The following is a 115,390-nucleotide window of genomic DNA, read 5'->3' on the forward strand; positions in this document are numbered from 1 at the left end:
ATGAATCATATTACTAAAATGCTTGACAACATGGCATTTTCAAATGAAAGTATTGAATGAAACAATGGCACAATAGAACAAATCACTGAATAATCTAAACTAATCTTTTTGGTGAACTAAAGATTAAATACTGGATTAAAAAAAAATCTAGTCACAGGGATGAATCGAAATTTCCACATTTAGCATATATCCTGACAAAAAGACAGTTGAAATATAGGAAAAAAAATGAAAATTGATATAAGTGAAGAAATCACTAGCCTTTGTTCATCTGCATTAAAACAGACCAAACTAATGCTATAATGGTAAAGACTCCTTGGCTTTGCTAATTATTAATGGTTCTGGATTGATTCAGGGATCTTCAGCATGTTTATTGGCTAGTAGAATTTGATGCATATATCACACACAACCTGCTCTTCCATGTGGAATGCAAGCAGATGAACTTGCAACTCAATGCCCTAGCAACCTTTCAGCAATTACAATATATGCTAGCATATGATATGGTATAGAACACTGTGTTACTTATACCAGTCGTTACCAAGCTTTTGTTTCCTGTGATTTTTCAGTCTAAATGTTTTCTAACTGTTCAGATTTTAATAGAAGCCTTAATTATCGTCACATGCATTACAGTACAGTGGAATTCTTTTCTTCACATATACCAACTGAGGAAGTTAGCGGTCAGAGCAGAAAGGGTTAAGGACTTCACTCAGTCGGTTTGGCCATGCTGGGGCTTCAACCCTGACCTTTCGATCAACGACCCAGAGCCTTAACCACTTGAGCTACCACGGCCCTGATGTGTCCAGCGAAAATTTGGGATATTCCTGTAATGTAACAAATCCCCAAACTAAATCTGATGAAATATTACTATGTATTATAATTTACAAATGTCATCAATTTTCATTCTAAATTTAAGTAAACATGAAAAAATACAAGATTAAAATTTGAGTGGAACCTTTTACACCTCCAACAAAAAAACAAACCAGAAAATAGAAAAAGCAACCATCCCAACTTCCAAATCTGGGTTGGTTTAATAGAAACTAATAAGCTAATGCAATTTGATGCTTTCCCACATAACAGGGAATTGTATTTGATGGACATTTTTGTATTGCTGAGAAACTTTCTTAGAAAATATTTTTCAGAATGCGTTTATAATTTTAATATTTGCTGATGGCCTACAACAGCTCATTGGCCATTTTTAGTATGGTCCCGATAATGAAATAAACAAGAGATAACATTTATGGCATTTGTTATTATCCAGAGCAACTTACATACAGCTTGGTGTTCCTGGGATTTTAATTCACAACCTTCCAATCAGTAGTCCAACACCTTAACCACTGAGCTACCACTTTCTTAAAGAGATGCTAAGGAAGCAGCTTAGGAGCACCATTATCTAAAAATACTGAAGCAAACCACAAAACAATATGCAAGAAGTTAAAACACAACTAGGACTTCCAGCTGGATGACAAAGTAAAATGAATGGAGTGGCCATCACAAAGCCAAAGAAAACTGGGTGTGAATGAGTTCAGTCAGGAGGAATGAACTAAAATGACAGCAAAGTATAGGAAGCTTGTGAAAGGCGACACCAAGTGTTTGATTTAAGAAGGCAAATACAGTAATAGATGTATGAAACTCTTCACACTTCTGATTATGGAGATTTTAATGAAATATTTTAATAACCACAGAAATAAGGTAGACTTGGAAACAAGGGAGTTGCCTACTATCTTATTGTTCAATGATTTTTTTCTGTGTGCCATTTACATTTAATCAGATTACATTTATAGATTGTTTTTTTATTTTTAAAAAATCCACATTTCTAATTCTCTAAAATTCACTGCGAATAAATTAGGTTAAAACTGTTACAAAACACTGTTAAAAAGTAAATAGCATTTTATCATTTATTTCTTGTATACAAGTAGTTATTTATATAGAAAAACCTGAAATTAATGTATAAATAAATCCAGCATCACTCTCTAAAATGTATGTACACTAAATAAAAATCTCTATATGCTTAGTAACATGCCTTTTAAAGTAATGGTCTATATTTCTCAGTCCCTCTTATTCCACTCCTTCTTACAATGTTTCATAAAATCACAAAATGTAATGCACAGAAAATCCATCAATCCATTTATTAACCAGAGTTTTGCTTTCATGCAGCCATTGCATCCTTTCATATGTTTCTCTGCTTTTATTGTATTTTAAAACTGACAGTTAACCTGAGTCACATCAAACCTTTCATAAATTTCCTAATCAAACAAATGCTATGCCTTTATTGTTACAGTAGAACATTTTAAACATTACATGCATTAGAAATAGACTAACAGTCAAAGGTTTGGACAATCAATAGTAAATTAGTTTTTTAATTAAAATAGGTTTGTTTTCAGTCTCAAAATGGAAACAGAGAGCTTCTTCTGAAACTTGTCAGTCTATTGTTATGACATTTCTCAAGAAATGTCAGAACCAATCCCCCAAACAGTAAGGATATTTATAGGATAGTAAGAATATTTTTAAAGCTTCTCATTTCAATGTTTACTCAAACAATATTTATCTTAATGTTAGCTGCCAATCTAAATATCCACATTTGCTAGCAGTATAGCTAAAGTTAGACCAGTCAGACAGAAAAAATACATTAGTGTTGGCAGAGAGTATTTTTCGAATTAAAACCCATTTTATTTTCTAATCCTAAATGAAACACTCTAAACACATTCTAACTAGCCAAGCTCATCAACTCGGTTCAGAATTTTAGTGTGTAATTTAAACCAGCAGCCAAGTTCCCCAGCAGGTTAACTAACATTAGGCGAAATATTATATTTACATTATTCTAACCAATAAATGATTTAATGAACAACAAATAGAAAAATTCGCTTGGTAAACAAGATTATTCCAAATATTACACTTTAATTTAAAACTGTAACAAGCTTGATTTAGTGTGAAACCAGTAGCCAGGGATGTTTAAAGTGACCTACTAATGTGGTACATATTTTATTCTGGCAATTCCTTAAGCCAAGTTTAAGGATTTTAGTGCCTAATTTAAACCAGTAGGTTAATTCGCATCAATGTTGCTCGTGAAGTACGTAACAGACTATAACACTGGGTAACTTCAACATGATTTTCTGACAAGTCAGAGTGACGTTAAAGTTACAATTACAATTAATTTGACTCCAAATAAACCAATGATACCAATAGCCCATCTAAGCAGCAAATCAAAATAACAATCTAAAGTGGATGCAGGAGCTGAAATTAGATGCATGCTTTTAACTATGTCTATTTTTTTGTTGGATAAGCTGCTGTGCAACACACAAAGTCCAGTCCTGTCATTAGTTTTGGGCTCTTACCCTAAAAGGATGAGGGTGAGTTAATATGTTCATATAGTTTGTAACAATGTAGCCTGCTCTGACAAATGATAGGTAAAAGATCAAAATAACAAATTTCATAAATGGGATGTGTTTTAGATAGATCCTCTTAATTATTACTGGGATGAAAAGTACCATCATTACAGTACTTGAGCAGGCCATAACTTATTTTTGAAATAAGTGTAATATAAAATGTAATTATATCTAATATGTTTAATTTAATTTACTTTTAAGATAGATAGATATATATAAATATAACAAAAAACACTAAATACTAGAATTTAAGGGTAGAAAATATAACAAAAATATAAAATATAATAAAATAAAATATAACAAAAAATACTAAATACTAGAAATTTTAAGGTATAAGAGATAAGGTAATGTGCAAAAACCAGGTATGTGCAAAAACTGCGTGTTTACAGCGAGTCCTGTGCAAATCAGAGTGTAAATAAGTAGTCATATTTCAAAAAATATTTTTTTTGATTGAGTTACAGAGTAAAAATTAATAATAATAAATATAATTCTGGAAGCCAAATGATATTATCTGGAATTTCTTTCAATTATTCGGTTTCAGAAACAATCAATATAAAGCAGGATCCTGCAGAAAATCTACACTTCAGTTATCTGAGACAGTAGAGGTGAGGATTCCTGCCCCAATATCTCAAATATCTAAAAGCTTCATAGATAATAGTGTGATAATTATCTTAATTTCTACATAAGAAAACTAAGTCATGTAATTCTACACTGATCGACTTCAAATCAAATAATGTGCAAAGTTGTTACAGCCTACTGTAATTTAATACACAGATTACACTGTCGAGTTTAAATGCTTATTTATTTATGTACCTTGCAAAGGTAATATTTTCATGCCATTTTATATTAAGAGCATAAATACAGTAAGCCAACTCAAATCCATTTTAAAACAAATGAGACAAGTCATTTGTACATGCACATGTAAATGTGGCATATAATCAGAGAGCTGGAACAGCTGTGCTTATGATGTGTGCTCTGTGTACATCTGTTAAACAGTTTATATCCAGCACTAATCAGACTGACAAAAACATCCTGTGCTATTACTGTGCATGTCCATGTTTTGTGAGGGTTTGGATTTCTTGATACAATCTGGTCTGTCTCAATTACTCTACCTAGTGTGCTGCATGCCATAATAATGCATTTTACAGAATAAGACACAGTGCACTCCATAATGTTTGGGGAAAACTTTAACCACATGTGAATTGCAAATTTATAGAATATAGAGGCAAATAAAAAAACTATTCTTTTGCTCCAAACATTATGGTGAGCTCTAGGTATTTATTTTCACGTTTTTAGATGCATGATAACGTAATTTGCTCCACTGCTCAGGGCATCGCCTCCTGCATCACATCCAAATGTGGAGAATCCAAAATTTCTCTCCACATTATGTCCTTCAATACTGTGCCACAAACTAATGTTTTATTTCATAGACAAGAGTCAAAAGTGCTTACACTTCTACAAAAGTAGCTGTGTATGTGGCTGATAATTCACAGGTGATCACCATTTACTAACTCCTATGCAAAGAGACTGATGCTCAAGAACTCTGCAGAGTATCCTTCATCAGGATAAGAAATTATCTCCAGTGACGAGCAGGTCGCACATCAGGACTTTGGAAGGACATCAGGAAGTTGATAACCTCCAGGTTGTTTGGGCTTCTATTTAGAGGTAATTTGTAAAATACCCTGGCTATATTTGTCTTTAAGGCACGCGAAATGTGTACAGCCTATACTGTATTTAGAAATATAAAAAGATTTAAAAGGTTGAATTTTTACTTTATCCTGAATAGACCTTCTACATAAGAAATAAGATCTATTTAATTTTAGAATGAAAAGCAGTCAAAATGCAAGTTGCAGTTAAAGTTCCTGCAAAATTTGTTTTTTTTTTCACCATAGGTCATCTTTATCTTCAGCTTCTCAGATGTTTTTGAAACAAGTCTCTTCATTATTATTATTATTATTAGAGGAATGCCTATTAAATTTTATACCAGTAATTAGTTTTGATAATTTGTAGGTCAAAAGCTTAATGTTTTTAATAAGATTATAACCTTACTTGTTAAAGGTATATATGTAATGTAAGTAAATGATGCACACATGCTCACACACAGAGACGTACACCCACATGCCCACAATATACAAAGTTTTGTTTTACTGCTTATTTTATACAACGATGTCCTGAATATTTCTGTCCACAAGTTTCCTGAAATCTCTATGCTAGGCCATTTGAATCCAGGAGCATTAGAACATAACTAATCTTTCCATAGAACATCATCTGCTGTAGAACTGCAGCATAGAACAATCAAACAACTGAAAACAACTTATGTTTTAATACTTCATGTGAAAAAATATTTCATTTTCCATATGCATGTGTGTCATTTGTGTCATATTCAGAAGTTGAGGACATCAGTGACATTTATTCAAGTGCTTCAGGTGAGATATAATGTATGTCCTTCTCTTTTCAGCCATCCATTCAGTGCAGTCTCACATTCTCCTTTAGATGTGAGTGATGCATTAGAAGAACAAGAGGAGAACATTCAAGAAGAAAGAAAACATGGCAATTACATGGCAATAATGAACTTGTTATCAATGCCACATGAATTGATTCGACTTCTTCTAAATTAATGGAAAGCTTTGGATATCTTGATAATACTCATTATAATACTTAATAATCTCAAAATGGTCCGAATAGGGAATTTGTTTCACCATTGTACAGGTTCCTTGAATCCTTGATGCATAAAATAGAGGAGAACTTTTAAAAAAAAAAAGGAAACACCTGAATTATTTTACTTACAGTTGCTAAAATAATCAGAAGTGAAAATATCCCAAAATCACCCCATGATTTTTCATCAAACAGTTCTTGAAATAGTCTGTTACATTGTGACACATGCATGACCCATGTTTATCTGCTATGTTTATCTGTTAACCAGCTGATTTTAATTCAGTCACACCAGTTCCTTAGTCAGAGCCCTAAAAGACTCTTAAGATTACAGAATAGAAGAAAAATGAAGTCACTCTGTACAGTTAAACCCTGAATTAATCGATGCAGTTGATTGAATTAATCGATTCAGTCGGTGGAATGAAAATTTAATTCATTCATAATTATATTAATTTAATAAAAATGTTACAAGCACACCAGTGATTCCACATGAAAATCAGTTTGTTAGGGTTACAGAAAAGCCTAAATGAACAATGCAGTTAAAACCCATCTTAATAGATGCAGTGAATCAGCTGAACAAAAGTTTGGCCTTATCTTCTGAACACAACTTTAATTTCGTCTCAACTCCAGAAATCACTTGCAACATAGACAATCGTCTCCTTAAGAGTTGTTTTATGTTCTTAATTTAAATCTTATGAGGTTAAATAAGGTTGAATGAATCTGATTATCAACCACTTCCTCAAACAACAGGAATTGATGATGAATACGTCCCGGCAATGCCTAATGTTCAAATTGAAAATTATATTTTCTAAAATCCACAATGAGTCACATATTCAATTAGTCAGTGGGGCCACTGATTTGTCTCTTTTGACCAAATTTTTACAGACAAAACCCTTGTTTTGTAATTTAAATAGTCCAACCATCTTGCAGTGGTGCAGCTAGAAGAAAAGTAGGTCAAATATTCAGTTCAGAAAAAAAACCTAGACACTTACACATCCTTCACAACAAAGACATGATTTGTTTTGCATTGTGTGTTAACTTTTGAACCCTGAAAAAATCATTGCACAGTAAAGTCAAACACTTGGTGCTGCCTTCCACAAACTTAACTGTGATTTTTTTTCATTCCTGTAAGATTAATGCTCATGCTTTCATACACACACTTTGGTCAGTTTTAAATCAGGGCTCTATATGTCAAAAAAGGTTATCTTTTACAGTCATCAAGATTCAAGATTCAAGAAGCTTTATTGTCATTTTAACCACATATAGCTGACGCAGTACATAGTGAAATGAAACAACATTTCTCCAAGACCTGGTGCTACATAAACATACAACATAGAGTTCAAACACAACAACAACACAGAGCTAGGACCGAAAGTTCGTCCAAGCCACATAAAGTGTAAAGTGTGCAGCTAGGTGCAAACAAAGCAACGACAAGACAGTGCAGAAACAATAAGTACATAAAAATACAGGACACTTAGTGCCAAAAAAAGAAAAAGGATGTGCAATGAAATGTAAATGAAATGAAATAAAATGAGATGATGTACAACTTTGGGACCTGACAACATGTATTGTGCAAAAATACAATAGCAGCAGTTGAGGTAGTGCAAAATAGAAATAAACATAAATATAAATATAGCAGCAGATGAAATAAACACAGGGGTTGAGGTAGTGCAATAAGTATCGAACAATATAAGTTATGTGTGTGTGTGTCCACACAGGTGAGAGAGAGAGGTAGTGTGGGTGTGTGTATGTGTGTGTGAGAGACAGAGAGTTATGTACAGTTCAGTCCTGAGTGTGTGTGTGTGTGTGTGTGTGAGAGAGAGAGAGAGAGAGAGAGAGAGAGTTTTGTACAGTTCAGTCATCATATAAGAGAAGAAAATCATTTCACAAGCTGTTGTGCTTACTCTCTGCAAATAAGAACAAAATATACAGGAGTTTTCTGTGGTTGGTTCAGTGACTTGACTCTCCATCTTTTTTTCTGCTTATCCGATCTATCCTCGGGTCATGGGGAGCCTGTGCCTCTCTCAGGCATCATCGGGCATCAAGGCAGGATAAACCCTGGACGGAGTGCCAACCCATCACAGGGCACACATACACACACTACGGGCAATTTAGAGACTCCAATCAGCCTAGAAGCATGTCTTCGGACTGTGGGAAAAAACCCACCAAGCAGGGGGAGAACATGCAAACTCCACACACACATACAGTGACCGGGAGCGAAACTCCAACCCAGGACGTTGGAGGTGTGACGCAAACGTGCTAACCACTAAGCCACCGTGCCGCCTTCTCCATCTTTTCTGGACATGGAAGCCCCCGGCCTCTGTGACATCTGTCTCAAAATCTCTGCCTGTGTCAGAATCTCAGCCTGAATCTGCTCCTGCCTCCAGTCTCTGCCACCTGTGAAGAGGGAAGATGTTTCTGATGCATCTTTATCCTCACTACTGATTCCTACAGTCCAATCAGCAGGGGATATTTTCCTCCAGTGCTTGCATAGTGGACATTATGATTGCTGAGGATCCTAAGCTAGAGGAGGTGGAAGAGCACATGGAACAAGTAGCACAAGGAGCAGGTTGAGTTGGTAGAGTAGCTTGAGAATCAGGTTAAGAAGGAAGAGGTGATCAAGGAGTAGGTAAAGGAGCTCAAGAACAGGTTAAGGTTGAAGAGAAAGAGGAGCTCAAGGAGCAGGTTGAGAAGAGGAGGTCAAAGAATAGGTTTATGTATTAAAACCATGCACCACATTTTGATCTACCCCACCATGATCATTTTATGATCCATAATTTCAGCTTCTACATATACAGTCAGGTCCTTTCAGGGACTTTCAGCATTTCAGCAGCTCCAATTGTTTGTGTTTTCCACACTATGTTCCAAATTCCACATATTAAAACAATTCCTTTGAGATTTTGCTCCATGTTGCCAAGATTGCATATCACAATTCCTCCAGATTTTTTAGGTGCAGTATCAAGCTAAGAATCTCAAAGGTGTTCTATTGGATACTGAACTGGTGACTGTGAAGGCCACTGAAGAATGTTGAACTTCACGTAATGTGACATGGTTCATTGTCATGCTGGAAGTAGCCATTAGAAGATGGTAAATAATGGCCAGGAAGGAACACCCATGGTCTGCAACATTATTCAAATAAGCATGTGACAATTAAATAATTATTGAATGTTATTAACAGGCCCAAAGTGTGCCAAGAAAACTCATTCAATACCCACAGAATTTAATGCTAACAGAATTTGGTGCATGGTGCTGGTGCCTGGACTGTTGACACAATGCAAGTGGGTTGACACCAAATTATGTTAGCACTAAATTCTGATCCTACCATCTGGGTGTCTCAGCAGAAATTTAGAGAACTAGCAGGCCAGGCAACAATTTTCTTTCTTCTACTGTCCAGTTTTGGTGAGTCTATGCTCTACTGCAGCTTCTTTTTGGAAGTGGAACCCAACATGGTCTTCTGATATTGCATCCCATATTTTTCAAGGTTTGATGTACTAACCACACTTGTACAGAGTGGTTATCTGAGTTACTGTAGCCTTTCTGTTAGACCTCTCTCATCAACAACCTGCTTAATGGATCTCATTAACAATCATGCCATGGACCAAATCACTTCTGTGACATTTCTGTGACTAAAGCCAAAATGTCTATGACGCCCTCTAGTGGTTGGCTGCAGTACATGTAACCCCACCATTCGATGTATGTGTAGGGAATTGTTCAGGGGGAGTAGTGTTGTTTTTCCAGCTGAAATAACAGTCTAATACATAATACATGATAACACCTGATCATACATGCACCTGAAGCTCTGACTGAAATTATAGCCTAGCAAAAGTTTTTCAATGATTTTCATTGTAGCAAAGCCATGTGTTGTACTGCTGTATACTGTCCTAACAGACCATCACTGGGGAGGTATTTTCTGCAATGTTGCTGATTTATATCATATTTTAATGCATAAACCAGCTTGTTAACTAACTATCTAGTTGCTAGATAACATTAGCAAACAGAAATGCATTGTAGACTAGATGAACACGACTAGACAAACAGATCCCAAACTGACATACAGTCCCAGAAGTATTTAAACAACACGAAACGGCTAATTCTTATGTTTTTGCACAACAATGAAGACATCTGGGACATTTGAGATAAACAGTAGAGATGAACAATAGATCGGAATTTCTATTTCTAGACATTTTATCTGCTTAAATAAGGAAGGAATAACAGACACCTGGTTATGGAACAGCTGAGCAGTCAAATTCCAATTACTTTTGGTCACTTTTACCTTTGGGATTCACAGCATACACAGTGCTGTATGATGGTATATGCTATGATGTACACTATATTGCCAAAAGTATTCGCTCACCTGCCTTGACTCACATATGAACTTAAGTGACATCCCATTCCTAATCCATAGGGTTCAATATGATGTCGGTCCACCCTTTGCAGCTATAACAGCTTCAACTCTTCTGGGAAGGATGTCCACAAGGTTTAGGAGTGTGTTTATGGGAATTTTTGACCATTCTTCCAGAAGCGCATTTGTGAGGTCACACACTGATGTTGGACAAGAAGGCCTGGCTCTCAGTCTCTGCTCTAATTCATCCCAAAGGTGTTCTTTGGGGTTGAGGTCAGGACTCTGTGCAGGCCAGTCAAGTTCATCCACACCAGACTCTGTCATCCATGTCTTTATGGACCTTGCTTTGTGCACTGGTGCACAGTCATGTTGGAAGAGGAAGGGGCCAGCTCCAAACTGTTCCCACAAAGTTGGGAGCATGGAATTGTCCAAAATGTCTTGGTATGCTGAAGCATTCAGAGTTCCTTTCACTGGAACTAAGGGGCCAAGCCCAGCTCCTGAAAAATAACCCCACACCATAATCCCCCCTCCACCAAACTTTACACTTGGCACAGTGCGGTCAGACAAGTACCGTTCTCCTGGCAACCGCCAAACCCAGACTCGTCCATCAGATTGCCAGATGGAGAAGCGCGATTCGTCACTCCAGAGAACGCGTCTCCACTGCTCTAGAGTCCAGTGGCGGCGTGCTTTACACCACTGCATCCGACGCTTTGCATTGCACTTGGTGATGTATGGCTTGGATGCAGCTGCTCGGCCATGGAAACCCATTCCATGAAGCTCTCTGCGCACTGTTCTTGAGCTAATCTGAAGGCCACATGAAGTTTGGAGGTCTGTAGCGATTGACTCTGCAGAAAGTCGGAGACCTCTTTGCGCTATGCGCCTCAGCATCCGCTGACCCCGCTCCGTCAGTTTACGTGGCCTACCACTTCGTGGCTGAGTTGCTGTCGTTCCCAAACATTTCCACGTTCTTATAATACAGCTGACAGTTGACTGTGGAATATTTAGGAGCGAGGAAATTTCACGACTGGATTTGTTGCACAGGTGGCATCCTATCACAGTTCCACGCTGGAATTCACTGAGCTCCTGAGAGCGACCCATTCTTTCACAAATGTTTGTAAAAATAGTCTGCATGCCTAGGTGCTTGATTTTATACACCTGTGGCCATGGAAGTGATTGGAACACCTGATTCTGATTATTTGGATGGGTGAGCGAATACTTTTGGCAATATAGTGTATATACCCTCAAATGAATGCTGAGTCACGATATAACTATAAATAATTGTCAGCTTGTACAAATAATTTTGGACCTGACTGTATATGCAAAGACTGAAATTATGGATGATGTTGGGTGAGTTTACAATTTGATAGCCACATTAAGACCTCACTGGGGCCCGGGGCTATGAGTCACTGCAGGTTCAAAAGTTAAATAAATGCATTTGATTGGTAAACCAAATTCAAATGTGAAGTTTGAATTACTACTACTAATAATAATTTATGGAATTTTTGGCAAAGTTCCACTAAATAACAGCGCTAATAAGTGGAGGGTGCGGTGGGTCATTTGTGATCGGCACTACCCAATCTGCTCCATAGCCAGTAATGGGCCTCCTCCTTGCTTGGGCCCTGGGGCTTCAGCCGCACCTAGCCCTATTGTTAATGCGGCCCTGGCTGTGACGGCATACAGACATTTTCTAGAGAAATATTTGAATAACCCTGGTGTCTGCATGTACCAGTACAACTACCAGGACTATGCCTTACAGTTATGATCAAGTTCATGAACATAATTATGATTGTCTTTGTATTTCAAGGAAAAAGTGAGCTAAAATAAATACTCCAGTGTTTTCAGGGAAATTACAAAAAACCTTACGTTTACATAAGCGACAGATGTCATTATTTTTTTTCTTTTCACACTATGGGACTCAGGAGCAGCAACAGAACATTTAGTTGAGCCTGCGATTCTAGATGGACCTGATGAAGAATATATATTTTTCAGGTGCCTACTTGTAGCTTTAATTCCTCCTTGTAATTACTTCCTGTTTACTGTTAGGAAGAAAAGTGAATTCCACTGTTGCCATGTATGTAACTAGTACAGTTAAGCTGTTTTGCTAAACTGAATGTAAAACTACATGTAAAAAATAACCAATTTTCATGCTAATTTGTGCAGTATTTATTGTGTTTATAATTTGTTAGCTTTAGAAGATGTGTGTAGACACTTCCATTTCCGAAAAATCACACGCAAGCAGCATTATTGCTGGTCTGAATGTTAAGGTGAAGCACTACTTTTCACATTTTCTTAAAACACATTCTCACCTTTTGTCAAAAGCAGGGGTCCCCAAACTATGGCCTGCAGGCCGGATTCAGCCCTCCCCCACATTCGGACCAGCCCTCTGAACAATGCCAGGGAGATATTTTGAAAATTTAATTTTTTATATATGTTTTATTTATATCATTCTGTATTTGATAATAAAGGTTGGCTTTCAAAATAAAATTTCTCTTAGTTATTAACGTCTGTTAAATTCACCTACCAACAGAATATTACATTCAACATAACATACCTTCGCAAACGAACAGGTGACACACAAGCCAGCGAGAAAATTCAAAGAGACAACAAGTGTTTGGGAAAGAGAAAACTTGATTCAGAATGCAGGGTATTTTACCAAAAGTGGACAAGTATCAAAACTAAAAAGTGGACTATCAGCTCAGCAGAATACGTTTGTACGCCAAACCCAGATGAACCAGTCATCCTTTCCATCTAGCTTTCAGGTAGCTAAACTGATTGCAACCAGTGGTAGGCCAGATTTATTACTATTACTGGCACCGTATGACTTGAAGCAAACCATATATGACTGGATATCTTCTTTGCATTTAAGTAAATATTTCTTCTAGCCCACTTTTTTTGATGACTCTAGTTCTAAGAAATAATTACTCTGAATATTTTGATTATTTTGTTTGTTTTAAATAATTAATGTTAATAAACGTCACTGTGTATTTAAAATTTTAATTATGCAAAAATATTGTATTATCAAATATACTTTTCCTTTACTGTGTGATGTACTTGATGTACCTAAACTGTATGATTGTCAACAAAGCTGGAGTATAAAAAGCAGTCCCAAAATGTAACATTGTACTGTACTAAATGCTATGCTAATGTAAAAAATCAAATATTAGTTAAAACAAAAATTATACAAAAACACTACTTGATTTTGGATAAGATGATTGCTTTTTTAAAGGGATTTGCATTGTTTACCATTAAAAATTCTATCATATTTTTGTATCATTTATATTGAGGCTGCTTTTATTTTCTTCAGGCATAATTTTATGGACACTAATGAAATAATTGATTACAAAGGGATCCTCACTATACAATAATGAAAAATGACTGGTGTCAAAGAAAGCCATGGTGTATATGAATTGTAAGTTAATTTCTATCTGGGTTTAAAACAAAAAATAAACAAAACAATGTACCTCTGCTTTTTACCTTTTTTAATATATATTTATAATAAAATACAATCTAAAGCATAAGGAAATTTATTTGTGAATAAAGATGGCAGTGCATAGAATACAGACAGAAACTGAAGTAATTGAGAAATGTAAATGATTAATTGTACTACTGTGTTACTGGATTGTGTCCTGGGGTGCCAATATTTTTGTCTATGGAACTGAATCAAGCGAATGATTACATTCAATGAATAGTACATTTTTAGGCATACGTATAGACTGTACATATAGACTATATGTATATATAACAATGACCTCTTGTGGCCAAATCAGGCTAGAATCCTAGGAAGAACATGACCACTGCAGTGCAAAGCCAGAAGGGGGTAGTAACGTCCTCAGCTGGACAGGGAGGCTGAAGAACCTCAAGCCAGGGAAACCTTTAAAATATTTCCTAAGGGGGTGTGAGGGTGTTTTTCTGGGTGAGCGTTTCTAATTCTGATTTCTGTTCAGCAATCTGTATGAAACAAAGATGATGGCTTCAGCTTAAATGTGAGGGTTTTAGAGAGTAATGTTAAACTTTCAGGGTTTTCTGCTGTGTGATTAGCATTTCATAACTGAGAGCACATGCCTTGAAGTGGACCTGTTTAGGGTCTTACTTGGAAACATGAAACGACTTGAAGCAGCCTGTGGGTGTGATCCATCTCCAGTCCTGGTGCAGAAAAGATGGCATCTGCTTCCTTGCAAAGTTTTTTTTTTTTTTGCCTCTGGCTTTCCCATTTGATGTATATATTAAACCTGTATATAGATTCGTTGATAATCCATTAATCCATAGTTAAAATTGCTGTATAAAATTTAATTAGAATTGGAACTGATTCTTGCAGTAGCTGTAAACATTCATCCTTTCACCAGACTTTTCCCCTCTTTCCACCAAAGTCTTTTTACAGAAAACATTTTGTGTGTGCATTATATTTTAATATATGAATACTATATGTAATATATATTTTAATATTGAATTTTGCACCAACACATCTTTTGATATATCTATTAAAACATTAAAAACAATAAAATATTTTAGGTAAAAAAAAAAAAAATCTAGTTGCTTAAATATGCACACCCACTAATACTTGAATCAGCTTTAGGTTGTATAACACCATGTTTCAGTTGTAATGTGCATGAATAGCACTTTAAGCATCAATAAACAATGAACTTCTTATGCTACAGTTGTACAATCCTTCCTAGACATAGTGCTATGTAGAAAAGCGAGCTGTAAACAAAGTGTGCGGTCATGAAGTTGTATAGTTGGAGATATTGCTTTAAGTTATGAAAAGTTATGGAAGTTAATGCAACATAGAGGACTAGGAGATTCAGAGTCATGGACTGCATAAAGTGCAGTGCATAGTTTCCTGTAAGGCCTCAGTTTTTTAGTTGAACAAGGAAATAGGACAAAAAACAAGGTAGGACATGAAAAAATGCGAACTCTTCCTTATCTTCGGAGAATAAGAGTACAGAAGGAAAACTGCAATAAGAAACCACAAGATAGACTCGGACATCTAATGCTTGGAAATAGAGCTATCAGAAAAAAAATGAATAAATGAATATCCTGGTATATGATTAGTGATAACGGGTTTTAATTTTATGCCAGGTTAAGCAGGGAGGAATTTGAGGCTCACAGAAAATGGACACTTGAAGATTTAAAAAGCCCAGGTGATGTTGTCCAGTCTTCAAATAGCCAGTTTCAGTAAGCTTGTCCCTACTATTTCCTCAGAGTTGTGTTTGTGCTTCAGTACAGTTCTGCATATTGTGCATTCTGAGATGCTTTTCTCATCACCACGGTTGTAAAGAGTAGTTATATTTACAGCATTTGGCGACTTACATTTTTTTATACAACTGAGCATTTGAGGGTTAAGGGCCTTGCTCAAGGGCGCAGCAATAGCAGCTTGGTGAACCAGGATGAGAACTCACAACCTTCCTATCAGTAGTCCAACACCTTAACCACTAAGCTACCACATCATAGTTATGTGGGTTACTAGAGCCTTCCTGACAGCTCAAACCAGTCTGCTCATTCTCCTCTGACCTTCTCTCATTGACAAGTCATTCTTGTCTACAGAAATTCTGCTCATTGGATGTATTTTGTGAAAAATTCGATGGTAAATCTTGAGATTGTTGTGTGTAAAAAATCCTAGATCAGAAGTTCCTGAAATAATCAAACCACCCCTGTTCACACAAGTGTTATTTAATAATCGCACACATTTTTAAGACCCATTTAACTTCAAATTACCCATGGTTTCCAAAAATAACTCAGATAATGAGATGGAGCACAGAGTAATAAAAAAAGTGCAGAATGCAGTGGGGATGTGATAACCGGTGTGAGAATCTATACAGTAAAAAAAAAAGTACAAAAATACTGAGGTACAAGAATAGACAGATGGACTGATGTGTAAAATAGACAAAAAGACAATATGCAAAATAGACAAATGTGCAAGGAAAGTGTTAAAAACATGCAAGAAATGTAATAATAAACTACTAACATAATAAATAAGGCTAATGAAGTACAATAGCCTTAGGAGGAGGGGAAAATATATTTAAAAATACCCTATATATATATATATATATATATATATATATATATATATATATATATATATATATATATATATATGTCATTCAACAATTTAATCACTAATTTCTCTAGTATCAGTAAGTGTAGCTGACTGGACATGGGATTTAACATCATAAATGCCTTCCAGATTATACTACAAGTCCCATCTCCTCACTCCATAGTATTAGAATTGTTGATTATGTCTCAATAGTTCTCTGGATACTTAGTTTTAAAATTTTCTATCATTTACAGGGAATCCTGTTAACTCCATCTTTGTGACTCTGGCATGAGTGCATGATTTTAAATACATGAGCAACAACTCCACTAATCCTATAATAAATGGTGAAATTGTACATAGTAAAATGTAGGCTAAAGTATTATAAGTGTAGAAACTGATGGATCTATAAATGGCTGAATGTTTAGAAACACACATTAGACATATTAATCTATGTCTTTTCCTCTAGACCATGATTAGAGACATGTAGTGATGTTTGTAATGGATAAGGATAAAGGGAGGAAGGAAGTCAGGAAGGTTGTAAGGATGATTGCAACTTTACATCCACCTTGTCACGCTTTCGCCGAATAAAGCATTGTTTTTATTAGCCCTGTCAGATTGCAATTTACAAAATGGCAAACACACACAGCACATTTATTGTGAACTTTTGAGTACGGAGACCGCCGAGTCCGGAAACATTAAGGAGATGCAACCAGGTGCCATAAAGATAGATGGAGACAGCGAATGGGCACATGAGAGGAGAAATGTGGGAAGAACAGGAAGGTGGGCAGGAGTGCTTGCTCAGTAAAATAGTGCTGTATTCTTCAACACTGCCTAATAGAAAATATAGGGCCAAATGATTTTTGTGCATGAACAGTTTGCCATTAACAAAGGACATGATCAGCGCTAAAATGTTTGACATCCTGCACAGCAATCAATAGAAGGCCAGATTAGTGCGTTTAAGCATCGTTCCCACCTGGTTCTAAATATCCGCCAGCAATAAGGTACACTCCAAATATGCATTTTGAAGAATGAACTGACACACACTGTACTGCTGGACAGCTATATCAAAGCCTGTTCATTTGCATTAGTTGCAGTTGCAGACCTCTGCTTTGTTAGAATAACTAAAAGCATAGCCAAGAAAGTTATCCTAGCATTCAGAGTTACTTCATAGGTAAGTTATGTCTTTTCACAACACAGAAGTGAAACCTGTGTATCTGATGTGTAACCTGTATGTATCTGATGTGTAACCTGGTGGAAATTTCATCTTGCACTTAAGCGATTACTGCCTTACTATCAGCTGTTAAGATTGAAAAAAGTGCCAGTATGGAAACAGCAAGAAACAGAAGCACCTATTTTCAGTTGAGTGTTTATTATCCTTTAAACTGCAAATTTTAAAAAGCAGACATCTCACAATTTTCCTCCCAAGTCTTTCTAACACACTCTATCATTCTCCCTCTCTCTTTCTCTCTCTCTCTCTCTCTCTCTCTCTATTCCTCTGACTCCTGCCAACAAAGATCAATAAGCTATCGATCAACTTGCACCATTTACATTTTATCTCTGGGACAAAAGACCCAGAGATGCTTAGAACAAAAGAATATGCTATTTTTCCACTCATCTCACAAATAACTGACTTTCTGAAAGTATGAACACGTACACATAGAATCTTTCCAAAAAACTGAAAATGATAATTTGTAAGCTGTGTCTTATCCTGTATACATGCAAACATTGTCTGTGCTATAGGCAAAATCAATATGCTGACAAAGAAAATGTCCTTTTAAGGATATAAACAGAGAAGATTGATTTTTTTTAAAGAAAGCCCAGTATGTGATAAATCAGAAGAAGCTGAGACATCTTTGCAGCCCTGTAACCCAGCATTTAAATGCTCTAGCGTATTGCTGAATATTTCGAATTTTTGTGGTCATTGCTTATTGTTTAGACACATCCACATCCACAACTCTACAAAAGCAGAATTGTCTTAGTAGTGTGATTTTTTCAAACTAATATCAATTTATTCTCAGTTTAAATTTTCTCACTGGCTGAGGAGCAAATGATATTTTTTGGGATTGTGAGGTTGTGATTTTACTGTAATATAAAATCATATCCCACTGCATATTTTGTCTTGCTTTGTTCAATAAAATACCGTCCAAGCACACAATAGAGATGAGAAACCAACAAGTGGTTGGGGTGTGTGTTTATGGGGAGTTCATTCCTACTTGTTGTTGAAATAAAGTTTGGCACTGGATAAAAGCCACTAAAGGAGAAATCAGACAAGCCATGCTGTGTGGGATGAGAGCTGGGGGGAGAGCGGGAAGATCGATATCTAGTCGATTCATTCAGCACTACATGGTGCAGTGTATGCATGTGTGTGAGTGTGTGGGTTGCTATCAATAGGCATCTTTTTGAGCTAGTGGAGGGTGAATCAGATGAAAGTTGCAAAATGATCAATTTGAAACACTTTGGTCAATGGGTTCTGAATATAAACACAATGGAGTAGGGGAAAATGAGGTGTGGACCCGATGATTTATTTAGAACAGTGAAATATTGGTGAGTTGTGTCTATTTTTTGCCAAGTTACTGACACTTTAAGCTCTCTTCACACACAGTTCATCTTCTCCGTCAGTATCTCTCTTTATCTGTCTTGTTTTTCCTTTCTCTCTCCTTTCTCTGGAATTGATCGACTGGGCCTCCTCAATCCATTTCTCCCTCAGTCTCCTAGCAACCAGCACTTTATTGAACGTGGTGGAGATTTTTTTTCCCCCTTTCTGTCTTAGACTAACCCTGTGTATTGAAGGTTGGATGTGCACACATGTGCATATACACACACACACACACACATACACACACACACATACAGTCACACATGTACAGTCACACAAATTGATATTTGCAATAAATCTACTAAATTGTATAGTATTGGGTGTAAATTAGTCTACTGGGGGGAATTGGGAAAAGTTGAATTTCTACTAGAATTGAAATATGAAAAAAAATACACCTAATAATTAACTGCATGCAAATGAGTTTAGCATCACAGTTTATTGCTTATTTACACACACTGTAGGGACCCGCTGCAATGTCTCATAACATTACACAGATATTATTGTTTTATATGTCAAGAACAGAAAATTCTTTAAAAATTTCAACTACTTGCTGATATGCTTATTTTTTTCCATAGCACACATACAAAAACTGTATATAAAACTGTATGGTGACTCTTTGTGCATGGGTGATACAGAATGGCACAAGGCATGTGGTGGGCCATGTTTCTGCTTATATATAGTACAGATAACCAGCTGGCTGACAGGTTATTTTTATATACTTTGTCTCTTTGGTGACTTTTGGTAGTGTTTCATTGAGGAGACATGTATACAAATGTGTGCATATTTTATTAAGAATGTCGACAATCCAAAATTCACAATAATGCACAGATAGGGTGCAGATAAATGTAATGCAGTGTTCAAATGGTATTAAAGAAAAAAAACTTTGTATGCAACTGCAAACTTTGTAACAATCTCTGCATTTCCTATCGCATATCACATATAAAACCCCATGAACGCAAGAACTATTCCACTTGGGTTTCCATGGAAACTAACACAAACTTGAGGAAAATATGGAAAACTCTGTAGAAACTATAGCAGTTTATGAACCTGCCAAGTTCAGAATTGCACCTGAGGCAGCAATGCTACCCACCGTGACACCATGTCACCCATCCATATTATAATGATTTTTGCGCATGTTCAATTTATTTCCCAGTGCAGCATGCCTCAAACTGACCTGCATTAAAGGTCAAAAACAAGTCTAAACAAGTCTCACTTATAATAGGACTGCAGCTAAAGTAGCAAAAGATTATTGTCCTCTAATCACTACGTGATACATTTTCAACATACGTTCAAAACAACGTTTTATTATATACATTGTGGCTTGACATTGATTTTTTTCCTTATTTTCAAAGTCACACAAAACAGCTATTTAGTTATTGAATGCCTCTGGTGTTGGAAGGATGGAGTGCGACAACTTGCACCTCTCTCCCCTAAAGCAGAGGCATTAGTGTCCACGGAAGTATAATGCATTTATAGATTTTTTTTTTAAAGCCACATAATTATCAAGTATATGAAATGGCTACACTTCCAGCCAATGAACCAGGAACACTTAAATTAAATATGTTTTAAAGGTATTGTGTACAGAGAGTTTAAAGTAATGGGGAAACGGAGGAAAAGTGAGATAAGAGAAAGACTAATGTATAAATGTATAGTGTTTAATTTAACGGGTAACTGAAATGCTCATTTTCGATGAAACGATAGCGTCATTATTTCTTTATGATACCAGTTCATCATGTCTTCCTTCGTGATATGAGAATGAGAGAAGCAGATTTTTCCAACCAAGCTTAAAAAAACTCTACAGTCAGCCTGATCTGTAATAATAATAATAATAATAATAATAATAATAATAATAATAATAATAATAATAAACATATACATATACATATACATATACATATACATAAACAGTATATTTTTATAGATCCCTTAATATATCAGTAAGATTATTCGTTTATTTATTTATTTAGTTTTTAATTTATTGATTGATTCATTTATTTTTTTTTAGTAGAATCATAACACAGTTTCATTCGATTTAACAATCATATGCTTAAATAAATAAGTCAAAATTTGCTGCCCTAATCAATTTAATTTACTTTAATACGCGTTGCACAAGGCGTACTAAATTCTCATGTATTTGTATTAAGCTAATTTAATACGCAGATTTATTACCGATAATTCGATATTATTATTAATTATTCCGATAATAAATTCCCTTCTATATATTGATCTACATATAGCCTTTATAAAAAAGAAACTATATATAGGCTAATAAATCATTTTGCGACTCAGTTTAAAGAATCCAGAATTATATTTAAAAGGTTTTCCGGTGCCATTTCCTAAACCCCGTTTGTTTTAAAGAGCAATGTCAAATACACATTCCTGTAAATCGATGAACTGTGTGAATTATAAAACATTTATTTATTATTTGTTTGTTTGTTTGTTTGTTTCTATTGTTGATGAATGCTTCTGGCTTTAAGACAGGAGACAAAATAAAAGGGAAAAAAAGTTGAGCCACCAGGACAGTGCGCAGATGCTGGGTATCATTACATGATATTGTAATGTCATTACAGTGTTGAAGATATTAGTTGGGATGAGGATGTTAAGTGTTGTTACTTAATAGGAGCTGGCTCTAACTGTTAACCCATGTTCACTATAAGGGAGGTGGGGAGTTTCGGGGGCGTGGTTAGTTGGCAGGTTAGGAGGGCAGCTAGTTGTTTTGCTTGTTCCCTTTATTTTTTTGTACGCCGTGGGTTGCGGCCAGAATAGCAACCCTACAGTTCTTGAATAAAGCCAATGAATGAAGAAAGTTCCGTCTGGTTGATTAGTCGTAAACACTACAATATATATACATTTTACTTTAGTTTAAAAACCAGGGTTATAGCCTTTGTGTGCATCTGTCACATAAACCATGCGACAAGCTATAGGTCAGGTCTGGCACAAAGCAGCACAAGTCGATATCCAAACAATCGATTCACAATCCGGAGATAAATTCTGTATGGATCAGCGCCTGAAACAGAGTGACACCTTTAGACAGTATTTATAAATGTGTGTATGTGTGTGTGTTTTTTGTTTGTTTGTTTAAGTTAGTCTTAAATATATAAACTAGGTAAAAGTTTTTATCATGTTCTACATATCTTTCCTGCTTAGATATACAAGTACAAAATTAAGAAATGAAACTTTGCGCCTTGAGCCTATCACCAGTTTATTTAAATCACCATTGTCGCGAATAATACCTGCTGTAAAAACAATACAGTATATACAGTTATTATTTACTCCTACTACTACGACTACTACCAATAATAATAATAATTATAATAATAATTATTATTATTTTAATAATTATAATTATAATTATAATTATTATAACTAATTGCCCGAGTACCTTCCGTGTATAGGCACAGGGTCAGTGTGGATATTTGCATGGAAATTAGCGGCATCTGCCTATTTTCTGGTAGAACTGCACGGCAGCTCCAGATACAGAGCTACGCAGAGAATAACGAATAGATCAGCTTCCTCGTTAAATTTATGACAGAGATTACTTACCACGTCGGTTACGGAGGGTTTCGGTAAACGCTCGTAAATTAAAAAATACGAAGATTATTTGAGATCAAGAAGTATTCTGTGCTTTGAGCTAAATCGATTAAAGCTACAAATTAGTTGACAAAATCTTTAAATCTACTCTTGTCCTGCCAGAACACATTCGTAAGATCATTGCTTAAGAAGTTTATCTATATATTCAATCTTCAGGGTTTCTAACGATTAATAGTTCATATTCATTAGAACTGTATAAGGGATGTGTCTAAATAGCAATATAATTACAGATTTTAAGTTATTATCTCTTAAAGAATGTAAGAGACTAGTTTGTTTGTTTGTTGTTTAATGAACAAACCGGAATTCTTTATTGTTTACTACCAGCAGAAGATTAGTTTAAACTTGTATTAATGTTTCCGATAATAAACTGATAAAAGGAAGTTTTTGTTCATTTCTTTAATTATCCCTGTGGGCTTTAATAGCTTATTTCATCATATCTACGAGAAATCTAGCAAACATTTTATTGAGAAGATCTGTAGAAAATCCATTAATATTTAACCCTTTAGATAGCTGACGCTGGCGCCAGGTTTATCTGGGTAAAGCCATGACTCAAGGAATCCCCAACAACTCAGTTCTCTCATGGCCTACATGCATCCCTAAAGTGTTATGCTCAGTAATGGAAAAAGTTGGGTCAGGGATAGGATTAGTTCAACGACAATGAGAAAATGAGTCTATATTTCTCTGTAGGCCATCCTAACCTTCAAGGTGGCTCGACACCAATCCAGAAAATAGCGGTGGCGTCAGAGGCGTCGGTTTAGTCTTCATGTTCACACAGACATAGTGACTGCACACTGCTGATTTCCAACAGCACAGACAGCACAGAGATTAAAACACGAACATGTACTACTGGAAATAAAGAAGCGTGTGAAGCAGAACGAACCTTATAAAAATCATGCTGAATTAAATGAAGTAGAATTCTTCGAGGTCGCTCCGGATTTATTAGTTGCAGCGTGAGCGGAGAGACACGAGAGACGGTGAAAGAGGAAAGAGGTGTGTGTGTTGGCAGGAGTCAGGGGAATTGAGAGAGAGAGAGAGAGAGAGAGAGAGAGAGAGAGGTGGGCATCTTTCAGGTCATGGAACTTAGGACGGAAAACATCGGAAACCTTCATACGGTTTCACATTCTCATCAAACGGACAATTTGATGAACTCTCTTCACACGAGACAGTCGGTGTCTCACCGTAACCTGGTGCACGGCCGGTCATCCATCATGGTATCTAGCATGGCCTCGATACTGGACGGGGCTGGGGAATATCGCCACGACCACTGTCTGTCCGCTCCTCTTCCCACAGCTATGAGTATGCCCTGCGATTCTGGCGTAACCATCAATAGCACGTACACCACCCTGTCACCGCTACAGCACCTGCCTTCGATATCTACGGTATCGGAAAAATTCGCGCATCACCACCATTCGCACCCACATCACGCGCATAATCATCCCGCGCACCAGCGCCTGACAGCTGGAAACGTCAGCGGCAGCTTCACGCTTCTGCGCGAAGACCGCGGCTTGGCCTCCATGGGCAACCTGTACACCCATTATCCCAAAGACATTTCTTGCATGGCACAGCCGCTCTCGCCGCTGTCCAACGGTTTAGGTACTTTGCACAACGCGCAGCAGCCTCTTGGCGCCTACGGTCATGGTACTCACCTCTCCAACGACAAGATGATATCGCGAGGAGGCTTCGAGACTCACACGGGGATGCTAGGTCGGAGTGATTTTGGGGGCCACGGTAGCGGAATCACGTCCACTCTGAACAACCTACACCACACAGGTCAATCACATTTGTACTCTAATGGATCAATGCTGTCGGAGCGCGACAGGCATGAAGCCGGTATCACTCAACAAGCAGTCGGATCCAGCCAAGCAGAGGAGATCAACACGAAAGAGGTGGCACAGAGAATAACGGCCGAACTGAAAAGGTACAGCATTCCGCAGGCTATCTTCGCCCAGAGAATATTGTCTCGGTCCCAAGGCACGCTATCTGACCTCCTGCGGAATCCTAAACCCTGGAGTAAACTAAAATCAGGACGGGAGACGTTCAGGAGGATGTGGAAGTGGCTTCAAGAGCCTGAGTTCCAGCGCATGTCAGCCCTTAGACTCGCAGGTGTGTAAAGGTGCTCGTGATGACAGGTTCATCAGTGAGACGATATAAGAAAGAAACTGTAACACTGAAAACTGTATCTTTTACCGACGCAAAAACCGATAGTACAATTATCCGAACATTTTGGATTTCATAACGGTGTTCCTTGAGTTTTTCAAATCCCACAAGCCTTTATTCCGTTGTGTCGACTTAAAATGGATTATACTGATAAAAATGTGAGTGACTGCTTATTGCCCTGTGCTCCTCCGATTGTTGGGGGAGATGGGACTGTAAACAGTCCTTCACTCACTAAAATGTGATCAATTTGAAATTGCCATATTTACTGAGGTGCATATACACGTGAAAAGCATGTGTTTAGTAGATAACACAAAATCGTATTCCTTTTTTCAGCTAAGGGATTTCTCAGGGGATTCTGCTAAATGGATCGGTGAAAATTGAATTAAATGTAAAATGTGCGTTTAGTAGTACTTGTCAATATAACGTGTAAATACAGTGTAAAAGCTCTTAAGCTCTTTAGGATAATTCTTCGGCGAGTTGTTTTTAACGGTCTATTTAAATGGAGAACTTCTGAGGCCACAGCAAAGCTACCATGATAAATATTGAACTTTAGAATCTATATCATTTTGTTTCTCAATCGTGCGCACCATTTTAAACCCGACCTTTTTACAAAAAAATTTTAAGCACAGACCTATAACTACTTTTAGGTTGTATGCCTTAATACAGTTGACTGTCATCCCATCAACATACACGTCTTCAGTCGTAAACCAGGCCCAGTGTACAACATACAAGATAACAGGCAGTGCAAATGTGATCCAGTGTAATTTAATTTAATGTAATTAAAATCGAACTGAATCAACTTAAAAACAATACTAATGTGTGTTGTATTTAAGGGTAATGCAACGCCTCCGCTGCGCAAACAATACGCGCATGTGTGCAGGTGGGGCTTTGGGTCTGGCATCAATCAATGCATTTAAATGAAAGCACTATTCCAGATTCATCACAGTCACAAAAATCAATGCTGCTCTTTCACTTCGTTAATGTAAAAGTGCGGGAGTCCAGCTGACGGCGCTTTAGCCAAAGCTTTTAATATGATTCGTTAACAATGACGTTTTATTTATTGAAAAAAAAAATATTATTTCAACCAGTCAGAGAATCATGTAAGTGGTGAATAAATCGTACCAATTCGAAAATGTTTTGCTGTGACACTAAATTAAATTATGTTAGTTTGCTATTTGACGCTTAAGACAACGAGATATTAATCGAGCATAGATGGCAAGACCAAGACAGACATTTAAAAAAAATCTATGAACAATGAAAAGCAAATCCGTATCAGCAGAATTCTACGTCTAATCTCAGTGTATTTGCACAGATCAATACAGCGATCGATAAAGATAGCCAGTCAGTTATTCCAGTTCAGCACTCTGCCACACATGGAGACTGTCTCCTGATGCAGACTTCTTAAATAAATGAAGGCAAAATGACTGTGCTGTGTGCTTCTGTTCTAATGAATAAAACTTGGAATTAATTTTGTTATAATTTAAATGGAGCAGATTGAAATATGTAAGAAAAAATGGCATGTGGTAAAATCTTCTGGACGTCAGTTAAACTCAAATAACACCGACTTACCGCCTATTTGCTTAAAATAACACCTCCTAACATACCACTTAAGAAATACTGATTTGTGATTTGGAATCGATATTTATTTCGTGAAGAGTGAAGGTTTGGGATGCGTTGACACTGTCTGTCGTAATAAATTAAAGATGTCGTGACAGGTATTAGTGAATTGTAAATGCAGATCCTACGCAGTAACATAATTATACGAAAACATGTCTGTTTCCCTGATGGGGCTGGAAATGAATTGTGCTAGATTTATCTCAGGAGCAGTGCTGGAAATACTTAGTGCACACTCCACGTAAGCGCTGCGTATTTCAACGTCAACACAAACCAGAGTCACGCGAACAGGGCAGTGGTAAACACATCTCCAGGGTCCAACAGTGTTGCACATGCATCGTCTAAAATACTATCAATTCTGGCTTGATGGGATCAATCCTTGCATTCGTAGTTCACTCGCCAATCCGATCGATAGGAGAGAGAGTGACCTTTAAACAAGGATGTAAAGAGGCCAACCGGCTGGAAGCAGCTCATCAAATTGTATTTCTACCAAAGGAAGATGTTATACTTTTTTTTCCTTTTTTTGTAAGGCTCAACTCATAAGTTGTACTTACAAACATCAGTATTTTTTTCTTCATTTTTTCAGTATTACAATCATTCCCCTTGATTAAGGCGAAACAATATCATGTCTCAAAGCAAGAGGGCAATCTGTACACTGATCGATGTGTTGGGCCATGATAAAAATAAAAACAAGTAAGCACTGACTCTGAAAAACAAAAAGTTCATCTCAATTGTCAGAAGAGTGATTGGTGGGAAACGATTAGTAATGCAGTTTTTAGTAAGAATTATTGATAGAATATTACAAAATTAACATCTTCACATTGGTTAAAATCTAAATTTATGTATTACAGAAATACAGAGCGGAGATATGGATCTTTTCTGAACACACATTTTACACAGCCATGGACAAATACATGACTCATCAAGACTGATAAACTAATGAAACCACTGTAATATTAGGCCACTAAAAAGTTAATGTCTACATAAATTTGTCAACTTAAATAAATGCTTCGATCAAAATGAGAATAATAAGGAATTTTATGGTAAGAAAGTATAATTCCAAAGTGTAATTGTTAATAATAAAATATACTTAATACTTTTATGTGATGAGTGGTCATGTCAGCAAGGTGAAGTGCTCTAACTTTGATACTTAAAATATTCCTTCGCTATGTCATTATTCATGAAATAACAATAAGTCTTCCCCAGATTCTGAACAAAGTTTGTTAGATAATAATTAAAGGCTACTAAAGTTAAGTTTACTGTAACATGGTATCATTAAATATTGAATCATTACTTTAAGAGTCAAGATCATTTTGTATTGTGTGGAAGCCTAAGGTTTACAAAACCTACATAGAAGTGCATATTTTAAAAACCTAACATGCATGTTCTGTAAAAACCTGAGATATCATCATGTAACAAGTAAGGTAGAGAACATAAACAGTTTCATGTCAGAACAGAAAAAAATAGTAATGTAATCCAGAGGTTTGAAGCAAACTGTTTTGAAATCACAAAACACTCTTATACTGTTCCTTATAAATCTCCAGTGTTCTGATTTTGTACTGCGAAGATCTTATACCTCATTTTACTAATCACATAATGAAATTTTTTGCACAGCAATTCCTCTTAAGAGTTTCGAGACTTGTTCATGTGTCTGAGGGAAAGAGACTTTGTTTCACTTTGTTTACTGTCTATGTGGAGTGTGTGAATTGGCTAAGATAAGATGCACCTTGGTATATCCCAGATTTAAAAAAATGTTAAACCTACTTCACCCTGAACACATTGGAAAAGACCAGAATGAAACAGGGCTTATGGAAAAAAGTCATTTTTTTCCCACAGTTCTATAAATATTAGGTGGTTTCCTCTCACCATATCAGTGGACTGATTTTTGGATATTTAGAGTTTCACTGAAGATGATGGCTAAAAACAAGCCAGAAGATTAATTCACCCAATTAATCCAGAAAAAAATATGATAAACAGTGTGTACAGTATTAGGACCTACTTATTTGTTCATCTTTCTAATTAAGTTCGCACTTCACCCAGTGCAAGGGAGAAATACACCCTGAAGAATCATGGAAGATTTTAAAGAGTGGTCAGTTAAACCGCCAGAAATGAATATATAATTAAAAACAGCTTTCAATAATATTGTGCTAGATTCAGCCATGGACTCAACCTCCTCAACACTGATGATCTGGACATTTCTCGTCACACATTTCAAAGTCACCTGATTATTGATCACACACCCGGACACACACACTCTTACTTCTTGTAAATAAAGTCACTTGCGCCCATCTCTGCCACATGACAGAAGAGTTTGGATGCAGCTAGACTGACCTCCTGCAAGCTGCTAACCCAACTGGCAGCAGCAGCCCATCATATTTAATCCCTCAACACTTCTCTGGACAAGTATGCAGAGGTTCCAGGGGAAAAAATCGTTTCAGTACTTTCTATATATCAAGAGTGAGGAAAGAACATTTGAACTTATGGTTGCCATAAACCTCCTGAGGAACAAGGCACATAAGAAGTTGATTTCTTCATACAACCATTTCATCACTTTCTTCCATAGAAAGTCAGTCATTATTCAGAGGGCAGGAAAATTAACAGCTCCACTCAGTTTCCCAAAGCAAGCAAATTCTGAATGCTCGTGGCAGGTAGCAGCAGCTGTGTCTGTTGTTTCACCCCTGCCTGCCTGAAATTTGAGAACTACCCTGGGTCCAAAAGCACTGCCCACTTATCATTTTGGCTAGCCTCCCAAGCCCTCACTGACTTTCATAGTTGGGTTAGATGCCTCAGACTACAGATTTAGAGCTATGCCATCAAAAGAAGCAAAGCCAAAACGTCATTCAGTGGACCTATTCATGATTTATAAAGGCCATGAGAACCTGACTCCACCTAAGGCATCCAGAAAAAAACAGGAAAACTTTCATGCACATGTCCTTTAATGCAGTTAACTATAATGCCTTAAATGTTGATAAAAGATTGATAAAAGCTATTTTCATATCCCAGTGCAATTCAAAAAGATGTTTTTGGTCACAATTTTCTAGTCATTAACAAGATTGAACATTAGTTCAGGTCAGAAGAATAACACTGTCTGAATGTAGAGCACAGTGAGTTATTGGATCTGTAGATGTTTTAGGTCATTGACAAACCCTCACTCATGATTCCATCTTCCATTCCCTCCTGTTCTCTCTTCTGTCTGCAGCCTGTAAGCGAAAAGAGCAAGAGCAGCTAAAGGAACGTAGCACCATCCCTAAAAAGCAGCGCCTTGTGTTTACTGACCTGCAGCGTCGTACGCTTATTGCCATCTTCAAGGAGAATAAGAGGCCCAGCAAAGAAATGCAGCTGACCATTGCACAACAGCTGGGTCTGGAGCTCAACACAGTCAGCAACTTCTTCATGAATGCCCGGCGTCGCTGCAGTAACCACTGGCATGATGACCACCAGCAAGGTGACGGAAGCAGCCCAGGGCAGTCCATCACTTCCACTGCCAATTTTTCCAAAGCCTGAGGACAACAGCTTCCTCAAAGTTCTCCTCAAATGTGCTAATGTCCTTCAGACATCATACATAGTGTGCCATGCAATCCCACTTGCCGCCAACAATCAGCAAGAGTTTACATCAGTGCAATCTTTAAGCAAGATAACAGGCAAAAACCACACACACATGTGCCTGGAGTCAGGTGGCATCTTCAAAGAGGCATTTTGGACCCCCAGTGGCCTTGTTACAACAACAGTGTTCTACAAGTAACCCAAGGGTCAAACAACAAAGCAGCAACACACACAACCGTCAGCTCAGTGTCTAAGCAAGACTTTACTCTTCTTTTGCCACAGACTACTGCAATTAATTAATAGCTGTTTAATGCCACTTCTCAGATCATACACCATATTAATGAAAGTGAGGAACTGAAGCAGATGTCCTGATTTCCACCAAAGTTTCACCCTTTACAGCCATGAAATTGCAGACATGGCATTTCAGCTTCTTTTGCACAGAGATGGTAGCATGCTCAGAGGACTTTTAACACCTCCCATTAATAGCCAAGATCAGTTCTAACAGTACAGGAAAGCGCGGTCTCTGTATTTACAATCAGCACTTGACAACCAAATCCTCCTGTGTGTCACAATCATTATCCAGGATCTGTAGGATTATACTGCCACCTGCTGATCATTATAGTGCATTGCTGCCAAAATCAGTGAGTTAATACTGAAATTCTATGAACCAATTGAAGTATGATCTAGTCATCATCCTCGCACGTGGTAACTCTTGTTTCACGGGGAGAGCAGGCTGATGGATAGGAAGTACTAGATGATGAATTTGGGGACACAAAAAAATTGAGTGCAGTATAGCAGGAAGGCTGTAAAACCTTGCATTCTGTCTGTTTCAGACACTGTTGAAATGTTGGGGACGAATCTAACTTCCAGTTGATGATACAACAATATAATAAGCATAAAAATACAACATGAAATGTTACAAAAAAAGAGTGCCAATAATACTTGCCTTAATTTCTTTAATCCTGGGATCGGCAATAAATACCAAATGAAAACAATCAATCACAATTAGATTTTGCTATTTTATGCCTAAAAACATCCAAATGACAAAATATTCCTTTTTAAAATATTTGATACCTAATGAAGGTAGTGATTTGGTTTAGTTTTAGAACTTTCTTTCTATGATCTGTTCCACATTATCCAGCTCTCCTTTTCTTTGTAATACTGATGCGGGTAATTCTCATCACATCACACAACAGTTCTGTTTCTTCATTTCATTGTCATATGGTGTGTATACGTAAGAGAGTTTTTCAGACAATGTGATCCTCTAAGAATGACAACACTTTATACAGGGGTGAAATGAATTGATAATAATAATTGGACAGAAAAAGAAAAAGAGGTAGAAGCTCTTTTTCATACGTTCACCTCTAGGATGGGAACCGAAATCACCACACCGGTAACGGCTTGAGGCAAACAAACAGGTGGCAATAGTGGATCATTTCTGAACTACAGAACTGCAAAGAGACTTGAGACCAAGTTGCGAGCCTTATAGGTGGTACTAATCAGGCACAATTTCATGTGTACATTAAATCACTTTTTGTTTGCATTGAGAACCTTCCTCACTGTGCTGGGTGCCTTATTCCCCAGCCACTGATACCAAAGATTTTCTCCTTGCCAGTCTAGTCCAGTGTTGTCAAGGGAGGATTAAAGAGCACAACCATATACACCATAGAAATTTTTACTTTCACTCAAAAACAGTGGGGTTAGACTGCAAAGTGCTACACTACATACAGGAGAGGTGGCAATTATGCAGAAAGTTGAGTGCCTTTTTCCTTCAACTGCAGCTGGACTTACACTGATCTAAAATTTCTCATTATGAGATTCTGATCAATATAAGATTATTAAGCATAGTTCCAGACATGTTTACTAATTTCTAATGTGAAATTTTCTAATCCTATTGACAGATGATTTGGTTTATTTTATTTCTGAAAAAAAATATAAAAATGAAAATTATCTTTACAACAAAACAATGTCAGGCTAGAAATGAGTTTAATTTTCATATATTTATTAATTATAATCTCAACATCTCATAATGAGAAAATATTAGTTTTACTTTCTTGCATTCTGGACCTCATGTATATGCGATGCCTCAACTAGTCCCACAGTTGTGTCCAGAAGTCTGGAATGAAAGTCTGGGATTTTTTAAAACTGGAAATAAACTGAGAGTTTTTTTTTATTAGAATTTAGAAAATTCTGAAACAGAACTATAAAGACAATATTTAAATTTAAGTAAATTCCTTTTTTTGAACCTGCTGTTCAGACGAAACTCTGATTTTGATTTTAAAGGCTGTTTCATCTCGAGTACACAGTCATTAAGCAAAAAGGGGACGTACTAAATAAATAAAATACGAAGAAATTCTTAATTTCAAGTTTGAGTGCCATAATTCTTTGATTCATGATTCTCTTTCACTTATTGCTGATTTGTTAAGAAAAACATTTTTATTAAATTGAAAAATTAAAAAAAAAAAGGCAAACAGAGGCATTTTAATTCTAGACAGTTTTGTTTGTAGTCTTTTTTTGTATAGTATAGTGTATAGCACTACATATGCAGAGACATACATGCATACATGTGAAATACCATTTTATCTAGATTAAGCACTTTCTTTACAAAAATAATTAATGGAGGTGGACAAATCAGAATAGTTGCTTATTTTATGCAAAAAAATGAACAAATCAATATCACAACATTAATTGCCCCAATCTAACATATATATATATATATATATATATATATATATATATATATATATATATATATATATATATATATATATATATATATATATATATATGTGTGTGTGTGTGTGTGTGTGTGTGTGGGTGTGTAAGATGACGTGAATAACTGGCAGCATAACTTCAAGAGCTGGTTCATGTCCATATGCTTGCAATATAGTAATTTCTTGTTTTTATCAAAGGCAAGCACATTTTTTAACACTATTGTAGATTTTCTACAGCCTATAATTAGGCAATCGTCAATTTTAGTTCTCTGACTGGCATATAATCTCTCAGTCAATGATAATATAAATCTGTAAATATCAGAAAGAACAATGTCAAGCATTTCTATGGAGCACTGCTGGTGACATTCCTATATAAATAACACATGGCCATGGGATCATGAAATAATTAAGTCATGGCCATGAATTATCAGTGGATGGACATTAGAAAGATAAGTGCAGCCACATATTTATAAGGTGTCTACATATATAGGGTTTTAGACACTTGCTTAAAAGCTTCACCTGATCTGTATTAATTAGGATATAGATACATTAGATACATACATAATTAATTACTGTAAATCACGGCCATGACTTAATTATCTCATTCCCAAATAATTGAATATAGATTTGATATAAGTAGGCCTCAGTACGTAATAAATATTTAAAAACTAAAATATCTTGGTCTATTTGTTCTGTTATAATGACCAGTCCCCAATTAGATGATAGAACTATATTTCATCTTTGTGGTGATTTTAAACTGATTTTAAACTGGACTTAATTCAGATCATCTTCGGTTCTGAGCAGCAAAGGGTCAAGGGGCTCATTTTAAAAGTGATGATGGAATGCACATATTTGTCCCTCTTATATTCTGTCCTCTGGGAAACACAAGGACCTGGCAAACATATGTTGACAATTAATTCTGAAATACCTCAGTTAACAATAATTATAATGATTAGTTTAGTAAATGACTTGAAACTTTATACTGGTTTTGTGGGTTTTTTTTCTCTTGTTTGTGTGTGATGTTAACAAGATGAAGACATTTTGAATATTCCCACAGAAGAGATAAAGTTCATTGTTAATGTTCAGGCTTCAATTTGACTGTATACTTTCGGGGTTTATTGTTATTGTGTGAATATAAACCAAAACAAGTTTATTCTATGGATTGTAATATGACAGTTTGACTCATTTCTGCATTAAAGTAGCATACAATTTTGGTATCACAAAGACCTCATTTGCTAAATGGGAACCAGTTTAGATACCAAGTCAGTTTTTGATCATCTGCTTATTTTTCTTTTATCTAGTGCCTTAGTGAGTCTCCATTCTTGTGATTAACAGTATCACTTCCCTTCATGTAACTTTCCTCCCACTATTCATTAAGAAAACTAAATCATTAACTGACTGACCAAATCAGCAACTGGATTGAATGTTTGAATAATTTGTCTAAAGTTATAAATATAGAATATAAAGAACTTCGATCACAGTAAGAATGATGTAAATGTTTTCCCATTTAGCAAACAAGCTGGGTGCCATAATTTGCTCACAGTTTATTCTTTTGTCATTCTGTTGGTAAAATTGTTTGTATATGTTTGATTCTGTCAACACAAACTAAAATTTGCTAGGTAATTTTTTAAAGTTTACAGATGTATGTATGTTTCTGACACAAATACTGACTCAAAAAACTCCATACAAGCTGTACAGAGAGCTGGAAAAATCTTTAGCCATGTAACAGCTCATGAAAAGGACAAAATCTAGAGAGAAATCACAGAAAAGTTGAATCAGGCATGAAGCAAGCACAGTGCTGGAGCACAGTGGATTTAGAGGTTTGTTTGTCTCGGACCTCCGAGGTTTGGGAATTGATTCCTGTGCAGTTTGCATGTGCTCTCTGTGCTTTAGGGGTTTCCTCTGGGTGCTCCAGTTTCCTCTCCCAGTCCTCTCAAAGACATGATGCATATAAGGTTGATTGGCATGTCTAAAATTGTCTGTAGTGTGTGAATGAATGTGCCATTGTGCCCTGCAAATATATACAGCAGGTAAAATAAGTATTGAACATGTCACTATTTTTCTCAGCAAATATATTTCTAAAGGTGCTATTGACATGAAATATTCACCAGATGTTGATAACAACCTAGGCAGTCCTGCAACCTATTATAACATAACTTAATTTATGGACATCTATGGTTTGATCTCTGGATTGCATGGGTTGTTACCAACATCAGGTGAAAATATCATGTCCATATTACCTTTAGAAATATATTTACTGAGAAAAATGATGACGTGTTTAATACTTATTTCACCCACCATACATAACTGATTTTTAAAAAAATATTATTGATGGTGTTCTCAGTTCCTAGTAAACTAGCTGCTAAATGCTGCAAACATTTAAAAGCAAAAGTACAATCCATATATAAAAATGTAGTAATCCATTAAAACATTAGTTTTAAATTATTGTCTTATAAATTTAGGCATAAATCAACACACTCAGTAGCACAAAGCAGGACACAAATGTTTAGCTGAAATTATGGGATTTTCACAGATACCAAATCTCTTGTGAAAATGCCCTCATGAACGATATACAAATAACATCTTATCTTATGTGGGACGTAAATCTTGTAGGAATCTCACAGTGTGAGAGAGTTCCCAATAAATAAGTTCCACTGAGATTACCATAAATGTCAGGAAATTGGACTGAGCATTGTGTAACATGAGCATTGTCATGATCCTCTATGGAGATCAGGACCCTAGTCAGTATGGTCCTCTAACACCTTAGTTATCATCAGTATGTTGGGGTTATTTCTTTTGTTCATTTTAAAAATTTAAGCACATAAATCTGCACCTGCTCCTCAAATTCTTAGACAGAGTTAACCAGAGGAATCACTTTACAAACGTTGTGGTGTGATGCGATTTCTTTCCCCTTGTTGCGTCATCAATTTTTGCAGTGTGAGCAGTAATCAGTTTTTTTTTACTATCAGTGATGATTTAAATTGATTGTGTGCATGTATTGTTGCAATCTTTCCTTTTACATGTCTAACATTACCTTAAAGTATGCTGATAGTGCAACATGATCTCTCAGTTGCAAATTTCATAATTCACATAAAGCAAAGTGTATGAAATGGGTAACAAATGAGTTAAACTGTCATAATTTCTCTTGCTGTTTCATTTTTATTAAAGAAAATCGCTCTGGCTTGTTAGCATTTATAAAAAAAACTGTGCTGGTTTTATCCTGGTGTTTATATATGTATAAACCTTCTAGAAATTGTGATGACGGGTCATTGTTTATCCGTATGTAGTGCTTTTAATTGCATTTGCAAAGCAATCAGTGCAGAAATACTACCAACATGTTGAATTGATCACTACGAGCATAAATTCTGTTACACTGACAAATCCCTGTGTTTTTGGTCTTGTGGTCTCCCTCTACTACAACACAATGATGAATGAAGTGATGGAAGAAGACAACCAATTTCACTAGAGAAAGTGTTTCTGAATGAAGAAGGAACAAAAGGATAAGAGAAAATGTGGCTCAATTCTTCACATCTTGAGCTCTGTTGGTAGACTGTAAAAATTCAGTTGTAGGAAATGTAGAATATTGTATCCAGCTTTGAAACATGTGAAGGACACAGATATCCCTGAGAATAGGATTACACCCTGATACCGGTCTATAAAAAAGCACATTCACATATCAGTTTATTTCAGTCAATGCACATTATGACAGTCAGAGGAAAGCTGAGAACCTGAAACCCACATGAACATGAGGAGAGCATGCAAAACAGAAACCTGTATTGAATTTAGTATTGAAACATTTGTCCTGGAGCTGTGAGATGCACATTATAATCACATCGACCAAATTCTTTTATAAATCCTAGCTAATGGAATAGCATGAATTTGCTATTTACAGTGTTTGCAGCTTGAAATAAGCGATATCACACGATATCTCTGGATAAACATCTAATAAACATATTTTTCTCTAGTAAAATCTCATAACATATATTGGAATAAATTAGTATCTTATTATTACACTCTTTATTGTTTTACTCCCATTGTGATAAGTGTCTTCTTTATTCAAGTAAACTCTCACAATGGGCTTTTGTCTTATTGTAGCAGTTAAAGAACTCAACACAGTTAACCTGAGCAGTCACTGCTTTTACTTGCACTTTACATGCATTTATACTTAATAAATGCTTTATTCTATAAGGTGGAATTCAAAGACAAAAAATTATGCTACATTTCTGATGAGTAAAAAAAAAGTGACCATATTTGAGGTCATTTCAATGCCATAATTTAAAGAATTCATGTAAATTATTTCTATGAAATATAATAAATAAAATATAAATTAAATAAAAAATAATGAATGAACAAATATTTTTCACATGTAAAAACACAACAACAGAGACACAAATACATTTAAATATAAAGAGTGTCTACAACTACAGTGCTGTGTAAAGGTTTTTGCCTGCTTCCTGGTTTGTTTGTTTTTTTCATATTTGTCACACATAAAAGATCATCAAACAAATTTTATTATTACACAAAGATAATGCAAGTAAATACAAAATGCAGTTTTTAAAAGATTATTTCTTAAAGGAAAAAAAGCTGTCCAAACCTACCTGGCTCTACGTGACAAATGAATTGCCCCCTCCTGTTAAATCATGAAAGTTAAGATTAACCACATTATTTTAGAAAGCTGAGTTAAATTTCATTAGACACACCCAGGCCTGATTACTGCCAGACCTGTTGAATCAAGAAATCACTTCAATAGAAACCTGTCTGACAAAGTGAATCATGCTGCTAAAGAAATTCAAGAACAGATAAGAAACAGAATAGTTCACATGTATCAGTCTGGAAAGGGTTATAAAGCCATTTCTAAAGCTTGGAACAGTGGTGAACCTTCCAAGGAGTGGCTGGCAAGTCCACCTCTGAATGGTTCAAGAAAAACAAAATAAAGGTTTTGGAATGGCCAAGTCAAAGTCTGGACTTAAATCTGATTGAGATGCTGTGGTATGACCTTAAACAGTCCATTCATGCTCGAAAACCCTCCAATGTAGCTGAATTAAAACAATTCTGCAAAGAAGAGTGGGCCAAAATTCCTCTACAGTGATGTGAAAGGCTAATTGCCAGTTATCACAGATGCTTGATTGCAGTTGTTGCTGCAAAGGGTGGCACAACCAGTTATTAGATTTAGGGGGCAATTACTTTTTCACATAGGGCCAGGTAGGTTTGGACAGTTTTTTTCCCCTTAATAAATGAAATCATAATTTACAAACCGCATTTTGTATTTACTTGAATTATCTTTGGTATTATCAAAATTTGTTTAATGATCTGAATCTTTTAAGTGTGACAAATATGCAAAACATAAAAAAAACAGGAAGGGGGCAAAAACCTTTTTTTCAAACAATCAAACAAATCATTCAGAATTGTAGTCATAAAAATCTGATTTTTTCAATGGAAAGTTTAACATTACTAGAATTTACATTACTAGAACATTATAGAAATCAGATGGAAGCATGTTGAAATCTAAAGCATTGAAGTGAGTTTTAAAAAAAAAAATTAAGTAAGTTTTAAAAAAATATTTGGTTTAAAATTTTGCAAAACACTGATGATAAACTGTACCTTTACCTTTAGTTTTATAGAAAAGCAGTCCATACATCTATTTAATCTTGCCTATAGATAATATCATGTAAATATTCCTGGAGTGTATGTTTATCTGTTCTGTCTCATCCAGCAAGGGCTCCTTAGGGCCTCAAGGACTTTTTTAGGACAAGTGTTGATGAGGAGAGTCATTCCTGTTCCATGACTGTAGCTCAACTGGCTCCTTTACTGAATGGATCTGTTAAAAAGAATGTAGAATGACATTATACTGTATGATAAAGATTTTGACAGACATAATCCTGAAAAAGATTTCCCTCACCTTGTTTTTGTTTGGGTTCACCATGATCACATTTAAAGCTCGTCTTGTAATCGAGGGCAAGACAGCAGTGCAGCAGGTTAGAAACGATGTCAGCCATACAACAGGATGTGTGAAGGCATTTAATGAAGCTCCTGCCAAAATAATAACAGTCTGTGAGACCATTTGAAAGTATGATAGTGCATTATATAGCACTGGTGAAGAAAGAAAGGAAGAAAGGAAGGAAGGAAGGAAGAAAGAAAGAAAGAAAGAAAGAAAGAAAGAAAGAAAGAAAGAAAGAAAGAAAGAAAGAAAGAAAGAAAGAAAGAAAGATTGTGTGAAAAAAATATGATTTGTTTGAAAAACCCATAACATAATAGAAGAAAACATTAATATAACTAATGCGCTCAAAAAAAGATTAGACCTTCATAGTGCAGATGTGCAATACTTTGAACGAGGAACAATAGTCTCTAGGGTTTACACAGAAAGCATCCAGAGAGCAGACAGGTTTGTTTTTTTCTAATCATTAACTGTTTTGTTTTAGTTTTTATGAAGCAGAATGTGTTGTGCATGCTGAGATTCTTTTCTACACACCACTGAACCAGTCTGAGAAAAGCTTTTAATACACAAGTGTCCACAGAAGAAATATGAATGAACAGCTGTACAGGTGTTCCTGTTATAGTGGATGCAGAGTGCAATATAAAACTGGATCCTGGATTAAAACCTGCTCACAGATAATAATAATTGAATAAAAGTAGGCATGAGTATTTAATGAATTTCTTAAAAGCATTAACACTGCATTCTAAAATAAAATAATTGGTATCCAGTATATGAATCTCTGAATATGCTTAGCCATGTTAGCATCTCAATTTTGTATATTTTGTATATTAAATAGAGTATATTTTTATATAGCATATTTAGATATAATTTTTTATTTCATAAGTACATGGTATCCTCAGTAACATACCCAAGACTCGTTATCAAATACTGATTTGTTGACAAATCATAAGATGATTTTTATACATCAAAGTCAAATTGTTCTACACCACACCTGCATGTATGTGTTAATGTTCACAGATATCAAGAGGAAGAGAATACCAAAGAAACTGTAGTCTTTAGGGGACCCTGTAAACAGACGAGGGCTATGAAGGATAGTGGTGGACAGGAAAAACAGAACCAGACTGACAAACACTGCAGCAAAATTGTACTTGGTCCAGTATTTAGTGTGTAGAATGATCTGAAACACATGTAAGAAACAGATGACTAGAGATGAAGTATATTTTCCAAATTTTACAAATAAAAGTTTTTTGGAAAGATTCGACAATTTAGATATTTTTGAGAATAAGCATACCTCGACAGTAACTGAGAGAACAGCTGACATTTCCACAGTAACAGCCAGTGTGTGATAGTCTGTGTCTGAGCCCTGAAAAACCCCAAAGGGCAGGAAGAAGAGGACGACAGAGGTGTAGATGGAGTAAAGCAATGTCATACATATGGTAAGGGGGTTGAAAAGCTCCTGCCTCTGTCCAACTGTATAGAACTCTGGCCAGTGAAGACAGCTCTCAGCACTCATGTTCTGCACCAGTAACCCAGATTCATGTGAATCATTAAGCAAACGAAAATCACTGCAATGTTCTGATCTGGTCAACTGTTTTACTCACCTGTTCAAATAAACCCAAGCACTGAACAGGTAGGGATGTGTACAAGATGGAGTAAAGGGAAATAAACCAGCTCTCATACATATGCTGGAGGATAAATAACAGAAGGTATTCAAATGTTTAATCCAAATAATATCTCATATTACATAAAAGCCAAAAAATACTTTGAATAGCAAAATACTGTACATATATGCTGTTGAAATGCTATCAGACAAATGAGAAGAGGAAGGGTACAAGAATTAAGTGTTACACTGTTCATATTCTCAACACCAGAGGCACTAACCCAAACTAAGCAGCTGTTTTGAGGGACTTCATGTTCTGAGGTTTTCATTTTTTTACATTAAAAAGAAAAATAAATCAAAAAAGGTGTGAAACTCACAAGTTGTACAGTGTATTTATATACTTTTAACACTTTTTTAAAACTGTTTTAGTTTGTTAAGTTAGCCCTGAGATATCATTTGCACACATCTAAAGACAGAGCCAGGGCAAGATTAACCCACACCTCTCGCTAATCCCAAAGCCACCCCAAAGTTCATGAACCCTGCAAGAAACTTCCATGCCTTAAAGGATAAGGTAGTCAGAACACTACAAGACCTGTGAGAAGGCTCTGGTTCCTGACAGCAGGGAAGATATTGTTGCTCCACCTCCTGACTCTGTCAAGAACATTGTTGCTCTGATTTCTATGCTGGTCAGCCGGTGTGCTGGTTTCCAGTGTGCCCTGATTTCTGTCATAACCAGCTAGCATGCTGGTTTGCTGAGCCATCTCTCTGGTTGTCCTGTGTACCTTCTGACTTCCCAGAGGGGGTTACATATTACAGGTGTACTTCGGGCTTGATGTTCTAAGAAATCCTGATATGTCTTTTGTTATTTATTAAACTTGTCATTTAGAAGCATTAGGGCTAGAATATGTGAAACTTGTCAGAATATCTTCCCTGCTGTGCAAAAAAATGTTCTAGGCAAAAAAGATGCAATTTGAAGGCAGCTTTAATTAATATAGTTACTAATGCTAACTTCATATATGTCTGATGTTAGCTGAGTAAAACACACACTGTTCACACACTGAACAAAATCCTTAATTTAGTTTGACTGGATATAAGGGTTTTAAGCCTTTTGACACTGGCAGATATTTGGGGAAAGCAAAACTACGCTATTGGCTTATTTTTGAGTGATAACTCATAGCAGCATACTCCAGTGTTCAAATGCACAGTTTCTAAACAAAATGGATAAAGGATGGCAGGTCTGGAGTCAAAGCTTACTTGTGTTAAGAGCTGTGTAATGTATGTAAAAAGGCAAAACTGAAAGATAGAGAAATAGTTTTATACTAAAATACTTTTAAGCAGTTTTGTGGAATCTGCAGATTTACCTGGGCACTGAAGCCATTGTAAAAGCTGAACCAGATGTTCACCAGAGCAAAGGAAGTGGTTTTATACAGGAAGTAACTCAGAAAGCTGCAGATGCGGTGGTAAGACCACTGGCCATGGACCAGCAGCAGTCTGCTCAAGAAGCGAAACTGTGCTAGTGCAAAATCTGCATTCTGTACTGCCTGTCCATCTTCAACACCACGTATACCAACCCCTATATGTGCCACTATATTGATAAGTGGGAAAGAGAGAGAGGTAAAGTTATTTTTAAGACTTGGACAATATACAAGTCATTATACAACTTATATCTATTTCATAAATTAAAAAACATTTGTTGATATTCTCAATTTAGTCTTCCTCTGCTGCTTACTTTTAATCATGTTCACATCATTGGCACCATCTCCTATTGCCATTGTGACAGAGGAAGCAAACTTCTTCACCAGCTCTACAATTGCAGCCTTCTGCCCCGGGGTAACACGGCAACACAGCACTGACTCGCACTGGTTGCACAAAGACACAAACCGTGCACCCAACTCAGGTGTCTTGATCAGTTCTTCCTATAAAAACCATAATAAAAAAAGTTTTGGGGTGGATATGATGTAATTCGTGAACCGGACATTTTAATACCAAGGAATAGTTTATTCCATCTATAGACTAAAATACAGTTTTCTCATAAGATTTGTAATTCAACCTTCTGTCATTTTTAAAAACTTTGTTTTGCTGCTTTTACACTGGAAAACAAGCTGCCTTGCATTGCTTATAAAATTCAAGGTGAATACTGTGAGAATTGGGACTGCCAGAGCATTTGCACTATATTTCTTGTTACCTTACAGTACAGTGGTTGTGAAGTGGCTCTGTGTCTTCTTACTTAGCTTAACAAAATGTTCAATAAAAACAGACATGCATATGTTCATAAAATCAGATACTTACAAGTTCAAATCCATCAACAACAATGGCGGCTTTACTCCACTGAGACATTGTATGTGTGCTCCAAACATAGGACACTTTATGCTTACTAAAACATAATTCTGGGCAAGGAGAGTGAAGAATGTCACTGGTAAAGAGAGGGATATTTTTAAATATTCATCACTATTCACTGGATTAGTCAATTAAAAAAGTCTGTTTGTATAAAAAATACACAAATGACACCTCACCTGAGTTCCTTGCCTTGAATCAGTTTTGTTTCTGGATCCACCAACTTGCAGGCATATCCTACACTCACAGCTGTTTCTGTTCATTTAGAGAAAGAGAACATAATTACTCTCTATGAAGCAAATCCCATGTCTTAGAGTGCTTTAACTGAGAATGCACTATTTTCCACTTCTGCGGTGTTTGTTAGTGTGAATGGGGAACTGTATGCTTGAAACGGAGCTGTGAAAGTGAAGCGAAAAGATAGAAAGGATTCGTTGAGAGTCTCTGGCAGCCCAATGTCCAGCATAGCTTTTTAAGAAATTGATCACATCACAGACAATTCAGCCACGTACAAAGCAATTTTGGTGTACAACCTTCAAGTACTCTAGCTCTACAGAAATCTGGACATGCAATTGTAATAACAACTCAGTGGAAACACAATTCCACTTTTTCCTGATTTTGGTCATAAGTTTAATATCTACTACACAGTAGTTCCCCGTTTTACATCGTTTCGACTTACATTGATTCCGACCTTACGTCGCTCACCCTTAAATATTAAATTGAAATATTAAACCCAATTTATGGCGCTTTACACAACCTTACGTCGCATAGTAACAATGAAAAATGTCTAATAAAACCAAACTAAAAAAAATTCTTCTTATAAAATAAGAAAATACATATATTCAATATAAAAATAGTACTGATACCATACCATAATATTAGAAAGAAAGTCATAGTGTCATCATAGGGAACATATACAACACTTTCTTAGAGGCATTTCTGACTTACATCGTGTCTCTTGGAACCAATTAACAATGTAGGGCTGTATTGGATTTTCCATTATTTAAATTTTTTCAACATTTTGGCCGAACATCACAAAGTTTGGATCACATAAACACGAAAAACATAATTGTTTTTAAATATGATTTTAAATTCACAACTATTATTTAGTTTCCTGAGTCCAAATCAGTGAAATTTATAATTTTATTTCATTTGATTCAGTTTCTCACTGTGCATAATTAAACTAACAAAAAGCAAACTAATGATTGCCTGAGATGTTTGCAGGGCTGAATGTGTAAAAGTCCTTCATTCACTGGTCAGAAATACAGCAATGGAAAAAGTAAACAAATCTTTGGCAAATGCATGTAAAAATCATTAAAAAAAAATCACCAAAAAATCAGTAAAAATCATATTACTAATTTAAATCACTGTGTAACTCATCCATGCTTATTTTTTTATTTTTGTCGTTCGCCAGTTCTAATCTCACATCACATTCCTGCAACACTTTAGTTCTATCCTCAGTTTGCATTTTGTGGGTTTTTAACAGGTCACAGCTACAGAAAAATATAGTGTGCAACACATGACATAATTGGTTCACTTTCTCTATTTGGGCCAATTCAGGATAAATATAATTTCTTACTGCAGTCAAATGCACCTGGCTTCTATGCATACAGACCAAGAGAAGAGAAGTCCATCTGCGGGTTATTATAATTCACAAATGAATGAACAACAACAACAACAATAATAATAATAATAATAATAATAATAATAATAATAATAATAATAATAATAATAATAATAATAATAGTAATAATAATAATAATCATCATCATCATCATAATAAAGCTTCTAGTTCCTTTGCATCTTGGGAAGGCTACTGAAAAAAGGAAGTGAGGCAATATCTCTCTATCTCTCTCAATATCTAGTGCTGATGGGATCAAGGGCTTCTGGTTTTAAAAGACAAATGAGCCCTTTGGAAAACTGCACTTATTGGTAAGCTAAAAGAAGCAGAATGTCCATCACTTGTATTACATAATTGTGCTCGTTGATTAAGAATCATTGTAGAAATCATAGTACCGGTCTTATCTCCCGTAAGCACCCACACTTTCACCCCTGCCCGCCGGAGGCTGACAATTGTCTCTGGGACTCCTTCCTGTAGACGGTCCTCAATAGCTGCCACCCCCAGGATCTTAGAAAATAAGATACTTGTTAGCAACACATTCACCATTTTGCATCAGTGGTTCCCATTCAATTGGACTGAATTGGTCTAGCCACAGATTCTTAGTCAGATTGAGGTCCGGGATTTGACAAGGGCCATTCTAACACATTCAGGTTCTTACAAAATCAGTAGTTTTGACAGCATGCTAAGGTTCATTGTCCTGTTGTAAGGTAAGTCTCAGTCTCAAGCCTTTTGTCATGTAATTGTCATGTTATGTAATCCCCTATTGTCCCCCATTCTTGAAACAGTGTGAGACTTGTTTACTGTGATTCTACTCTTTTGCTGGGACTTTAATAACAGGACCCACTTAAAATGGTGGTCACACTTACAATACCATTTCCACGGTATCTCAGACCATTATCTCACCTCATTTAAAATGTGTCTTAGTCATTATAATCTTAGTCATTTTAGGTACCAATTTTGACCTGATCACCATCTGATTCACAGACAAATATAAGGCATCTGAATACTTAATCAACGTTTTGCTACACTATAGATAATGTGGCTCCATTTATAATAAGAAAAATAATTTGAGAAAAAAATAGCAGCCTGATAGAACAATCACACATGCATCATAAAAAAAACATTTAAAAATTACAATGTAAATGGCATCAAACTAAATTTGTAGAACTTCAAGCAATATGGAAGATATGAAAGAAAAGCTTTATGAATTTTCTCAATGGCATGATTGAAAATATCAGGTATAAAATTCAGACTGTATGTTCTAAACCAGAAGATTAGATAAATAACCCTGCAAACAACATTACTATATCAAATCAGCATTTATAATGTTTATTCCCCTTCAAGAGTCAAAATTAATCTTACTAATTTCCTCTTCAAAATCAACTTGTTTACTAGATGCCTTACATACATGTTTCTTCAAACAGGTAATACCAGAAGCAATCAAACCTCTTATAAAAATAATCAATTCTTCCCTTAGCACCTGTTATCTTGTCACGGAGGCTCCTACCTCAGCCTTGCGACCACGCCCTCAATCACCGGAATACTGACACCACACCTGACACTCATTATTACACACACTATCTAACACCCTTTCCATCACACGAGCAGCGGCTAGTATTAACGTTAAGTCAGTTTCGTCTATGCTTCCTTCCATGTGGATTAATAGCTGCTGCTCCTGCCTCGCCTCTCCCCGTGTGGACGTTTCTCCTGATCTCAACGCGCCACACTTATAAGATTCTTTAAGTTACGTCTTTTTCAGTTTGTCACCAGTTTGCACTGTTTGGATTCACGATAAAGACACTGTCACTTGACTCACCCTCGGCTCTCCTGTCTCTGTTCCTGGGTCCGTGTGACATATGCACTAATGTCATAATTTAAAAAAAACTAACCATTACCACTGTTAGTAGTGCAACTATTGGCCAATATCAGACATCCCCTTTATCTCCAAGATCCTAGAAAAGGTTGTAGCACAGCATCTACACCGGAATAACATTCATGAAATGTATCAGACAGGATTTAGGCCTCATCATACCCCATACCTATGTGTTCCACAAGGTTCTGTTTAGTTTTTTTATATACTTCCTCTGGGTAAAATTATTCCACTGTAATGTTGATAACACACAGTTTAGCAAAGCCAGATGAGTGGCACCAGCTTAATAATGTTGAGGGATGTGTAAAGGATATTATACTGTGGCTATGCAATGTTTAGGCATTAAATAGAGATGGAAATCCCCCCAACTCATCAAACAAGTTTACTTCTCTAAGTGAAGCACCTGCTAAGGGCCCTAAAAGACCTCTGCTTCAAGGTGACTCTATGTTGGGGCACAGAAAATTAGCTAGAGCATTTGACTAGTCAGTAGCACTAGTTAGGAGAGTACATAGAGCTGGAGCACAAGGCATATGAGTAATCATAGGCTTTTAAGCAAACTGAGGTTTTCTAAGACAGTTATCCATTAATGATGTATGGCTTCATCAATCAGATGTTAATAAGAGTTACTTTGCAGAGATGTGTAATGCAGTAGCATGATCCATGTATATAACATGGTAATGTAGCTTACAACAGGTTATGGTAGTTGAACTGCTGGATGTCTGTGTGGTGATCTGAGACAATGTGGGCATTTCTAGAAGTACAGTCATAGTCTCAGGACAGTAAGTACAGAGACAGTAGTCTCATAGTAATCAGTGACAATCCAGAGGCCAGGGAGCAGACAAGCAGGCTAATCTGACAATCTGACAAATGTGAAGTTCTTTATACTAATATAATGTACATAGTGTAATGTCTTCAGCAGCAGTTCCACCACCATACTGCCAGAGGGAAACCTCACCCGAATTCTAGCATTTCTGGGTTACCCAATCACTTCCAGGTTAAGCTAACATGCACATGTTCAAAGTATTAGCAGTGTTTTCCTGTGTACCAAACAGTTTTCTTTGTTTTCTTTGCCTCAGTGTTTGCTACAATTGATTTCTTGTATTGTGTTTTGGATTTGTTTGCCACATGGATCGTCTTTCTGGTTTTATGAACTGAACCTGTTTACCGACATTGTATTCTGGTTGTCATTTGGATTGTCTGCCTGATTTATAATTAAACTTCTGCACATGGATTCTGCTTCCGTAAGCTCTTCATTACAGAATACTTCGCCTGAAATGAATCCAGCAGAGGTGTCACAACTCCTGGCCTTGCGGTCTACTAAGACCAGCTAGCTGCGCTCCAAACTACAAACACTCATCTCATGCAAGCAATGTGTAACCCTCCCAAATGTAGGCCCAACCCCACTCGGATGGTGCTTCCTGAGACATTTGATGGTGCTGCTTAGTGGTGCAGTGGCTTCTTGAGACAGTGTGAGATCTTCTTCAACCACCTACCTGAGGTTTGCCAATTTCTATTAGTGATTTATTCATGGATACAGCACGGTAGCAGCTCCCCTCACTGAGCTAGTAAGAGGCAAGCCAAATAAGCTCTCTCTGTAAAAGCCCAAAAAGCATTCAGTCAGCTCAAAGATTCATGATGGCACCCATCCTAAGGCACCTGGACTTAGATCTCCCTTGTGTGGTTGAAGCAGATGCCTCCTGCATAGGGATCAGAGCAGTGCTTTCCCAACGCAACGGTAGCCCAGAAGGAATCTTTCCATGTACCTTCTTCTCAAGGAAGCTCGCCTCAGCAGAGGCAAATTATGACATGGGTAACTGAGAATCCATCAAAGTGAAGGAATGGTGCCACTGGCTTGAAGGAGACCACAGCCCCTTTCAGGTCATAACGGGCCATAAAAATTTGGAGTATATCAAGGACGATAAATGCCTTAACCCCCATCAAGCCAGATGGGCCCTCTTCTTCACCCAGTTAAATTTTTTGGTGGCATATCAACCTAGATCTAAGAATAGTAAGGCGGACGCTGTCTCTCGCCTTCATGACCCAGTTAATAAACCCCAGACCCCTAAGCCCATTCTACCAACCTCCATAAGAAATTCAAAGAGAACAAACATCTGAGACTCCTCCACTAGAATGTCCACCAAGCAAATATGTACCTATGAAACTTCGTCACCACACCATGCAATAAGTACGCACCTCTCGAAGCTCAGGACACTCTATACAGCTTCTACAAAATGCATTCTGGTGGCCCTCACTGACCTCAGATGTTAAGGACTTTGTGGTATCCTGTCCAGTTTGTGCACAGACCAGGACCTTCTGCCAGTTCCCAGCCAGTTTATTAGAACCTCTACCCATATCCAACCGTCCATGGTCACACATATTGGTGGACTTCAAGGCACTTAATTCATGTCCAGGATTTGGCAAGCATTTTGTGAACATTTTGGGATTAATGTCAGTCTCACTTCCAGTTATCACCCCCAGGCAAATGGGCAAGTGGAATGGCTAAATCAGGAGCTGAATCACTATATTAGAACCTCAGTTCTAACCCACAGATGGTGTGGGGCAGATGGTGTGGCTCTCCACCCAAAACCTCAGGTTAACATTACCCAGCAAAAAGCTCAGCCCAAAGTTCACAGGCCCCTTCAAGTTCATATAGCAAGTTAACCCGGTAACTGGTCGACTACAGCTACCCTCCAACTACCATATATTTCCATCATTTCATGCCTCCCTGCTGAAACCTGTCCGAATATATGAGGGCATTAAACTTCTGCACATTGATTCTGCTTCCACACATCATTATACATAGCCACAAAAAATCCCCCCAGTTGATTCCATCACTTATTATTTAAAGGGCCCCCAGAGCCTTATTCTGAAGTTCATGATCAATGTATGGATTTCATCTCAAGTCTGGCTGTTTCTGTAGACAAAATATTAACTGTTGAAAAATTTAATATTCATTTTGATAACTGAAAATAATCAAGACCCACTGAGACCTTCATTTGTGTCCATTCTGTTTTTAGTTGGGATTAATCAAAATATAGGACCCACTCTGGATTTAACACTAATGTTTAGATTAAATCTAGGAAAAATTCTCTCTTCTGTGGCGGCAAGTCCATGCCCAGCTGCCTACAAAAGACCGGCAAGAACTCCTTGTGCAAATACTGCTGCAGCACGGGAAAAAGGCACTACTTCAGCACCAAGGACAGTGCTGGTTTTGTGGCTGTGAGGCGGAATCAGGGCAGTGCCAGTGGCAATCAATCAGAAAAGCCGCTCTCTCCACTCACCCTGAGGGAGAAGAGGAGAGAGCTTAGTTGGGTGGTGGCCCATGGCACTGGAAAAGTTGGCTATTAGTTGGCGTAATGTGGTTGTGTTGTATCTTTCTCTCTTACAGAAAGCCTGTAGACATCTGGACCAACTATGCCACCCTCAGGCCACTCGCTGCCTGGTGCTATTTGTCCCCCAAGTTTTGCCTTGCTACACTCTGCCAGGCTGTCTGGAGTTCCAGCCCACCATAACCAGCACGCTTGGCCTACTCATCCCTACAGCTGCCTGCTCCACTATAAGTTATGTCCTTTTCATTCCTTTATTCTACTTGGTTTTCTTTTTTCACTTGTTTTGTTTCTCATTTATTTGCACTTCATAAATAAAAGCTCACACCAGTTATTCACCCAAGCCATAGTTTGTGTGTGTTTGTGCTTGTCCCTCAATTGCTTTGCGCTACACTCCCTAGATCTTAAATCACTACTCAATTTAATCTCAATTTAAATCTGTCTTACTCGTAATGTATGTACTTTTCCACTATACTGCATCAAAGAACAACAGCTACCATACATAGAAATAATCCTAGATTTTTTATTTAATATTTATATTTAATCTATTTAGCTAGGAAGTAGACAACCGCAGAAACATACACACAATCATGTATTCGTTAATCCTTCATCAATTTTTGTGAAGTTTGTGACTAGTCTAGTGTTTGTGTGATGAACCATGCTGTGATGAACTAAGTTTTTGCTTTTGGGCAAATAAACAAACAAAGCATCAGCAGAATTGTTTGGCATGTGTTGCAGTCATCATGGGAAGAACAAAGTTTTCACTATAATAGGACTGACTGTTTTGCCCTTTTGGCGAAATAGGATACAGGTATCCATTGTGGCAAATAGCAGTGAATGACATTATTTGTTATATTTTTGTAGGTTAGTTTAATGAAGCCAAGTTGGGCCAATTCACCCATTCTAGTGAGAATGTGATATACTTGTGGCAAACAGTGTCTTTTTGGACTACTTTGCTGTCCTGACAATGCTTGTTAATGCATTTTGATGAAGTTTGTTTCAATTTATCTTGGTATTGATAATTATCAAATTATCAATCATTTGGGGTATTTAATTTATTGTTGAAATGTGAATATGTACCCACAGTCCTGGAGCTTAGAGATGGTCAAAAAATATCAAATGGATCCCTTAAAGATGATGCAATTGTTCTAATTTTAGATGTGACTTCACCTTAAAAATTATTTGCAAATGTGTATGCAGATGCCTTTTCAGACTTATCATTAAAAAAGTTTTAATACTGAACTGAAAAAAAATTAAATGCCAAACCATGACTAGAGACCATAGTCGTTACTAACTATTAGCAATGACTAGTAACTGACTGGTATTTAAACATAAAAAAAGTCTGTTATTATACCACCAGGTCTCTTTCCATTTGGTCATGCAGCTCCTCCAGCATACTCTCTTGGCAAGTGGTTGCTATGGCACCCTGCTGGAGAACACGGCTCCACTCCATCCATTGAGCCTCACCTACAGGCCGCACAGCCACACAAAATGTCCTCAGACAGCTCTGAGCAAAAACCTGACACCACAAACACAAAAAAAAATCTTAACACAATCTTAACTTATTTGTTAATTATTTTCATTTAAACTTTAACAAGATCACTGTAAAGCAATATACAGAGTGAGTTTAAAGTATTTGTAGCATATTACATGGTCAAAAAGGATGAAAAGCACCAAATTGGAAGGTTAATGATCCATCAGCACTAACCTCAAGTGAATGTTTTGTGCTCTCTTCATGCAGAGTGCTTTTTTGCGAACGCTCCAGAACCACAGTATCTGCACCTTTACAATAGAGTTTTATTGCTCCCTCTGGTGTTCTCACTACACACACACACACACACACACACAGTTATGTTGTAGCTTAAGCACTTGGCAACTAGCATTGTTTGGTAGATCTTGAGACTTAAAGTCAGTTTTGTGCTAGTCCATACATTACATTCATCATGGACATGTGGCCATGAGATTTCTTTGGAGATAAATCTTTAATTTCTTTATATCTTTAATTTCACTTTGACAGAAAATTCTTCAGTACCTTCAATAACTGTTATATCAGAGCTGTGGAGATCATTTTTTGGAGGTAATTATGTTTCATCTGATCACAGACTTTCCAGTACCTTCTAGCATCTCCAGGCACATAAAATTAATAACTGCTTTTTTGTGCTCTCACCCAGCACTGACATACGCCTCCTCATGCTGGTGAACTCCAGCAGGGCCAACAGGTTGTACTGACGTGTGATTCCCATCTCGCTCACCATAAGGGAATCGCGTGTGCGAGACAGGAACACCCACCCCAGCTCTCGAGCTGCACACACCAGAGCCTGCTCGTCTGGAGACGCTGCCTGGTAATGAGGAAACCCTAGATAAAACATAGGATATTCATGCTACAGTACAGACCCTGGCCACAGTGCCTTTTTCTTTAACCCTATAAATCTTGACACAATCTAAAAAACTGCATGCCCATGACACTGACTTCATGGCTTCATTACATTCTGTGCAATATTAACTGTTGATGCCTTATATTTTAAAAAATCAAAATAATCAGGGTGAAAGGCATTTTGTAAAATGAAACTAAATTTGCAATGAATATTGTGAAGTAGGACTATGCATGCAGCCTTATGGACAAGGTATATGCAATATAGTCTTGAGTATGGACTATTCGAGATTTCTTTCCATGCTTTCCAATAGTTATACAAATCATATATATGAATAACAAACATGAAAATTTTCATGTTTCGCAGTATTGGAAAGAATCGCAGTATTGAAATGGCACTGGTTAAAGTAATAAATTACCTCTAGATCAAACTTCAGTGATCACAATATTCTAGGCAAACTATGATTTTGTAATTAAGGACTTGCCTCTTTGAAGGTTCAGGTCAAAAAGAATAGTATTACACAAAGCTGTGTTCTGGGCCCACTGTGTTTTTTAGCTATATATGCTACCTCCAGGGAAAATTATTTCCAAAGTTATAGGGTATACTTAATTTTTCTCACCTGATTTCGGATGAGATTATTTGTTTGCATTGAAGGAGGGTGTACATTTTCCCATTACTGCATATATAAGCATACACCTGAATGATGCCACATAAAGATGTTTTGTGGTAAAGTCTACCCTTAAAGTCATTATACAAAGAAAAATCTGGCATCCCCAGAAATGTGAACTACACAAGGTATATTGCATATTTTGAATATGCAATTGGACTCTGGATACAGGGTCTAGAACATTTCCCATGCAATAGTGATGTAACTCTAAATATGACCTTTTGTGAACATTGCACGTTGCAATTTTACTATTTGTTCATTCAGGTTTACTGTTTAAGTCTCACTCCGGTTGTTGATTTGGGTTGATTAACAGTAGCCCTTGTTATTTTGACTTCATAATATATTGTCTTAACATGGAAAATCAGAGGAGTAACAGGGAGGCACTGACCGTCTCTCCACTCACACATGACACTGTGACACAGTGCCAAGGCAGTGAAGAATTCTCTGCCCTCAGGACATCTCTGTCTCCACAAACGATCCACAAGCCTCTGGTCAGAGAAGGGCAACCCACCACACGAAAAGTTGTTCCAGCTTAGGTCCAATGGCTGCACAGAAGAGGAGATGGGTATAATACACTGACCAGGCGTTACATTATGACCACCTGCCTAATATTGTGTTGGTCCCCCTTTTGCTGCCAAAACAGCCCTGACTTGTCATGCACTGTGTATTCTGGGACCTTTCTATCAGAACTAGCATTAACTTCTTCAGCAATTTGAGCAACAGTAGCTCGTCTATTGGATCGGATCACACAGGTCTGCCTTTGCTCCCCACATGCATCAATGATTCTTGGCCACAAATGTTCCTTCCTTGGACCACTTTTGATAGTTACTGACCACTGCAGACCAGGAACACCACACAAGAGCTGCAGTTTTGGAGATACTCTGATCCAGTCGTCTAGCCATCATAATTTGGCCCTTCATCAAACTCGCTCAAATTCTTACGCTTGTCCATTTTTCCTGCTTCTAACACATCAACTTTGAGCACAAAATGTTATTCACGGCACTTGTCAGTAGTCATAATGTTATGCCTGATTGGTGTATAATCTCTCATAATATGGTCCAGATTTTTGGCAAAAACAGATAATGGAAATATTTCATAGTGGTGTAAATTAATGTTGTACTAAAAGTATGAGAGAAATCTAAGCTTTAATTAAACATTACAAAATAAAAAAACTGAAAAAAAATATTTTTTTTTTTACAAAATCATGACTTAAAATCATTGGCAATCCTGCATTCGGTTATTTTTTGTATGGATTTGGGAGAAGATTAAAAATCTTCTGGCACTTTTTGTAGTCCATTAAAGGTTTATTGAATAAAGGTTACGTCCCTGTGGTCAGAAAAAAGAAAATGCTTTCCTCTGGCATGCCTACCAAATAGTTTGCCTACCAAATAGTTTCACCTTGCTGTTGAATGACTAAGGGGTTTTGGCCTTTGTGTCATTGTATATTTATACTCCAGTGATTTAGACAGTCATGGACTTTAATGATAAGTTGTTGTTTTTTTTTTCAACTAAGACCTGATTAATTTCAATTAATAACCTGTACCCTATCTATGTGAAGGGTGCCTGTAGTTCAGGAGCTGACTTTAGATAATGTGCAGTATAGAAAATACACATACACGGTTGATTTCTTTACAATTTTGGATCTTACCTTCGAATTTGGTTCCAAATCTCCTGTATCAGAAACAAAATACATTAATATTTATTATTCTATAAATAAATCCTATAATAAATAAATAATAATAAGTGCACTGTTCTGGGCCTACATTTCAGCACACATCACTGGAAAAGGCAAAACCTGTATCAACTATATTTCACTTTAACAAAATACCCCATAATCTGTAAAGATCCGATTAGATTAGATGGTAGTGAGATAACTGGATGAGAAGTGAAGTAAACAGACCATAAATCTGGCCAGCGATGCAGCATTGGCGAAACAAAAGGTGGTTCTGTGTGAGAGTTCCAGTCTTATCAGTGAGCAGATGGCCCACCTGACCCAGTTCCTCAGTCAAAGTCTTTGTTTGGGCCTGCGCAGGGCTGTTGCTCTCTTCAGAGTACATCATAATGTCCCAACCAATTAGGAAGCATTGTACCACATGGATCAGTTCAAACCTCAGAGGGAAAAACATCATAAATCAATTACAAGTTAAAGAATTTTAAAAGTACTTCAAGTCAGAGAATTCAAGTCAGTTGAATCAAACATATAAAGGCTTTACGTGATGTAGAGCGAGATGGGCATTGCGGGACTTAGCAGTACGATATAGCCCCAGAAGGTCAGGAAGCCCCAGTAGGCAGCCTGAAAATTGCCACCAATGGCAGAAAGAACTTCGATATTTGGAGAAACTAAATGCTCAAAGAGTGCACATCCCACAGCCAGGAGGAGAGCAGCAGTCATCATTGAGAGGACAATCTAAAAACAAAACTTTTTTAGAGAGATTTATATGATAAATTTTGCATTGTCTGGTCTATCAAAATGTGATCAACTACAAATCGAGACCTTATAGATGTAAATAAATTTCACACCACTACATATACATTGTAATGTAATACAAGTAAAAATTACAAATTTAAAACTTTGTAAACCTCTTTAACCTCTAAGATCCCAGAATTGCCACATTAAACTATAATTCTAAGGTCTCAACATGTGTTTTACTATCCAAAAACAAACATTTCAGAGCTTGGTTTTTGTTGTTGTAAATTATGCACAAATACTTGTAGGTTTACGTTGTGTCCCAAACAGTTTATGTCCTTTCTTTACCATAAGACATTCTCACTAAATTCTGGTCATCTTTGCATCTTTCGCTTTCTCGGTTTCCTCTTAGGGCCCATTCTATTCTATCTTTATCTGCTCACATTAGAAAACATCATCCATAATCCTTATATGGTATAAAGCTTTATCTTCTATTAAAACCCAGTATAAGCTTTTCTCACCAGTTGCCATGAGGATAGTTTGATGGCTTCCAATTTGGGGTTAAATATTGTATATCACCAAAAGTTTGTGGACGCCGTACTTTCACAATTCTGGAAAGGCTTTCCACTAGATTTTGAAACATGATAGTGGGAATTTGTGCCTATTCAGCCAGAAGAAATGTCCACTCTTACCGTCCCTACTACTTTGTTCAGAAACTTCTCCACTTGTGTCTTCTTGATTTTCAGACTCCCACTGTTCCTGAGAATCTTACTGTCAGATCCTGGGAAATAATTTAAAAGATTTTTTTAATCCTAATATTTTCTTTAATATATGTTAGAATATTCCAGGTCCATACTTGCATGACTGTTAAGAATCCTCTACACATATCTAATTAATAATACATACAAGTATCTGAACTGCATTGTATTATTAATCTATTATGTGAATCAGTACACCTGTGTAAATTGCAAGGCCATATGCAGTGTCAGTGTTGCGCAGTACAGTTTCCCGGAGCAGTATGTAATCACTGTCCAGTGTATAACACTGTCCCTGCCAGTGTAACTCCCCTCTGAAAGAGTACAGGCGACTGTTTGGCTCCTCGCACCAAACAACCCCTGAAAAAGAGAGAAAAATGTCTTACATATCATATAAAAAAGTGGATTCTTTTTTTATTTAATTTCAAACTAAAAGTAGTGTATGGGTTAAAACATGTGACAGAGTAATCAAATTCATGTACACAAACAAGTGTTGTATAATACTTGCCAACAAAAAGGACCAAATTCAGTTTCATCCTATGTAGAATCATAAATTGACCTCCATCTTTGTGAAGCTCCTGTTCTCACGCTACACAAGTCAGAAGTCATTTTCCTGCTTTATGCAGACGAGCTGATCCTGCTGTCCCTCAGTGCTCAGGGTCATATCAGAACAAATGCATATTGAATATCATCAGAGCGCCAGGTCAGCCATGATGCAGCACCCATGGAGCATTGAGTTTTGAGGGCCTTGCTCAAGGGCCCAACAGTGCCAGCTTGGCAGTGCAGGGCTTGAACCCCGATCTGCAGATCAACAACTCAGAGCCTTAAACTCTTGAGTTACCACCAGCCGGCTACAACCAGGACCTGGGTCTGACAGTAAGCCACATAATGACCAGAACTCTTCTATTCCAGTAAAAGAGCCAGATCTCATGTAAACACAGCTCTCCAGATACACAGGAAATCTGTAGATATATAATTACTTAAAACTAAACTAATTCAAATGGATGTTTCAATGAAGCATCAGGGCATCATTCTTCACAATTAAATGAAAAATCCATACTTAAATACTGTAAATCCATCTCTATAAACTTTCTTTAAGTACAGAAAGAGTGTCTACAGAGCTTTTTTTTTTTACATATGTTGCGGTCTCATGCCTGTAAATTCAAAGCTCAAGATGTTCTTACACCCAATGTATAGAACTGTTTGTGTTACAAAATACTGTCACATTAAGGAATATCTTTACAGCAAACACAGTGGCTCCTCACTGGGCTGAACCTCATCTTCAGCACCCAAACTCTGCATTAATATGTACTGACAATGCACTAACAAACCCTAACATTGCAATTCATCAGGACCAGCAGAAACTCAGGACAGACTTAATCCAAATTCCAAAAACAGATCTACATGAGACAATGGATAAGCCAGTGACCAACAACACAGAAACTCACTGCTATACCCAATGCACATAGAGTGTACAGAGAGAGGAGGGGAAAAGAAAAATGTATATGTAGTTATTATAATTCATTAGCTTCATAATGTCTGATGATCTAACCATCAAAAAACTGAAGATGCTCTTCTACTGGACCACTTGTCAATTCATTGTGGGTGATAGTAAGAGCCTGGCGAAATTTCAAGTTGGTTTCTCTGCAAATAAATCAGGAGACAGGAGTCAGATATTGACACCATACCTGGCTGTTGCTTAAAAAGTTTTCTTCTAATCTGCAGGCACAGTGTTTAACACCTAGATACCTAGATACCACTGACATACAACTCCCAGCCACACATGGTGAAGATGTTCACTAGATGCAGGCATATCTGTTGCCAGAGGATACTGCTCTACCTGGGCAATTGCGAGAAGCTAGAAGCCAGATTAATTGAGAATGCTAAGCACTTTGCTGTCCCAACACATGACCTACATTATTGAGCTTGAAACTGTGAATTCAGGCTGGTCAGTATGTACAGTTCAGGCTCCTGCTAAAGATACTTGGATTGTTAACTACAGCTTCTACACTAATCCACTTATTGCTGCTGGAGTTAACACACACTGGTCCTGGTTAGCACTGGAATTTTTTGGGATTGTATCAGCTCCAGGAGCTTTTCCAGTCGACAGTAGGTTGACAGCTTTCTCAGTTTCCAAAACAGTAGGAAGGAGACCTAAGTTCTGAAACTGTTGCAGTCTCACAAAGACTTCAGTTCAGAGTGAAGTTGTTGAGGATGCTTTGATGTCCTATTGGCATAGGCATGAATTTCATCTGTCCTACAGGAGTGGCACATATCTCTTAATTCCTTGAAAGCTTGGAATTCTTGGAAATGCTTTCACACATTGCTTGATGACTTATATGTCCAGTCTTTCTTTACTCCAGATGATGACAAACTCAGTGAGGTCCCAGGGGCCCCAGCAAGGCACCTTTTCTAGCTCCTAGAGAGAAACTGTAACATATCTCAGTGATAGTGTTAACAATCTCAAGCTCCAAATGTGAGTCGGAGAAAGCACTCAAGTATCATTCAGGAAAAAAAAATCTTCTAATATTCCTTGGTGAAAATGATTCTTGCACCATGTACACTGATTAACAAAGGTGACAGACATTTGTTTGCCTTATCTAAAATTATATTAGAGTCAAGTTCCAAGGCCACTGTCAAATGCAGAATGGCCTCTGAGCACTGAATGCATTGAAAAATAAAGACATATTTCTGTTTTTTTTTTTTGTTTTTTGTTTTTTGTTTTTTTTTTTACAATTTTTTCTTTTTTCTGCAACAAAGAAGAAATTGAAAAATTATGTTTTCCATCCATTGTTTTGTTTGTAGTTATTAAAAGATGATGCAGATAACTTGTTAATTTTTTAAGATCTCTTTTGGAGATGAAAATTTTGATGACCAAATGGTACATGGACCAAAATCTATGTGCACCACAGTGAACCTATTTCCAATAGAAAGGCAGAAAGAGGAGAAAAATGTGATTCCCTTTTACAATGCCTGAGTACATTTATCTTTTTTTTAATATAGTGGTCAGGGTGTACATGTTGCTAAGACCTGGCAGTCCTGAACACCAGAAACACAAAGCTAATTTAATTAGCCATGATTAATTTTCCAGTGTCTGAATAGGTCACATGATCATTGTTTCATTATTTAGGTTTTTATGGACATATTCAGACATGTTTATTTTTGCTGAGAACCCCAAAAAGCCTCTGAGATGCTGTCAGGGAAAGTTCACAGGGTATTTCATACCAAATACTATGTCATTTTATCATATGCACAAGAAGATATCCAGGTGTTCAAAGAATCATATACATGTTTTTATGGCTAAAGGAGAAATGGAAAAACAGAATAACTGTTTGCATATATATATATATATATATATATATATATATAGCTGTATTCCTACCCATCTATATCAGCTGTCTCAATATAGCATAAGCTGTGGGGTTCAGTGCTGCATAGGAGGAGCAGATCTGCCTGTGGAGCACAAAAAAGAACAATTACTTCTCCCTCCTATACACACACACACACACACACACACACATACCGGTATCACTTGGTCCCTATAAATTCTCAATATATCTCCAACACATACATCCTTCCACTGTGCTGCTGTGAAGCTACAGGTAAAAAAAAAAGGAAAAATATTGTAGTCACATAAAATATTGTATTAAAATATTTTAGTATAGTGTAAACAAATCTACACTTCTACACAAATCTACACAAATCTAAACAGATTTACTAATACTAACCCCTGTGTTGTAAGGATGTCACAGTGCCTTTTGTTAATCTTGGCATCACTGCGACGCCGGCCCTGGAAGAAAACAAAGAGATAGAGCAATTTTATTCCACTCAAGTGTTAGAAATATACAAAAAGCTTACATTTTCTGAAACTGAGGCAGAAGAGCAAAAATTTCAAGAGCATTCGGAAGATATTGCTGTGGTAAATGTGGTGTTCAAGAGACACTAATTTGAGACTTAAACAAACAACCTCTCATGGATAAAGTCAAGGCTACTATGAAACTGATCAGATAAAATGTTTTTTCCTTTTGTGACTACAGAAAACCACCATCCCCACCAGGTCTGTGAGCAGGTCCTTTGCCCCTCGAATTGTCAGTACTGTAATCAGAGGCAGCATGATGATGTACCAAGAAAGAGTAGCAATAGCAGGAATACACTGTAGGGCAGACAAAAAAACACACTGAACCAGTCATTTGCAAAGTGATGCAAACTGATTAAGCATAGCTCAAATACTGGCAGAATATAAAGTGCTTAGAGTTAGAAAGTTTACAGGTTTTCAAAGAGAAGAATAACAAAACGCTGATCATACCAGAGGTAAACCCCATGACAAAGCCAAACAGTATAGTCTCTTGAGCATTCTTATAATTCAGGGGCAAATTTCATATGATTCCAATGTTATTATTTGGTTTTCAAGGTTTTTGGTTTTTAAGCTTCAATGTTTTTGTTTTGTTTTTTGTTTTTTAATCTGAGCAAAAAATAAATGAAAAAAGCACAGACCTGCATGATTACAACGAGCAGGAAGAAAAAGTTTGCTGCACGCTGGAACTGTTCATACAGGTTACGGGGCAGGAAGGTCAAGGCAGTGTACTTATAGCTGCGTGCTAAATTGTCCTGGTCAAGACAATCCATTAGAGAAACATTTCCAAAACATCAGTTTCCATCATTTGACTATTTAAACAATTTTCATTAGAAATGATTTTTATTTTCTACTTACTGCATAATGTTTCCTGTGATGCCCCAAGAAAATCTTGTGTTTTAGGGGCTCATGAGAATAACGGCGTTTGGCTTGCACCTGCCAAGTCAAACCTGAAACAGGAAGAGAGATGACTTCTGTACCATTAAAAAGATTTACCAAAAAGTTAGGTCAATCCAGCACAAGACATCCATCCATATTTAAGAGGCCATGCTACAGACTTTACACCAAGGGAGTCATGACACCATGTTTCACTCCCTTCACTTGTCCTTTTTGTTTTATTTATTTATTGAGCTAATTTATTTTAGAAATATTGCTCAAAATGGATCTGGAACATTGTGTATTTGTATGTATGATCCACTTTTAGCCACATATAAATGAAGAATGTACCACTGCACTAGCAAAGAAATTCAGCAATACAAATATTCCTCTGCTAAACAAACGAATTCTGTGTCTCTCACGAGGTTTTGCTGTTTTCTACTTTTCTGGATTTTCTAAATTAGTAATTACTTTTAAAAGCAAAGTCAGAGCTTAAGATTTGAGGAGCAATCCCCTGAAATTACGATCAAGCTCATGTTAATACATTTTATCATTCCATTTGGAAACTGGAAGATGGAAATGTTTTGGATCCAACGTTCCATCTAAAGAGGATTTCAGGATTTTATTCTACCCTGCAATGGATTATTTTCCTACCGACATATCCTTCAGATTTTATTCCTCAAATATTGTTGGACACTGGTTGTAATAGCAAAATGTACCCCATGTCAAGACGTAAGCACAAGACATTTCAGAATCAGAATCAGAAAGAGCCAAATATGTTTGTGCATACAAGGAATTTGTTTTAGTGTCACACGCTCCAGTGCACAGAGACAACAACAACAACAACAACAACAACAACACACAGACAATAAAATTCACATATTTTAGTCATAATAAAATGTTCAAATGTTACAAGTAGTCCTATATCCTATGATATTTTAATAATGTAGGCTTGGTCAAGGCTTGGGGTCACATGAAATCCATAATGTCCATTTGGCATCTTTTGCCAAAAATGATTAGAATCCTATGCTATACACAGAATCATCAATACAAACAGCAAATCAGTGCAAATAAAGCCACTGACAGTGAACTGGATTCACATGTCTAATTAGAAAAATGACTTGCTAGATGATGATCACTGGGGAGATTTGTGACAAACACCTTACCTGGCAATTGTTCACAGCTTCTTTGTCTCAGGAGGAGAATTTTTCCTCATTGCTGTCTCCAGTGTCTCACCCAGATCGTTTAAACACTTAAACTGATACAGATTTTCTGGAAAAGTTAATGACTTTGCCCAAAGCGATATACTTACATTTCTGCCATTCAATTTGTTCTTCCTCTATCTTCCCCATCTCTCTCAAACTAATTTGGAAAATTGTTCCTACAGGTGATAAAGGGATGTGCTTGAAACATCACTGGCAAAAAAGAGGAGGAGCTTGGAAACAATCCATGCTGTACACAAGGTCACAAAAAACATATAAACACCCGCACCATGTCCCCAGAGTGCAGACGCAGTACATTGGCATATTAATTACCTCATCCCCTGGAGTCCCCCAGTGAAAGTTTTATCTTTAAAGGAAAAGAAAACATGGTAACCACCAGATAACTAGAGTAAAAAATAATTCTAAAAAGAATTATATATATATATATATATATATATATATATATATATATATATGTGTGTGTGTGTGTGTGTGATAAGAAGTGTGGCTGGAAATAGTGGTGGTTTTATTGTATTATGTGAATTCTAATGACGTCACGTGTATGTGACGTCACTGAACTACACGTAACTGTCAGCCAACTGTTTTGACACATGTCTAGGTTATGGTAGTTTTGTGATTTCGGGGTGAACGTGCACGTGATGTCATTAAAGTACTCACGGTTCTCATCATTAAGTTGGATGTTTTGATATGTCACATGTTTTTGTTGGTCTTACATGTAAATCTTTTTTTTAAAAATCACCACTAGGTGGCGCAAAAGTATGTGTCACTTGCAAAGATTTTTTTAAATATATTTTACGAATATTAAAATTTTTCTGAAAGTATAAATTATTATTATTACTTACAATGGCTTACATGTCAGAGTTTTAATCAGGAAAAAAATACACATTACAAACAGTATCGATATCAGTGGTCATCAGTATTGATATTTATGTTCCCCACCAACACACACACACACACACTTCTTACTCACATTTTTTTATGTGATGTGACATATTTGCACTGTAAGCAGTTTTTATTTTGAGTTTCTCTTATCTTGACCTGTTTTTTAATCTGTTTTAACATTCTTTATCACTCTCAGCACTTCAGGTTCATGACAGGTTCATGCTTGCTGTGACTCAAAGCTGTAATCTGTAGCTGTTGACTTTGACACTATATAAGGCACTTCCTCCTGAGAATATGTTGAGGCTCACTCATCTGGTAAGATGTGAGAGTTGAATCTGCTGATGTAAGCTTGCCTAGCGTCTTGGTATTGATGATCCACATATGGTGTCCTGGTGACATTTTGGCAGAGTGGTGCAAAGGTAATGTGCCATAAGTGGTTGGTCCAGGCTGTAGCCATTGCTCAGTGGCATAGCTCTTTATAGGTTTTTAATTGTTTGGACTTTGCATTGCTCTTTGGGTTATTTAGGACTGCTTGTGATATACTTTCTGGTCTATAGGATAGACTTGCAACAGTATGTTGACTTCACGTGTACGATGATGTCACAGTACCTTTTGGTCTCTTCTTATCTATAGAAATATTTCAGTACAATTAAATTGTATGGGATGGTACAGTGGGAATAGGTCTGCCACTAGCCTTTGTCAGCGCCTGTGCTAAAGTTTTGAGGGCATTGATCTGCTCTTTGATCTACTGTTTGACTGCTCAAATAATAATTGGCCATCTGTCTGTTTGACATGTCTGTTTGGTGCTGAGAACCTGCTCTGTAAGTCCAATAATGCCTTCCCATTGTGTCCAGACTTATCTACAGTCTGACCAGCCCTTCACACAATACTTCATTATTTGTGAGCACGTGACAGCATGTCTGCATTAATGTGGTTTTTACCTGGCAACCTTTGTATTCTAAGCATGTAAGCATGTTGTCCTCTCAGTGGGCTCATGAGTGATTTGTGGTTTGTTTCTGTTTGGAAGTGTAGACCAATGATGAAGCTGAACTGAATCTTGTCCATTTCTCCATTTCAGAGCCAGTGCCTCTTCCCCCAGTTGCGCAAAATGTGTCTGAACTCGTCAGTGTGTTGGATGCATACATCACTGGTGACGTGCTTTTGGAGGATTATGTCATACTGTGGAGCATGTTTGTGGCTTATGGATTTTTTTTTTATTCGTCCATCCCTCATTACCACTTGTTTTGTTTTAACAGCAGATCTCTCAGTGCTTTGTCTTTTTCCTGGGTCAGGGATTATCCCATCTGCAGACAGGATACACCACAGGAACTTGACCTCACACTTGGTCATATTCAAAGTGATGCCCATTTTCTCTCTCTCTCTCTCTCTCTCTCTCTCTCTCTCTCTCTTTCTCTCTCTCTCTCTCTCTCTCTCTCTCCAGGACTGTGTGCACTATGGCTTGCTTCAGCTGCATAAACCCCCAAATAAGGACATCCTACATGTGGCAGCTGGCCTCTTCTCCATCTGTCACAGTCCAGTTCTGAAAGTGTTCTGGGGTTAAGGCTGTGTTAAACTTGAGGCAGTTGAAGAAGTAGCCATAACCATGTGTCAGTCTAAAGCATAAACTTTAGCAGTATCAAAATTACATAAAATCAAAAACATAAATTCTTATAAAAAAATACCTCTAGAAGCATATATAAAATAATCAAGTTAAAAGCTAACATGACAGAAATGACAGAAACTACCTACAAAATGGTACATTTCAATACATAAGACATGATTTCAGAGTGTAAACATGGTGTGTTGAGAAGCAGCAGATTTTGTTACTGAGCTTTTGTGTTTGTGTTCCTGCTTTTGTTTCACAGACTTAGTAACCTAAATTATCCCTTAGGGATTAATAAAGTGTTCTGTACTCTTTTACCCTGTGTACCCACCGAACTCCCCTTGTGAAATGTAAAGTTGTTTTTTTTTTATTAATTCAGATAACACATGATCTCTGGGAAAATGGTGCACATACACCCACAGGCCACTTTATTAAGTAAGTGTTTTCAGCAAGATAGCTTTACATATGTCATGGTTAGATCACATGATCACAACACTCATGTCATATGCCACGTTGCTGCAACTTCCTTGTTGCTTCGCTGTCCATAGCCTCGTTTATATTCTGTACCTTTTGCTGTTTTGGTTTGTGCTTATTGTTTGTTTCTTTTACACTCTGCAAATAGTCTGCACATGTATCTGATGCCTGTACATCTTCCTGACAGAAATCTAGACTGATATCAAGGTCGATCGGGGTGATTTCATACAGTGTTGGTTGGTCCAAGACAAGCAGACAGGGAGAACCAGAACAACTGGCTCAAGGGCATCCTGGACACGATTTATAGCCAGGCCTGAGGTCAGGCTCCTCCTTGGAGAATTTCTGGATTCCCAGGCTGGCAGGAGCCACCTCCCTGCTCCACTTAGGTTATTCCCCTGCTCCACTGCCCTGCACAGGGCACCACTGCTCTTAGAGTTCACTAAGCAGAAAACGTCTTACCTTTTTACAATACAGTTTAATGTAACTCAATAATCATGATGATGAAAATGATGATGACGTCTCCGACCGAAATCCAGACTCATTTTATGTCAGACCCACAGCCAGAAAATAATTTGTTTCTTTATACTGATTGAAAACGTAGATAGATAGATAGATAGATAGATAGATAGATAGATAGATAGATAGATAGATAGATAGATAGATAGATAGATAGATAGATAGATAGATAGATAGATAGATAGATAGATAGATAGATAGATAGACTGTTCCCAGGTTTATCATGGCTGATGGTACTGATGTGTCTGCTGCACAACCCATAAAACCCAACACATTGCTTCACAATGCAGATGAACAATGACCTGAGAATATTTTGAATGCAATCCAAGGATTATTTAAGGCACAGAGGTGGAATATTCTGCAATGATGTCCAAGTCAATCACCTGAGCTGAATCCAACTGAGCCTTGAGTTCACTTTCTGAAGTCAAAACCAAAGGCAAAATGCTCCCAGAACAAGCAGGAGGCCTGCCAAGATCATCACCTGGAAAAAAACACAGGTGATGTCTGTGATGGGGTCTGGTGATCTGGTGATTTGGTTTAATTTCTATTCATTATTTACTTTCAACTATAATATACAGTAATAGGCAGCTAAAATATTAATAACTGCAAATATTGAAATTTACAGACATGACAAAATTATGCAATATGATATAAACATTGGTATCAAAATAATTCAAATAAATGGAAATGTGGGCATGGTTAAAATACCTGTCGATACAGTGAAAGGGCTTGTGTGCTTGTGATGATGTTGACTGATCCTTATGCAAGAATTACATTTGCTGTCACCTTTGTAATTTTGTTTTTGTGTTCGGGGTGTCTAAATTTCCTTTTTAATTGTTCTATTGGTAGTTTTATTAGTTTTATTACATTTCTACTGAGTATCAGAGTTAAATAAATAATACATTACAACACCCTGTGCACTTGTGATTGTCGCCTCAGTTTACATCCATCTAGTGGTTATTTGCTCACACTGCACCTGGTTTCAGTGAACATACAGATGATGCAAACATTATTGGGGGTTTTTTGTGCTCTGCAAGATTGCCAGTGAAAAAAAATGGCCAAGCCATGTCCCTTCCAAGTGGCTCCCTACAGTTAATAGAATGTATGTGAATAGAGGATGTGTGACATGTGTGACAAGGAGATAAACAGCGAGTATGAACACCTATGAGGCCGATCTATTTTTAAACATGGGCTTTCAGAAACTGAGCGGTTTGCGAGATGAGAGCTAGCTGGTGGCAGGTAGATCCAGACCTTCTGGTAGTGACCATTCGGCCTGGCTGCTTTTTGCTAATGTTTCCACTTCAGTTTAACTGATATTCACTCCCTGCTAAACCGCACTGCGTACATACCTCACTCTGCAACCAGACATCTCCACAAACAGCCCGGCAGTTGCTCAGGGCAACTGATGGCTGATCACTTGTTGACAGTTGAAAAAATGAGGTGGGGGAGCCAGGGGGATGGTAAAAAGGCCAAAAAGTACCATTGTTTTGGTTCAAATCTGACATTATCTGACCCTTTTCTTTCATGCCAGAGGTCATATGGTTGTTGTTTGTTGGAAGGTTTAGTGCTGGACATCTACATAAGCAAAAGAAATTCTCAAATTTCTTTCATGAGGTTAGAGATTTCAGTGCCAAGAGAAATTATGTATTTGCCTATTAATATATGTTGCCCAAATCTATCTATTTATTATTGTGCAGTTATTATAAATGATTTTCTTATAGATTCTTTTGTGTTTCTGGAAATTCATTATTAAAACGGAAAAGAAAACTGAAAGAAAAAGACTATAAGAGTGAAATTAGTCCAGTATTAATGGGATAAACAATATTATATTTGGTTTATAATTGTAACCTTATAATAAAAACAATAGATTCATTATATTGTGACTTTTTTTGCAGTGTTGTTTGCAGGAATTTCAGTAAGCTGGTCCAGACTCCTAGTTTTCCTTTTACCTCCTTTAACCTGTAAAAAGTTGCTGTAGGTGCACCAGAGGCATATGGAAAGGAATGATAATAATTTGTTAGATAATCTAACAACAATCCAACACCAATTTCCCTCTTGGAAAGATCTTATTTATTAGGAACCCAGGTATCCCTGCTTGTTCAGGCAATAATCCAATCATCTAATCATGTGACAATACAGATATCACACAGATGCAGCTCAAGAGCTTCAGGTAAAGTTCACATCACATATCAGAACAGAAAAAATCGAATCTCTGTGATTATTTTTTCACTGTGGCTTGGTTCTCCTGATCTCCTGGGACTTTCACACACAACAGTCTCTAGAGTTAGTCACAGAAGCACAAAAGACAACACATCCAGAGGAGCAGCAGAACTGTGGGCAAATGAGAGAGCTGTTGAGAAAATGAGACCACATTTGTTGGATATATTAGTCAATGCTAGCTAGCTAACAGTATAATAACACAGGTTTGCATTGTACCTGTTAGGCACAAGAAAGGCACAGTTTCAGAATTCTACTTAAGATTCCTTCTTGATTCCTAATCTGATGCCTGACTAAGTCACTTTTGTAGTAGACAAAATGCATTAAATTAAAAAGATTAAAAAAACAACTTAATGCTAATATAATGTATCCCTTATTAAATTCTGCTTTCCGATTTAAAGTCAAAAGAATGCTAATGAGAGTCTTATGAAATGAGGTCACCTAAAAGAGTGGTGGGAGCTCCAAAACAGGAAGTGGTTTCTATTTTCTTGAAAAAGGAGCAAAGTATGATTGGTTTTACTGTACACAGTGGTGTGCAACACTACTGCAATCATGCTTTCACCCTCACTGCACCATACATATGCAACACCGCACATGCAGGGTGGCCCTTCCACGTAAAATGTCATGTGCAACCGTAGGTGTACTGGTGATAAAATCAACTTCCTTGACCCATGACCTACTGAATGTGTGTAATGTATGTGTAAGTGAATTTACACCTGAAGGTCAATGTAATCTCTGTAAAACCATTTGGTTTTAGGGAACTTCATGGTGTAATTATGAGTCACTGGCACCAGTGCAAACAATCACAGAAAAACTAAATAGCTGTTTGATGAGTCACTGTGTGATACCCCCCTCACACACATAAACCACAGCAAGATACCCTTATTCTGATGATGTAGCCTGGACGCCCCCACAATTACCACACCAATATCTCATTCTTATAATCCATTGCCCCATTTGCTACACCTGTTTGTCCCCTTTTCATCACAGACATCTGCTGAAAAATGTTGAGCAATCAGATCACTAATAATAACAGTTGTTGAACTTAATTCTATCCAATTCAGTAAGTCTTCCTATGTATCAGGCATTAAATACTGGGTTTTGTGAAGATGTACAAGGCATTTAGGATGGAGTTCTGGTCTTTGGCAACCTCTGACAAATTAAAGGAAAACCTGAGTAAAAGAATGGAGAAAAGGGTGTAACACATGATACAGTTAAACATTCTACCACATTCTTCCAGTTTATGAACACTGTTGATTTTGGACCCAGGTGGATGGATGGATGGATGGATGGATGGATGGATGGATGGATGGATAGATAGATAGATAGATAGATAGATAGATAGATAGATAGATAGATAGATAGATAGATAGATAGATAGATAGATAGATAGATAGATAGATAGATAGATAGATAGATAGATAGATAGATAGATAGATTTGTATTGTCCTTGTAATTTATGCTTGTTCCCCCTTCTACCCTGTCATTCTTGAGAGGAGTTAACAAAGTAAGAATGTCATTGTACTAGTACATATGCCAATAAAGCTCTTGAATCTTGAAAAGATCGATAGATAGATAGATAGATAGATAGATAGATAGATAGATAGATAGATAGATAGATAGATAGATAGATAGATAGATAGATAGATAGATTGGTAGTTAAACTTTATAAAGCAGGAAAAGGATATTTTATATAGATATTGTAACACTTGAAAATGCCAGTCAGTACTGTTCAAACGCTGATAAAGAGGTGGAAAATAAGAGGTTCTGTTGATACTGAGCCACAGTCAGATAGACCAATGAAGATTTCACCCACTACTGCCAAAAGAATTGTTCGGGATGCAAAGAAAAACCCCCAAACAACTTCAAGAGAAATGTGGTGGTGTTGTTTCAAGGAGCACAATAAGGAGGTGCTTGAACACAAATGACCTGCATGGTCGAGTTGCAAGGAGAAAGACACTACTGCACCCATGCCACAGAAAGGCCCACTTTCAGTATGCCAGACAGCACCTAGACAAGCCTCACAGCTTCTGGAGCAGAGTCATTTGGAGTGATGAGCCAAAATTGAAAATATAGTCACAACCGTAAACACAATGTTTGGAGAGGAGTCAACAAGGCCTACGGCCTACGGTGAAAAGTACACCATCCCCACTGTAAAGCATGGTGGTGGATCTCTTATGTTTTAGGGCTGTGTGAGCTCCAGTGGCACAGGGAAGTTAAAAAGTCAAAACTGATGACAAGATGAATGCAGCATGTTATCAGAAAATACTGGGCGACACTTTTCATTCTACAGCACAAAAGCCATGCATGGGACACTCTTGGATGTTCCAACATGACAATGATCCGTAGCACAAGGCCAAGTTGACCCTTAAATGGCTACAGCAAAAAAAGGTGAAGGTTCTGGAGTGACCATCACAGTCTCCTGACCTCAATATCATTGAGCCAATTTGGGAAGATCTCAAACGTGCAGTTTGTACAAGACAACCAAAAGATTTACAGAAACTGGAGGCATTTTGCCAAGAAGAATGGGCACCTATACCACCTGAGAGAATTAAGGACCATCATGTACACTTATTACAAAAGACTGCATGGCATCATTAATACTAAAGGGGGCAATACACAATATTAAGAACTAAAGCTATGCAAACTTCTAAACAGTGATTATTTCCTCATTTTCTTTATTGCCATTTTTCGTTTGATGATTGTGCCATTCTGTTATACCTTACATATGAACTTGAGTCCTGTAAATAAAATAAAATGAATTTGTTTTGCCTTCTCACTCATGTTTTTTTTTTAAAAATGGCAGTAGATAATAAATATGAAGTACCCAGTGAGTAGTGTAAATAGTTGTAGTAGTGCAGTGTGAGAGCATTATTACCTGTCACACACAGGTGAACTGTTGTACAATGTTATTTCAAATGGTATGAATGATCTCCTGTAACATTCTCTGTGACAACGAATCTGAATAAGTCGTTTGGCGAATGAGCTCCGCTGACTCTGTAGTGTGTTGCAGAGTGGGTGAGACAGATTGTCCATGATGGAGAGCAGTTCAGTGACTTCCTCTTCCTTACTGACTCAAACGTCTCCAGTTCGTGTCCAATGATAGATCCAGCCTTGCGAATTAGCTTGTTAATCCTGCTGGCTTCCCTAGCACTGATGCTGCCCCCAGCAGACCACAACACAGTAAATGGCACTCACCACCAAACACTGGACCAAGATACAAGTTACTTGGATAATAAATGAAATTAAGTGGTATTAATCTCATGATAACATAATAATATTTATTTCTAATGAGCTTTTTTAATAAACGCAAATATGTGTCTAGAATTTTGTGGCTACTGGATCTGCATTTTGTGAAAAGTGGAATTTAGTTTTTTAAAAACTCAATGAACAACACATCAACAGTGAATGTGTTTGTCCCAGACTTGTAGTTTTCATCAGGTTCAAGTTTATGCTCCTTGGTGTGTTTTTAAGTCCATGGATGTGTGTGTGCCTCGCAAGCTCTGTCAAGTATGTTCTCACAAACTCTCTCTTGCTGGTTACAGGAGTCACTGAAAACACAAACAGCCACAAATAAGTAGACAAGTCTTCAGATCATCTGAAGACAGTCTTCAGATGCCGCTGCCAATTTCTACTATAGCTGATTATGTCATATAAGATTATGAATATGTCATATAAGTAAGAAGTGGCATATGCATGTGCAGGTGGAGTATACTGTGCATGAGATGATGAAGCTGATCCCGAGCCAGAAGAGGACACAAATGTGTTCTTCTGCAACTGGATGAGCTCTGATGAGTTGGTTTTATGAGTTCAAATAAGTTCTGTTGCATAGAGGCACTGCTTCCAGAAACCACAATGGACTACCACCATTTACCACTCACTCTCACTTGGTCTAAGGCATGCCTCAATGTCTCCTCCCTGATGCGGAGCTGATCCAGTCCTGTCTTTCCCAGTGTCAGGTTTTGATGGATGATGGTCTGGTTACATGCTGAGTCAACCGAGGTCTGATCAGTGTTCCTGCTTCCATTGGGGATGGGCGGGAAGACAGACACCTGGACCAGTGGACAAAGCCTCCAGTGACAGTTTTATTCTTCAGTTGACCATGTTTTGAACTATTCAGGGCCTTGCCGTGTGTTTGGCTTTAATTGTGTTTGTTTCTTGGACAAAATTTCCACTGCCCAGTCAACCAGATTCATTAGTGTTATCTGCAGTTTCAGTGGATGCTTCAGAAAGTGGTATAGGAAATCATCATGGAAATCCCCAAAAGTTACACTGTCTGCTTTCTATTCTGGCTGAAAGCACCTGTTTTTCAGAAACCTGTAAGCTTTTAGCAATCAAGGTACCATTAGAAGGAAGGAGGCACTGGCTGGGGTAGCGCCCATTTGCTGGGAAATAACGGACAAGCACACAATGAGCCCACACCTTGTAAGTCATGCAAGACCAATTATTCTAACAGGCCCAAACATCATTTACATTTACAACAATTGACAAACTCTCTTATCAAGAGCAACTTAGATTTATCTCATTTTTACAACTAAGCAGTTGAGTGTCAGGGACCCAGTAGTGGCAGCTTGTTGGTTATGTAGTCCAATGCCTTATTGCTACCACTGACCATTATAGACCACTGAGCTACCACTGACCATTACTTACCTCAGATTTGGCACAACTCTAATCCTGGGTAGCCTAAGAAATCGAGAATTGATTTTACATCAGTATGGTGCTAAACATTAAAAAAACCTGTTTTGAACATATTGAGGATCAAATATTGGCTGAACATGTTCAATTAATTGTCAGATAGAACTTTATATATACATGCTGTTATTGCCCTCCATAAACAGTTTTGCTGTTGGATTATTCTCACAACATAAATATCTTGTCCATATTCACACATCCACCACTAAGAGTAGCTCTACAAATAGAGATTAGATTAAAAACCATGGAAGGTTTCTTTAACTAGCGCAGGTGTTTAGCCACATTTTTTAAAAAGTAGGACAAACAGTATAGTCAGTGAGTCATAACAATCATAACAACAACAAACCAGCACAAAAATTTCCTGCTACAGTTAGGCTCCTGATGGCTGCATCCACCGCATTTCATGCATATAGTGCATGTAGTGGGGAGGTGACAGCAAAATTGTTTAACCTACACCCACCTGTACCCAAGCAATTCTTCTTGCATTTTTCTGTCATTGAGATGAAAATAAACTTAAATACACTTTGGAGTGAATTCTAATATGACCAATACTGTGTGAAAGAGCACTTTCAGATCTTCTTACATAACCAATGTTTACACATCAGCCATGACACAAAAGAAGGAATGGTTGCTTCTCACCAATCTGGGAAGGGTTATGAGGCCATCTCCAGACAATTTAAAATTCAGCATTCTATAGTGCAAAGGATTGTTTACAAATGAAGAGCCTTCAAGACTTTCAGAAGTGGGTGTCAATCCCACAAAGTCAGTCCATGTTCAGTCCATGTAATGCTCAGAGATATAAGGAAAAACTCAGCGTTCGTTCTGGAACAATAACAAGAGCTGCACCAGGTAACCTTCACAACAGCACAATCAGAAAAAACTGAGCAATTATGACTTTTATTTTTGCAATATGGCACCTGAACAACTTACGTTCTGGAACAATATAATTTACTGATGACACCAAGGCTGGAGATGTCTGATCATCATGCACAATGCCAAAAAAGGTTTAGTGACTTTATATAGCATCCATAATTCAAACTTCAATAACAGGATTTGGAGAAATCTCCAAACTCAATTTATGTAAGTTAGGCGAAGAGTCTGGGATTCTAAGTATCATTGTTGTTGTTTTTTAAACTCTTGTTTGGCTATTTTGACAGAGATTATCATTAATTATAAACATGTGCACATGATTTGAACTATATTTGTACTAACTTTGGGCTTGTTTTGTACAATAGTACACCTTGGGTATGTATACATCAAAATGATTTCCATATTAGTCATAAAAAAGTTGTATTTAAGAAAAAAAATAGCTAGAGCATGTCATTTTTTAGGGTCAACGTCCTGTTTAATGCTGACCGCATCTTCTTATATGAAGTCACAGAATGAGGTCATGTTATTTCTATCAAGCAGTTTTACTGAAAGTCTTTAGCACCATGAGTTTTGTTAAGCCAAAAAAAAAAGTTGAACAGCCCCAATTCACCTGATGTCCCAGTATCCCATAGCAACACCTCTGAGCCGGACATAGTGACAGTGTGACACAGAGTAAGTTGTGGGTTAGTTTGGTTTTCTAATATAATTTTTATAAATAATTAGATATACAAAAACAATTTGAGGTCATTCTAACACCACTACTGATCTTTTTCTTTGCTACATCTACACTTACTTCATACAAGTGTGTGCATGAGACTTGAGTGTGCATTATTGAGTTACCTGTGCCATTTAATTAAAGAATATAGCAGCCTTAATGGTGTCATTTTTGTCTGTAGAGGGCGTACTATCCATGCAGAGGTGCAATGTCCTTTTTTTGCTTTTTAGTTTTTTTTTTGGCCACAATGTATAAGTCTGAAACTGGTCTTACAAATCAAGCAACTATGCATCATTTATACAATTTGGCCCATATTTGCATTTTCTAACATGGTGCATATTACAGTACAGTTACAAGCTCACCCATCCAATGAGAAAAGATCGGAAATTGACACAAAATATGGCCCAAATCATTTCACTTCGCTTATCAAGCTAATCATGACTAAAAAAATTGCAAAAAATCTTTTAAAAAGTTCTGCAGAAAGAAAAAGAGACTTATTTGTCATTAGTGAACTTTATTTCAATGGAATATTATATAAACTATATTTAATGAGGAAAGTTACCATGAACCATGGCACCTTTACCCTCCTTTTGTGGCCACACACTCTCACTCACACTATCACTCACACTCTCTCATACACACACACAAACACACACACACACACACTAAGGTACAGACATTTGAGCTGATTGTACAGGAGAAGTTGAGTGATGAAAGGGCTTGTGGGTAGCATTAATATCACGTAAGATGCAGACAGGCAGATACATAGTGCTCATAGCAACAATAAAGCCAAAGAAGCCACATGCTAGTAAGCACATCACCCGATTAACACTCTCTGTCAGGAGCAACACACAGTTCACAGTTTGTTAAGAGGGTGCAGGGGCAGCGAAAAGTGTCATTCGTTGGCTGAAGAACATTCACTTTAATATCAACGTTTTGAACACAGTGAGCTTTTGTACGCAAAAGGTAAGAGTCTGTTTTTTTTTATTTTGCAGTCTTATAGTAACACATTATATAAAAAAAAAATTAACCCACATCCAAATAATAATATGATTGTTATGTATTATAATTAAAAAATAATAATAATAATAATAACTGGTTTACTGGGTGAATGAGGCTTTGTAGTGGTTTTGTGTCTATTCTCTAGAACAAGAAATTCAGATACGATTAGTGCTAACGTTTTTCATTTCTTTTTTTACTTGATCTTCTGTTCTTTTCATTATGAAATGTGTTAAAAAAATGATTGTATTTAGAGAAAGCCAATGAAACATAATGTTTCTGATTTGTTTAACTGTTTTCAAATACTTTTGCATATTAAATCTGTATCTGCTTATAAGGTATTTAAAGCTGTGATAAATTACACCCTCAACTCCTTCTTTTGCTACTCACACAGATATCTATTGATCGACCAGCGATAGTAAAAATAACAGTTAAGATGCAGAAAATCAAAAACTGAGATCTAAAACTTGATAATATTTTTCACCCTGTGCAGTGCATCAGAATTAATAATCGAAAGCAAGCCTTAACCTCCATCTCACACACACACACACACACACAAACACACACACACAAAATTACACAGCAAAAGTAATCTCACAATATTGTCCACAAACTGATAATCAATCTCCAACACATCCACTACTGAAAAGGAAAAATAACACTTTCTAGCTTTTTTTCTGTCACTATATCTGCAGTTTCTGTTCAAACCTCTTTATCGTAATAGTAGAACATGCTGCTACAACAGAAATGGTATGTGTTAAAAAAAAAAAGAAGAAGAGGAAGAAGAAGCTGGTGCATCTGTCAGGAAATTATCATCCTTTAATCCACATTCAAATCAAATGAACTTCAATAAATAAAATCAATATTGCGGTAATAAAGAGTATTATTCACATATAACGTTTGTGCCTTATTGCAAAGAATATGACATATGACCGATAATAACAATAACAACAATAATAATAATAATAATAATAATAATGTTTATTTAAGTGCATAATAAACAGATTTGTCATTTCAGCTCTCTTATAGCTCCTCATGGCTGTAGATGAAGGACAGAAAAGTGAAAGAGTTGAGCAAAACCAAGCTCTTTTGAAGCTGTGTGGTACAGAGTTAATGGCAGCATAGGTTTATTTTTGGCAGTTCAGCATGTGAGATCTTCATCTATACTTCTCCATGCAACTGCTTGTCATTTTTAGGCCTTTCGCTTAAGCAGGAGTATAATAGACCACAATTTTATTTGGGAAAAAAAAACAAAAAACTTTGACGATATCAAAAAATATCGAAAAAATATCATGTCGTGTTTTTTTTTTCTTTTCACTGTTGTAACCATCAGGCCATGCGGCATTCTAAGCGCCTTAACACAATTAGAAAGTGTGTGAGCATTATGCTGATTTGTTGATGGATTTATGGTACGTTTTTGTTGCTGGTGAGATTGCTGTTGCATTTGGTAATGATATTGTTAAAGTGTCTAAAACTGAAGAGAGATATACAATTCACATCTCTGTATGTGCAGTACCATAAATGCAGAGGCATGCAAAAGCATGACATCATGGAAATGTGTGAAAAGTGTGAATATTTATCAACTAGAGACTCTTTGTTGCAATAACCAAGCTGATGCTTCTGCAAAAAAAAAAAAAAATCTGCTACCAAAAAAACTAAAAGAAATTATTGATTTTGAAACCGCTGCATTATACTGGTTAAAGAAAATAAATGTTATATTACTTTTTATTGAATATAATATATTTTCCATGTGTGGTTAAACGTTGCTCACGTAGAAAATGAGAGAATGATCTTTTGTTGTGGAATGACCTTATGTGCAGTCTTACATGCAAGGAGCCTGATATGAATGTAAAAATAAATAAATAAACAAACAAATAAATAAATAAATAAATAAACAAACAAACAAACAAACAAACACTGTCTAATAAAGATCTCTGATTAAAAAGGCATGGCCTCACATCCTGTTAAGCAGCTCAGTCTTGCGAGACTTTATCGGAAGAATTGTTATATAACAATGAGAACAGATTTTTTAGTACATTGATTGTTTACTGAAACAGTAAATCAAGAACGTAAAAACGTCATTTCAATAGTGAATACTAACCATTTTTTTTGGTTTCATAACTACGAACCTCTCCCCCCTCCTCAGTTGTACTGCTAAATAAAGTGACTCATTTCGTGTGTAAGTGACACATGGGGGGGGGGGGGGTTGAATTTTACTGTGGTTTTCAAGGCCCACTTAAAAAGGAAATAAAGCTAGCACATTTGTTCACAGAGACTTTTGTTAATTACAGTAAGTTTTACTGACAGCATCAGATAGTATGCATTTTGTAGTGGTAAAGTTGTTTGAAGTTACTCAATTTTACATCATTAAAACCAAAAACGACCCACATCCAGAGAGCCACAACGCTTCCTATTTCTATCGCAGCTGACTGGTAAGTGAACTGGCAGTTAGTCAACAGCTTGACTAGGAAATGTAATGGTAGTAATGATGCATATGGGCAAAGTTGCAACATTTAGTTCGTGGCATTCGCATTACACTGATTATGGTGTCGCAGTGTTGTAACATTGTGTATTATTTTATTTTGGTGGACTCTGTGTTTTGTATTATGGCTTAAAATGCTATAGGGTAGTAATCAAATATGAATACATTGAATTGAACAGTTGTGATGTGTTCTAAATAAATACTTATACAGATCCTCACACTAGGGATTTGAATGACTGATTGATTGACTGATTGATTGATTGATTGATTGATTGATCGATCGATTTTATCTATCTATCTATCTATCTATCTATCTATCTATCTATCTATCTATCTATCTATCTATCTATCTATCTATCTATCTTTTATAACAAAGCTTGCCAGAAAGCCTTACGCTTTAAAAAAAAAAAAGTTTTAATTAATGTGTAACTCAGTGAACGAGTTGCGGAAGCTCAGAGGTTGGTTGCCAGATAAAAATCCTACTTCAGCTACAACTGAAAATACCACGAACCCTTCAGTCTGTTCACAAGTTTTACAAGTTTATCAGTAGTTACTCATTTCTGATTTGCATTACCTATCTCCAATAGATATCTGGATATTACAGACACAACCTTTTATAAAACACATAACTAGTTCATTAACATCATGTGAGGTTATATGTGTTGCATTGTTTGGGTTAACCTTGATTTAAATGCCACTTTAATGACATTTCTGTACAAACAAATAAACTTCTTATTTTACGTTGCTGCTCCATGTAGCTCACACAGACCGAGCAACTGTGCCTAGAGCTTGGTTATTTAATTATATAACCATTCCTCATGTAAATTGTCTCAGAAAATCATTGAGTAGATGATTTTTCGGATCCCTCTGAAAGGTAACAAACCTAAAAACCTAATTAAATCCCGTAAACAGTTATTAGATTGGTTATAATAAAAAGTTTCTAATTTGGTGAAATACACTAAAGCTTAAAAACATTTTGCAAAAGACAATTTGTTGTTATGTTTGTTTAGTGGTGTCCAGTATTTCAAGGGCAGTGTTATAGGGTTAACATTAAATAAAAAACAAAGCAAAAAATCTCATTTCGGGTAAAGACCACTTTCCTGAATATGAAAACAAATGTGAATATATTGAGTACTAAACAGATACAGATGCAGATAATATCATTATGTTCCACCCATAAAACATATTAATTGGGTATCAAAACAAAATGCAAACAAAAATTAATACAAATACAGACACATACTCGTTTTATTAATTTCTTTATTGCTTTTGCGGGTTTTTCTTAAGAATTTGGCAAGAATTTTATTTCTTCTTGTTGTATCCACAAGAAGAAATAAAATAAGTTTACATGGCGCTTGAAGGGCACAAGATTGAAGCTTGTGTGAAAGGTTGCCAGGTTTCAGCAAAAAAAGACTCAAAAACCACAAAAAAGACTTGAAACTATATTTATCTCAGTCTTTGAAAATATGATTTTCTTTATTTTCCTCCAAAAATAATCATTCAATTCACTATCTAAAAAAGAACCTGGGGGTGTTTTTTTTTTTAAATACACATATTCTAGCGTTCTTCCTTCTCAGAAAATCATACAGGCATTAGGAAATGCTTTTTAAAGTAACTCATTTCACACTTCAGCATCAACACATCCCAGCTGCCAGCATTCAGATCTTTCTGGAATGTACCATGTAAATCTGATCAAATGGTACATCATGAGGTCTCAGTTGTTTTCAACAATAAACCATAGAATTGGTAAAGGCATTGTTTGAAACCACGTTTTCCCAATCTCAGTATTTAAATCTTTTTATTTTTTCAGTGATTTACACTCCATTCATTTATGTAGACATTATCAGCACTTTATGAGACCTTCCCCAGTTCTCAGTATAATGACTAGTTGTTCTTTGTGTCATTAACATCAAAAGAAAAGGTTGTGTGCAGTAAAATTTACCCTAAAGCTAGATATCAAGCGTTTTCCTGGTAGCTTGATATGTATCTAGCTAGGGTGGTTTAGCTGGAGGTTGGCTATTTTTTCATTGCTAATCATTGGTTAGCTTGAGTTACAATTGCAGCAACTAAGTTCTTGCTTAGATGTTTTAGGTCTGATTCCACTACATCAACAAGTGGAGGCAAGAAAGCTGACAAATTGACTAAATGTAGTTTCTTAGCAATCATGTCTTACCAATGCTTTGGATCCATTTTTTCATTTCTGCATTTCTTCCTCCTCAGATAAATATGAAGTCTTCATGGTTACTACTTCTTTGTGATTTTCTTATGTGACTTATTTTAGTTTAGTTACATGAATCACACCTGGTCATTTTTAAAATAATGCATTTATTTTTAGCACAAATGAGGATTAATGAACAGGTAGACTAGAGACGAGAGGATGCACTCAGTGGCCACTTTAACACAAACACCTGTAAAGCTCATCATTCATGCAATTAACCAATCAGTGAATTAGGAGGCAGCAGTAAATACTTCAAACACAGATCAAGAGCTTCTGTTCATTTTAACATCATACATCAGGTTCCTCTGCTGTTAGTCAGGAACAGAGGCTACAATGAGCTAAAGCTCACCAAAACTTTGGAAAGATAATCTAGTCATCTTTGTTTTGTTTTTTTAATTATCCATTAACAATGAATCTGTGAGCGTATTTTTAAACCCTAGCAAGAAATAAAATATATTTCTCAAGAATATGTCGGTCGGACTGTTTCAAAATTTTAAACTTAAATTGTTTAAGGAAATTTTAATGGCTGGTGTCTGTCTGTCTGTGTAACGTACATATTGCACATCATTATTTGGTTGACAGTGAACTCAGGGGACACAAAACATAGTCTTCACTCAGTTCCAAATTTAGGTGAATGTGCTAATGCAATGGGAAGGAAGTACACCACACTAACTTCCATTTCTCATATGCTATGTGTCTTTCTATAAATCGATATATTTCCTACTGGTCTTCTTTAGGTATGTCTGCGTGATTCAGTGTGAGAGATTAGTGTGTTAGATTATGCTTTGGTTTTGGCAAAGCATTAATGAGGTGCATTATTAATTCTTTCACTGGAAGTTCCTCACAAGGTGTGTGTGCAGTATAAACTAGTCATAAACCATTGTAACATGTATTTACAGAGAAGCTGCAATGCTGTGAGATGTTCAGATGACTTCTCAAACCACAGGGGGGATTTCCTTTTTTTTTTTCATTGTATTTCTTGTTGCTCATGACAGACCATTACGGGAACATGCAGGTTAGACCTAACCTTATGAACCTCAACCTAATGGGTTTTTAGCCCAGCCAAGGCTTGGGCAAACGTGATGGTCTGTAGTCATTTTGAAATGCATCCAAATTTCTGCCTCCATAACATTTGAATCCTGTATCACTGCAAAATCCTTGTATGAGATGCGTATGTTTATGTCATAAAAACAGTATGTTTTGTGTTTTTGTTCTAGGTTTGCAGAGAGAGAAGTTGACTGAGCACCAAGTACCACATACAAATGCACTGACAGAATATTGAGCACTTCTGAAGTACAGGAGTTCTTCCATCTGCTGTTGTTGGGCAGAATGCAATCTGTGTTCTCATGTCCCGGGAGGGACGCTGAAAAAGAGTCCGAGGAGCCATCTCATAGAGCTCTAGGCCTGCGGCGCAAGCGAGAATTTACACCAGAGGAGAAAAAGGATGCCAATTACTGGGAAAAACGTCGCAAGAATAATGAGGCAGCTAAGCGTTCACGAGAGAAACGCAGGGCAAATGACTTCATGCTGGAGACCCGGCTGGTGGCTCTGAGTGAGGAAAACGCAGCTCTACGAGCTGAGATCCTGGCTTTGAACCTTCGATATGGCCTGCTCAGCTCTAGCTGTCCTTACTCATCGCATCAGCGGAGCTTCTTTCAGATGCATTCATACTTTGCTCAAACATCAAACACCTGCCCAGACAGAGAGCTTTGGGAAAGGGATAAAATGACTCAGGAGTCTTCTCAGTGGCCTGGATACCAGCAACCAACTGAGACCATAGCTGGACGTTATGGCTCAAACTTTGTTGCCACACACTCGTTTCCCATCAACAGGGCCTATTCTTACCTTCCAGATGTCCCTAGTTTTGTTCCCTCTACAAGCACACCTATGGTCTTAGCTCCCGTGTTCCCACCACTGTCTGCCTCTTACCCAGAAATCCCAGTGTTAAATCCAGTGGGTCAGAGAACAACAATACACAAGGAGGCTGAGCAGCAGCCTCCGGCCAGTGGTAGCGCTGTGCTACCTCACAAGCTGAGGCTAAAGAATCCAGTATCATCCAAGAAGAAAGAAGACAGAATCTCACCTACATCCCCACTCTCGTTATATGTATCTAGCTAAAGAAAGATGCTTGATATATGCTACATGGTGACATTCCAGTGTAAGAAATGACAGTGTTTAAAATAAAACCCCCACTTGAAAAATGTTTTTTTTTTTTAAATATGAAAGAATAAAATAGAATAAAATATGAATCTTTTCAATAAAAGGGAGCAACGTGTCATGATGGGTATCAATGCTGCTTCAATCGTGGCTTCAGGTTGGTGTCTGTATGGACTTTCCACATAGTGTTATCTGGGTCCTCTCGGTTCTGTCCTAAAACATGTGAAAATGAAGTATGAATGAGTTTGATTAAGTGTGTGATCCTGTGCATTCCAGAGTGTAATCCTGAGCTGCACCTTGGCTCTGGAGCCACTAAAACCCTGACCAGTGAGTGAAATAAATAAATTAATTAATTATATTCAATTTTGAGCATTTTGCTGTGTAAGAGGGTGGTCTGGCATAGGATCAGATAAGATGCTGGGATCATTTCTGATCATTTCTTACATACCACCAGTGAAATGTAAGGTTTTAAACATCACATTAGCAATGTTTTCATTATTATAAACAAGGATTCATAAGTATAAGTGAATTGAGAAATGTTTATTTTACACAATGAGCAATTTGGAACAATCTGTAGTTATCTGTACACTGAAAGGTTTTACCCTCCAAAACGTGCTGGACATGGAGTCACTTTAGGATTGGACAGCAACCCATTAGTAAGATTTACATTTCCTTAATTAAAAAGCTATTTGATATCATTTGGTTTTGTTGCTAGCACTAACAATGATTCAACTGCCTGAACAGGTCCAGAGTTAAAAATTGTTTGACTGATAGTGTAGGATAGTGTAGCTTAAGTTAGGTAGCTTCTAGACATTTTAGACTGAACGCTCATCTGCTGAACTTCAACAAGAAGCGTAGATACTGAACTTTCATCTGTTTGAAACTGAATGAACACACTGGACTTGTTTTAATGTTTATCCAATTAGTTCCTTTGATGTTTTTATTCAAATGGGTGCATATTGCTGGTCTGAAATATATAATAAATGAACAGAAAAAAATAATAAAACTCTTTTTGACTTCTGGTGTTATTTACAGGATTCAGAAATTCAGAAGATAAGATTATATAGAGAGATATCACCATTATGAGATCCAACAAATGTGATATAGATGGTTGTATGCTTTATAATGCATATTTGTCTTATCTTTACTGTTATCAGTCATCTTTTTTACAGGCGTGTCTGTTAGGGCTCTTGCTAGCAGCAATAAAGCAACAGGAATCAACAGGCTGTGTTGTGGTTTAGTAGTGTTAAGAGAGTGGCTACAAGTGAAGTTTCAGTGGCATGAAGAGGTGTGTGTGCGTATGTGTGCATTTGTGCGTGTGTGCATGGTGGGGGTCTTGGGGATGTAGATAGGAGGTGGGGGGGATGGTGTTTCTCAGCATTTATGAGTCACCAGTCACCAAAACAACGCACCGCACATGAACAAAAAAAGCAAACTGCTTCCACTAAACTCAGGCTTCCCTCACTAGATCTTTGATTTATTATGAATGTGTTCTATAACAAGTTCATTGTGATAATAAGTTCGAACATAATGTGCTGCTGCAGAATGCAGAGCCTGATGAGAAGTAGCCTGTTGAAGGTGTGAGCAGAGTTTTATTTAACGATTAAATGTCAAGTGAAATATGAAATCAGCTCTAAAGCGCTGTTTAATAAAATGTAGGAAACAAGTTTGCAGGAACTAAGCAGGAACAAACAAATGGTTTGTTTGTTACTCCTGTGAAGCACAGAGCTACTAGTTCATTATTCACTTAGCACGTCAGGAGGAGTTCACTATTATGCAGAAATTACAGTGTTACATTTTTTTCCCCTGCAGAGCTACTAGTTACAAAACTACTGTATGGTTCATATATAACAAAAACTGCTGAGTGTAGAAAATATATTACTCTTGAGTAATGAAACCTGCTGCCTAACCAACAGAAAAAACCCAGAACCCAGGAACTGAGAACAGGATGAAAAAGCAGGAACACATGCACAGTAAACACATGCTCAGTATATCTTTCGGTATGTGAAAGCACTTCGAGTGTGTGAGTGTGTGAGTGTGAAAGCGTAAAATCAGGTGTGACTGGTAATCATGTGAATGTGAAGGTGGCAGTGCAAAGTCTATGTTGGCCCTGTTTGTAGGTCATGGTGTCATCTGTGAAACTGAGTAATAATAATCTGAATAAACAATTATATTAGCACAATGCTTGCTTTTGTGAAAAAATATATATTTACATATATATAAAATTGTAGCAAGTGGTAATCTCTGTGCAGACCAAACCACAGGTGCGTAGTTCTCACTATCTTACAAAGAACACTAAACCAACCACAGATTAACATAATATTAAAATGTCATGGTGGTATCTTACTGCTAAAACTGTGAAGAGTGTTCTAATCCTAACCTCTCTCTCTCTTTCTCTCTCTCTCTCTCTCTCTCTCTCTCTCTCTCTCACCCATCAGGAGTGTTTTAGTATGTTTTAGCCATCAAACTCTCTACTTGATGCATTTTATACACCGATCAAGCATAACATTATGACCACCTGCCTAATATTGTGTTGGACCCTCTTTTACAGTCAAAACAGCCCTGACCCGTCGAGTCATTAAATCCACTAGATCCTTAAAGGTGTGCTGTGGTATCTAGCACCAAGATGTTAGCAGCACATCCTTTAAAGCCTGTAGATTGCAAGGTGGGGCCTCCATGGATTGGACTTGTTTTTCCAGCACATCCCACAGATGCTGGATTGGATTGAGATCTGGGGAATTTAGAGGCCAAGTCAACATCTCAAACTGGTTGTGCTCATCAAACCATTTCTGAACCATTTTTGCTTTGTGGCACGGTGCATTATCCTGCTGAAAGAGACCACAGCCATCAGGGAATACCGTTTCTATGAAAGGGTGTACATGGTCTGCAACAATGCTTAGGTAGGTGGTACGTGTCAAAGTAATATCCACATGGATGGCAAGACCCAAGGTTTGCCCAAAGGCTGACACTGCCTCCACCGGCTTGCCTTCTTCCCATAGTGCACCCTGGTGCCATGTGTTCCCCAGCTAAGAGATGTACATGCACCTGGCCATTCATGTGATGTAAAAGAAAACATGATTCATGGAGTTACTGCTCCATGAGAAACAAGTGTAGGAGAAGTTCCCAAGGGAACTCAATGCCATGACTGATGCTATGGGAACACTTTGATGAGGAAGTTGTATCTGAAGCTGTGTGTGCACGCACGCCAATTTACTAGCTTAGCAAGTCCATATAAGGGCACCTAGAGCACATCACTCCAGCTTTCTTTGTCTTCAGGAAGTGCTCTGTGTATGTGTGTCGATTGTTTGTCCTGTCTGTCTAGACGAGAACAAGACAGGAGATCTATGGCGTCTAAGAGTTTTAAGAGGTGTATACATCCATGTCTCTGTTTTATCACGGAGGATGACACACAATCTTTGTTTTGTTTGTTTAAGAGAAGAGCATGTCCAGTTGGCTCTCGAGGGAGCCGGCTGCATGCATTGCGGGAGGTTTCCTCTCCGTAAGCTCTGGTCCCACTTGGCTGTATTTTCCAGCTAGGCTTCTGCGCCTCACAGATTAGATCATGGGGTTCGCAGGTTGAGTTGGCGGAAGCAGAACAAGAGACGGGTCCTTCCCTTTCTCTTGTCCTCTCCCCTGACTCTGATATCTCCAGTTTGGTTTCGGGAGCTCACGCTGCAGTTTCTCCCGACCTGGAAGTGGATATTTCATTGTCCACGTCAAGTTCTGAGGAGCTCGACATGGGCGAGGAGGGCAATTCCTCCATCATTCTGCCACTGCAGTCAGTGGCATTCAAGGAGCTTCTTGATGTTTTAACGTGAGATGTCGGCAAAATTAGCCTGAAGAGGAAGTTAAGAAGTTACTCTCAAACTAAATCGCACATCAGGCCTGAGGACTGGTTTGTGACAATAGACCTCAAGATACCTATTTTCATATAGGTATTCTGCCAAAACACAGGAAGTTCCTCAGGTTTGCCTTCGGGGACAAAGCATACCAGTATCATGTTCCTCCTTTTGGTGGTATTCCCTCACTCATCCAGTCCCTCTGGGCCTGGATGCTCTGGTACAGTCCTGGCCGAGGCTGCATCTGTACGCCTTTCCCCCGGTAGCTCTGCTTCTTCTAGTGGTTCCCCGCTGGCCCACTCGAGTTTGGTTTGTGGCCCTTGTCTCCCTCCTAGATCGTGCTCCTTGGGAGATTCCTCTCAGAAAAGATCTCCACTCTCAGGGGGGGGCAATCTTACACCCCTGCCCTGAGATGTGGAAGTTGAGGGGGACCAGTTCCGAGAGGCAGTTCCTAGAGGCAGACCTCTCATCGGAGGTAGTAGAGACTCTGCTGAATGTCAGGGCTCCCTCCACTAGGAAGCTGTATGCTCTGAAGTGGAGGCCACCAGACACCTGTGTAGGAGTTATTGCTCCACTAGACACCAGTGTAGGAGTTACCGCTCCACCAGACACCAGTGTAGGGGTTGCTGCTCCATCAGACGCCAGTGGAGTTACTACTCCACTAGACACCAGTGAAGTTACTGCTCCACCAGACACCACTGTAGGGGTTGCTGCTCCACCAGACACCAGTGTAGGAGGAGTTACTGCTCTTCCAGACACCAGTGTAGGAGGAGTTACTGCTCAACCAGTGACCAGTGTAGGAGTTACTGCTCTTCCAGATACCAGTGTAGGAGGAGTTACTGCTCCATGAGACACCAGTGTAAGAAGTTGCTACTCCACCAGACACCAGTTTAAAAGTTACTGCTCCACCAGACACCAGTGTAGGAGGAGATACTGCTCCACCAGACGCCAGTGTAGGAGAACTTACTACTCTACCAGACGCCAGTGTAGGAGGAGTTACTGCTCCACGAGATGCCAAGGTAGGAGAACTTACTACTCTACCAGACACCAGTGTAGGAGGAGTTACTGCTCCACGAGATGCCAATGTAGGAGAAGTTACTGCTCCACCAGACACCAGTGTAGGAGGAGATACTGCTCCACCAGACACCAGTGTAGGAGGAGTTACTGCTCTTCCAGATACCAGTGTTTGAGGAGTTACTGCTCCACCAGTGACCAGTGTAAGAGTTCCTGTTCCACCAGATACTAGTGTAGGAGGAGTTACTGCTTCACCAGACACAAGTGTAGGGGTTACTGCTCCACCAGACACCAGTGTAGAAGGAGTTACTGCTCCACCAGACACCAGTGTAAGAAGTTACTGCTCCACTAGACACCAGTGTATGACATACTGCTCCAACAAACACCAGTATAGGAGGAGTTACTGCTCTTTCAGACACCAGTGTAGAAGGAGTTACTGCTCCACTAAAGACCAGCGAAGGAGTTGCTTCTCAACCAGATACCAGTTTAGAAGTTACTGCTCTTTCAGACACCAGTGTAGAAGTAGTTACTGCTCCACCAGACACCAGTGTAGAAGTTACTGCTCCACCAACACCAGTGTAAAGGGAGTTACTGCTCCATGAGACACCAGTGTAGGAGGAGTTACTGCTCCACCAGACAGCAGTGTAGAAGTTACTGCTCCACTAGACACCAGGGTAGGATTTATTGCTCCACCAGACACCAGTGTAGAAGAAATTACTGCTCCACCAGACACCAGTGTAGGGGTTGCTGCTCCATCAGACGCCAGTGGGGTAACTACTCCACTAGACACCAGTGAAGTTACTGCTCCACCAGACACCACTGTAGTGTAGGATTACTGGGTTGCTGCTCCACCAGACACCAGTGTAGGAGGAGTTACTGCTCTTCCAGACACCAGTATAGGAGGAGTTACTGCTCAACCAGTGACCAGTGTAGGAGTTACTGCTCTTCCAGATACCAGTGTAGGAGGAGTTACTGCTCCATGAGACACCAGTGTAAGAAGTTGCTACTCCACCAGACACCAGTGTAGGAGGAGTTACTGCTCTTCCAGGTACCAGTGTTTGAGGAGTTACTGCTCCACCAGTGACCAGTGTAAGAGTTCCTGTTCCACCAGATACTAGTGTAGGAGGAGTTACTGCTCCACCAGACACCAGTGTAGAAGGAGTTACTGCTCCACCAGACACCAGTGTAAGAAGTTACTGCTCCACCAGACACCAGTGTAAGAAGTTACTGCTCCACTAGACACCAGTGTATGAGACACTGCTCCAACAAACACCAGTATAGGAGGAGTTACTGCTCTTTCAGACACCAGTGTAGAAGGAGTTACTGCTCCACTAAAGACCAGTGAAGGAGTTGCTTCTCAACCAGACACGAGTGTAGAAGTTACTGCTCCACCAGACACCAGTGTAGGAGGAGTTATTGCTCTTTCAGACACCAGTGTAGAAGTAGTTACTGCTCCACCAGACACCAGTGTAGAAGTTGCTGCTCCACCAACACCAGTGTAAAGGGAGTTACTGCTCCATGAGTCACCAGTGTAGGAGGAGTTACTGCTCCACCAGACAGCAGTGTAGAAGTTACTGCTCCACTAGACACCAGTGTAGGATTTATTGCTCCATGAAACACCAGTGTAGAAGAAATTACTGCTCCACCAGACACCAGTGTAGGACGAGTTACTGCTCCACCAGACGCCAGTGTAGGAGGAGATACTGCTCCACCAGACGCCAGTGTAGGAGGAGATACTGCTCCACCAGACGCCAGTGTAGGAGGAGATACTGCTCCACCAGACGCCAGTGTAGGAGGAGATACTGCTCCACCAGACGCCAGTGTAGGAGGAGTTACTGCTCCACCAGACGCCAGTGTAGGAGGAGTTACTGCTCCACCAGACGCCAGTGTAGGAGGAGTTACTGCTCCACCAGACGCCAGTGTAGGAGGAGTTACATTATGCTAAACACTGCCACATCAACAAGTTCATTGATATTGAAGCCAAAATGTTCAACATTTTATAGAATAACGTATTGAAGGGGTGGAATAGACTTGACTATCTTAGTAAAACACAGCAAATTTATTTGTTAACTGTACCTGGCTATGTTTAGCCAAGTTAACCTTTTTCTTTGCTAGTGTCAGTTTAGCATCAATTCCAGAAGCTTCGGTAACCAGCTAGGCAGCAATTTATTTATATTTTTACACAATTAACTAAATAAGATTTTGACTGTTTATCTATATATTAACTTCATTATAATTTCTCACCCATGTTGTGTTGTGTAAATCCAATGATTCCTAAGTCAAGCTAGCACAGAAAGTAATGTCTTATCAAGGCAAACAAAGCAATATAGTCAAAATCTGTAGTTGCTTGGCCAAATCAATTTCTCTGAAGGCCGACATACTGATACTGTGAACTGATTTAACTTTGAGGATTTTGTGTAAAATCTTGCCTGGTAGTCCCTCTTCCAGCCACCAGAGGCCAGACACACCTGGGTTTACATATTAAAAACTATGGGTATTAAACTGTGGTGAGGTAGGGTGCTGCGGTGCTAGAAACTGATGATACCGATAAAACTGTAATTTTCAATGCACCAATACTTGCGATAAGTGTGATACGCTCATGCTTTTTGGCCGGATGTTAGACAGCAGTCAGAGCAGTTCACACAAATTTGTTGTTTAATCATTTGAGGCATAATTTACAATCAACAAATGATGCTATATCAAAAAATTGCAATTTAAAAACTTTACAGTTCCACAGATGTAGAAAATAACATGCCAGTAACAGGCGAGTATGACATTTTATCTAATTAATCATTCTGTTCCTCCAGCAATAAACCTCAGAAGTCAACAAACATCAGTGGCCCCAAGAGTTAACTCTCAGTGTCGGTCCCAAGCCTGGATAAAATGGGAGGGTTGCGTCAGAAAGGGCATCCGGCACAAAAACCTGTTCCTAATTAAAGCATGCAGACCAAATGATCCGTTGTGGCAACCCCAACCAGGGAGCAGCCAAAAGAATAACAACAAATGTGATATAGCAAAAAAACATCCTGTCTTTGTAATGTCAATGCTGTGTCCTGTTTTCTTCACTTGTTGATGATGGCCTTCATGGTGTTCCACAGTACATGTAAGCTCTTTGTGGTCCAGCAGTCGGATGAAATCAAGATGTTGTCAAATAAAATCCTCCAGAAACAGACCATCTTTATTTGGGGTTAATCAGAATCACCTGGTATAGGATCATTGCATTTAACAGGAGTTTGCATGTGACTGCTTAATTCTGAGCACAGCCACCTGCACCATTAGAAAAGGGTGTGCACATGTCTGAAACCAGTGTGTAGACTTATTATATCCACTGCACCTCCATCTCATGAATCTATTTGATTAATGTGCAAAAATGTATAGAAATTAGGCACAAATATTGAATGGTGTATAAAGAAGTGCAAAACACTACTCCCCTCATAAAACTTTCTATATAAATGTCTAAATGGAAATGGAATCATTTCAATGTGACAGCAAGTTTAGTACTCATACATCAAATAAACTCCCTTTGAAAATTTGAGTTTGCATGTTCTATGGATTGTACCTTTGTTCCGCAGTCTGACCCCTAAAATTTTGCTGAAACAAATTAGGTTTTTCAAAGATATTTTTCCTTGTATGTATTTAAATTTTTTTATATTTGAAACAACAATTTAGTTGGAATGTTATTATGAAATTTGAATCTGTCTGCACCTGATCAGCATCCCTAAAGACCCCTTTGACCCCACCTCTAATCATATAACCAAAAGAGTTTTTTTTTTTAAATGACCCTGTTTTGAAGTCATAACATCAGGATGCGTTGTTAAAAAGTAGGCAAAGATGAGCAAATATACCTAAGAGAGGCTACTTCTGTAGACTGAATTCATTCTTGACTGTGTGCCCTAACATCAAAGATGTCTATGCAAAGTGCATCTCAGTGATCAGTTTAGTGCAGACAGATTAAAACAACACCACATCATCAACACCAACAGCTCGAAGCAGCTATATGTGCTGCAACACATGAAGCAGAGCTTCCTCTCCTTTCAAACAGATGGGAAACAGAACAGAAGATCACAGTGTCAAAAAATAGCAATGTAAGTATGCTTTAGAAGAGCATCAGAAGTATTTTTTGGAGCACAAACAAACCACACTGTAACAGTGTGTGCAATCTTATACACCACATCTCAGGTTACTGAAGCATTCTGTGCCATATCCCTCTCAGTGAAATATGACCTTGCTGCTGTTGGGTCAGAGATGAAGCTTGGTCTCAGAGAGAAGTTCCCAGGTGTCCAAAAATTCTCTTCATGGACCAATAGAGGAAAAAAAATTTTTTTCTATTGTCAGCACATTAGTACTTTATAGCGCAGTCATTAGGAATTTTCTTGAAGCAGGTTATTTAAAGATGTGAAGATCCAGCAGATGGAGATGGAAAACTGCAGTAACCAGGGCTTCTGACTTCTGACATTCCATCTATCCTCTTTAGCAGCTGGAGCCAGGAGCTGTAAATGTTAACTTCATGCATAAATAAGGCAAAAACCAAGCATTTCCAATGTGCTTACAGAATGAACAGAACCAGATTCTAGTGTTACTAGCCTGTTGTTGGACAGGTTAAGTAAGCGTATCTGCTGCAGACCGCCAAGACCTCCTTAAGCCTGCATGCACATCAAGTTGGTGCCAACAAGGTGTAAGTCTGAAGGAATTGACCAGATCATGCAAAGAACAGATTCAGACTGGATAAATGGATAAGATTAGGGCACCAGATGGAACTTTAGTAATGTTGGTGCTGGTAATGAAAAGCCAGGATAAACTGAAGCCTTGGAAACCAGCACTTCTGGCCACAGATGGTGGGCATGATATGGCATACATCGGACAAGGTCCTACCCCTAATGTAGAATTCATGTATAGCCCCTTCAGTATCTTGTCTGTGAGAAGATGGCTGTGTAAATAATGACTAAATAAATCAACCCAAGTCAGGTGCTCTTTATTTATTTTTCTAAATGACAAATGAAGACAAAGAGATGGTTCTGCAAATTTAAGTAATGGTCATTGATGAAGTTTCTACCAAGTATTTTGCTGTGAATTAAAAAATTTTGACTTCAGAAATTTCCTTTAAAAGCATATTGGAATGTGGCAAAATACTGGCTGGATAGAATTTGTAATCCAAACAAAGCTGATGATATTTAAGGCACTGTATATACAGTACATATACATAGTTTACCTTTTTTGCAATGAAAAGACATCAGTAGTTTGGGGTACAACTCGTGCAATGTTATAAGAAAATTGGATGATATGTTTTACTGAGCATTTCGAATAACTTGCTGCGGATCTTCGGGAGACTTTCACCATCACACTTGCTTCATTGATTCTTTACTGACATGCAAACATTTTTTCTGTAACTTTTCATTTTATGTTGGAAACGTATTGTTTGGAAATATTTTTGTAGTGACTCAATAATGCAGAAATCATAAAATAAACATCTACAACAAACTTGTACTAAAAACACTGGCTATATAGGAGATGTTCAAACAGAACTTTTGCGTATAAATATACATTACATGTGAACAAAGTTCCACAACCTAGAACACAGGCCCTGATTTACTAAAGGTTTGTCTGTGACAAACTTTTTCACAAAACAGCTTATTCACAAAACATACAATTATGTCTACATATAATTTTTTGCATCTTGTTTTTTTTCCTGACCACTGCATAATACTCACAATCATGCATACAGAATCTGTGGCACGTGTATGTTTAGTCTTCCAAAGGATCATTGAGATATAAATTCAACCTGTCTATCCTACAATTAGCACATGCAATTTTATTTGCAAGTTATTACCATAGATAGTAGTCACCTGCGACCCCACTAACTTCACAACAAGAAGGACACACAAATTATCAAAATGCACACATATAAACGCTTTATTTGAGGTCTTAGTAAATCAGGGCATAAATGTATTGCTGGTATAAGTTAAGTGTCTCTTTAGAATGTTGTGCTAATGGTAGGCAAACTGTTTATAAAACATACAATTATGAAAAAAATACTGAAAAAACACATACATCATATAGATCTTCTGTGTAACACCTAGTTACCAGTTGTACACAGAAGACACCTTTGAGAAGACCTTTGATTTATACCTCTATATCATTTTCATATTGAATTTTCGAGCCCCGCCTTGGCCTCCACTGGTTGACGGGCCATCCACCTTTCTGAAAGAGTACTCCATTGAAAAGTTGTTTTTGTGCTGTCCACGTCCACGACTCCACACAAACAAAAGCAAGAAGCAGAATATGACCACACCCAAAAAAGTTATACAACCCATTGCTGTGGAGACCAAAATGGTCTTGAGGTCTAATGTGAACTTTAGGAAGACCCGTGTGTCATTCAGATTACTGTCATTGAGGTCACCTACATAGGTGCGATTTGCTAAAAGACCGGCATCCAAGGGAACCCCAGTGACAGTTAATGTGGCAAAGTAGGTGTCATTGCCACCTGCATTGCTGGCAATGCATATGTAGGTTCCACTATCTGTTACTTGGACATAGTGGATTTCTAAAGTGCCCTCTGGCAACACTATAAGACGACCAGTGCTTCTAGTAGTGATCCGGCGGCGCTGAGGTGAAATCCAGAAGATGGTTGGAGTTGGGTCTCCATCTGCTTGACAATAAAATGATACAACCTGACCCTCACGTGCAGATAGCTGTTGTAGTTTGCGGTTGCGGATTTTCGGTCGCTGGCATGTGAAGTGGTCAAGGAGTGCTGAGTCAGAGAAGGCGCTGAGAGCTTTACCTTGCACCTCAACCGGTCTTGCACAAACTGGGAATTTGCCGTCGAAGTTAAGGGTCTTCCGACGCTGCAAGATCCACAACAAACGGCAGTCACAGGACAGAGGGTTACCATCAACCCGAAGCATTTCCAAGGTGTTTACAGAGTGAAAAGAGCCTTCTTCTAGTGTTGCTAGCCTATTGTTGGACAGGTTAAGTAAACGTATCTGCTGCAGACCTCCAAGGCCATAAGGCTGCACGCACATCAGGTTGGTGCCCACAAGGTGTAAGTCCTTCAAATTAACCAGATCACGCAAAGCCCAAGATTCAAGGACAGAAATGGGATTGTGGGACAGATTCAGACTGGATAAATGGATAAGATTACGAAGTGCACCGGATGGAACTGTAGTAATGTTGGTGTTGGTAATGAAAAGCCAGGATAAACTGAGGCCTTGGAAACTATATGGGGAAATGTACTCTAAAAATGGCCAGTGGTCAATCTCAAGACCCCGCAGTCCACCTAGCTTATGAAAGTTCTGCTCCTCTAATGAGACAATATTGAGGTAGCGTAGTCGTAGTGACACCAAGCCACGGAGATAGGAAAGAGCTTGTCCTGAGATAGAGGTCAGGTTGCACCTCTCAATAGTAAGTTCTCGTAAACCAGTCAAGCCCAGGAATGCCTTGTTTGATATATACACCAAATCATTGTCGCCCACCTCCAATTGTTGGAGCCTCCGAAGATCTTGGAAAGTAAAATCCACCAATATGACCAATTTATTTCCACTCAAGTCCAAAACTGTGAGATTGGCAAGATGTGAGAAGGCACCCATTGGCACCAGCTTCAACTGGTTGGCACGCAGGCGTAACACACGTAGATTAAGCAAGCTGGAAAAAGCATTGGGCTCAAGCACACTGATGAGATTCTCACTAAGATCTAAGTCCTCCAAACGTGTGTAGGCTTCCAAGTCACCATGCTCAACCCAACGCAACTGGTTTCTACTCATGTCTAGCGATCTTGTGTCAGCTGGAGTTCCATTTGGAAAAGAATTCAGGTGCTTGTTCTGACAATTCACAGACTTTCTCTGGGGTACACAGTCACAGGCTTGTGGACAACCTTGGCAATGGCATACTGGAGCTGTGATCTGAAGCAGTAGAAGGCCCAGCAAACCCAAGGCAGTAATGCCCGCCATGCCCTTTATCTTCCTTATTCAGGTTGGATCACTGCACCATATACCTAGAGACAAAACCACATTAACACTATTAACACCATCTGCTTTTCCAACATATTCAAAACAAACTATCATCTACAAAACATTTTGAAAGACTAATATTAAAGACTGGTATGATGATATAAGTTAGGCAAGATGGCAAGTAACCAAATAAATATCTAAGTAGTGTATTGTCAATATTACAGTGTCAGCCAAAAATCTGAGACCACTGTTAAAAAACATCAGTCAATTCATCAGCAATGCAGCTTTAAATATCCTCATATAACTCTTATAGAACACATTTATCTTAATGAGATGGATGGGAAAGAGATCAGGGTCAGCGGATGTTGTAAAAAGATACAAGCTATTTTAAACTGCTTATATGTTTTATTTCACACTTTTTTGAGAAACCCAATCATTTCATTTTTAAAGGCCTCACTAAAAAGAGGTTATGCTGCTCCATTGCTTTCTGTCAAGGTTATATAATGCAGAATGAACATTTTAATGCACAAGTGACTTGAGGTTTGTCCAAATCTGGCTTGGAATGCATTAACAAAATGTCTGTTAAATCAAGGTGTTTTGAAAAAGAGCACATTCAAAATTCAACATGTGCCACAACCATCAAATCTTCAAAGATGGCTAGCTCAGAGCCTGTAGCAGTTAACAACCCAGAGCCTGTAGCAGTTAACAGCCCAGAGCCTTCGCCATGCTGCTGAGGCCATAGACAAAGCTACAGACATTGCATCCTCATGCTCCTCTGGTGGGTTCTGTTGAAAGTAAAAGCCTGGGGGTGTGTAAGTCAAACACAGCATACTCGAGAGGCTTGATGCTCAGGCAGTGAGCTCAAAACTGTTGCTTACCATCTGCTTCCAAGAGATATAGACACTGACAACATGAGCACAATTCCACTCAGTATGCAGCAAACAAACTGTGGAGAAGACTCTGTGAAGATCAGTACATGATATGACAGTGTAAAACCACTGAACCACAGGCCTGCTAATCAGCTTTGAATGGCAGAATACCTGTATCTCCACCTGTGGTCACAAGCTGTAAATCAGATAGCTGCAATTCAGATTACTGTGGTTCAATGTGTGTATGAGGTAAGAAGAAGAACGGTGACAATTGGCCGCATTATTCATTGCAACTATTGCTTTATTTCTTTAAGAGCACTTTTCATTCATTCATTAAATCACTCACAAATCCTACATTTTAAAATTCATTTTATTTAACCATGTTGTTGATGTAATGAATCCATTTAATCAGACAATGACATTTGTTCAGTGTTTGAAACATTTAGTTCATTTTCTGCTGCAATTTGTGAGGACGTTAACTAACAATGAACAAAGAGCTGTACTAAATTAACAAAAAAAAACAGGATAAGTATTTAAGTATTTAACTCACCTGTTTGTGCAAAGGCAAATGTCACAAAGTGACCTGTCACCATTTGAGCCAAAACACCTCGACTCACCTCTCCTTCAAAATTGCAAAAAGTTTCCTACTTTAACGATTGAGCTTTGAGAGATGAGGCTTCAGAGAGACCCCCTTCCTCAACCCTCTCCATCTTTGGTAACCCAAACACATGACCTGCTTCTTGTTTAACCTTGTATCGGGTAACACAGAGGGCCGTTCACTCAACACAGGTCTTCATAACACACTACTGGGGTGCACGATTGTTATTAGACAGTAGCTGCAACACAATGGTTTAGATTCCATTACCATAAAAAGGACTCACTCAGGCTTTGGCCACAGAAATTAAAATTCCTTTTTTGTACCCTGCCAACTTTCTCCAACCCCACTGAGCATATACAGTGTATGGACTTTTAAAAGGTTTTCACTATTCATTACTTTCATGCATAATCCATTACTGCTAATGAATAATGGTTTTGCTTTACTGTCCCTAAATCTACCCTAAATGTGGCCACTAAAGACAATTTTATTTACTTTTGTGAATTTTATTATCACCTTTACTGGAATAGAACGATGGGAAATCGCAGTCGGTAACAGAAGACCCTGAAGCTTCATTCATTAAGAAAGAACTTAATAATTCATTACATCATTGTATTCAACATATGGGGCACTTGGCTGAGTGCCAGTACCTGCTATTCTCTACTAGGACCTGAAACTAGCCGAGAGCATGAACACCAAGTCAGTGAAGTGGAGAAAATGAGATTAATGATCATGCATCATTTTACTTCTTAGGTACTGAGCAGGGATATGCAAGGTGGTCAGTGTGAAGCACATTTGCCTGAATTTACTAAACAAAACTAAATGAAGCATCATTCTTAATGTATTTTTAATCACTGAATATTTCTGAAGCAAATGAAACTCAGCAGTCTGAAGACGTTCTCCAAGATGGAACCCATTGGATGCAACATTAAAGGCAATGGGTACTCATGCCAAAAATGTATTTTATTTTCTTGCTTGTTATTAACTGTTTATTAATGTTTGTAGTATGTTTTCAGGGCATAATAATTCTATTCTTATTATGTATTCATTTTGCCTTCTTATATTTTATTTTATATATATATATATATATATATTATTATTATTATTATTATTATTATTATTATTGTTATGTTTGCGGAATAAAATTTAGCATGCAGAGCAAACTGTAGGTCGTACTGACGTGAGATTTCCTCAGTAGGTGAAATCTCCCAAGGGAGATTTTTGTACTATAACCCAGTGTTTAACATTTTGGCCACTATTTCATATTCAAGTTTTAAATCCATAGCAAGTTTGGCAATTAAGCTCCGTCCACTTCGATTTTGAGATAATGTGCCTAAAATGCAAACTTTTCCTACTGGTCCTAGAATATTTGGCATATCTTCACATACTTGAAAAAATATCAAATTGGGTCATACATAAGGTTTAAGCAGCTGTGGGCATCTGTGAGCGCAGTCAAGCCCAAATTTGGTGTCACTGATGTGCTGTGAGTGATTTACCAGTAATGGTCGTATTGCTTTAAACCATAGCCAACTTCAGCCAGTCGGCTTTTGGAAGACATTTTAAAGCCTAGTCATTGAGTTACAACCGTGTACTAATTTATTGTCCTTTTAAAAAAAAAAATTAACAAGAAGAGGCTTCACACAGCCCTGTTTAGGATGTGTGCCTGGGCCCTGTGTATCACCTATTGTGGCTATTGCTATAAAATATTATAAATATATACATTATTATTGCACAGATGCAATTTTTGGGGTTTCTTTTCCAGAACAATACAGGGGCCCCTACTGACAGTTTGTCCTCAGATGTTACTGAGATGCTTATATCATTAATCCTCAATCTACCCATCCAATTTCTCAAGCACCTATCCTGCACAGGGTCATTGGAAACCTGGGGTGTATCCCAGGGGTACAAGGAGGTGGAAAGGAGCACCAATCTATCACAGGGCACAATATCACACACACACACACACACTATGAAAAATTTAGACATGCCAATCATCTTACTCACACCACTTTGGACCAGTTAAATAAGTGGATAACCCAGAGGAAACCCCCGAAGCACGGGGAGAACATGCCAATACGCAAGGCAGAGACGGGAAAACCCCTAACCCTGGCAGCCTGAAGCAAACCTGCTAACCACTAAGCCACTGTGCCTCCTTTTCTCAAGACTCAGACATGCCACAATATACATACAGGAGGTAATTGTTTTAAAAAGCAAGTGTATTTTAATATATGATTATACAAGGGGTGATATAAAGAATCTGCTTTTCAGTTTTCCTAATCCAAACTATAGACATATACAGTTAGATTATATACAATCTGTCATCCAACTTTAGGATAACTGTCTAAACACATTTTCATTATATTCTTCATGCTAGATATAAAGCTAGAGCATACAACAGAACAGGGTGTGGGTTGTATACCAAGTTGTTTCTGTCTCACTAATTAGGATAAATGGCATTGCAAATGTGCACTGGGACATTAAATACAACATCACTGGGACATTAAATACAACATCACTGGGACATTAAATACGACATCACTGGGACATTAAATACGACATCCCTGGGACATTAAATACGACATCACTGGGACATTAAATACGACATCACTGGGACATTAAATACGACATCACTGGGACATTAAATACGACATCACTGAGACATTAAATACGACATCACTGAGACATTAAATACGACATCACTGAGACATTAAATACGACATCACTGGGACATTAAATACTACATCACTGGGACATTAAATACGACATCACTGGGACATTAAATACGACATCACTGAGACATTAAATACTACATCACTGGGACATTAAATACGATATCACTGGGACATTAAATACTACATCACTGGGACATTAAATACTACATCACTGGGACATTAAATACTACATCACTGGGACATTAAATACTACATCACTGGGACATTAAATATGACATCACTGGGACATTAAATACGACATCACTGGGACATTAAATATGATATCACTGGAATATTAAATATGACATCACTGGTATATTAAATACGACATCACTGGTATATTAAATACGACATCACTGGGACATTAGATACGACATCACTGGGACATTAGATATGACATCACTGGGATATTGTAACGGGCACGCCGGCCCCAGCAACACGTTCCCGCTCTCAATCACCAGAATACTAATCACGTCACCTGCACCCAATCATCTCGGTGCCTATTTAAAGCCCCCTCTCGCTAGCGTCAGCGGCGAGTATTAAGACTGTTTGAAGTAGTACCTGCCTGTCTGTGATCCTTTTCAGTTACGCTTTGCCTGCCTGTCTACCAGTTTTGCCTTTTTACCTGCCTGTTTAATAAAAGTTCACTTCACCTCGTGCCTCTGGAGTGTGTCCTTACAGAAATACTCGCCCATTTAAAAAAAAAAAACATAACATTAAAGGAAGACTCACCTTAAGATGCAAGCCCTGCATTCTGACGCTCCTCCCAGGCCGGATTCGCAGCAAATACACGCCGGACCAGCTCCTGCACCAGATCCGATTACTGCCCTGGCAGCCTCGTTACGGGAAGCAGTACTGTCCGTGGTGGGCACACCGACTTATCCCTTGGCTAAACCAGCTGTATACTCCGGTGAGGTATCGGAGTGTATGGGCTTTATTATGCAATGCCAACTTTACTTTGATGTTGTTCCCCAGCAGTTTTCCAACGACCGCGCTAAGATCGCCTTCCTGCTGTCGCTACTGTCTGGTGAGGCTCGACACTGGGCTGAGGCGTTGTGGACATCCAAGAGCCTAGTACTCGCCTCCCTGGACATCTTCTTGGCCCACTTCAAGGTGGTCTTCGGCATGAGCGCTTCCACTCTCTCGGTGCATGACGAGCTGCTCACCCTACGGCAAGCCGGGAACACCATTCGCGAGTACACGCTCCGTTTCCGCACGCTAGCAGCCTCTAGTGGCTGGAACGAGGTGGCGCTACTCGCGGTCTATCGGCGGGGTTTACAGCCCGAGCTCAGACGGCAGATGACAATCTACACAAACCCTGCCGATCTGGAGTCATTCAAAAAGCACAAGAAGTATCTCAACATCTTGCCGCAATCGCTGCTGAGAAGAACCACAAATCCAATACCTCACCCCACGCTGATCCCTCTGCGCTGGCAGCCATGCGGATGGCCGAATACACCTTATCTCCGGTCGAACATCAGCGTCGTCTCCAGCAGGGACTCTGTCTGTACTGCGGTGAATTCAGTCACTTTCTCCATACCTGCCCAGTCCGTCCTCCACGCCCAGCGGTGAGTACCCTCCATCTAAGTTCCATCATCACCAACCCACTTTACCATGAAGCCATTTTAATTTATGACTCTCAATCTTATCCAGTTACCATGCTCTTCGACTCTGGTGTGTCAGGGAATTTCATCTCCCCCCGTGCCCTGTCTAAACGGCACATCTATCCATTGTCCATCCCAGAGCAACAAGCCATGGAGGATTATATTCAGGAGGCACTACGCCAAGGCTTTATATGCCCATCCACCTCCCCAGCGGCTTCCAGCTTCTTTTTTGTAGCCAAAAAAGACAGTGGGCTTCGGCCGTGCATAGATTACAGGAGTCTCAATTCCTTGATGGTAAAATTCGCCTACCCCCTGCCTTTAGTTCCTGCAGCACTCGAGGAACTACGGGGAAGTTCGCCTTTTCACCAAACTTGATCTGAGAAGTGCTTACAACTTGATCCGCATACGGTGCGGCGATGAGTGGAAGACGGCATTCATCACTCCATCTGGGCACTATGAATACCTAGTCATGCCGTATGGTCTTGCCAACGCCCCCGCGGTATTTCAAAGTTTCATGAACGAGATATTCCGGGACATGCTCCACCGGTTTGTGATTGTTTATAATGATGACAGCCTTATTTATTCATCAAACCGGTCGGAGCACATCGATCATGTTCGGCAGGTGCTCGACCGTCTCCGCCATCACCGCCTCTATCTAAAACTTGAAAAGTGAGTTCCACCGTCCCAGCATCCAGTTCCTAGTCTATATCATCTACACAGGAGGCGTCCAAATGGATCAATCCAAGGTGGAAGCGGTGAAGAACTGGCCGCAACCTCAGTCAATCAAAAAACTTCAGCGCTTCCTGGGGTTCACAAACTTACCATCAGTTTATTGCCAACTTCAGTACAGACACCACGCCACTCACCTCCTTCTTACGTGGCAACCCCAAGTCGCTATGCTGGACGGCTCCAGCGGTCGAGGCCTTCAAGAAGTTAAAAGCTGCTTTCTGCTCAGCACCTACCCTCGTGCACCCAGATCCCTGTCGACCATTTGTGGTAGAGGTGGACGCGTCATCCTCAGGCGTAGGGGCGGTGCTATTACAAAGAGGAGGTGAACCGCCTGCGTCCACCCGTGTACATACTTCTCCAAGAAGTTATCCCTGGAAGAGCAAAATTATGACATCGGCAATAGGGAACTACTTGCCATTAAGCTGGCCCTAGAAGAGTGACGGCATTGGCTGGAGGGAGCTAACCATCCATTCAAGGTTGTCACGGATCACAAGAACCTTCAGTACCTCAAAGAAGATAAACGCTTCAATCCGCGGCAAGCTCGTTGGGCATTATTCTTCACCAGGTTTCATTTCAGTCACATATCGCCCAGGTAACCATAACACGAAGGCCGATGCTCTCTCCCGTATTCATTCCCCCGAGCCGCAGCAGGACGAAGACGCGTCCATACTCCCTCCTGATCTCTTTGTCTGCCCTCTCATATGGGCCATCGACGAGGAGATCCGTGCTGCCACCGCCAATGAGCCCGCGCCGCCGGGAGGTCTGGAAGGGAAGACGTATGTTCCAACATCTCTTCGTATCTCTCTTCTGGATTCACTGCACTCCTCTCCGGGCTCTGGACATCCAGGCAGATGAAGAACCCTCTCACTCCTAAAGGGCAGGTATTGGTGGCCTCATGACTCACAATGTAGTTCAATTTGTGGAAGGATGCCCAGTGTGTGCCGTGACCTCTACACCATGCCGTCTGCCAGAGGGTAAGCTCGTGCCCCTTCCTATTCCTCATCGTCCCTCGGTCCCATCTGGGAATTGATTTTGCCACAGACTTACCCCTGTCCAACGGCTTCACCACCATCCTCATTGTGGTGGATTGATTCTCCAAGATGTGCAAGTTACTACCTCTCAAGGGCCTACCCACTGCTCTGGAGACAGTGGAGGCTCTGTTCAATCACATCTTCCGGCACTTCAGCCTCCCCGAAGACGTTGTGTCCGACAGGGGATCGCAATTTGTCTCCAGAGTATGGCGGGGCTTCTTTAAACAGCTGGGAGTGTCCGTAAGTCTGTCGTCTGGCTACCATCCTCAAACTAATGGACAGACTGAGCGGAAAGTCCAAGAAGTTGCACGTTACCTCCGAGCTTACTGCCACGATCGCCAGCATGACTGGAGCCAATACCTCCCTTGGGCCAAGTATGCCCAGAACTCTCTCCGCCAAGAAGCCACCGGACTCGCTCCATTTCAGTGCGTACTCGGCTACTAGCCACCTCTGTTCCCATGGTCGGGTGAACCATCAGAAATACCGTCGGTCAACCACTGGTTGAGAGAGTGAGAGGGTCTGGGAATCGGCACATGTACACCTGCTCTGCGCAGTGCGCCGGCAGAAGAGCCAGGCAGACTCGTGCCGGAGAGAAAACACCTCAATACCATCCGGGTGACTGAGTCTGGCTCTCCACACGGGACATCTGGCTTAAGCTCCCTAGCAAAAAGCTCAGTCCCCACTACATAGGTCCCTTCACCATCTGGCGGCCCATTAATGAAGTGACCTATGAGCTCAACCTGCCGGAGCACTACCAGATCTCGCCATCCTTCCATGTCTCTGTTTAAACCATTTGCTAATCCTGTTCTCCCTCCTTCCACAGAGCCCGAGGTGTCGCCGCCACCTGAGATCGATGCAGATCTACCAGGTCCGGGACATCCTGAACTCCAGGCGTCGTGGCGGCCGCCTGCAATATCTGGTCGACTGGGAAGGGTACGGACCAGAGGAACAGTCATGGGTGAATCGTGATATCCTCGATCCATCTCTACTCGACGAATTCCACCAGCACCATCCGGACCATCCCGAGGCCGCAGCCGCCCTCGTCGCCGTTCACATTCCTGCTCTCAATCACCAGAATACTAATCACGTCACCTGCACCCAATCATCTTGGCGCCTATTTAAAGCCCCCTCTCGCTAGCGTCAGCGGCGAGTATTAAGACTGTTTGAAGTAGTACCTGCCTGTCTCTGATCCTTTTCAGTTACGCTTTGCCTGCCTAAAAAATAAATAAATAAAATAAAAGTGCGTCCACTTCACCTCGTGCCTCTGGTGTGTGTCCTTACAGATATTAAATACAACATCCCTGGGACATTAAATACATCACAGGGACATTAAATACTACATCACTGGGACTTTCCACTGTTTGTATCACTCCACTTGTCTGTGTTCACTACAAAACCATTACTGCACTTACTATGAGCGGTCAGTCAGTCTGTCAGTCCGTTATCATGACAACACACACGGCTCTATCCAGCCATGGCTTCTCTGGGAACTATTTTCATTTAAAAAAGAATAAAATAAGTAAATATTTGGCCATATAGTGGCAGAAATGTCTAAAACTGACATGAAACTGTGACATAAAATTAATGTCAGTAATTTGTGATCATTTTGCATAGACTTGGTGTGATGTGATCAGTTTATAAACGAACGCGACATTGCACCTTTTAATGATTTATCATTAAGAGTTAATGTTGTGGAATGTGACTGAGAGACAAGTTCCTGGTATCACTTGTGATTGTCACAATAACAGTCATTCCCATACAAAACCTCTCTCTCTCTCTCTCTCTCTCTCTCTCTCTCTCTCTCTCTCTGTGTTTGTCTCTTTTTCTCCTGCCTTCACAAAGCACTGTCTTTCATAAATATTTTGTTTTGGGTTTTTTTCCTGTATTGGAATATGCACATGAATATTACAGTGTTACAGCCAGAGCTACAGTCTGGGCAAAGTAATGCAATCTTCTGACTAATCAGATTCAAGAATTTAACCATGTTCTTGTATAAAGCTGGTATAAATGGAACATTTTACAGAGAAACCGAACAAAATAATCAATATTCCAAGCTTTAAACCAGGCACCAAAATCAACTTGCTTGTCAAAATGATGTCAAAATGATACATTAGATTATGGCTTTATGGGTGACATCCTCAAAATTTTTGCAGCTGTTTTCTCTTGTTCTTTGAATGTGACAATTCAAAATAAACATGTACAACATCCTAGTAAAATAAGTCTTGACATTTTCAAGGCCTTTCTGTTAATCAGTTGCCTGTCCTGTAGCTATAACTCTGACTGTTAGGTGTGCATGAGAAGAAGTCCACTCCTGATACAATATTTTCATTTAATTGCTACTGACCACCAACATCCTCAGAACGAAATTAACTGTAAATACAACCCTAGCACTGAGGATTCTATGAGCTGAGATCTGATATGTGTGAGTGCTTTTGGAGCTGTGGGAAGTGTAATTTGTATAAGACCATGTGGCAGAGAGGATGTGGTTGAGCGCCAGTGGTGGACGGAGCGGAGGTGGGTTGGCTGAGGTAAGGTGTGATAATTCACACCTGTGTGTGGTCACTGCGAGTTTACTGATGAAATAGACTGCCGTCAACAAAAGAGGGATAGAGCTGACATGAGTGGGAGCTCAGAAAGGGCTGACAAACTTCAGCAAGGGCTGAATTACATCGAGAGGACGTAGATGTCCTCTCCGGATGATCCAGAGGCCCTGTAATGGGGCAGTCAAATCCCAGAGGAATATCGCTGACGCTTTTAGGTCCTGAAACAGCTTACGGACATTTGTCGTCATTGTCGTCGACATTTGACACCATGGGAATTCTTAATCTGATGGTTCTGGAGCAGTTCAGCACATGGCCCCTGGGCAACACTGTATTGTGTTTGAAGGTGGGTGTGTTTGAAGGTGGGTGGGAAGGAGACAAGCAGAAAAAAACACCACTCTGTCCCAGTATTTCAGTGCTTTCTCCTTGCTCAAGTTCATCAACACTTTCTAAGCTCCCACACCATGTGCCGGATTGACCTCTGTTAGCTCTCTCTCTCACAGCGTTCTCTTTTCTCCTGAAAACAAAGTTCACATAAAGTAAGCTCTCCCTGAACACACACAGGTGAGAATCATCACACATTACATGTTAGTTCAGCCCATCTGTTCTCTGAGCACAGATACTGCTCAAACTCACCGCTGCTACAAAAGATTCTTGATTAAAGTGCAGTTTGATGCATTATTTGCAACAATTAAAACAGTTTAAAAATAGTGACCTTTTTTGCTTTACTAATAAAATTAAGGATTAAAACTAGCTTTGTAAAGTTTAGCAAATTCTTGCACAGCAACGTTAAACAAAACAGAGTGCTCTATTTCTCTCTCCTTAAACCTGTATCATCATGGCGTTCTGCCTCACAAATTTACAACCTGTACTGCACATTCAAAAATACTTACTAATCTAGAAAATCAACTCTAATAATACTCAGTAAGTATGCAATTTGAGACACTTCTTTACTTCGTGTAGTCAGTTGTGCACACGGTGTCACATGGTGCTTCACTCTTTCACTATTTATGCTAGTATTTCAACACATGGAAGCATTGTGTTCATTTCTGAGGACGTGCACAAGCAGCAGATGAAATGACCGCAGGATACACGTGGCAACCATCTTGCATGTATAAATCAGTCTTTATTCTGCTATGTGATGCAGCTTAAAATAAAGGTTCAAAAAGATGCGCTTGTCTGGATTCACGTGTTTCAGTGGAACCATGTGACAGCTTTCACCCTCCCTGTTTGGTAGCTGCCATATGATTCTGGCGGATTGGATTAGGACAAGACTAAATCAGATGACAAGGATGACTAGTCTACTTTTTTGAATTGTGAGTGAAAATTTGCAGTCATGCAACCCGTAGTGAGGATATGAGACCAAGCCACCTCTTATCACTCAACCCACTGATTTTGTGCACTTCCATTTCACACATCCATTTCAGTTCCAAGCAGCCCGTTGCACACTTCAGTACCCACCCTGCTCGTGTCTCAGATCCATCACAAGTTGCTACCCAGCAAGACAGAAGGTATGCGAGGCTAGGGTTTGATGGATATTGGAGGTGAGAGCCCATTAACTGGAGATTTATTTTGAATGTGTTTTGGCATGTAGTCAAATACAGCAAGACTCTGGGCAGCTAGATATCTGTCCTTGGACTAAATAGAGGACAGAGCAGTAGAAGGTCAAGGGTTGAATCCCCAGCACTGTTGGGCCCTTGAGCAAGGCCCTTAACCTTCTCTGCGCTCTGAACCCAACATCCCAAGCTGGGATATGCAAGGAAATGAATTTCCCTGTGCTTCTTCTTCTAGCAGAAATTATACAAAGTTATATATATTTAATTATACAAAGCCATGAGTTCTTTAAAAATCTTCCATCTTTTATCTCAGTGACTCTGCAGTCACGGTATAAATATAAATCATTATAGAGTTACAAAAGTCCCCACTCACTGCTAAAGTTTAACTGCGTTTACCTTTCACCTTCACTGCAAACCTCCAAATGGATCTTTTTCTTTATTTCAAAGTTGCATGCCAAGAAGCAGAAACATCCTACAGCAGAACACACTGTGACCTAATGGGCAAATCCACAACAAGTATCAAGTATAATCCTTCTAAAGAATGCTGGATTCTGCTGTTTTTTGTCTAGTTTTTTAATTGCAATAATAAATAACATGTGAGTTCACTGAGGCTGTTTTGGTCAGTAGAGCTTCTTAGATTGTAATCCATCTTGATTCATGCGATTCTCTCTGTGTATTTATGTATTTCTATTTTGGACTCTGTAGTACAGACCACCTCAGGGCAAGCTGGCACTGTATTGTGTGTGTGTGTGTGTGTGTGTGTTGGTTGTGTGTAGCACTTCAAGTGCCTCTGCTGTGTTCATTGTACTGCTCTGCTGCTCAGTGCCGTTTTAGGCACAGGGATCTTGAAGGGCATGATGGCATTGAGGAATGAAGGGACTTTGAATGTTATGTTTAAATTATGCAACACTAAATTTTGTTGCATTTAGACAATGACAATAAAATCTCTTACTTTACTTTATCTATGACCAGCAGAAAGGTTTAAATCTGAGCACAACATTTAGTTTTTTCTTCTTTTGTAAACTGCATGGTTAGAAAAAGTTACAATTACATAGTAAAGAACTTTTTTAATAATAATATTACTATTACTAAGCTTAAGGATCACATATACCAAACAGGGTCATTAGTATCTTTTGAAATAAGGTTGTCCATCTGATCAGCATGAAATTTGGAATGCAGGATGCAGAGAGCTGGCTAGCGGATTAGTTAATAAGCTACAAGGCAACAAGGCAAAGGATTTTTGCCTGAATGTACTTAAATAGATGTACACTATATTGCCAAAAGTATTCGCTCACCCATCCAAATAAACAGAATCAGGTGTTCCAATCACTTCCATGGCCACAGGTGTATAAAATCAAGCACCTAGGCATGCAGACTGTTTTTACAAACATTTGTGAAAGAATGGGTCGCTCTCAGGAGCTCAGTGAATTCCAGCGTGGAACTGTGATAGGATGCCACCTGTGCAACAAATCCAGTCGTGAAATTTCCTCGCTCCTAAATATTCCACAGTCAACTGTCAGCTGTATTATAAGAACGTGGAAGTGTTTGGGAACGACAGCAACTCAGCCACGAAGTGGTAGGCCACGTAAACTGACGGGGCGGGGTCAGCGGATGCTGAGGCGCATAGTGCGAAGAGGTCACCAACTTTCTGCAGAGTCAATCGCTACAGACCTCCAAACTTCATGTGGCCTTCAGATGAGCTCAAGAACAGTGCGCAGAGAGCTTCATGGAATGGGTTTCCATGGCCGAGCAGCTGCATCCAAGCCATACATCACCAAGTGCAATGCAAAGCGTCGGATGCAGTGGTGTAAAGCACGCCGCCACTGGACTCTAGAGCAGTGGAGACACGTTCTCTGGAGTGACCAATCGCGCTTCTCCATCTGGCAATCTGATGGACGAATCTGGGTTTGGCGGTTGCCAGGAGAACGGTACTTGTCTGACTGCATTGTGCCAAGTGTAAAGTTTGGTGGAGGGGGGATTATGGTGTGGGGTTGTTTTTCAGGAGCTGGGCTTGGCCCCTTAGTTCCAGTGAAAGGAACTCTGAATGCTTCAGCATACCAAGACATTTTGGACAATTCCATGCTCCCAACTTTGTGGGAACAGTTTGGAGCTGGCCCCTTCCTCTTCCAACATGACTGTGCATCAGTGACCAAAGCAAGGTCCATAAAGACATGGATGACAGAGTCTGGTGTGGATGAACTTGACTGGCCTGCACAGAGTCCTGACCTCAACCCGATAGAACACCTTTGGGATGAATTAGAGCGGAGACTGAGAGCCAGACCTTCTCGTCCAATATCAGTGTGTGACCTCACAAATGCGCTTCTGGAAGAATGGTCAAAAATTCCCATAAACACACTCCTAAACCTTGTGGACAGCCTTCCCAGAAGAGTTGAAGCTGTTATAGCTGCAAAGGGTGGACCGACGTCATATTGAACCCTATGGATTAGGAATGGGATGTCACTTAAGTTCATATGTGAGTCAAGGCAGGTGAGCGAATACTTTTGGCAATATAGTGTACCTTCTGAACACACCATCATATTTCCACAAACATTACATCATCTAAAGGACACTCTGAGGACTGAGCCTGAGATTCATAACAACTGGCCAATAGGGGACGCTGTAGATGATAAAAATACATCAGAAAGTGAGAAAAAAGACACAGAAATGTGAACATTTATGATCTGAAAGTAATATGTGGGAAATTTATTTATGCAAAAAAAATGCTTGGCTCATCAGACACCAGACAGAGAAAGAAGCACAAATTCCCCACTGTGTTTAGTTTCATATTCAGCAGCACACACAAACGGCATTCATTTGACTACACGTTTTGAATAGGTTTTAAACCTCAAACACAGAGCGAAGTACAAACATCAGAACAAGTCAGGAAACGGCTGATTAGGAAGTAAAACATTTCCTCTGAGGATCTGTAGACTCAGATTATCAGTGTTGCTGAAAGGACCAGCTTCATGATTTTAGAAGGGTTATGCGCTGCACATGAGCTATGAAACGCAAGCCACTTGAACCACCGGCTACTCACAAAGACACGATGAACACCTGAAATCTTTGAAGAATTAGATCAGTAACAAGAAGAAACAAACACCATCTCTAACACCAGCTAGAAACTAATAATAACTTAAAACTAATCCAACTAATCCAATTGTGATATTTTTCCAATTGTGATGTCATTGTGATATTTTCATGTTCATAAATGCTGCTCTAAAACAAGTTTACATTACATTATTTTTACAGTACATTATTTTTGTCTGTATTATACAGTGCTACCTTGCCAAAGCCTGTGCTCAGAACCACCAGAACTCCTTGAAACCTACCTAGTGGACTCCTGGATTTATTACCCACACTTGTTTTCTATCAAGTTGCCATCCAGTCTAGTGGCCAAGTTAAGAGACTTGGTTCAAGAAATGATACAGGACTGAACAGGTAAGTTCCTTCCATACCCTAGAATACAGCGCTCAGAATGACATTCATCCACCATTTTCAGTGTGTGCTAGGTTACTTGACAAGTGGGTAAGCAATTACACAAACCTAGGTGATCACACACATTAATATCCAGAAAGCAATCAGATAATGTACATTTGACACAGACCAGTGACACATCTTCATTTCCAACCTGGACAGATGCTCTGGCTCTCAACATCCACAACCCCAAGTTTAGACTCCCATCTAAAAAAACTATGCGTCACCTTTTTTATTTTTGTGCCATTTTTTGCTGGCGTTTTTGCTGTTTATTCACACTGATATTTGGTTGTTAAATTCTTCTGCACATTGATCCTCATATCACATGATATGTCAAAGTCACACTTGACTGCAACACCATTTCACCCCCAAAACACCAGCACTGAATTAAACACTTGCAAAGTTTGCCTTTCTCCATAGAGTGTTTGGATTTAATAGGACACTTGAACCAACAAACAAGAAATGCATTAATTTCATTTAATAACATCTGTATAGTGTGCATGCTTATTGTGTGAAATAAAAGTCATGTGAAATAAAATGATCCAGGTGTATCAGGTAAGCAGGAAGAAAAGCTAATCATCCTCCATCAGTCGCTTTCTAACCCAGGAATTAAGGATAGATGATAAAAATACAGCTAGTGATACCTGCGAGTCACTCAGTTACATCTGAGGGGAAAAACAACAACAACAACAACAACAGCAGCAACATATTCTCTTTCAAGCATCAGCTCAGCGGATTGCACTCTCATGAGACTAAATTAATTATTTATAAACCCAGCTCTAAATTACGTTGCGTTTTTGCCAGTGGTTTGGCAGCGAGTCAGTAAGAAGGTCTTTGTGTTGCAATGTAAAATTAATGCGGACAGAAAGTTTTAATTTGGTGTGAGGGCCATTAGTGTGATAAGTGAATGAATCATATTCATGTGTGTGGGATAAGCCATCAATGATCCAAAACCAGCAAAAGATTAAAAAAAAACAGTTTAGGAAATGAAACAACTGAATGGACCCTCTATCCTCTAATAAATAACTAATTATACCGTTTATTGTTATTGTAACCAGGTACAGCTGTAGGTCTAAATCTCCCATGATCCTCAGCAGGATCCTCGTTACCTCCATGCAGGCAAGCACATGCTCACAACCACCTGATCACTCATGGAAATCATTTGTTTGCAATTGCACTTCTCTTTAAAAAAAATTCTCAGCAATAATTTTTATAGAATTTTTGTTTTAGTTGTAAACAGTACGGCATGTAGTGAAATGTGACTGTCAAGTGTATTAAAAAAATCAAGAAAAATTCGGAAAAGGATTTGAAATAGAATTTAAAGATAAAATATATACAAAAATAGAATAAATGAATGTGATCTACTATGCAATAAACTGGGAGGCTGGACAGGCTTATAGCTTGTGTTTATGTCTGTCACTGTTTTCAGTCTTTTCTGGCAGTGACAAACTTCCTCTGTGCTTCAGAAGAGATGTGGTAGCTCAAGTGACTAAGGCTCTGGGTAGCTGACCGGAAGATTGGGATTCAAGCCCCAGCACTGCCAAGCTGCCACTGCTGGGCCCTTGAGCAAGGCCCTTAACCCCACCTTCTCTAGGGGTGCTGTATCATGGCTGACCCTGTGCCCTGACCCACAAGGATAGGATATGCGAAGAAAGAATTTCACTGTGCAGTAATGTATATGTGACAGATAACTTAGCATGTGAAAGGACACTAATGACCTGAATTTGTTAATTTTATTAATTTTATTTTATTTTATTCGTCTTTATTTGTCACATAAACATTATTGCACAGTAAAATTCTTTCTTCGCATATCCCATCTTTGGGGGTTGGGGTCAGAGCACAGGGTCAGCCATGATACAGCACCCCTGGAGCAGAGAGGGTTAAGGGCCTTGCTCAAGGACCCAATGGTGGCAGCTTGGTGATGCTGGTGCTTGAACCACGAACTTCGTTTAATGACCCAGAGCCTTAACCACTTGAGCCACCACTGCCTGTATAATAATGTATATTATAGAATACATATTTTTATGCATAAATGTATGTTTCTTCTTGTACATAAGGATGTGTGTATATTTCTGCACACTCCTGGTCGTATACAGGAAGCCGGAGTAGCAGAAAAGTGTAGTCATGGGTAAATTTATTACAAGAGGCATCAATTCCACCTATTAATCAGTCAGATAGATGTAATCCTGTCCTCACAGATGAATTGCAGAAGAAATATGAAGTCAAATGGTTTAAAAATGGATGATGACTTATTTAAAGATTTGACACAGATTTGGGAAAGGAAGAATGCATTTTTAAGAGATGCAGGAAACACTTTGCTGATCATTTTAAACACATTTTAATGAGAAACTGGAGACAGGCATTTTTCAACCATCAGCTGAATAATGTCTTTCATGCAGTTATATCACACACACATGCCACAGTAAGGAGGGATTTTCACATCGTCGCCTTTTATAGTGCACACATTTTTGCAAAAAATTTTTAATGTTTTATTTTTTTAGATGATCGCTCATTACTATTCAGCTTACACAAGACATCAACGAGAATCATGTGATGAGAGGTAAAAAATCAAGGAAAAGTCCAGTTTAAAACAATCACTGCAATTCATTCACAAGCTGTCAGGGCTTTTGGCCTGAGCAGGTCTCTGAGTTATGTAAATAAGTTATGTAAATATAGCTGCAAGCACAGAGGCAGGGGTCAAGCACCATGGATGAGTCATGGAGTTGCTATGCTGCTTTAGTGATAGATGAAGCAAATGGCTTTCTGGCAGGTACAGTGAACAATAATGCACACATTTTTTTATTAGATATGTAACAAAATTTTTTCCCATTCAAACAGACAAACAGACAGGACTAAAACTAGTACAGATTTTCCATAATATTATCTCTATTCATATTGTAAGAATAAGATAAGATAAGACAAGACAAGACAAGATAAGACAAGATAAGATAAGACAATCTTTTACTCATCCCACAGCATGTAAATTTGCATAGTTACAGCGGCAATGGGATAGCAGCTAAAGAAAATAAGAATAAGAATAGAATAATACTGATGATATAAACACTGCACAGTGCTCCTATATGACTCGGCATGATCGTAATGCAAGCAAATCTAACAAGCATTTTATGTACTATTAACATATTTTGCTTTAGAGATACACAGCTTTTAATACAATACGTCTTTTCTTTGTACCAAACAGTAGAGTGAACAGGTCATGTAATAAAAGAGGCTATTCATCATAAAGTGTTGTGTTTGTATGAGGTGTAATAAACATTTAAAGTTAATCTACACTCCTCTAAAAATGCCCAAGAGCCTACTACTATAAGAGTAAACTACCCTGCACCAATACCTCTCTCTCTCTCTCTCTCTCTCTCTCTCTCTCACTCACTCGCTCCTCCCAGTGTTTTCTTTAACCTGGATTAAATCCACCGGGAATGAGAGAGAGGTTCATAACGGCAACTATACTTACTATAGTGGAAAAAAAACATGTTTGACCGATAGAGAACTGCCTGACTTTCACAGGACAGCAAGCAGAATGTGCAATCACGTCACGGCACCTCACACATGCCCCCTATATGAATTACACCAACGTACCTTGGCTTTATTGTCTTGTCATCAATCCACCAACTTTTGAAACAACAAATCCGAAATGTGTGTACAATACAGTGAATCTTTCAGTGAAGATATCTTTAAATATATAAATATTACTGCACAACATCACTCATTTAGAAGTACAGTCTAGAGATGATGAATTTTTTGTAGAGTAAAAAGAATCCGAAATGCATGTACAATACAGTTAATCTGCTTCCCAAAATGAAAGAAAAAATGTTCTCTATGTTTGTGATGTACTCACTGGGACCTGGTGAACCTGCACTCCAGGGAAAGTTGTCATCAAAAGGCATCAAAACACCACCATTAATTTTAAAATGTACATATTGCTAGAACCCTAATACTAAATAGATATGTTTAAATATATATATAAATATTACTGCACAACGTCACCTATTTAAGAGTACAGTCTAGAGGTGATGTAGAATTTTAGATATATGGTGTAGATTTTTTTTAAAAGTTGTAGAAAGTTGAGTATAGTGGAGCTTGTAAATGGTTTGCATATTCAATCATTTGGACCAATTTCTTTTTAATTCTTGATAGTTTTGACAACTGGAAATAGGAAAATGTCTCAAAATCAAGAAACAATATGACATGCATCTGGTATTCTTGAATATAGTGACTTTTAAGCATGGTACATTCCATATTTTTTCAAGTAACTCTGAAAAAATTCCTTCAAAAGCATTAAGGCATATTTAATGTGCTCCCATTTCTGTCAGCGATCTCAGTAGCAGTAGATAATGGAAAGGCAAACTGCAGCATTGTTGCAAGAGCTCATACGAAGAAGCCGCAATCATTTGTGCAATTTATGAGCTCAGCCGAGCGTGCAGAGTCCCTCATTAATCCCCTAACGGTATTAGCGCTGTGTTAGAATGGATGGATGCTTACCCAGAACTGACCCTTGACAAGATCCACATCAGCAATTCTGTTCAAGTGTCTCCAGTGTCAGACTTCTTCCTCTTCTAGGTTTCCAAAGGAATCTTCACGAGGCTCGCAGATGCAGAGAGGAAGCTCTTCTGATGATATGGTTCTCTTTTCACACTCACAGGTTGCTGATGGTTTCAGAGTGCAGTGAGACTCTATGCATGACTAATTTCCCTCCTGCTTCTTTGTTTCTCACTGCTGGATCCCACTGGATATCATGCACAGCATACACACTTTCCCACTGAAGAGCTGCTGGGGGGTGGGAGCGTATGCACTTGCTGCTGGAAAAGTGTGTGTACAGTGTGTGTTTGTGGAAGACAAAGACTGCTGCTTTTCAGCAAGAGACATATTTCTGCCTGTCTGTGCATAACGGAAGCTGCCGCTCTTCTCTCTTTCTCTCTCTCTCTCTCTCTCTCTCTCTTCACCGAGGCTGCTGCATGCCTTCTAAACTCCCTCTACCGCCTAATAGCTATTTTAGGGATTGTCTCAAAAGTCTATGCTGCAGAAAAAGCATACAGCAGGAATGTTCTGGCCCCGTCAGGGTTTCTGAACACACTTTCCCTGCTCTAACCCACCTGATTCCACTAAATCAGATCATTAAGAGCTCTTCCTGAGAGGAAGCGGGTGTGTTCGAGCAGACTAAAAATGACTAAAATTTGATTAAAATGTGCAGGACACAGTTTACTCCAGGATCAGTGTCTACTCCAGAGTCAAAGTCTTCCAACAAAGAGGATGTCATACTTAAACGGAAGTGAATATCTTTTTTTAAAATGGGAGAAATGGCATATTATGGATATCGAGAAAAGTCTTTCAATCAGGAAGAAATTCCCAGAGATTGTAGGATATTTAGATTGTGTAAAGAGTCTTTTTAAAGAGTCTTTTGCATTAAAATTACAACTAGTGATGGGAAGTCATTTTACAGACTTGGATCTTTGATTCTTGTTCGCCAAAATGAACCAATTTTTTTTTTCGAGTCATTTCGTTCATTTCAGCAGAATACAATTACAATGTTACATGCTAATTACATGTCACATTTAGAATAAGACAAAATTATAAATCAACCAAGGCCAAATTGTAGGAAACAGAAATGATTAATTCACTGCTTAGCAGGGTTTTAAGCTATGCAGTCTTTTAGTTTACCTCACCTCCCATCTGAGTCTTTCATTCTTTTGTTACATCACATTCTCATAGGCTGAAACCATGCAGTTTGAACCAGAAATAGAGATTCGGGTTCATGTCGTTCGGGTTTTCGGGTTCGAGTCATTCGTTCATCACGTGACAGCCCCATAGGCTTAAGCTGTGCAGTCTGTGTTGGAAAAAGAAATGATTAGTTCATCTCCCAAGTCTTCAGGTTCAAGTCGTGCAGTGTATAGCCTAAGCCTATGAGGCGTTATCATGTGATAAACGAACGATTCGGCCTGAAGACTCGGGAGATGAACGAATCATTTCTGTTTTTGCCACACACTGCATAATCGAAGCCTATGAGGCTGTCACACAATGAACGAACGACTCGGAAGATGAACTAATCATTTCTGTTTCCTCCACAGACTGCATAGCCTAAGCCTATGAGGCTGTCACGTGATGAACGAATGGGAGATGAGCTAATCATGTTTCCCGTACAGAACCTATAGGATGTTGCACATGCACAGTCAATACAAAATCGCACGAATC

General features: G+C 38.4%; 4 protein-coding genes and 1 long non-coding RNA gene across 7 annotated transcripts; 2 read left to right on the forward strand and 3 right to left on the reverse strand.

Moving 5' to 3' along the window:
* Nucleotides 1-23,665: 23,665 nt before the first annotated feature.
* On the forward strand, nucleotides 23,666-31,712 carry onecut3a (one cut homeobox 3a). Its single transcript, XM_058401329.1, has 2 exons — nucleotides 23,666-24,695; nucleotides 29,563-31,712. The coding sequence occupies exons 1-2, from the start codon at nucleotides 23,666-23,668 to the stop codon at nucleotides 29,865-29,867; spliced, it is 1,335 nt and encodes a 444-aa protein (XP_058257312.1). The 3' UTR covers nucleotides 29,868-31,712.
* A 4,596-nt stretch (nucleotides 31,713-36,308) lies between these two features.
* atp8b3 (ATPase phospholipid transporting 8B3) lies at nucleotides 36,309-54,748 on the reverse strand. Its single transcript, XM_058400435.1, has 17 exons — nucleotides 54,556-54,748; nucleotides 54,243-54,451; nucleotides 53,991-54,013; nucleotides 52,731-52,887; nucleotides 51,471-51,659; nucleotides 51,012-51,124; nucleotides 50,658-50,822; nucleotides 44,503-44,614; nucleotides 42,669-42,744; nucleotides 42,445-42,568; nucleotides 41,885-42,071; nucleotides 41,517-41,740; nucleotides 40,157-40,240; nucleotides 39,847-40,071; nucleotides 39,594-39,732; nucleotides 38,520-38,650; nucleotides 36,309-38,438 (listed from the first exon to the last, which is right to left on the reverse strand). Exons 1-17 carry the CDS (start codon nucleotides 54,735-54,737, stop codon nucleotides 38,364-38,366), a joined length of 2,415 nt encoding a protein of 804 aa, XP_058256418.1. The 5' UTR covers nucleotides 54,738-54,748; the 3' UTR covers nucleotides 36,309-38,363.
* Nucleotides 54,749-54,955: 207 nt separating this feature from the next.
* LOC131360211 (uncharacterized) lies at nucleotides 54,956-59,521 on the reverse strand. The gene is made up of 6 exons (XR_009205857.1): nucleotides 59,233-59,521; nucleotides 59,028-59,100; nucleotides 58,887-58,957; nucleotides 57,057-57,148; nucleotides 55,706-55,864; nucleotides 54,956-55,530 (listed from the first exon to the last, which is right to left on the reverse strand). It is a non-coding gene; the product is annotated as an uncharacterized LOC131360211 (long non-coding RNA).
* A 14,631-nt stretch (nucleotides 59,522-74,152) lies between these two features.
* Nucleotides 74,153-82,265, forward strand: LOC131360240 (nuclear factor interleukin-3-regulated protein-like). Of its 2 annotated transcripts, none has more exons than XM_058400478.1 (2): nucleotides 74,153-74,391; nucleotides 80,342-82,265. In XM_058400478.1, the coding sequence occupies exon 2, from the start codon at nucleotides 80,454-80,456 to the stop codon at nucleotides 81,240-81,242; it is 789 nt and encodes a 262-aa protein (XP_058256461.1). In that variant the 5' UTR covers nucleotides 74,153-74,391; nucleotides 80,342-80,453; the 3' UTR covers nucleotides 81,243-82,265. The 2 variants fall into 2 exon arrangements, with proteins under 2 accessions (XP_058256461.1, XP_058256462.1); XM_058400479.1 differs by lacking the exon at nucleotides 74,153-74,391 and adding an exon at nucleotides 76,690-76,856.
* A 6,507-nt stretch (nucleotides 82,266-88,772) lies between these two features.
* On the reverse strand, nucleotides 88,773-114,168 carry lingo3a (leucine rich repeat and Ig domain containing 3a). Of its 2 annotated transcripts, none has more exons than XM_058400274.1 (2): nucleotides 113,684-114,168; nucleotides 88,773-94,121 (listed from the first exon to the last, which is right to left on the reverse strand). In XM_058400274.1, exon 2 carries the CDS (start codon nucleotides 94,075-94,077, stop codon nucleotides 92,263-92,265), a length of 1,815 nt encoding a protein of 604 aa, XP_058256257.1. In that variant the 5' UTR covers nucleotides 94,078-94,121; nucleotides 113,684-114,168; the 3' UTR covers nucleotides 88,773-92,262. The 2 variants fall into 2 exon arrangements, with proteins under 2 accessions (XP_058256257.1, XP_058256258.1); XM_058400275.1 differs by lacking the exon at nucleotides 113,684-114,168 and adding an exon at nucleotides 98,985-99,365.
* Nucleotides 114,169-115,390: the final 1,222 nt, after the last annotated feature.

The sequence above is a fragment of the Hemibagrus wyckioides genome, linkage group LG10 (assembly GCF_019097595.1).
Source record: "Hemibagrus wyckioides isolate EC202008001 linkage group LG10, SWU_Hwy_1.0, whole genome shotgun sequence".
Taxonomy (NCBI): domain Eukaryota; kingdom Metazoa; phylum Chordata; class Actinopteri; order Siluriformes; family Bagridae; genus Hemibagrus; species Hemibagrus wyckioides.

Excerpts from the sequence above, each read along its gene's own strand:
- LOC131360240 (XM_058400478.1), top strand. The coding sequence starts at position 80,454 with ATGCAATCTGTGTTCTCATGTCCCGGGAGGGACGCTGAAAAAGAGTCC.
- lingo3a (XM_058400274.1), bottom strand. The coding sequence starts at position 94,077 with ATGGCGGGCATTACTGCCTTGGGTTTGCTGGGCCTTCTACTGCTTCAG.
- atp8b3 (XM_058400435.1), bottom strand. The coding sequence starts at position 54,737 with ATGATGACTGCTGCTCTCCTCCTGGCTGTGGGATGTGCACTCTTTGAG. Across the intron at positions 54,452-54,555 it reads CCCATCTCGCTCTACATCAC|GTTTGAACTGATCCATGTGG; the intron begins GTAAAGCCTTTA and ends TTTCCCTCTGAG. Across the intron at positions 54,014-54,242 it reads CATCGCTGGCCAGATTTATG|GAGATTTGGAACCAAATTCG; the intron begins GTCTGTTTACTT and ends TTTCTGATACAG.
- onecut3a (XM_058401329.1), top strand. The coding sequence starts at position 23,666 with ATGGAACTTAGGACGGAAAACATCGGAAACCTTCATACGGTTTCACAT. Across the intron at positions 24,696-29,562 it reads GTCAGCCCTTAGACTCGCAG|CCTGTAAGCGAAAAGAGCAA; the intron begins GTGTGTAAAGGT and ends TTCTGTCTGCAG.